This window comes from Scophthalmus maximus, chromosome 3, assembly GCF_022379125.1.
Source record: "Scophthalmus maximus strain ysfricsl-2021 chromosome 3, ASM2237912v1, whole genome shotgun sequence".
In the NCBI taxonomy this organism is placed as follows: domain Eukaryota; kingdom Metazoa; phylum Chordata; class Actinopteri; order Pleuronectiformes; family Scophthalmidae; genus Scophthalmus; species Scophthalmus maximus.
This window is the reverse complement of record NC_061517.1, coordinates 14,874,934-14,981,502: the sequence shown is the minus strand read 5'-3', so window position 1 is coordinate 14,981,502 and position 106,569 is coordinate 14,874,934. Positions and strand designations below refer to the sequence as shown.

The 106,569-nt window shown below is 41.1% G+C and overlaps 1 protein-coding gene and 1 long non-coding RNA gene across 5 annotated transcripts; one reads left to right on the top strand and one right to left on the bottom strand.

Moving 5' to 3' along the window:
• Positions 1-1,016: 1,016 nt before the first annotated feature.
• On the bottom strand, positions 1,017-69,041 carry cntn3a.1 (contactin 3a, tandem duplicate 1). 4 transcript variants are annotated; one of them, XM_035645607.2, is made up of 23 exons: positions 68,908-69,041; positions 60,276-60,419; positions 52,630-52,762; positions 49,627-49,802; positions 42,070-42,165; positions 33,524-33,727; positions 32,785-32,887; positions 32,227-32,411; positions 29,270-29,409; positions 24,104-24,236; positions 21,100-21,250; positions 15,319-15,446; positions 12,354-12,529; positions 9,736-9,853; positions 8,782-8,940; positions 8,443-8,592; positions 7,602-7,672; positions 6,794-7,028; positions 5,832-5,947; positions 5,511-5,697; positions 4,780-4,892; positions 3,261-3,429; positions 1,017-2,534 (listed from the first exon to the last, which is right to left on the bottom strand). In XM_035645607.2, exons 2-23 carry the CDS (start codon positions 60,328-60,330, stop codon positions 2,443-2,445), a joined length of 3,090 nt encoding a protein of 1,029 aa, XP_035501500.1. In that variant the 5' UTR covers positions 60,331-60,419; positions 68,908-69,041; the 3' UTR covers positions 1,017-2,442. The 4 variants fall into 4 exon arrangements, with proteins under 4 accessions (XP_035501500.1, XP_035501501.1, XP_035501502.1 ...); XM_035645608.2 differs by having other exon boundaries at positions 24,104-24,233; XM_035645609.2 differs by lacking the exons at positions 42,070-42,165; positions 49,627-49,802; positions 52,630-52,762; positions 60,276-60,419; positions 68,908-69,041 and adding an exon at positions 41,703-41,838.
• Positions 22,106-29,524, top strand: LOC118317144. The gene is made up of 2 exons (XR_004795357.1): positions 22,106-22,250; positions 29,224-29,524. It is a non-coding gene; the product is annotated as an uncharacterized LOC118317144 (long non-coding RNA).
• Positions 69,042-106,569: the final 37,528 nt, after the last annotated feature.

Genomic DNA, 106,569 nt, shown 5'->3' with positions numbered 1-106,569 from the left:
CTGTAACAAAGTGCAATATTGTTTTGTGTTTTTTGTTAAGGAAAAATGAATGATCGATAAAGATCAGATGACTGCAACAAAGAATAAATAAATGAATCACACATTTGGAAAACTGGAGCAGCAGGAAGTGTGCCGCTTCTACTTGTTCGACGTGGTTTAAGCAACAGTTAAGTTGCTACAGTTGAGTCGTAGAAGTGGGATTAATAGTAGGAATCTACATGAAAATGAATTATTTGTATTTGGACCTCGTGGAAAACAATTTATATTTCTTTTTGGTGTGGTGACATTCAGGTGTAGGTCATTGATCAAAGTGCGACTCTTCACAGCAGACACTTCAGAGGTAAGATTACGTACGGTTACAGCTCACAGCCATGCAGACACAGCAGATACTCTAGCATTGGAACAAATTGACACTGTCCTCGGCGCGAGGGGCGGTGGATGTAAAGATCACTGCAGGAGAAGCAGACAAATCTCAAGATGACACTGTTTACAGGTATAGATCTGCAGATACAGATTGCACCTTCCTGTTTAAGTATCTGTTTTCAGGATATTGATCAGGAGCATCCATGAAAGATTAACGGACTCGTGTGACTTGAAAGCGGCAGATGAACCCCGCTGTGTAACCATGACCACTAAGCACAGAGATAAATTCACAGCAGACGACTTTAGAGACATTCAAATTACCACATTGTCTTGGAAATGTACACACAGAAATTGCCATTGTCAAGACATGATCTTCAACTGATTAAAATTGTCTTTTCAGACGAACCTTTAGCCACTTTATTTTAAAGTGTGACATTCATGCGAAGGCAATGAGAATGTAAGCCATGTTAGATTACGACCCTGGATGCAGTCATTTGACAAAGACATTCTTACCTCAGGGTCCACCCACGAGCTAAGGTGTGGACCATGAGTGCTCTCCTTCAAGTTGCAAGGCCTGTTGAGGACGCAGCCCTTACCTTCCAAAATAGCACGCAGCTCTTCAGCCTCCTCTGACATACAAAGAAGGAAGTGCAGAAAATGGCATTATGTTTATTAAAAGCAGGTTGATCCATTCAGACATCCCAAGCAACGTAGGTAAGTACTGTACACTGACCAATCTCATGCCACACAGCAGCTAACAGGAAAAAGCCCCTCCCTACTTTGCAATAAGCTAGAAAAGTCATTGTGTACCGTATCACAGGGCTCATTGTGAAAGACGCAGGAGAAAGGCATGTTGTATCGGAGCCCAAAAATATGATCTACAAAGTGACAAAAGTGGAGAAACTCAACGGCATACAGCAACGTCGGCTATTAAAACTTACAGCATGAGTGAGCAAAGAAACAGGCCGAGGATAAACGGAGGGAGGAAAATAAATACGTCTCTCGAATAGTAACGGCATGGATAATAATCATAAGACTTAAGGCTCGGTTGGGACCTGAGGATTCCATACATACAGTGTACAACAGAGCGGCTCGCACCATTCGGCGTGTGCCCTGTTGCACACTTGATCACGGATGAGCGAGGAGGGTAAGACATCGATTGAGCAACACGAGTTGGATGTTCGCGATGGAAGCCGCATGGGGGCGTAACACGCGCTGCATGTTCTCACAAAGATACGACAGGTGAACCAAGTTGGCTCAGTACCTTTGGTTCCAGTCGGTGTCATGGCAGCTCTGAGGTTTCGATGTAACAACGTAAAGGTACGAATAAAATCCAGGCAAAGTTACAAAGATTCCAAATTCTAGTTTGTCATGAAGCAATGAGGCTTAGCTTGTTTTTTTCTCGTTTTTTTTTTCTCATTTTTTTTATTCTTTTCTTTCTCTTGTGCCAGGGTTTGGTTGGTTTTCCTTCGGAGGCAGTTCAGCGAGTTTCCCCCAGACAGTCCAGAGAGAGGAGGAAAATGACTTAATCTGTTTCTTTTGTCATGAGTCAAGCTTAAATACAACATCACTCATTTAAGAACGGGTTAGTGCTTTAGGTCTCCTCCGTCCCCTGTTTAAAATACAATCCCATCATCCAGGAAAAGTTCAGTGCTACATACATATCCTTTTAACACAACCTGCCAGGTCCCACAAAGAAAAACATGTACACATCCTATTGTGCATCGCACAACACCGGGGCCTCCAGGGTGAAAACCATGTGAGAATATCAATTGCTCAGAAAGCAGCGGAGAGAGAGAAAAAAAGAAAAAAAGAAACTTCAAAGAGACCGCAGTCGAGTTACGGCGTACTTTCACTTCCATAAATGCGACTTCTGAAAGGAGCAGTTCCTTTCAGCGACTCCCTCGGAAAGGTAGAGGAAAAGAACCTTCCTCACAAAGAGAGCCTTTGTGGAAAGAAGACACAGTAGGGTAGGGTGGAGAGCAGCTGGAGATACTTGCTGCCAGCCTCTTGTTGTCTTCGACCCGCTGTCCTTCCTCTTAACAAGCAGCTGTAGCGCCTGGTTCCTGCAGATTTCTGTCATAGCATGGCCGTGGCTGTGAGGATTAGGGCCGCGAGGTTCCCCAAGGGACATGCACAGGCCTGGGGGGCTGCACCCGTGGCTATGGAGCCTGAAATGCACAAACAAATCAACGTCCAAATGACTAAAACTACAATACTGGCTTAGAGTGACATTTCACATGAGCAATCACGCCTAAAACGAATGCATTCAGTACAAAGAACTCTGTGGTGCGAGTACATCGCTGCACCGGTAGATGGCACTGGTGCATTACGCTCCACTAGAGGACGACCTGACTTTCAGAGAGCTGAACTAGTGAGGCGGCGACACGGCGACAGCCAGACTCAGATTAAAAGGACAAATCCACTCTCAAACATCCTGCTACTGGCAATATCGTTTGCATGTCTGAGCCAATATTGTTGTTTTATGATAGATATTTTTGTCTTCGTTTGAGAGTCTGCATTCGACGGCAAAATATAGAAAAAGAGAAACGGCCTCGTTTGACCACTCATTGTTTTGCACCGACGTTAAATGGGAAAATACCTCATAAATATTAGAGATACCAATCTATCTACAGACAGCGGCCTCAGAAGACCATAACAGGCAGCAGCAGAACATGTTGCACATTGTTTTTCGTTGATAAAGAAAACCCAACAATGTCACAGCCTTTCTCGGAAATTGTCCACGACAGAGGAAATCTAATTAGAGAGACACAAAATAATTGCTAATATGCTCTAAAGACTATTGAAGGGGTATCTGCAGGTATAAGACCCAACATACGTCTCATAAGTGGAGATAGACATCATTTTCCATGTAACACGTGTCGGGACTGTCCCACCTGCTATCTTGGGGATGGTTATCTGGCGGCTGCTGATGCCTTCTCCCCCCTCGCTGAAGGGTTTGATCTGGATGACGTAGTCCTGGTTGACCGGCAGCGACAGCTCCAAGGAGGTGGTGTTGGTCTCCACCACACTGGGACGGCTGTGTTTGTCCTGGCTGTACATCACCTACAGGAAAGCGGAGGGGGAAAGGATGAGGACGATGCCGAGGCGCGGCACCAGGGCACTCAATAACACAATGCATCGTATGAGGTTTGTTTTGTGCAATGACAAGAAAGGCTGAATTCAAGCTCGAGTTTCTTCCATGACATGTAATGTGTTGCCTCTGAAACAAACAAGGATGATAAGTAGGCATCGTCACATGTCTGTGTTAGACCACCAGAGGAGCGGGAGCAGGACAGATGAGGTGAGAGTAGAGATGCATCAATCCTGATGTTTCAGCTGCAGCCTGGAGCACGGCACCACTTTCAGGTGACCCCCTCCAGTGTACTGAGAATAATGTGCAGCCACTGCAGGTGAGAACGGCCCAGACCCTCACAAAAATATTAAGGCCTAATTTAAGTTCCATGTATTTTAATTGCACATACAAAATGTTTATTACAGATTTAAAATGAACAAAGAAAATAAATTTAATGTGATTTAAACAAATAGACACTATTAATATTGAATACATAAACCCGGTTCTTACGAATTTGAATAAAAATTGAATATATTGCTTATCAATATATCAATCTGGTTATTATGAATTAACACATTCAGTTTATTAGAACTATTACAAAAACCTCAGTCTTACTTGTTTAATTTACGTTCGACTGACAAACATTGAATTGACTTTATTAGTTTGTTTATGTTAAATAAAGTTTGTGATCTGTATGGATTGAAATTTGATATGCAGTTAAGAAACATAAATCTTAAATATTAGCCCTAGATATTTTTGTCAGTGTTCCACATTCTATGTGGAGGAGGCTGCTAATTACAATGTTTTGCTAGATCGATAAAACAAACCTGAAATGCAATCTCTCAAGTATTAAAAACATTGCATATTATGCAAATGTAACTGCTATAGATAAATGTCAAAGGTCACAATGTGGGAAGATCAACTGTTAACAGGCACAAATACTATTTTCCTGTAATGAGTCTAATTTAAGCAACAGTTTAAACAGGTGTTGATTTTGTCAGTGCCTGAAAACAAAACTATAATATATTTATAAAGCACTTTTCTAGTCTTGTTGACCACTCAAAGCACTTAACAGGACAAGTCACATTCACCCACGCTTTTTCACATGCGGACTAGGAGGGAGCTGGGATCGAACCAATACTGTGAGAAGCTTAGATGCTTCCCTACTTATTATAAAAATCTGCGTTTGTAAACATGAGTGCAGATTCAACACAAAGTGTACTCATATGCAGCCAGTGAGCCAAGTGGCACTCTGTCAGCCTCTGTTATGTTACAGTCTATGAAACCATTCGATCGTTCGGGTCAATTACGCCCCACTGGAGACGTGTCGAACGTTTTACCTTATATCCTGTGACCTCTGACTCGTTCTCCAGAGCATGTACTTGGTCCCACTTTAGGATGACTTTGGAGTTGGAGGTGTTCCACATTATCTTGACTGGGGCTTGACTAGGCGCTGGAGAGAGACAACAGGGTGTGGTGAAGGAGAAGAAGAGGAACAGGATGGAGGAAAAACAACAAGCTGCCCCAGTTGTGTCCCTTTTTCTACAATCATGTGCATGAGCGCACTGATACAGATACAGATACAGACACACATACGAGGGAGGTAAAGTGTGAAGTGTATATACAACGAAAAACAAAAACTAGAAGACCAACAGGTGGTATGACATGCAGAGGAGAATTGGATGTTAGCCTGAAACACCTCGTCATTTGCCAACTTGGCCTTTATGTCAAATTCCCCATTGTTACCCTTTCACATTGGTGCAAGGCGAAGAGACAAAGCAATGTGCCTGCATGAAGGAAAGGAGGAAAGACAAAGACTGCTAGCCAATGTAAAGCAAACTGAATATTTTGTTTAAATTTGGCTGAATGTGAAAAAATATAGTGGATGAAAACCAATTATTTCATCGCATTCATTCGATTTCTTCAGTGAACCAATATTGGTGGAATGATACCGTATACATAACGGACCATGAACCTACAGTCAGAGGAAAAAAAGAAGGGAAACAATGCACAAAACACACACACACACACACACACACACACACACACACAATATGTTGCGAGTCCTTACGTGGTTTCTTGGTTGTGACATTGACGATGATGCTCTGCGGACCCACTCCTGCGCTGTTGTAGGCCTGGAGGGACATGTAATAGGTACTGCTGCCCTCCAGATCCCTGATGAGAACTGAAGTTTTATTCCCCACTGTCCTGATCACACTGGCTGTGTCCTGCTTCTCCCTCTCACCCCAGTACCGCAGCTAAACACATAAAAAAAAAAAAAAGGAAACGCAGGTTTGTCTTTATCAGCCAAACTCGTGCCTCCACCTGTAACTGAACGGTTGCCAGTGCTTCTCTCCTGTTTGTCCATTGTGTGGGCATGGGTTGGCCTGACCTCATAGCCCAGGATGCGTCTGCGGTTGTTACTCCAGGCCAGTGGCTTCCAGGTGACCTCTACCTCCGACGCCGATACACTCCTCGCCCTCAGCCTCCCTGGAGCTCTGCTGGGCTCTGAAAGGCACACAGATGTAGTAAGAAGACATGGATTCACTACACCCACATCCTCAATATGACTTATTGAGTGTACGGTCGGTCTGTCAAATGTAGCCATTCGAGCGTGAGAAGAGGAGTGAGAGCTCCAGCATCAAGCGTTGGAGAAAAAAAGGAGACATTTTTCCACTGCAATTTGTTTCACTCAAAAGCGTGATAAAAGTCTAACTGGTGGTTTTACATAAACCACAATCCTCAGCGATGGACTCGCTCAGATACATTGTGAGCACTGCGTGTTTATTGGTCAAGAAACTGATAAAAAAGGATGGACAGGATATCTAGGGATGCTTAGCATTTTATAGTGCACATTGATTATAGTGTAAATAACTGACAGATAACCAAACCAAGGGCAGAAAAACAAAAAGTCTTTTATATTTTGCAGTCAGAGTTTCCTGATTTTATTTTGTTGTTTGTGTTGTCGACAACCCAAGTGGATGCGCTGCATTAGTCTATCCACTGAACATCACAGCACCTGAAAACTTTTGTCTATCCAAAGTGGTGATCTGTAACATTGAACACTGTGTGATGTGCACTCACAGTTTAAATTTAGTTTCCATCTCTAGATTTTAGAGAGACACATGCAAACGTTTTGTTCATCGATGGTCACAAGGCAGAAGTTGTTTAAAATGACAATTATTAAAACTGGATATAAAATTAAAAGATAGAAATAAGACTAAGACTGATCTGATGCCGCATGTTGCAGTGTTTAATCAGTGACACCGAAGTAAGAGTCACTTCCACATTCCAACATGTGTGACATTGTGTGAAATGAAGAAACACTTTGCCTATAGTGGTAATTGCACCCACCCTCCTCCGCTGAGTGGATGGTGGTCACTGGACTAAAGGGGCCTTCTCCCTTGTTGTTGTAAACCCCGACTTTGACTTGGTAAGGGGAGAATGGAGGGATGCTCTCATTCTTGAAGACGTATCTAGAGGCGTCCGGGGACGTGACAGCCGCCTGCATCCAACCTTGTGCCCCGAGTGGGCGGAAAGCCACCACGTAGCCAAACCCCGGACCGCTCTGCAGCTCCTCGGGAACAGGCTACGGAGGAAAGAGATGACTCAGAGGGACGACTCAAGATGACTGATATTAAAGATATTCATACCGAAAAGAATTGTAGCTATGCATAGGTTAGGGCACTTAGAAGAATAGAGCTGGCAGTGGTTCTACTCTTGCAAGTCCTGCATGAATTTATAATTCAGTCTGATTAAGTCGTTTTATGCTGATGAGAAATATAATTGAACTACCCAGACAGAGTTGGAGAGCTATTCTTTATACTTTATATTCCAGTTTCACTTTAAAATACCTGAATGAACAGTTACTCACTAGACTAGAGCACTTAACTCTGCCAAGGTCAAGCAGTCCTTCATATGTCTGGCTTTTTTTTTTTACATCAAGATCCATAAAGTAAACTGAAAGAAAAGTCCTGTCGCGCAGTGTAAAGGAAAGTTATTAAGAAAAGAATAAACCCTGGATCTAGCTCTTTAACCAGATCTGCACCAAAATGTATTGTTCCATGACTCATCCTACCACAAAGTGTGGTGCAAATCTGTTCAGTACTTTTTGTACTTTACACACACACACACACAAATAATGATGTAAATGCATGTTTACCTCCCAAGTGATGACCAACTCTGAACGCCCACCACCTCCACCGTTCACTCTGGCTGGAGTCACCCTGGGAACTAACAGATGAACCACAGAGTCAAAAGTAATTTAACAGTTCGTATTCTCACGTTGTCATCTGAAATACAACAATGGATTATTCCCGTCCCTCATCACAATAGATGGGAGATTGTTTGCTGGTATCAAACATGCCCAGGATTGGCGAGAATTAAATTCGTAGTTAAATGTGCAGCTTTTTGAAAACAATGACAAAGAGAAAAGTGTGCTAATTTCTTTACATAAATACATGTCAAGTGTGCACATGTGTAATTAACAAAGCATATCTAGGTATGCTTGTGTTTATGCTTGCAAATGTAGTAAGATGTAAGCACTGAATGAATAGTCATGTATTTACACATTTAGGTTTGACTGTAAAATGTACATTCCGCCATCTCTTTTTAATCCACTTCTGTGACTATATTTGATGCATGTTGGTTTCTGACCTGAACACACTGTCTCTGTTAAGTATTTTTGTGAACAGCCCAGCAGAGGTCTTGTTTTTTCCACTCCAAACATGCACACGCATGCACGCACGCACGAACGCGCGCGCGCGCACACACATGCAGGCAAAACTGTCTGACTGAAGCTTTGTTGTTGAGTTGAGTTCGATTATCTGCCGTGCGCCTCGAGAATCCCGTGAAATAAATTCGTTCAATAAAAGTTCTCTGAGGGAAACTAGCTGCCATCCTGAATTACAATCTCTGCGCATATACAGTAATGCGCGTGATTTGCAAACAATCCGTGTCATCGGCGTTGTCAACGGAGAAAAGTTTAATGAGCTTCTACATACGCGTGTCTCTGGTGCGGGCCTTTTTCGAGGGTTTGCTGGGCTCTCCTGTTCCTATGCTGTTGCTTGCCAAGACTCTGAACTCGTACTCCACCCATGGACTCAAGTCGGTGACAGTGGCTGACAGCTGCTTCCCCCCGAGCAGCTCAGGAACTGAAAGACATCACAGGAATAACCTTTCATCAAAGCCCTGTGAGATCTGCCACTGAAAGTCAGCCAAGCTGGTGATGTGTTATTCACTGTCATTTCATATGTGGTCTTCCAGCCACACACACACCCCCCCGCCACTCTTTTTTTTTAATCTACTCAGTAAACTGTAGTAGTCAGAGGAACCCAGCCTACCAGTGGTAACCGCTTGCCACCCGAGGAAGAAGGGCGTTCTGGCCTGGATGGTGTAGCTGAGGACGGGGCTGTGGTTATCTATGCCGGGGCCCCAGGACAGCAAGGCAGAGGTCTCCGTCATCTCCGTCACCTGACAGTTCACAGGGGGGCTCGGGGGACCTGGGAGTATAATTTGTCACAGTTCACTCACTAAGGATGATATATGCTGTAGAGATTAATGAAGACAAGAGGCTGCAGAACCGAGTGGGTGGATAACAGCTGCTAACACTTGCTGAAGCCGGAGTGCAATGCTGAATTACAACCAGTCTGCGCACAATGTTTTTAACATTGATGGCGATGCAGCAAAAAGAAAATCTGCAGCTTGGTTTGTTGGAACAAATGTAGTCTCTCTTATCTCATTTTCTGTATTTCTAAAGTGCCCTATAACAGATTATAACATGCCCTGAAGCCGTGGTGCGTAACGTGGGAGCCAGAGAATCTCTGTGTTTGCAAGGTAAATCACAGAGGCCACGAGATGATTGACAGGATAAGAAGGAATAAAAACACATATTTCATTTTTATGTTACAAAAATATTATATTCATTTTTTGAGAATGACCAGATAGTTCTACCGGTTCCTAAAACAAGCTGAGGTGTTTGTGAGGACAAATTACATAGACAGAAAAAATACGTGGATACGGTGTACATTGTCCAGCCATATCATTATGACTACTCGTTTGACCTGTCCATGATAAAAAATCTGAAAAAATTAGAAAGCTAATATGATTATGAATATATAAGATTTATTTTCAAAGAGGGCGTTGTTCATATCAGAGGATTGATGAAAAAAAAAGTTCTGTCAATGAAATAAAGACATGTTACGAAGGGTATCAGTTCATGGATGAAATATTACTGTAAAAAATATGGATATCGAAGTTTGATTTATTTCTATATGTGGTGCGAGGGGCATCCTTACCTCTGACTACCACATCAGTGGCAATAGACACACTGTCCACCTTGGTCTGAACGGCACACGTATATTTCCCAGCATGCCTCAGTTGAATGTTACGAATCATGATGTCACCAGCTGAGCGCTGTCAGTGCAGAAGTTAGGAGTAAAAGAAAACACCAACAACAAAATGAGTAAAGAAATGGAAAAAAGGCTTCTTCTTATTTATTTTTAAAAATAAAGTTTAAAGGACTACAGACAAAAGTGCGACATCAGAGTGATTTCTTTTGCCATTCAGTTTATTCTATTATGGATGAAAAAAAGGTACAACACAAATCCAGGGACAAGCCAAATGACAGAGTGTAGATTTTCATGAGGATTTATGAGGACGGTCCTTTGTGACAAATTAAAAAGCTTCTTTCAGCTCTTTTTATTTTATTCACTCTGAATCCATTTATTCTGCACACATTCCATTCAATGCCAACTGTATTATTAGCTTTGAACTTTAAAGTTAATGCTAATGCTAAGATAATGTCTTATCTGTAAAAAGTAAGGGACAGGATGAGACCCAGTAATTACTTTGATGTTTAATCAGGGACATTTTACAGAGATAAAAAAAGTCAGTTGCTTCAAGTCATTGATCTCTCACTTTCCCAAATTTTATACATACAGCAGGAACAAAGTCCCGAGCAGCAGATGACCCAGCTTTCTCTATTAAATCAACTGAGACAGTAAGAAGTCCAACAAAACACATGCATCATATGTTATGTGTCTTTCACACCTAGAATAAAGGGTAAATGGGATTCACCGTCCATTGCACATCCCCTGTGTACCTACAAGGCGATGCAGTTACTCTGTGTCAAGGCCGACTTGTCGGTTGATGCGTTAGCTGAATATATATTCTGCAGTGTGATATTTTGAAAATCCTTCTGATAAACTGCGGTTTGCCAAGTTACACGGCTCATTCAGTCTTTTCATCTCCCTTCCATAATGTATGTGTACTGAATATTAGAAATATTCAGCAGAAAAGTTATTTTCGGATGAAAACTTTGATGGAGTTTGTTCTAAACTGTTGTGTTTGGCATTTGTCTATCAAGATAGACACAAAATCACAGCACTTGGGTGACTACGGCTCTGGCAGTAACAAATTGCCCTGTAAGGGACATGTGACTGTTCAGGGCTGGACAAGCGAGAGAGGAAAATGCACCGGTCTGAAACTAGCAACGACACGTTGTGTCGCGTTTGAGTGCAAGACAGGGCCCAAAATGTAAAAATAGCCAGAGCTGTCAATTTGTAATTGAACCAAAACTGCAATTTCTTCCCACATTCTAACGCAGTGCTCAACAAGCGTATTGCTTCATGTTAACTCAAGGTGCAACATTGTAATCCCTTGAGGTGTTACAACACTTGCAATATTCAAACTCACTCAGCTACTTAAACGTGATATTCTTCAGTTTACTCAGACTCTTAACTTTATCTGTAACTGCAACAGAGATCTGAACATTTAGGGGAATAAGAAGCACGGATTCACAATGGAGGAAAAGTTACACTGAGAATGCCGACACCTCGTATACACACCAATGACTCACTGCTGTTGTGTTTCACTAGCTTTAACTTCCCTGGGTTCCCAACAGACTTCATAAGCAGGGAAAAGAATTTCATATGCTCTTGTAGAATATATGGAAATGATGTTTTGCATACAAATTAGGCAAGTTTAAGTAGTGTGACTCTCCACCATTAATACTGTATGTCACTAGTTTCTCTGGTGTCATAGAGTCCGTGTCAGCAGAGACACATGCAATTATAAAGCGCTTGTTGTTAATGCTCATTTTGAATTAAAAACCCCCAAAGCAAAACAAAAACAAACAAACAACAGAGGTGATTCAGAGGCCAAAACATCATACAGTAATTGCTTTTCCTAATTAAAAGAAAATATATATTTGGTGTCAGATGATCAAATTACATGCATGGATGAGCATTGAATTATGAATTCCTTAATTGCTGCTTTTTTTTTTAACGAAGGAGGTGCTGTTAAAAAGCAGAACAGGCAAACATTGAGCTCTCTTGCTCAGTTTCCAAAAATCTCATCTGCATGATTCATCACGAGGAAGCATTCAATACTTTGCTCCTTACGAGATGATTTCAATTGAGGAGTTCAAATAGCTCTCTTCCTCATGAGTCACTTTTTAACTACTGCATGTGTGTGAAGTAGGAAAAAAATGAGGAGAAGGACGTGATGAGTATAAAGCATAAAGGGTGAAACTATTCCATTATGGCTTCTGTTGCAGACTGTCTTCAGATGCTGCAAGTCGTTTGTTTTCTTAAGTGGTAAAGTCAAACGTACAAAGTAATCATATTCAAGTGGGAGCAGATTGTCACGAGGATACAGAAGTTCCCGTTTTCATCCCAGGAAACGTTACTTGGCCAACTCAAAAATCTGGTGCTTCAAATATATTCTGTAGTCCTGCCATAATAAACAATAGTTCAAAGGTCATGTAAAGAACTCAAGTCAGAAACTTGAGTGTGTGTGTGTGCGATTTCGAAAGGATGCGGTCATTATGATGACGATCTACAGATGATGTTCATTGCCAACTCACGCCGAAGACACAGAAACATGGGGGGCTGAGGTACTCCGAGGCACTTACCCCGCCAACTTTTTCAAAATACGCCCCGTGGCTTCCGAAGTGGATGAGCTGCTCGTTGAAAAACCAGGTGAACTTGAGGTCCAGTGTGGGGTCATGAGATACCTGGCAGGGGAGCACGATGCTCTCACCCACAGTCACGTCCAGGTGACCCGCTGGACTGGTGATAACAGTCGGCTCTGGACACAGGGAGTATCAAGTTAGACAGGCGGGTTCGCACAGCGGCATTCCCCCAGTCATATTAGATGTGCCGCTTTCCAGACTGTCTGCCCTATAGATACGTTTACTCCTCATTCAAATGGCTTGTTTTATTTTGTGAGGTTCTTTATGCTGTGAGAAATAATTGCAAAAATATGCTCTGTCCCAGATGTTAACCAAACAAGATAAATCACTTTTGCGTCTGGCAGTGAACTTATATCGCATCTCTTCCTTTTACTTCCATAAATCAAAGTATTTTCTTACAAATCACAGAAACAACAATGACAGAGAGAGAGAGAGAGAGAGAGAGAGAGAGAGAGAGAGAGAGTGAAATAAGCAAACAAAAGGGAAAAGCTCGGCCATTACGGCAGGTCAGATGCGAGTCTGTAATTTGACTGAGTTTGTGCCGAGAACAAAGAGCCGTCCAATTTCATCCTCAGCGTGGTGTGCATCATCATAATCTTTGGTCCGTCTCAGCTTGGTGTCTCGTTCGACAGCGGTGCGGTGCAGAGAATATAGCGCAGAATGAGAGGGCCATACACCCGTCCACTGTAAATTATGCATGCATGTAAGCATCTAATGGACGGGCAAGCCAATGCAGTATGTCAGTGGGAGTAAAGGTCTATATTCAGCTCTGTCAAAACAAGCCAGCTTGTTTATCTCGCACTCCCCGAGGAGAATCAACTGGTCATGGCAGTGCATTCCAGGTGAGCCTTAGGAAACTTTGTCACCGGATGCGAAAATGAATGGAGCAAAACTTTCTGTTTCCGATTGCAGAGCTGTCATGCTTGATGCCGGTTTGCCATTATGGACTGGAGGGAAAATCACAAATTGGCTCCTCCACTCCCTGCAGTTTGCACTGTGCATAGCAATTCTCACTCTGTAAAACCTATGGGATGACAGTACGTTACAAACAGCCATGACAACCAAATATACCCAGATATAACCAAATAATAATCGCTGGGATGTGTCGTAATGTCTGCGTATCCATGAAAAGCCTGAGTTTTGAGTGGACAAGTTGAAGCCATATGCTTCGAATAGATGTTTGCTTACAGCGGTAACATAATTAATTAACGAGACAGAATTATGGAAAGTATTTTAGATCTGCAGTTATTAATATTCTGGCCACTATGATGCAGCAAAAACAAGTTGTGGATATTGACACATCGCCACCATTTAAGATTATAAGGAAACTAGTTCGCAAATGTTGCTCATTTACACATCCAGCAGTTATGGAGCTAATTTATCATCCATTTGGAATTGTGATTCTGGCTGTATGATGAATGCAAGTCCAATATTCACCCTCTTTTAAGCTCTGAAGCTCTATGTTCACCAGGTAGTTGCTGCTACACAAAACAGTAACAGTAATGTTGCAGGGCTGTTTAACACAGAGCTGAAACTGCTGGACAGCAGCAGATTTTAGGGGAATTCTCTTTAGGGTTCATTACTATGAGTTACCACTTTAACATTGTCTCATTTTTTTTACAATGTCCTTTTTTATTTTGTCATAAAAAATATAGTTAAATATTATTAACAAACTCTTAGCTTTTACTTTTCGTCAGGAATTTAGCAAATCTGTGTCAAGCGCATATTGTTAGAAACATAATATTTTCGGGTAATAGACAAAAAAACATTATTCACGGTTTTATGACATTTCACAGACAAAGCAAACAATTAATTAGGTGAATGATATCACAGTGACCGATGATGGAGGCAGTAATTATTTATTGAATTTACTGTATGTGTGTAAAATCTTATTCTGCAAATTTCTGTGCTCGTGCAGTTAAATTTGTGCTTGAGTGCATTCTTAAATAAATCCTTGCACCTCTGACCAACATTCTAAATATGCAAATACAATACATGTACAGTATGTACTGAATAACAGCCACATCCGTACATGTAAAGAGGCCGTGGAAAAAGAAAAAAAAAAAGGAAAGACAGCAAATTGGGCTTCTATGCAAGCTAATTTGCAATTCGAAAAAAAAATTGTGAAGAGGAATCACCAAAAGGCATTTTAACAGAGCACTGTTGTTGAGTCTGCTTTTTAGAAAGACCAAGAAAATCCATTGCTCTGCAGAAGTGTGTGATTTAAATGGATTGAAATCTTAAACAAACCGAGCATGGCCATAAAGCCACTGTGCAAAAAAAGAAGAAGGTATGAATTAAACATCGAGGCGCATGAATGCAATGAGCCTTATTTCTCTCTTCCTCCAGCCACCCAACTAATTAAACTGTATATCTGTCAGGTAAGAAGAGGCATGTTGTAATAGCAACTCCTGCCTCAGTTTGTTCATCAGGTGTGCAGTAAAGTTCAGTGTTGGTTAATTCAAATTTAACACAGGTCAGTTATGTGCCAGAGCTCTAGATCATTTTTTTATGTTCTTCTAAAATACTGGCAAACATAAATTGTGTCTTTGTTTATTACAAGAGCTGGAAGTACAAAACTTTCAGGGGGCCTGGTGTTTTAAAGGGTTTCAACAAATAACTACTGTATCTGAAATACATGACCAAAAGGAAACCGTTTTCTTTATTATATATATATATATATATATTTTATGTTTGTTGGTGATGGAATTGTACTTCTTGGTGTAATAGTGATGTAGTCTGAATACATTGAAATATTTTTTTTTTTTGTATGTTCCATACTGCATTTTATAAGACCACTTGTTGCCATGGTGAAATCAATAGACAAGCAATATCAATTTTCCATTTACAGGACATGAAAAAAAGGGCTGATGTTGGAGGCCAAGTCAGGAAATTCCGATCTTACCTTTAACCAAAAGGCTGCCAGCGCTGCTTGCTACACCAAACTGGTTCCTGGCAGCACACGTGTAAAGTCCAGCATCCATTTTGGAAACATTGGAAATCCGAAGGCTCCCACTTTCCAACACAGTGACTCTGTTTGAGATAAAAATAGTATATATGTAAACATAAAAAGCCATAATAGACAGTCGGCGCATCGGCCCTACTCGTGGGAGTCTGCGTGTTGGCCACTTTAAATACAAGTTCAAAGTGCAATCTATCTATTCTAAATGATGAGCTCAGTATGAAGAGCTACAGTTTGATTTCTCAGCACTAACTTGATAAGAACAGTGAAAGATCTCTTTGTGGGAAGGAAGTCTAATTTTCAGTCATGTAATTCATTTTATTTAATACACTTCATTCAGCACTTCTTAATATTGTGAAACACGATGGTTAAGACAACTCCTTCTAGGCACCCTGATAGCCGAATGTTTTGGGCACGTATACAGTCTAGTGGCCCACACCAGGAACGCACGGATGCCTTCAGCAGCAGCTCTTTGACTTCCAGCCGGCCAGACAATTTCCCAACATTCCCCTACTCTTACCGTGTTTCCTACACTATCTTTGTCGAATAAAGAAAAATAAATGCCAAAAGGAAGAAATCTAAATTGAAAAAATATGTCCATACATAATGACATTGACTCTAAAACTGTTTAGTTAGAACCAGGATAAGTGCAACAAGAACAGCAACAATAACTGTAACTACTGAGATCCATTCCAGTCCCTCTGGTAATCCCTCTGGTAGAATCATGTTTCACATTTAGACAAGTGCTGTTTCATTTCATTCGCAGCAACAACTAAATTCCTACATGAGCCCCCGGTTTCTCACTTACTCATGTTTAACCACAAACAATCACAGAATTATATCATTTGTGCCTTTTAACTATAAACCATAACTATAACTCATTAACTACCCTGTCTGCAACCCTGTGTCTTAAAAATATTACATTTACTGTATCTAAACTGTGAAATCAAATATGTTTTGCAGGAAAGATATTTTCTATTAACCTAATGAGGATATTTTACTAATTTATGTATCCCGCAAGAATACCCTTAAAATCAAAGTATCAGTACTCAACTTGTTGTGGTTATGCGAAGCCACTCGAAGCACAGATTTTAGTCCAGTTCAGTACAGGAAAAAAAAGTTCAGTGACTCCATACACAGCAGGTTTGCTTACATTTAACTTAAAACAGGATCTTTCTTTAATCTTGACCTTTGTTGCCTCAACTTAACCACAAATTGAATGCGAATCCTGTTCTTGGGTGTCACATTGTGCATTCCGTGCCTCACCATCCAACCCAACCACTACCTGGTGACTCTGCTGCTGGTCAGTCATGTTGCGCCTTATTCATTAAAATAAAGAAAAAAAGTTGACTCTAAATGTATTCCTTCTGGAATTAAGTTTCCTGGAAAACCTGGTTTCTGGTGCTCTGTAGTTACTGTGTAATTTCTAGGAGACAGAGTTGTTTGTGTATCAACCAGAGTGCTGGCAGAAGAAGACGAGGGCACAGATTTATAAGCTGCTAAATTAAACCTTAGAAATGTTGCGTATTGAAAGGGTGTGTGGGGGGATGAGTCCTTAAAAGAATGTCATGAGGCCTTGAATGCTGTATGAAAAACATGCACAAAAGAACTTATATGCATAATGGCATTCATTTTGCCCCGTTTTTGAGCAGAGTCACGGACAGAGAATAAAAGAAGGAAAACACTGGAATGGAATAGTTGGGTGGCAAGCTCCACACACACCTGTGACAACTAAATATTTTATGAAATTGAAATGAATGACAAGGCCACAGGTGACGGAGACATACAATAAGACAACATTAGTGCCTTGATAAATTCTTTTTATCCTGATGCCAAAGAAAACATCCCTTTGCTTTCGTGAAAAGACACATGCTGCACAGACTACTCTGATTAAAAGCCAAAAAAGATTCAAAAATGTGTTCAGCATGCAGATGCTGCAGCAGAACCATTCATTTCAAACCATTAATTTCAAACCATTCATCAGATATCACTAATACTAGAATTGTATAACGTATGACTATACAATACATTTTTAATACCTACTATTCATGTTTGATCCTTTGGTCTTTCCTGTTATCAAGGCATTCTAGATGATTCATTAAAAAAAATAATCTTTCTCTTGTTCTCTGCTTTGATCCCTGTAATTACTGGAGGTAATCCATCACATCCCTTAACAGACAGTGTGACTGAAGTTTTTGCTTACTTCCTCGATCCTCCTCCTATTTCACATTACTGAAAAAATGTATCCCAGCACTTCAACCATGCTTTTAAGGTGAATCATATTGTCTGTCCTCACCTTGTATCTCGGAGTAAATATTCTAAAAAAGTTACAATTATAAACTTGTTTGTCCTGTCAGCAGTAAGTAGTGAGGGCAGGTTAGTGGCTACAGTTCAGCCTTCAGTTGGCCACGCTGCATAAGTCAAGAATCATGCAGATTCAAGGTATGATAATCTGCCGATGCTGAAGTGTCCTTCAGCAACGCTCTGTAGTCTCTACCAGCTCTGAGGTCCCCAGAGGTGGCACACATGAAGAAAAAGATCCCTACAGGGATCAATAAAATATCACACTGTTATAAATAGATTCCCTCGGGCTAACAAAACAGACACTGCTTGTTGAACCAATATTTATTTTTGGCCCGCTGCTATCAGAGTTATTACAAACTATTAAGCCTAGTGAGCACAAAAAGAGCATATGTATGATAATTCCCACATGTTGGGAGATTTCCTTCTCGAAGAGTAATTTGTCAAAGAGAGAAACCAAAACACTTAATGTTTGTGGGAGAAATACAGTATGTTGTTGACATTTTTGATGCTACAGCAGAAAATGCTACAGTTTTACCTCTTCTGTAACGTCGAGCTACAGCAGGGGAAAAAAAAAATCAATCTACAGGTAATTTCTTCAGTCAGAAAGGTCACGGCAATTTGATGAAATTATATTCCACAAATTTTTTACACCGCCTTTCAACCGTGGTTGTAGAACAATTTCCTGACCACTTTTGAAATTAATTGGCCCATTGATAAATGCTGTGCCCCGAAAATCCTCACTAGAGGCTCCAATCTTATCTTCTAAACTGCACATGATGGTGTAATGGGGTTGAGTCGATGTTTCAACGAAGAACTTGAACACTCCTTCCTTAAGGATCCCTCGGAGGCAACCTAGACCTCCCAAAATGATCAAAAACTGCCTGTATCGCCTTAACGGCTGGAAGAATTAAAATACATTAGCCTCTTCCAACAGAGTCCATTCTCCATGGAGCCGGGGGTATATTCTCCTAACTGAACTGAGGGATTCCTTTGTAATGGACCATAACAAAGAGTTATGGATACGCGATGGCGCGGGGATAAGACTTGCCATTAAACTGTGCAATAGCCTACAGTATGTCAGGTTTTCTGCCTTACCAAAAGCTCCAAAGGAACAGTTCAGGATAAAGATGTAAGGAAATGCAGTCACTTTGTTCCCTTTCCCCTCAAATGTTGCCCTGGAGCAATTAAGGTATTGGGGAAATTTGTTGGATACATAAAATTCTTGAGCCGAGTGATATCGTAAACTGGCACTTCACCTCAGCCTTATTAAGTGAGCTACTGGCTGTAATCTAAAAGCCTGCTGTGTCTCCCTGTGGTGTGACAAAAACTAAGGGACTGTAAATGAAAAACATAATTTTTAACCACTTAAGAAGGATACTATAATTAACTCAGTATATCACTAGGAACTTCTTCTCAAGTATTGCAAAATTAGTTCACCAGCGATGCTCATTCTGTTTCGGGCCACACGTCTGGAAAAGTCTTGCCGTTGTTAGAGGCAGGATTATAAATGGATTCACATTACTTGATGATAAAGCAATATACTTTAGCATAACAATGCATAAGTGGTTAAATCTAAAGGTAATATTCCTGAGAGCTATTTCCTATATCTGTTTACAGTTGCTGGCAGTGGTCAGCAGTGAAATTAAATTAGGGTAAGCCCTTTATAGTTTGACCTCATAGCCCCTTTTTAAGTGCACTTAAACCCTGTTATAAGGCTATCTTGTTATTCATGCCAGGGATATGAGCTGATGTAGGTATCAACCACCGCGTGATTTCATTAACTAATTAGATCCTGCCTTGTTCTGCGTTGATTTGTTCTCCCCTGCTCCAGATCCTTGAAAAACATTATCCCCTGAAAGATTAGAAGGAATTATGGGCATTTTATTTGAGCCAGTGGGATGGATTAGTGTTGTGCCACCGCTGTAAAAGCATTGGTAGCCGCTCCATTTTTATGTGGAGGAAAGCAAATGCTAACGAGCCAGGACCAGGGGAATGGGTTTTGCGGGAGACGTTGCAATAACGTCAAAGCCCAACATCTTGCATGCAGCTCACCCACTTCAGGGCAGGGCTGTAAAGTTGAATCTCAAATGTGATATCTTGCCTTTATGGGCAAGACTGATATTGCACATTGCAGTATGGATGCATTTTCCTTTCAATACTTAAGAGGATGATAAATCTGCAAGCGGGGTCCAACACTTAGCAGGCCTTAGCAACACATAATCTTTGTGCTGATTCTGCTGCTCCCACTCAAATAAAACATCTCTCTCCTGTACCCAAGATGTTTGAGTCTGCTATTACGATCTGTAGATATATATATATATATATATATATATAAAAAACTTTTAGTTTCCACAGCATACTGTCTGACAGTACCGTTGTCGGAGAACGGCACATGTCAATGCATGTGCCAGCAGGTGAGCTTGTCCTCCTGCTTAGTTATGTTCCTGCAAAAAATATAGATGTTATCAAAAAAAAAAGGTGGAAATGTGTTAGTGAGTAATTTGTGGGGGTCATATATTTTATATTACAAAAGCACACCTGAAAGTTGACGATTCCCACTGCAATCTTGTTAAAATTGTTCAAGATTGTGAGACTGCAATATCACCAGATGGTGACATTTCATAAAATCTATACATTTCCTGTCATATGCCCATTTGTGCAGGTGCTTTGGAAACAAACAGAATGTGTTTCCACTTCACGTCCAAACAATCCCTTTCTGCTGCCACATGAGAAGGAGCAGTATGAATATGGATCAAACATTGATGCTTCTGCTACCTTGACCAGCAAGGTGTTTTTTTTCTTGTCTCATTACCATTTGTTTTCTTTTTTTCTCTTCCTTTCCAGCACACATAAGTATTGCATTGATCTGCACTTAACCTGATTCCTAATAAAAAACAAGGTCTCCAGCTAGTTCCCCTGGTGTCACAACCACTATCACAGAAGAATGTGTGTTGTTCAGCAGCTGGCCACTGATCAGTCCTTCTGAGGATTTCATCTGCTTCTTCCTTCTCTCTGTGGTAGTCTGGATCATCCTCCGCCTCGCGCTCTAATGACCCTCCAGGCCTTACATGCTGCTAATGAGCTGATGGATCAGTGCATCGATCCAAGTGCTGCAGTCTAGGAACAACCAATTACCTTAAGTAAACAGAGACAAGCTGTGAGCACGACCAGGAGAGGAAAGTACAATGGAGTTCAGTTAAGACTTCTAGATAGCGAGGGGGAAGTGGTGGAATGCAGAACCTTATTTTAATGCAGTTCAAATTGTGTTGTGTCACACCGCGTTTTTCACCATGGATATCAAGTAGGGAAGAATGAAATAACAAGTCGATGAAATACTACCCTGCAGGTAAAGCAGACAAACTGAAAAACTGTGATCCCAAACACAATGTACTTACTGCTCTACACAAAGAAACCTGGTACCTGTGGCTCTCTCGCAGGGCTTCCTTCCCCTTCCTCCAAGAAATCACGCCCCGGGGAGACATCCTGGGCTTGCATTCGATTAGGATGTCGCCGCCCTGTCGGGCCAGAGTTTGGGCCTTCAACAAGTTCTGGGTGAAGTCTGGAGCGATGGCTGATGGGGAGAGTGGCAAAGAGAGGAATGTAAGTACTGTGAATGAGCCGGGAGAAAATGAAAAGTGGTTTCATTTACTGTTTGAGAAAGGGAGCGAGGGAGAGCAGCGAACGGGGTGGAGCCATTGCAAAAATGACATTGGAGGAGCGTCCTAAAAACATGCAGGTCACTCCATCCATTACATGGGTCAGCTCTGACACACTACCCTTTCCTCACGCATACGCATGTTTGTACACGCAGAGACAGGCTCACATGCACATGTGGATGCAGAAAAACAGCCAAAGTACGTCCTCTTTAAGAAGACATTTTAAAGAATGGGTGTTTTCCAGTTCCATGAATTTTACTTAGAAGGACATTATGCATTAAGAATTAAGCCCTGGGGCTCTGAAGCAAAAACGAGAGAATGTAAAACGAGAGGGAGGCTTTGTTGGTGCTCCTTTAGGCCTTAATTACTAAGGCGCCGTCGTCTGGAGCTGTTTTGTATGCGCACCGACTCAGCGGAAAGCTCTTCAAAGTGAACACACAGCCTGGCGCCATTGACATGGCTGAGCACCTGCCAACGCATGCTGGTGTGCGTGCATACACACAGCAAGTCGCACCATATTGAAATGCCAGAATTTCATTAGACAACAGAGGAGATATTTGTCATAGTTGTCTTCTCATAACACATGGGTGGAATTTATATGAACTCTTATCTTAAATGTGCTATTTGTAATGAGCATGGTTCCTTGCCCGGGAGCAGGTGGTGGTGACGTCGCTTGCCAAGAGCTTCAGCCATCATTGCGCTTACAAGAAAAGGGGTTGTAATACGCCCTCTGAGCAGCGGTACTTCTTTGGGGCAGACTCCGTGCTACAGTGACTCACAATTGGAGAGTGACGAGACAAGTAGGCAGACTTGGACTAGATGGTGAGCTTGCTTACTTCAAACATAGGAGGGATAGATTTAGAAGCAGAACGAAGAGTTAACATTGGCGTTGCTTTCTACCGCTGGAGACAAAAAGTAAGTTAAAGTTTGTTACTCAACTACTCACAACATTAAACAGCAATGTGGCTATGTAGCAATAGGAAAACTTACAAGTAGCTTCTTAAAGTGGCTTCTGCAAGTAAATGTTGATTTGCATGGTTTGATGGCTAATGACCCTATCAAGACTTATGGTGGTTCCATCTGAGACTTGCTGCAATTCTTTTAGATGTGATTCTGGAAAAATGTATCGGGACCAAATCTTATATGCAAAGCAACACTAGGTGTAATCAAATAATTGATAGTTTCACTAATTCAATTAATCATTTGAATATGGCAAGTTGTGGCCAAAAGGGTTGCACATGTTCAGCATGATTGGTATTTGGGAGATTGGGCTGGGTAATGAACTTCGATTCATAATGACACAAACCAAATTGCCCAAAACCTAACCCTAGGTATAGAAAGCCTTGTCATTTTGTACCAAATGTCATCACCTAAGGAGAAAATCATAGAGGCATGGAAGCAAAAATACTACAGACACGGGTCTCAGGTGCGTATGTGTGCTGTGGTATTTTGAGAGGTACAGTGTGTGTCACATAGGTAGGTGTGAACGCGTCCAAGAAATTGAAAAGTGCGGCTCCATTGTTATCTGCATTTTTATTTTGTATAAATATGCAAAAAGGACATTGCTGACAAAACTCGCAACACAGGGACTTTGATGAAACGTGCATGAAATAAATTTAAAAGCAGAAAGTTTGTTCCTCACAACAGTACAGATGGTAGACCACCAGCAAAAGCTGTTAGTGGATCCCTATAGCTTTAAAAATCATCAGCTAGAAAACATAACCATTTCACCCTGACTTTAGGTTGCTGTCCCCAGTTCAACAATATAGGATATATACTGCTGACAAAGAACTTGTCTATCCCACTGCAATTAATAAAGTCAACAAACTACTCTTGGATATTGGGACTTCACTTTGGAAAGTACTTTTTCCCCCCACATGCACTTGTTAAGGGTGGAAAGTACATTGATTCCTACATTTTTTTTTTTTTTAATATTTGGATCCCAGGAGATCAGCAGCTTCAGAAATACTCAAACTAGTCATCTATTGCACTGCTGTCACATGATTGTCTGACTGACTTATTGTATGGATAAGCAGGTGTACATTAGTTCCTAAAAAAGTGCAGAGTGAGTGTATGTCCCCAGATGATCAAGTGTGCAAAAACTATTCTTTTTAAAATTAAAAAGACAAATTTGGATTGCACATTAATAGTGAACACAGCAGTGCTGTGGGGAAGACAATGGGGATATTATTTTATTAACTTTAATATACCATGGAATTATTAAAACCATAATGGTGTTGCTTTTATCTCCCCGTTGTTCTCTGTGCAAACAACTCATCTTCTAGGGGGAAATGGTCACTTCAATTTTACTAATTCACACTTTTGGACATGGCAAAAGAATTATGGGCCTGAATTTGTTTTTTCCTCCTCTGCTCAAAACAGAGGCAAAGACAGAAACAGAAATTATTCCTATGCGCTCAGCTATAATTTAAATGGATGGAGGAACATTTATTTAGGATTCAGAATGAGGATTAGGAGCATTAGGTCTCTTTTTTTCTTCCTAGAATTTTCTTGGTAATCTAATGGGCAAAAAATATATACTCCACATGTCTCAGAAGTGTCAAAAATGTTCTGCCAGTATGAGTGTGTAGGAGATAAAGCCTCAAAAGTACCTTTAGTGTGCTCCCACCGAGCTGGCTGCTATTGTATTTATTTTGGCAGCATTTGAACATAAACCCTCTGCCAAAATTCCTGTACACTCTAAAAATGATAAAGGAGGTTTCAGTGCATTTAGTGAAATCAACAAACTCTTGCGTGTTTGGTCTTACCTACGACTCGCAGCTCTGCGTTGGTGAAAATCCGGCCATGCTTGTTCTCCGCCACGCACTGGTACATGCCGATGTCAGCCAGATTCAAGCTATTGATTGTCAGCACTCCATTATTCGCCTGAACTCTGTCCTGCTGAAGACACGCGCGCGCACACACAAACACACACATGCATGCATTTAACAACCACATGACTGGAAATGGAAGCTGCTGCGGCTGTGCAAACCTGACAACAAACATAAAACTGGTTTAAGACGAGGTGAAGAGTCAGCAGAAGGTGATTGAGTGGTCGCCTCTGGTGGGGAAATAAGCCCCAGTATCCCCCAGGGTTTACATCCAATGACTTACTTACCTCCTCTCTGCTGGCACTGTTGTATGTTCATTCAAGAACTGCAGCACTTGCGTGATTAATATGTGCTGAAAGCACTGTTATTGAAGTCATACATTGTCTCTGCTTTGTTCCCATTGTCCGTGTTCCTGGACACCTAAATCCAATATTTACCATGTTTTTCGCTCTATTGTCTCTGTCTTAAAAAGCAAAATAAAATGAAAAAAAAACCTGGGTCTCTGGCTTGATATCAACTGTGTATGTCTTCTGCTTGGGGAGTCTTTAACATTGATGAAGGCTGACAGCATGCAAACTTCATTTCAGCAGGTAGGATCCTTAAGGTGCCCAAAAACAGAAAACCCTGTCCCTGGATTTTGATTGGACTCTTTGGAATTTGGAAAAAGCAACTTTCCTGTGACGTGGATCTGGCGGTTTGATAAACTGGTAGCATGTCACATATAAAATCTGGAGCCAGACCATTCATGGCTTTATAGACCAGGAGCAAAGCCTTTAAAGTCAATCGTGTTAACAACAGATAGCTGGGTGAGTTGTTAGAGAATTGGCTAATGGATACACTTTTTGCTCCCTTAGTCAGAATATGGGCAGCTGCATTTTGAATGAGCTGCAGCTGTTGAATGGCTTTTTCTGGAAGCCGAGTGAAAAGGGGTGTTACAATGATCTGCTCTGCTGGTGACAAAGGCAAGGACAAACCATCAAACCGTCCAATATAGTGATCAAGCCGTGAAGCATATTAGCTGATGTCAGTCGCTTTTATACTTTTAGCATGACGATAGTTAGAAGCAAATATGTAGTCAATACATTAGTGACACAAACTAACTCAGTACTCCAGCAATATAAATGCCATCACTGTTTTATTTCAAAAAAAGTGATTGATTTGGGTAATGAAAGGTCTACTCTAGCTGTACACTTTTATCCCAATGGTGCTTTGAACATCTTCTTTGGATCAGTACAGCATTTTCCTTCACTTAGACTTATCTACAATTTATGGCTAATATAACAATTCAAAGTAAACAACCACCAAACCGCAAACAGTGGTCAACACAGTGGATGATATGATTTTACATCATCTGTTTCAAGAATGATCTCTCACTTATTATAAGAAACGTGTGAGATCTTCCATCTCCATAACAGCACCCGAAATGTCAACGGCAAATGTGTTGACTCTGAAGAATGGCCTGATCTAATTGAAGCTTTAGCCACACTTTTCCTCTCCTTGGGGGTGGGGGTGGGTTGGTAATTGAAACACTGCTAATTTTCTTTGGTCCTAATAGGCCCGTGGTGGGTAGATGTAACCCCTCGCTGCTTAACATAGCACAGAGACATTATCAAACAGTGGCTGAAATCAAACCTCTGAGGAATTAATCAGGAATAAGCCGCAGAGCAACGGATTATTTTGCACTCCACCGAGTATCATAGAGCGTTGGGTGTCAGAGGGAAAAAAAAATCCTCAGCAGGTGATACTGTTTGTTAGAAAAAAATAATATATGCACATTTTAAAACTGCTTACACGGAATAACAACATCAGGTGTTGTAAAGTTCCTTTTTTTTCTCTTCCCACTGCTCCTCTTGACCTTTACAAGGTTCCCCTGCTCCCTTTTTATAGTTGTGTCAATTTAAGTGTGGCAGCTCTCATTGTTCTTGCCCTTGATCTTTCCCACTGAGTACAGCTGGACCTTTTAATGTCACTGACTAAGTAGTCCAGAGGGTCCCGCCCGCCAGTCTGTCTGTCGTCTGGAATCATTACAGCACTGCCACTTGAAAAGACAAGGACTGTCTCTTAACATTAGTCAGTGATACTGCTGGGGACCTTCAAATAGGGCTTTTTCTGAGGCCCGGTCTCATGATGGACACAAAGCTGACCTGGCGCTAAAGCCACTGCCAGAGGGGTCCTAGGTAAGGATAGATGCCGCAGGTTCCTAGTGCTACCATGGGTTTTTGGCCAGGGCTGGATGCTTATTTGTTTGTTCAAGGGAGAAAAAGGACAAGCGAGAGAGAGAGAGAGAGACAGAGAAAGAGGGAGAGGGAGCGAGAGAGAGGTTGAGCCATAGCAACTTTGAATAGATAATAGATGGTCCTTTTAGGTTACACAGTACAAGGGCCCAGGGGGATGAGAGATGAAAGAGATCTGTGTAAGTGCATGGGTTGGTGCCACACTACTCTGTACCCATTGCCCTGTTGAGAAACACCCCTCAGAGACTCAGCGGTGGCTCTATCACGATCTCTTTAGCACTGGAGACAAATGGCTGCATTCGACTGCTCCGTGGCCATCATTAATTATGCTTGACTCTCCTCTGATAGCGGCACAGTAGCGCTTTGAAAAGGGAAAATTCATGAACTCCTCAGAAGGCGGGTCCCCGGCTTTGGAGGTCGAACGTAGAAAAAACTCTCAAAAACACACTCACGTCGGTGACTAAAGGGGCGAGCTGGCGTTGGAGTGGAAAAATACAAGCGAGAGTAGGTCCTTGTTTCGCTGGGGTGACATTTTGAAGTGACAGCCCTCCTCTGCGCCATTTAATTCCCTTGGAGGTGGCCCAAAATGAGGTGGAGAGAGAGACAGGATGAAGTGGGCAGGAAACTTAAAAGGGAGAATAAGAAAGAGAAGGAGAGCGCCAGAGATGCTGAGATAAAGAGAGAGAAAGAGAGGGAAAGAGGACTGATCCATTCTAATGAGGAATAACAAATGGCCCCTTTGGTCTTTCTCTCCTTCTACCTCTCTCTCTCCCTCTCTACTTCGCTGACCTTTGGGTTTGGAAATTGATTTACTGTTGCCGCAGTTGACGGTGGCATTTTGAAAATGGTAACACCCCACCTCATTAATATAGCCACATGTACAGAGAATAACTTTTTTTTCCCAACGTTATTACCGAACCGCAGACGGTTTTGGGATCACACCAGCCACGACGCCTGTCAACGTGTCAACGTTCCAACCCACGAATATTCAGTAGTCATTACTTCATTATTTCAAGCGTACAAAGTGCTCATGGGACTGTAAAATTCTTCATCGACTATGTATAGTCTATGTCTGTATTTAGGCATGTTTAGGTTCACATACGTCACCAATGATAGGATTTTGCTTCGAGCAAGATTTAAATGTAGAGGTCAAGGTCACTGGACACAATTAGCTATGCTAGGGGAACTTAATGCCTCCTTGGTGCTGTTTGCCCTCATAAGAAACTAGTCAACTTTACATGTTACGATCTAAATTTGTGTTAGTCCGCGGTGTGGTATATAAACTTCAAAGCGTTTTGCTCTTTGCATGGTCGATTTCCTCTCAAACGACTCATCATCTCTAAAATCAACCTTCCTCATAGACAAGAACCTTCTCCATCTTGTCAAGAATAAACTCTGACCATCAGGGTCTGACCACACCCGTCTTCAAACTTTCATTTCAATCTCAACTACACACCCAAAAAGTTTTGTGATTGTATTTTTGTGACGCTATCACTGTGACCAAAACCTGTCCACAGTCAAACACTGGACAAAAATACTCAAACCCGCCTCTGCTGTAGCTCCTGCTACACTAGGTGTCTCCTGAGGATCACATTTTTCCATGATGACTCTCACACAGACTGAAAACAACACCAGCCGCGCTGTCACCGCTGCCATGGCTCAATACTGGAGACGCCACGAATGATCCACAGGCAGAATATGAATATAACTACTTATGTGTCATGAAGGTAAACGATTAGAGAGCAAAACTCCTTCATTGAGTGTGCACCAAAATTCTGCTCCTTAATTTAAGTGCCGAGCTCTCGGTCAGAGTTACAGAAAACTAAACAAAAAATAAAAGATGATTCCAACAAAACAACAACAACAACTGGGCCGATTTTGGGCTCATTCCCCGATTTACCCGACCCCAAATACTGACACTATCAGTGAATGTGGTTCACCGGAGTAAGGCAGGAAGAGCAAACACTCCAGCAGCACAATAACACAAAATAAGGCAAATTGCCTAAATGTGAAATGTATTTTGGATGATAAGGCTTTTTTTTTTTCCTCACCCTCCCCAGAGAGAAAGGACTTAATGACAAAATTGAGAGTAGCAGACAGGGGAGATTGAGTGCTAAAGTGTTGAGTCCCTGGTTGATGAAAGGCAGAAAATGGCATCACTTTGACTTCCTTGCAACACACACACACACACACACACACACACACACACACACACACACACACACACACACACACACACACACACACACACACACACACACACACACACACACACACACACACACACACACACACACACACACACTTTGGATGCCAAATTTAGTCCCAAGCAAATACAGAAATTTCAAGGCAACACGTTCTTGCCAAGCACAAGCCTATCAGTTGGATCCATTCGTATGCAGCCACAGTCTTTAACTACATGTCATCCCCTCTCTACCCCCCACCCAAAAAATTAGCCGTCCGTCTGTCTGTCTGTCTGTCTACTAATCAAGAGCCGCTGAGGAAAGTATTCAGCAGAGAGCATGTTAACACATGATCGCCTCCACTGACTGAGCTGCTTGCAATGATAAAAAATATTGACACAATACCATTTTCAATACAAGCCTGCTAAATTGAGCCATGCAGCTTTCAGCAGTCACAATATGTCTGTTATCAAAAGTGAGTGTTGCACACCTTCATTAGGAGAGCACAATTCAGCATCGATCACCAGATGTTTCCTGTTCTGAACTGATTGTGTGGCATTTAATTTTTTTAAATAAATGTTTTGTGGTAAGATACAGGGAATTGAGGAATCAATGCTATGTTCATGTTTTTATTTACCAGTAAAAGTGGAAATGAAAAAAACCTAGGATGGGGAAAAATGTCTTACCTCCATAGGATCCAGAGGCTCTCCGTTCTTCAGCCAGCGGTACGAGGGCTTGGGCTTGGCACTGGCCTTGCATTCCCACACCAGCGTGTCGTCGATGGTCTTCTGGACGTCCTGCGGCTTCTCGGTCAAATGAGGAGCAGCTGAGAGGTCACAAACCACACACTGTGAATGTAATGCTGCACAGATGCTTGTGCATCAGATGCTTGTGCATCACCTGTATGTAGCACTTTAACAATAAATCAATGAACCAACCAAGCAGCCAATTAGTTTGTTAAAAAAGCATCCAAGGGCACAAATCATAAATCCACTTCCTATTAACCCAAGCTGACCTCTACTCAAGTGTGAGCATGAGGTTGAAATGAGGAAGGATCAAAAGTGAATGTTTGACAATGTTCATGAAGGGTGAAAAACAATAAGCTATTTGATTTGCTACAGCCAGCTTGAATTAGATATATCAATGCAGATCTTTTACAGGAATCAAATCTACTGACCATAATATATCACATTATATTGTTATTCTTGAAATGAATGCGTTGTAACTCTCTTTTTTTGCAACGCAGTTAATAAAGGACATTATGGTCCCTTTTTGTCTTTTGAAGCGTCAGGAAATCCATAGAAAATGCCTCTGTATTTATGATGGTGCTCCTGCTGTCACATAAATGACTAGCACCTTATCTCTGGCGACAGTGTGAGAAGATTTATGGCCCTTGTGAAGCAGCCACATAAATACAGGACGCCATGCCAGGGTCAAGGGAGACGAGGTAGTTAAGTCAGTCTGTCTGCTTGCCAAGTTGTGTTACTTTGATAACGTAATAATTCTAATTGTAACGCAATAAATTTTTCTTGATTGAAATAGCCTTCAATCTTATTCCTCTCCAGGAACTTGAGAGTAGAGTTACAGCTGGGACAGTATGAGTGGCACAATCAGTGTCATGTACTTTTAAACATGGGGCAAATACTCATCTACACACAAGCCGAAATATATTCTCTCCTATTACCTGTTCATAACGTCATTTGTCAAACATCAAATTTCGTATGTGAATCTATTAAAATCAGTCATAACGTGAACTATGGAACCCAGAGGGGTTGTTTTGGAGGAACATTGATGATAGTCAATGTTGCTCCTTTCCACAAAAGTTGGCATTACATAACTGTGTGCCAAACAACTCAAAAAGCAAAATAATTAAACCATTGAAACGCAGAAAAATTTGGCAGGTGAAAATTTATGATTATTTTTTTCCTTTTTATATTCTATGTTCGGTAACAGTGCTGCATACATGACCTGTAATCCAGTTAACTTGGTAAAAACAAATAATATTTAAAGTAATATTTAAAAAAAAACAGAAAACATGCTCTCTCGTTCTTTTCTCAAAAATAAATGGCATAATTAAAATATTTGGAAACAAGTTCAAAATGCATCTTTCTACAGCGATGTAACAGGCATGACCCTTTTTTCACAAGTTCAGCCGCCCTGCATCATGAACGAGGATAGGGTGAGCAACTTATAAAAAAAGGATCAAAGTTGAATTTTAGAGAAATAAAGGTCAGCATGATAGCATCAGCAAACATTAATCCTACTAATTCATCCTCCCATGCAACAAGGACTGTTGCTGTACAGAAACAAATACTACACGACACCCTGTAAGCAATATTACAAACGAGAACATCGGAGATAACACAATGGAAACAAAAGCACATTGCAAAGCAGTTTCTATGCAAAGTCAATCTGATCGTGTGCGGGCCCATTCAAATGCAGCCAACTGATAAACCATGATCTGATTTTTTTTATAATCCCCTGCAACTGCAGAAGGACAATTAAGTGGGAAATCGAAAGAGAAGTCACCCCTTATTGTCCGCGTGCCTGCATCGGTTGGGTGTTGCAAACACCACATCCCAATATTGATTCTCCTATTCTTCTATATAGTTGATGGATGTCCCGCAAACGCCTGTCTATGGGAGCTTAAAATTAGATTACAGATTTTTATCACCTGGCGGCCGGCCAGTGGGTGAGCCTTTGTGATAAGACAAGACGTAAATCTTACAAGGGGAAACATGGCTTCCACACAGCTACAGTAGAGCCGATGTGTTGCCATGTGACATGGTACCGAGACACTGCTGAAAGTTGAAGTTGTTGGAACGTTGTGACCTTATTTACAAAATGACCGTGACACGATCATTTAATTTCCCCGAGTATTCAGACCTTTAACTAATCAAGACAGAGGCTCTGTGCGGCTCTATGAACAGGCATTCCTCTTTAAAGTGAAGATCGTTTAATCCCCAGTCCACCTACAGGTACTGTGAGCATTCATCTTTACCCACAGGTGCTGAAACCCCCCCCCACCCCCCCCATATTATCATATCAAAGGCATCCCCCTTCACAGGAAAGAAAAATCTGGATTTGATGATTTCAGTCAAGCACATCCCTACAGGGCCTTGTGGGCAGACATCATCAATGCATAAACTGCAAAATAATGGCGAGAGAAACCATAAAAAATCCTTCATCAAGGGCCATTAAAAGCTTTCTCAGAATATGGGCCATAAGTCCAGTGTTGGTGACGGAAAAATCACCTCTCCTTGAAAGGTGGTGTAAATCTGTGTGCACTACGGCCCCTGTTGGCCGCTGGCACAAAACCATAGCTTGTCAGAAATGAACTACTGTTAATAGCCTAATTTACAACCACATTCCACTATATGATGCAGTTATATATGAGTCCTAATAAAAGCTACAGATTGCATGACAACAAATAAAACTTTTTGTTAGTCTCACACCAAAGCTAACCTTTGATTCTGCAAGATTTTCAATCAGGCTAAGTCGAAGTGAACCTTTGAGGCTATGAATCAATGGGTAGACGATTCGGTGGAGGTCTATAAATGTACAAGTTGTTAGGAGGCTGACATGAAGTGTGAAATAAGGTAGGTTTTTAGATCAAAGTCAGCGAAACCATCCTCCTACTCACCGTAGAAAGACAGCTTTCCTTTCACCGAGTTTCTTCCTCTGCTGTTTTCAGCTACACATTCATATATCCCCGCATCCTCCTGCTGGAAGTAAGGGATCTCTAAAGCACCGCTGGCTTTATTAATGTCCACCTTCCTGCCAAAAGAGGCTCCGTCCACTCTTCTCCAGCTGATGGTTGGCACTGGGCTAAAGGTATGACAATATAAGACACACACACACACAAACACAGTAAGGCTGTGAAATGAAAAATACCCCTGAAGACTATTCATCTAGAGTTTAATCTTAATTGAAGTCAGTATACGATACTAGTGAATATTGAAAAGATTGATCAAGGATGTCAATGTTAAATTCATCTGAAACCTGTGAATGTTTCCTCTCTGTATATTCTGTGTACAAAACAAGGATCATTAAAATGTGAAATCTGCCGCTCTCTCAGAATCACTTCACAAGGGTCTCCACGCATCGCCATGCAGCTCAGATTGGCACGGTAAACAAATACTTGCATAGTTATGACTGCGGTGTTATAATAATAATAATAATAATACACAGTGGGACATACTTTCCAAGTGCAAAGCATTCCAGTTTCACAGTTGAGCTCTTAGCAACAGGGACGACTTCTGGGAACTGAACTTCGATCTTTGGCTCGTATTCACCCATCACACCTGGAGCAAAGAGAGACAGAATTGATGCTTCGTGAGTCTGAAGGGAATTCTTTCGGTTTAAGGCCTGAAAAGGTCAAAAATCAACAGTAAGTTTGGTTTGGTTTTCGAGAGGGTTCATCGTGGGAGGGTCTGCCTGTGACTTTTCTGACCACTGTTGGTCTTGTGGTTTTATATTGGTGGTCTACTTGGCGTCAAACATCTACCGAACTTAATTACAAACAAACCTCATTTCAACATGAAAAGAAAAAAAAGTCAGCCAGTAAGCCAGATAAAAAGTCAACTTCAAAGAAGAAAACTTTCATAATATGATCAGTCAGAACCAAGAGACTCACCACTCTGCTCGGCATACTGAGCAGCACAAAGCATGCAGCCAACTCATCAACACAGAGCAGCGTGAATGTTGGAGAGACGATCTTAGTGCAGACATAACTATACAGTGAACATGCTCACAGGGAGACAGTAAACAATTTCCATTTGAAAGACGGGTCACAGACATATATGAGGATGATTCAAATTCAAGGTTAGCCAGCAGGAACGTTTACCCTTTAAAACTAGTTATCATGGCAAAACAAATCACCATGCTGCTACAGTTTTGTGATCTCCGGTTAGTTCAGTAAAGGGTTATTTTTTTCATACCGTCCACCCGCAGCACTAAGGGAGTGGGTGGCCCCTGCACACTGCTTTTGGTGACTGTGTTGGTGACAACACAAGTGTAGTTGCCCACATCGGAAGGCTCCACTTTGGCGATGTAGAGGTTGCCGGTCTTCTGGGACACAAAGCGCCGCGTGTCCTGGATGATGAACGACGGGTACTCGTTGAAAATCCATGTGAAGGTAAGCTCTGTGAACAGCCAGGGAAAATGGACGTGAGACATGTGGCATGCACGTCAAAAACACAAACTGTATGTATACATCATCTGCACTCGTGTCCGGATAAAGTGGGCCTCATAGGCAGCCTCATCACTGCAGGTTGAGTGGACGCTTTCTGGGATAAAACAATTAGTCGACTGGACTGGTTGGCTTGATTAAAAACACAATTCATAATTGGAAAAACAATCACTCCGACTCCCTCTTGGATAGATGTCCTTAATAATGTAATAAAGTTTAAAACTGTGTGATCTATGAATGACAGCCCTGTGTTAAGACAGTGGAGAAGTTGCTGTTGCCTTAGATACCACTGAGACAGGAAATACAAATATAGGAAGTTTAGTTTGAGTTGAAAATCTGGGAATTTGAAAGTATATCAGACACCAAAACACTGCACAGTGGTTTATTATACCGTGTGATGTGTTTTTAAAAGAGGGAAAAGACTAATCAGCGTTCACATTAGAAAGTAATCTTCCAGGAATGTGTGCTTGCAGGTATCTCATTGGCCACCAAAGAACTTTACCGGATTAGGTTGTGCTGCCATTCTGGAAAGAAATGAGCCAAGTTCTCTTTTTGTTGTTGTTGTTGTTGTTGTTGTTGTTGTTGTTTACAAGTGTGTAATTGTATTACCACCATCAAATTATGAGTCTCCTGTCTTATTTCATCTCATATTATCCACCTTCTTCTTTCCTACCTTTTTCTTGGGATTTATGAATAAATAGGAACTTATTAAAAACAGTGACAGTGGTGGTAAATAAAAAAAAAGACAGCAACAAACATCTCCCTTTGTGACTGTCATGTAGCCACAAAGGGCCTTAAATCAACACTGACGCTGCAGCTCCTGGATAAAAAAAGTATAATGCCCAATAAAATCAATGTATTGCAGATCATATTATTCAGTAAGGTACCACCTAGTCCTAGTCTACTATTCATCATCCACGATAACAAGTTTCTGTGAAAGACTCCCTGTACTGTCAACCAACTGGAGTAAAGTCAGAGAAGCTTTGCACTTGCAATCAGCAACATTATAAAAAAAGAATGACGATGTTTTGACATGTTGACACGGGGATAGATTGCTCGGGACCATATTGCATCCCTGTCCCAAAGGCAATCTCGGTAAAAACTTGTCTAAGCGATGACTCTGCACTGCAGTACAGGGAATAATTGAGACGTGAGTTGAACATTCATCCACTGACTCAGTATTCTTCACTTCTACACTTTAGGGGACAAGGGCATGTGTGGGCTTAGACATATTACTGCAAACCTTGCAAATTATGACGTGACATAGAATCCTGAGAGTGAGTGGAAGTGGGAATGTGCATGTGAGTATGCGCCTTTTTACCAAGTAGTGCGGTGTTGTTATTTTTTAGGTGGACTGGACCTGTAGAGGACAAACTGACCTCGTGATCATCCCACGAACGCAACATGAAAGTGAAGCCTGGACCACACAGTGTTTAATCCCACCTGTCTCTTTGTTTCTTGCCAACGATGCCCATGTTTGCTGCGTTCCAATGTGTCACACTTTAAATTAGATAATACATATGTGAACCGTATTATATATGAATGTTCTCGATTGTTTCATACGTCTGCTAGCATTTTGTAATTATTGATAGATTTGCTTTGGCGTGAAAGGAATGGTGTGCCCATTTTGAAAAAGCATATTCACTTCCTTGCCAAGAATTAGATTCGAAAGTCAATGGCACTCAGGTCTCAAGAGTAAATATAGAGATGAGAGAGACACCCGAAGCGATAGACAGGTGACTGACATCTTAGCTTGGAAAAACGAGGACTTGCTCGAGTCCTTCAAAGTTAAAAAAATCTGCCTAATAACGCCTCTAAAGCTCACTAATTACAACGTCTTTGTTTAACACATAAAATACAAGTCAAATATTTTTGATACATGTTTAACACATTTAATCCAAACAAAAAAAAGGGAAAACTACAATTCCATTTAATGAGGGTTTGGCGCAGGACTATTTCACTATTTGACATCATGGGGTCTTGAAATCACCTTCTAAAAATTGGAGGTTCTGGTAGGTTTTTTTTTTACCTTTGTTCAAAACCAGTCTTGGTGTTTCCCCGTTTACAGTCTTTATGCTAAGCTAAACTGGTTGTTGCTATATATTTATATATCTTTTATATATCTGCTTGATCCATTCGACCCACACAGGGAACAGCAGTAATGTCCTCCTCTCCACTAAATAATACATTGCAGCTCTCATCCTGACAAGGTTATTTATGCTTACTGTCTGTTTTTTTCAAACAATACGAAAGCTACAGGGCACAATGGACTGGGACAGCAGCAAATAAGAGGTAACCAATTGGTTACTTAAAGATTCACAGCGAGAAACAGGAAACAGGAAATAGGAAGTGGAAAGCACCATCGGTTGCACTGGATTGTTGGACTTGAGAGCCTTCTGTAGATGGCAAGTAATGGACTAATGCAATAATGAGTGACAGTGAGTGGCAGATTTCCATTGTGGTTCCATTTAGCCCTTGTATAATGAACAGGCAGCATCAATTCCCCCATTAATGATCTGAGAGGGGGAATGAGAAATGAAACATGACAGGCCAAGGACATACTGAACCCAGAGTGGGCTTTTTGCACAAGTGCGCATTGAAAGGAAGAAAAGTATATAAACAAATTGTGTCAAAGTTTGCACTCGCAAGCCTGTTCCCTGGACAGCAACAGCCATTAACCGGCGCGACCTATCTGCATTCACAGCACACAACAACAAGTTCACTCAGTGAAATAGCTGAGGTCACGCACATGAGAAAAATCCCTGTAAGCAATGTGTGTTGTTACTAGCCCGGCGAGCAGCCTCTGTTTTGGGGTAGATGCGCTGCATAGAGAGGGAACAAGTGATTTCAGCCTTGAGTAAATCTAAAAGGCCAGTTTCCATTAGCGAAAGGAGGTCAGGATGCACGAGGCCTCGGATAAACCAGCGTCATTCAGACGCTCTCAAAGCAAAAGACGACACGTGCCGACATCTAATGCAAAATACAGGACAGCACAGTGAGAGCACACTGCTGGAACTCGCCGCGGATAATTGACAATGTTTTGGTCATTCTTTCTGTGCAAATTCAAACTGCCTTACAGTTTTAGGGCATCTCTTCTGCACCAAACTACTTCCTGCAGCTGTCTTGAGGGTTCTGAGGCATCGTTAAAATGAAATAATGGCTTCCTGAATCATGCATGGGATATTGAAATCCTTTAAAGGGGAGATGAGGCAGATCCTTGTCTGAGGCTGCATTGTGCTGAGCATGAATTGTGTCCTGTCACCCTTTATAGGAGCACGTTTCTCAATTTTCCAATGCTGTGAGAGTCTATTTAAATGCTCGTCAGGGTTTTCTTTATTTCGAATGTGCAAGAATACAGCCATAGAGCTGTAAATATAGCAGCGCAAACCATTATTTGTCTAAGCATATACATGTATTTGTCACAACCACATGACTCCCATGAATGTATCTCACTATAGCAAAGATCTTTTTTCTATATTTGTGAAAATATTCAGCAATATTTCTCGGCTTCACCGAATACAACTTAAAATCTGACTACATGATTATACATTCACAATGAGCTTTCAATATGTTTTCCTTCAAATAAAGCCTGAGCTTGGTAGAAACTCTAAAAATATCACAACCTACATGAACTTCAAGATATGACGCTCGTTCAGACATTTGTTTCTTTCTTTCTAAAGTGACCATGTAAAGCAGATCCACTCATGTCTGTTCTCACAATGAGAGCGCATTGTGAGTTCATGTATGAACTAATGTGCCTGTGTACCTTTACCACAGCAGTTAGGATCAGGCTATAGCCTTTCAGCAAAGGTGTTAGAAAAATGAATGTGATTCATCCTTAATGTACACCTCAAAAACCTCAACATCTCCGTCAATGGGCATAATGCACGATGACAGCTGACGAAAAAAAACATTGTCAGAAAATGGATCATTAAAAACTCTGTACTCAGGGAGCGGCCATGATCCATCACAACAAGAGGCGACTGAAAGGGATTGTTGGTATAAATAAAAGCAGTCTGTACATTACTGGCCGGCTGGATGAAAGCAGGCTCTGGCTGTGTGTATTTGATGTGAGGAAACAGGGAAGCAAACTGACCCAGTTTGAGTGAATTTGAACAGTATTAGCAATTACTCACCATTCACCCGTACAGCATTACTGTTCTGACAGTTAGAGAGCATTGATAATGCTCATTTGATTTTAAACATCCTTGTCTTAGACGTAGTGTCCGATTTCTTGCATTGTATGCGTTTGTGTGTGTCTGTGTGTGTGTGTGTGTTATTCATTATCATTTTGGAACACTAACAGAGCACAATGTTTCTCTGTCTCTTTAAAAATTATGTACTGTGGAGGATTAATATGAACACACTTTGATATCTACGACAAAGTGGGTGAGACTGCATGTTTATCATGTTCACACTCATGTAAATGCTGCATGCTTGTTGTATTAGCAAGAGCTTCATCTTTAATCTGTAGCATAGCAAACACTTAGTATCCCTGGTTTGTTTATGAGCAGAATTTGTATATTGTTGCAGCTACACAGACAGTTATTGTTCAAGTTCAGGTATTTATTCATTCTACACATGTAACCATACATTATGCTTTAGTGCTGTTGCTGATCAGGCCATTAATGTTCTTGGTTCCTCATATTCAAGCGAATTAGTAATCATTTGGTATTTTTCATCTGTACCTGATATAGATATAAATGACAATCACTTCCCTTTTGTGCATAAACATAAATCTGCACAAATGTTATGAAACCTAAAACAATAATACAATATTTTAATCTAATGCGCACAAGCAATTACTCTAATGACAGTGTGAGTTTATGTGGCTCGGTGGCACTACAAGTAGTGGGATTTTTTTCAAGCTCAATTTAAATAATGAAATAATGATGGGCCTCCAGATTATTATGTAAGTGTTGATGTGGCTATCATTCCTCTTTAAGCGCAGGTAGAGGCTTTGTATCCGACTGGATGAGACAGATATGGGCCAGTTGCAGTGTAAGAGTTTGGCTTGCTGACAACCACCACTCCGGGACTATAATCCCAAATGATCAGTGTCACGTCAGAGGGCAGTCCAAATTGAGTCTGGAGCCCAAATGAGAAGAAATAAGTTTTGGTAACAATTGACAAGACAAGATGAACATGTATTATGGAAATAAATCTATCAACAGTTCCCTAAAGCCCAGCAGAACATCAAGAGCAAGATATTTGCAATGATTTTTGAAACACACATTAACATTTGTGAATTTGATTTAGTCAAATATGCAAGATCATAGTCACAACAAAGCTGCTGGAATTCTCAAACAAGGTCCAACATCAGAGGCTGGGGGATGTGTTGTGAAAATTAGTTTAGAAAGAGAGAGGTTACATTTGTATCCCTAATTAAAATGAAAGTGTCCTCAAGTCCCCTTATTGCGGGAGAGTTAAGCAAGAACAGAGGACAAAGAGTGTTCAAACTCTAACCATCTGTTAGTTCAAACATATAACAACACATTTCATAATCCACACACACACACACACACACACACACACACACACACACACACACACACACACACACACACACACACACACACACACACCCTTGCTTAGCCTTGCTCAACTTTTTGTTTTTTGTTTTTTTGTTAAACAACTGCACTGAGGAAAAATGTATATTTAGCAAATATGACAATCATGACGGAAGTTGTCTGTTTGGCAACCTATCCAAAAAATACAAAGATTGTTCCCACACAAATTAAAATTAACAAATGAATTACTTCCTCTCAATTGAACGTATAACTAACTAGCCACCGACTGTATCAATAATGCTGCAACGCCAATACGCTGTATTTGATAAAATATACACCACATAGTCATAGGATAGTTTGAATGACCTACACTGACTTCAGCATTCATTAAACATCTAAAAACTACAGATTATTTCCTTGACTCAAAGGTGATTTAAAGGTAACTCATTAGACTACATCAATATATTCCCATGGGAATAAATCATGGTTGTTTACTGTGCGTCTCCTCCTCTTATCTGACAGGCTCACAAATATCTGTAGCCCATTTGTATGCCGTGTGTAAACCACCTGCAAGAATTCGGCACATATAATCTATCCAAAGAGAAGTCGGTCAATGTCAACTCATTTCTGTGCCCATCACTAAAAAGATGGCAAACCCAAAGGGCTTTCCAGGGAACCCGACGCGCCTTGTAAAGGAAGCCATCTTCCTCTTCCAAATTGTAAACATTAGCCTCTTGAATAAAGGATTGCCTATTAACAGCTAATTCATCATGCTTCTATAGGAAGAAACTAGACAGGATTGTTCCATCTGGTAGATAATCGAGACTAAACTGGTGCTGGTTTCCTGTGAATAAGGAAGAAACCATTGAATTTAGTTTTCAAAATATTTCTGGACACTCGTCGCGACACTACGGCCCAACAATCCGGACAACGCAGCTCTTTGTGGTTTGAGCTGGTTAGGGTGTGTGCTGGCATTTGGACAACTCGCACCAGTGGATGTGTCTAAAAAAATAAGAATAAATAGCCATTACACTTTGAGTCTGCCAAATGTAAGCATATGGCTCATTGTTCCAGCTTTTCCTTGTCAACACGGGGCGAGACGTCTCATTAAAATATATACAGAACAAAGCACTACAAATTTAAGCCAACTGTTTGCAACAGCAGCAGCTCATTGCAGCAGCTGAACAGCGTGGTTTCACACAGCAGTAATACATGAATTAGTTGACTAACGTTTACCCAAATTGAAAGCAATTTGTGCTCAGTGTGAACATACAGGATAACATCCAGCAGCCAAAGCGAGAACATTTTTCAGTTTGTTAGCAGAATCTCAGTGTCACACTATATACAGTAGATGTTTAACTTCTTCTGTTTTAACACAATCATATAATTATATTGTGTTCATCACAACGGCATGCTATTGTTTCAAGTTTGCCATTATTGAGACCATGGGAAAATGGCAAGAATCATTAAAACAACATTAATATGAAAATCTGTGCCATCATGACATCTTAAATGTATGCAACATTTGCATGTAAAATACTAAAATACTGTATATGTTCGGTACAACTGTCTGGGTTCAACTTATACATTACGTGATATAAAACTCATGTAAATCCAATGCATCTGTAACTAATCTAGCGATTATTTTTTATTCCATCAATCAATAATATGGGCAATGTAATTGAGTAAATTACAAAAAGATATGCTTAAAAAATCATGAAATAATTCCTCCAAAGGATGATGAACGATAATATACTCAACATTTTGCTTATTTACATTATTGATGCAGGAATGCAGCTCATATTGCCGTGAAAAGCAAACTTATGAATTGCTAAAAAAGATATATATATATATATATATATATATATATATATATATATATATATATATATATATGGTTTTGTGCTAAAATACAGTAGCAATTTTTTGACAATGTTAAGCATTTAGCCATTTGCCAGACATCAAATTTCAACTCTGTAGCCTTTACAGTTTTTGAAATAATAGTAATTTGATGCACAACATTTTTTGTTTAATTGCTTTTTGGTTGCAAATTGCATTAAACATTTAGAGAGAGTTATAACAGGTTAAATTGATTTGACAAAGTTAGCCAATCACAGATTCTAATACTTAATATTTCAAATTGAACATGCAGTGTGCCGAGTTGTCCAAACATGGTGTGTACCAAGTCTGGAGAGGCAATTTTGGCGAGTACTTACAGTAAAGATCACTATACTCTTCAAAACTGATCCCTAAAAATCGAGACAGTGTGTTTCACTGGAGAATAACATTCAGCTCTTGCTGGCTTGTAGAGCAAAAAGCCAATCTTCAGACCCCTGCGCAGAAGTTAATAGCACTGGATGCTAACTCCCATGGATAATGTCATGGAAGCAAAGGGCTGATCTGAAGCAAACAAAGCACCTTCAGAGAGAAGCTCCATTACTCAGCCTGGCAGGGACCCAGCCGCAGACAGCCTCTCCACTCTGCATGCCAAAGTTTTCCCTCGCCCCCACTGAAAATTAGGCTCACAGGCCAGAGTGTCCCGAAGTAAAAATGACTCACTCCACTGATCTCAACAACACAAACAAACAGCCAGGAGATCTGAGGGGGGAGGGCACAAACACCACTTCCACTTTATCCCGAGAAACAGACCAGATGAGGAATCAGACAAGTCAAACCACACAATGTCCACATTTTTGTGTCAAACCACTAATGACTCTTCACTGATACTGATTATGGCAGGGATTAAAATATATATACATATTCATATGAGGGGGAAAAAACTTACCTCCAGAGTATGGTGGCGGGCCACACAGTAAGACCACTCCTTGACCTTCGCGAACCCTCACTGGACTTCTTCTCTGCGTCTTGAAGTTCTCCAAGTCTGTTTTACCACAACACAAAAGCAATCAAGGAGAAATAATCAAGTCATTCTAGAGCCATAAGCACACAGGAGGTCAACAGGAAATGCCTAGCTGTTTACAGAGGGGAAAATGTGCCACAAATCAAATCTGTGGTTTCCTTAATACTTTCATATTTGGTACTGACCAGAGTTTCACAGTGATAGACGATGCAGAACTTTTTGCATATTTTCATGAAACACCATGTGTGCATAAATGCAGACACGGTGCTACAAAGTCTCCAACATTTCTGACTGGAGCAGAAAAGCAATTCCTCAAGTATAAGTCACACATGAGTGGATTTAATTGGAACTGCACATTGTTATCACTTTCTGTGTTTCATCCACTGCACACGGACCAGCAACAATTAAACGACTAAGACTGAAACATAATTTGTATGGGGACCGATTACTTGTTGACAACCTGGCGAGAGAAAGCAAATAGAGACAGCAATCCTTGAACACTTCGCCTTTCTCCTCGCCTGCTGTGGCTGTTGGAGATATCGCAGGCACGGCAGCCAGATATGCGTCTGCCATATAATGACATAATCAAGACTGAATGCAAAGTGACAGATCCTGTGTACGAGCACAGTGGGATGACCGTCTGCATAATAAATAAAGTACATGATCTGTGCAGACCTTGTCAGAAATGGAAAACTGCATCCAGCAGAGCAGTATTACATCATCACAACTGAATACAGCTTTTCTTCGTCTTTGGTTCACGTGTAGCTCCTATATGATTTCCCAAATTAATTAGTAGATCTCATATTTGGTGCAGACAGATTGAGTGGATGCTTCAGTGGCCAATACTTAATCTATGGATGATCCATGGGAAACGTAAAATAACATACAGCCTCTCTGTGCATGAACAGAATTGGCACAGTCAGGCTCCCTCTGCACCAGCAAGACGTCTATAAATCCCTCCACCCCAAAGTAAATGTGAGGAATCTATTAATTTACGATTATCTCTTTTTGTTAATTGTGTATGCCAACATAACATCACGTAACAACACATCTCATTGCTGTTAATCACAGTATAGATTAAAAAAACAACAAAAGAAATGTTGGTAATTTGTTTGAATGTGCTCGCCTTCCAAGATAAATTTCAAATCAAGGCTTTGGCACTGCCTCAATAACCAATATGTGGTAAAAGCCATAGCTCACAGTTATAAATAGACGAGCATGGGCAACCTGGAGAGGCAGGGATAGAACAATGTTTCTCCTGGCTCATCCAAAGTTTAATCTTATTCTATTTGCTTTATTTAATGATTTACCAACAGATTTTTTTTAAAAAGGACAGACAGACATTTGAGCTCCGTCACTAGGACAGCTTAAATTACAGTTTGAAAAATGTTTTCCTTGCTTCATTTTCTTTCACCATCCTCAACACGGCATATTGAGGTTGAGGCTTAGTGAGAAGGATAACCAGTTATTTGATGACATATTACACAGCTGCTCTGCCAGTCGTCAACCTGCTGAGTCAAACATTAAAATCCCTGTACCTGCAGTAGCAAGGATTTTGAACGGTTTGATCGTGTGGTTTTGTTAATATTCTACACACTGTTGTCGTCCCAATGCTCTTCAGAAATAATACACAATCTACGGTGGGCTGACCACGGTGGTTTTTAAGGCTTGCTGAGGAAAACAGTTGGCCCAATGTTTGTAGACGGAATAAACCTTATATATCGTGTTTAAAGCTACAGTGTGTAATATTTAGAAGAACTTATTCTAAGTAATTGAATATATTGTCCATAACTATGTGCTCATATAGGAAACCTGCAACAAAGAACCAATGTTTTTTCGTCAACTTTGAATGAGTTAAATATAGTTACATGAGGTGGACCCGACCTACGTGTAAGGCGCCATGTTTGCTACGTCGTGTTGAAAACGGTCCAGAATAAGCACATTCACGTTGAATTTTCAGCGCTGCCCAAAACGGATTTAGCGGTGCGCCAACATAAAGTGTCCCCTGTCGGGTTCTCAGTTGGTTGGGGTTTGCAACTTTACCACCAGATACCGCCAGAAAATGACAGGAATTACACTCTGGGGCTTTAAGAAAACGTATCTGAAATTTATATTTGACTTTAAAAGGGGAAAGCGTGACTTTGCTTTTTTACTAAAGGTTTGACCTATTTTTTTTAATCCTAACATTTAGTGATTTCATATACTTTTGATACAGTAATATTATATCAAAAAATAATAATAGATGTTTGGTTTTTTTACATTTTTTTTAAGAATCAATTGACCTGGACTGTATATGTAAATACAAGTTATGTCTTTTGTCAGCATGAACTAGAAACAACAACATTGACAAAACATTTCCATGGTTTGGATGGAAAAGGTTCCGGAATGCAAAACACTTTCCTGTTACATGTGCATTAGTGTTTCAGAATTGTTTTGAATTCATCTAAACTGAATATAACATTTCAGTCATTTAATTAACTTTTTTGAACCAGCTGAACCAGATTATCTGCTTTGAATTGCTGTGGAACAATTCTTCCCATCCACCTGTACCATTAAGATTAGCGTCTTACATCAGGCATCTGTCCCAGACAAGCATTAATGGCTGCTGTAGGGTGGTGTTGGAAAAGGGATATATCAAATCCAATATTTGATACATTTTCATATGATTCAGAAACATATGGCCAGACATTGTTTCCAAATTGGGTGATGTTGTCCCCATATAACCCGCCCTGACAGCAGGGACTATAAACTACCTGCAGAATCAGATTGAACTCTTTTCTGACAAACCAAGCTCACAGTGAAAAAAGAAAATCAGAGCAGCTCATCTCACGCTGAGAGTGAAGCTCCCCTGATTAATATTCCTTCAGAGTATGGTGGGGTGTAAATGAGCTAGACACACTAAAAGCCAACAATGCCTGACAACCCAAGCTGTTCTGCACCCTGTGGATCATCTTATCAAGCCTATCTGGAATCTGCACCTTCTCCATGGCCGGGTTCAGGCTATTTTGAGTGTTTTCAGATCCATGAAATTGGATGTGAATTTGCATCTATTTGGGCTTTGCCTCTCCAATGTGACCCATTGTGGTGAATGAGAGGCGATTGCAGAGTAGGACAAATTGAAGCCATTCTGTGAGCTCGAGGACAATTTGTGATGTGGTCACATTTGTCACCTAACCATTGCACAAAAGGAATAAAGACCTCAAACTTTCTTTATTTGAAGTTCTCTGGCTAAGTTTCATTTGACTCCATTAAGCGCCAGGTAATTCTGTATCTCTGACATAAGATGAACAGTTGCAACAGGTTTGGATATCATATTTTCTTATAAACTATGAACCTTCAGGCTTTTATCCTGAAACAAATTGTGATGAACATATGATAAATGATGTCTCCATCACTACCGTCAATCCTACATAGTCTAAACTATGGGAACTATGGAAATAAATGGGAAGAGCGGTGGAATCAATTTTAATGGGACATTTATCTTCACCCACTAATGCCATCATTCAAAAAAACCCTTTGTCACCACAGGGTTAATGTTAGTAAACTCCTTGATTGTTTTTTTTGTTTTTTTATATATATATATATATCATATATACCTTTTATCTTTTAATGCAGCTGTTTTTTTGGGGGGGGAGAATTGTGTTAATATGTTGTTCCCATGCACTAGTTAAAGTGCTACTATCATTACACACACACACACACACGCTAGAAATACACTGTATCTATGGTAAGTCACATCAAAATCTCAGAAGCTTCATGAATGTTTTTGGAAATGGTTAGTGACAGAGTAGATGTTCTGCTGAAGAATGTTGTTACAATGCTGGGAGAGTTGTGACTTACAGTCAGCAATTTTCCTATGATTTTCCACTTATGTCAACATTCTTACCATGTAATAACTGCAATGAACATTACTGATGATGATTGAAAAAAAGTTATCTCCTCTCCTCTTTGTCCTTATCGTCTTACCCTCTCCTCGGCTTTGTATTCAGAGAAGCGTGACGCAGTGAACCCCTAAGTGGGGGACACGTGACATTTGAGGTGTGATCAACATCAAAGGGGCCTAATTCTCAAAGAGCCCCAAATGGTGCTTTTTCCTGACAATTACAACACTGTTGTGAAGTGCAGCATTCAGAAATGCCCACTGCCGGAAAGATGATTTGTAACCGAGATTGAGCACTAGGCATCACGGTGCTGATGAGAAATGTTATTGTCCCTTCCTCGGATGCGTTCCAGCTGAAAACAGACTTAATTTCCACCTGAGGCAGAACAGCAATGACTAAAGAGTACAAAGCAAATGGAACTGATAGAAAAAGACGAAAAAAAGAAGAGACAGAAATCTAGCAAAGTAATTATACAGATAAGGCAGTTAGGTTAGACCGGAGCCAGTAATAAAAAAATACAAATGAGGTGCAATTACAGGACAGAATTTGATAGGAGGAATCATGAGCACCAAGATACAAGGGAGTCGCATCCTGCATTTCTTTCATAAATACAGCAATTTCACAGTTCATTAAACACGGTGTTACCCTTGTGGCTCTATAAGCAGCACGGCATCTCAGCTGTAGCATGTTTCTTCTCCAGGATCAGGCATCCAATACACTTTGCTTATATCGCCGGCCTTGCAATCTGTTTTATAATGTTGCATCTCGCAGCGGTGAAAATCCTTTCACTTACAGCGAAAAAATATCCCTGGGAGATTAGGAAACTCAATCTGGCTTGATAACCAACTAGATTATTCCTTGCAGCAGTCCCAGCGGGCGAGCAGAACCTTTTAAACACTTAAGTCTGTATTGTCAACAGGATCAAGAACCTTTATACTTTTAAGAGGTTTAATCCCCCACCAGATGGTTCAAGAAACTGTTATATCATCTGTCTTTCAGAGGATTAAAATGTAGGCTATATTAACTTTTATATATGCACTGCATCATCATTAGTCTGGTGGACATCATCAGTCGGCACAGGACTAAGACACTGATCTTCAGTCCTTCTTCAGCATGAACTTTCATGAATAAATCACCAAATATAGCCATTAAACTGTGAAAGAGGGTACTTAATAATGACATTTGTGTCATAACAGTTCTGTATTTGTTGTCAGCAGTGGTGACTAAAATCATTGGTTTTGGGCTTTAAAATCAATTCAAGTTCATTTTAAAGCACATTTAAAAACAAAAGACATTGACCAACATTGCTGTCAAGCTAAAATAGGGGGGATAAAAAACGAAAATATCGAGTTAAAGAGAGCCATTAAAGACCAAGCCCAGGTTTTTTGCTGAGGATTTACAATAAGGCAGCAAAGAGCCCCGGGTGTTACTAAAAATAACATGGGGTCGGAGGACCCAAACAACACAACTTCTGTTCTCTTTTAATTCAGATTCAGAAAGTTTAGCTCCATCCAAGTTCGTCTAGTCAGTCGGTTGGGGGTCGCAGCTTGACGCTTAAATGGCAGATATATTTGTGTATCATCTGCATAGCAATGGTACATGATACCATATATTTTTTATATGGAGCCCAAAGGGGGCATGTTTAAAGTAAATAGGACTGGGCCAAGAATGGACCCATGGCGGACCGCACATGTGAGGGGGGTTGAGGAAGATGACTCCCTCAATGTAACCCAGAAACTCCTGCCAGTTAGATATATACCATTTGAACTTTTCTTCCAGACTTCATTTGACATTATTGTAGACCCTTGTGTTCTCTTAATTAATGGCCTTTGACTTGGTTTTTGTCTCATAGAGTTATTACAAGACTGAGAGAGGTGTAAGCCCCTTGCTGTCAAATTGAGCCACTCTGAGCCTGTTACAAATTACACAATACCGACTCATAACAGGCTGCTCCTCCGAAGAATTATTCCCCTTGACCTGAGACCTGCTCAATCACACAGCACACTTAATTAAGTTAAACCAAGTGCAATAAAATAAGACGTATGAAACATCAGCACACCGATGCTTGTTTTTCATTCGTTGACAGAAGCCGGAGGTTCCAGGTCAGGCGATGGATAAAACCAATCACAGTGGCATACAGTTACGGTCAGGACTGGAAAAATAATTGGAAATGTGAATATGATCAACAGCCTGCTCGCAACCCAGGACACCAATTTGCCGAATATGCTGAAGATTTAATGGCGCTTTGTGACTTAGACGCACCAAACAGTGGCAGGATAGATACCTCTCTCCCCGGCCAAGGATCATCTCTGCGTCTGCTACGGCAGAGAAACAGACATCAGAATTCAATCTAGCTGCACCATCTGTTCAAAGATACAAGGGCTGTCATTTGATATGGGCTGCCCATCAAGAGTGGAGGCCTCAAGTTCACCTTGCCGTCAGAGATGCCTTCGACTCTGGTCTTATAAAATTTGATGAATGAAGGCTGTAAAGCATCAACTATACAGGGGTCTGTCAAGGCCCACCACACAATAACGCAGTCTTCATCACAAAGATGTGAGAAGTTTAGGAGCAGCAGGCGGGAAAAACACCGGCAGTGGAGCTTTAATCAGGTTTAAAATGAAAAAAAAACGAAGCCATAATATGACTGGATATGATAATGTGACTAACTTGTTTCCTCATTAATAACCCTAACCGCATCAGCCTACTGTAAGAGTCTCTGGTCGCTGGTAGTTTTTTTGTTGGTGAAGATCTGACAACAAACAATTTCCAGAGAATCCTACTGGGTCATTATACTTTCAGAGAACCAAAACGTTTGATGCTTAATTAAACTTTTACTTTCTGAAGCAAACAAAAACTGAGCTGAACTCAAAAGATCTGAACTTGAATTGAGGTGAACTACAGTAAACTTAACTAAGGTAAAATAATAAAAATGTTGAAACAAACAAATTGTTTAAGACACCGAAAAAAATAGAGCTATATCAAATTTAAAGGCTATATTTATATTAAAATTCTGAAATTATTCGGAAATAATATGCAGTGTACTGAAGTTTGCAGAAAAGATTTCACCTAACACACCTTCAACATGCCATACTCTCCATGAACAGATTAAAAAGCAAATCAAAATCAATGCAGCTGAACCTTTTTTTAATTGCACATTGTAATGCACACACTTCTCCTTTGTCAATTCCTGGAACTATTACCCACAATGCAACATGACTGATTCGATCAGAGGTTCTGGTGTGTTATGCATGTCACAGTCAATGTTGTCTAAAGTAGGGCTGGGCAATAAAATGATTGAACAGTAGTTATTGCAATGTACTTGTCTTGAATATCAAAAGTTCACAATATACAGGAGTATATGATTGTAATGCTCATGCATTTTGCAACTACTGTGAGAGATATAACATCATTTTTTTTGGAATATTCTACCTCAGATTAGTGAAATTTTACATTTAGCAAAAGTTTCTCCTTTTCCCCATAAAGTATTAAAAATCCCAATTATCTGTCTTTCTCCACTCAGAAGCAAATCTCAGTTGTTATATTTGAGGAATTGTTTCAATATAGACAGATATGAAGATTTCAGTGGCGCTCTACTTACATGCAACGTGCAGACTGGCCTCTCTGCTGACGATGGTTCCAAAAGAGTTTGATGCCAGGCACTGATATACGCCAACATCTTCCTCTTTATTCAGATGGCTGATGTGTAGGTTTCCTCCCATGAGAGAGTAACGTGACCCTGGTCTGGGAAGGATGAAAGTGTCATTTAGCCTCCACCTGCGAATGTAAGCACATGACACAATAATATAGTCACTTCAGATTGTGGATATTAGACAGACAGATGCTGATGCAAAAAACAGCTACATGGCACAGAGTAACATAAAATACAGACTATTCAGTCAAGTGGCCTTAAACTAGTACCAGACCTCCTTCTGACTAAAGCAGGCATGAACAGCGACGACACTCTGATGTTTCCTGCAGCGAAACAGCAAAACTGAGATGAGAGGCCATCAGCAACAGGTCATTTCAAAACACTGCTTATTTCTCGAAAGTCTTACGCACTGATCAAATTCTGAATATTCCTCTCACGTGTCCTTTTTTTCCTTTTCAGTCTGTTTGCCCATCAAAAACACAACCCTCATGAGGGCGGACCTTAAACCAGGAACCAAAATCCTTCCCTCCAATCAAATTGATTATCACGAAGGAGGACAAAGAAACAGCACTGCTCGAACACGTCGCCTACATGCAAAACACAGGATGTGTCTGCTTTCTGATTGAATCTCTTGTCTAGAGTAATACAGCAAGCCAGCGTGTGTGTGTGTGTGTGTGTGTGTGTGTGTGTAAGTGCTGGGTTTGATTTGAGAGGCTTTTCCTTCTTCACTTTGCATAATTACGGCTCATGTTCCAAGACAACTTGTTATACCGATAATATCAGTTCAACCAAAGTCCGCATGTGACCACAACCTCTGAAATACTTACAGGGTTCAGTTTCTATCAACTGTGAACGCTAAAGGGCTTACAACACATAAAGCATCAAACTCATCAGTTCTATTTAGCAGAAAACTTTCTCAGAGTAGTCTTGTCGATGCAATCAATGAAGCTGAAACCGTCTGCATTACACTCAAGGAAAGCAAACTATACTTTCAGTCTCGTACCAAATCACAGTCAAAGGGAAAGAAATGAGAGGAAAATAAGAGCATAAATATGTTTAACGAGAAAAGCGACACTTGCACATGGAGACTCACAAAGAAATAAGATACAGATAGTTTGTATGTTAGCTAATTGATTTTCACGGATCTGTAAGAAAAACCAAGCTTGAGGTTTCTAGTTCACCTGTTTTGCTCCCTCGCCCTTGTGAAAGGTTCAGACAAAGAGAGCAAGAGGCCGGGTCGAAGAAGGAAGGGGTTTGGGGCGACATATGCAGCAGAGTGGTGCTCAACAGCAGATTGGCTGATTGGATTGATTTAGTGATTTGGTGTTGCAGCTGGAACTGTTCCAAGAGCACAAGACAAATCAAGGGGCCTTGGTGACAACTTAAAGTTGGAGCTCTAGGTGGCAGCGGTCGTCAGGCAGCCTTCGTCAAATGAATTTGTCCTCGGTGCCCCCTGAAATAGACCTGCCTACATTCACAGCAGTGAAGAGCCACCAAGCATATGGTGTCCTACTGCTGAACCTTGCAAGGTTCCAAAACCTTTTCAAGACTTGAACAAACCTTTAAGATATATATGTAGTTTCCAGGAGATGACAGCACTGTGATCTGTGCCAACTAACAACTAAACTAACACGTCCATCTGAACATCAGTCCCATCATTAAAAGGGACAAAAGACTGGTGTCATAACAGCTTGTGATAAATCCGAAAATCACTTCCTAATGTGGTATATAAACTGCCACAGTCTGCGGCACTTTCTGTAATTAAAGAGCTTATTAAAGCAAAATGAATTTGATATGGACCTGGGCACACTCGTGGAACTTGAACTCAGAAGGACGAGAAAAAAAAAAAGAAAACGTTCAGATCTGAACTTGTGAGTTTCATTTAAAATATGTAGGACTATCCACACAGTGAAATAGCGACTGATTGCTAAATAAGTATTCCAGCTGATCCAAGTGATAAGATCTTGTACATTCTTTTCAATTTGTGTCCATTAAGCATAGCACCAAGGATCTTCAAGCTACATTAACGGCCGCATATGCTGATGTTATGAGGGATCGTTTCAACCTATTACACATTAAATGCTTGGCTTTGCAATTTGCATTTAATTACACTGACAGGAGTACAACATCTATGTGACCTCATTTGATTAGATTATGAATGAACAGCGTATGCACCTGATGCACTTCGTCGCAAATCGGCGTTCGCCATTTGTCTTAATTTGTCATCATTTTAGCAGCAGAGGAACTGGACATTAATTTGCTTCTAACACGATCCCCGGGGGGGACTGCCCAACCACACAGGGTCAGTGTACTGAACAAGGACAACCAACAGCTACTGTTTGTTTTTTCTCTGCACCTCTGTCTATCAAGTGATTTGTGTAATGATAACCCCAAAATCAGATGCCCTGTGGCACTGCCTGTGCAGCCTTTGGCAACGATTCTGTACATGAAACATTAACTGTAGCAGGCCTGAAGCAGGGATATGGAAAGGTATCTTGTGCCACAATATTTCTGGTAAGTGAAATATACTCCACTACTCCATTCAATCTCTGAATTCAGCATTCCATCGCTGAAATGATAGCAGCCGAGTTTTTGGTGCGGGATTCTCTTGGGTAACTCAATCTTTTCAATGGTCACTGAAGCTCTCCGATTGGATTCCACAGCAGATCAATGTCTATCCTACAATGCAAATATACGATAGAGGAGCAACTAAGGCTAATTAGTTCATCATTCTCAAATTAGCCATGACTGACAGTTAGGCTAAGCACCGCAGGCAGTGTGCAGCAATGAGCCACAAGGTCCTAAAATCCCCTTTTCCGTGGGGCAATAAACCCAGTCCCGCTTAGGCTTTAAGTACCAAACGTTGCACTTGAAAGCTGTGGGGGAATTACCTGAGGGTTCTGCAAAACAAGAAAGAAAAAGTGTGCAAAAAATTTTGCCTGCAAGTGTTACCTGTAGAAGGGCTGGGGGTGTCCCTGGGCCTCACAGCTGAACACCACCTCTCTGGGACTTGCGCCAGCTTGAAGGGGAAACACCACACTGCCAGGCTGCTTGGTGAACACGGGCCTCAGCTGGACTCCACTTCCTGTGTGGGAAACCAAAAAAACTACATCAGCTTTGATGTTCTGGAGAGCCAGAAAAACACTTTTAAAATATATATATATATATATATATATATATATATAAATCACTTTCAACATTTACCGGGAACAAGCGAGCTATTTTCTTGTACTGTTTGGCATGGATCTGTATTTTTCATAATAGTATTATTAAAAAAATTGTTGGATGTTCGAGGTACTGAATAATCAGCCGTTAACCTTCAGAAAATTTTAACGCAAACATCCGAAGGTACAGTGCGTCAGCACTATTTTACCTAATGCCTTCAAACTCCGATTCCAACTTTCCAAGGGATGTCTCACACACAGCAAAGATTAAGAGTAAAATGGTCTCACATTCAATTGTCCCCTCATTCTAATCATCGAAATGGTGCCCTTTACAAAATCCTACAAAAGAAAGTAACTTTCACAATGCTTGAGAGAAGTGTTGTTTTGTGTTTTTTTTCTCTTTTACTCATTCAAAAGTTTTGGCTTTTGTTCTAAGAGAAAAGGACACAAATTGCTTCTTCTTCAAATTCCATCCAAACTACCCATTGTTACTTATAATCCAATCTTACCACGATACAACAAATTACCAGTGCTGCTTGAAAATTGCTTTGAATTACACTTTTACCGTGCACACATGCATTATTATCATTATTATCATAATCACTCTTCATATTGTGAATACGGCGCAGCCAGTTTGTGGATAACTTTTTTTTCCTTGAGTGATTCTTTCTTTGTAAGAACAAAGACGCGGCACGTTGTGCAGGCAAAGCTCACCAGTGACCCATGGGGTAGTCAACACTTCACTGGAATAAACATTTCCCTCTGTGACGGAAGGGAAATTCACTCGGATTTGCCAGAATAAATTTGCATTTCTGAAACGGTACAGAAGTGGGAAGATTATGTAGCTAGGATAACATATATTAGGTTGAAGGAGAGGAAGGTAGCTTTCTCAAGTCCCTTACGCCCAGCCAGCACAGGTTTATCCTCAAGACCCAAAATAACTCTCGGAGAGGGTGGGAATGTTTGACAAGGGACCTTGTACAATGTCCTCTCCACAAGGATAAACTTCTCAGAACGTTACACAGAATAAAAGGCCACCTAATTATAATCTCTGTTAGATGAAGCGTGTCCTTTGAAGCAGCGTTGAGAGATGATTGATTGCCAGAAGACGCTTCCTGTATAATCAAACCCAAACCCTCGCACCTGTTGTACACAAACTTGCCGGGATGATAACGCCTGCATGTGATTAATCACGCTGCCTCAACAAATGGATAAATAATTTCAGTCGTCAAGTCACAAACGCACACATTCAGTTTTTTATTTTGAAAATGCATCAATTGGGGGGCAATTCAGACCCGAGACCTAAACCAGTCCTTTAGTTATTAACAAACATTTTGACTCTTCCAGAAGTCAGACAGAAAAGAGATAGCATCAGAATTAAAAAGAATCAAGGTGCATTAATGTGTGTAATTTGGCACACACAAAATAGTAAAAACCTTGTGCTGGGTAATGCACTGCAACACACTGCAACACAGTGCAGTGAATTTGGTTGTATTAATCTTATGTAGTAAATTAAATTATTCAATAGTATATAATTCATTTATTATAGATGCCATATTTTACCATAGAGAATAAGGTTAAGATTTAATGGATCTACTGAAACATTCCCAGTATATGTAGTTAGAGTTTTAACATTCACACACGTTTGAATGAGGTACATTGAACTGAATATAGCACAATTTCACAGAGTGAGTCACAGTGAGTGATTCACGGTGCTTATTAAATGTGTTGGACTTCTCACTTGTCTTACGCTTTGACCAAAAAACAACTGCAACAGATCAGATTTGCATCACCTGGAATGCAACCACAAGCAAAGAGCCTAAAACGCACTGTACCATGTCTGTCAGTATGTTTACATACGCAGTAAACCAAACGTGATGCTCATTATTGAATTAATGGGAAATGAATCCTCATATGTAGATATTTGGCTGCAGCTGTTACTCCCGACTATGGCAGTACTGAACTGACCCGATCTTTGGCAGCGCCATGGCAACTGTTGTAATGATGAGTGTCAGAATAATGAGAAGGGATGAGCTCGAGGGGCTGTGCCCGGGGGGCTCAGTTCAAACTGATGCAAACTCTCTGAAACTCTATCCTTACCCTAAAGGGAATGAATGTAAAATGCAATAGCAGCTTTTTATTCTTTTTTTGGGCTCGCTCTCTGGTAATCAAACATTCAGGTGCTAAACACAATTGTACTGCACAAACATTGATTTTTTTTTTTCACCAGGAAAATCTCATTTTGGTAGCGTACTTGGCTTGATCGGACTATTGATGCACACTGGTAATACATCTAGCCAAGTAATGAAGGTTAAAAAATTGAACATCAGCAATGACAAAAACAGCTTGTTTCCCCTGTAATGATCTAGAAATCATGCTGAAAACCACATGTCAAAATATGATTTGCAGGCCCAACCCTGCGTACCCCAGAGCATAGAAAGTAAAATGATGAAAAAGAGCTCTATCGAAGAAGAGCACTGATCCAGAATCCTAACAGGAAGTTGACTGTACAATGCTGCAGGACATGGATGGAGGTCATTATGAAAGGATCTCTAATAAAAAGTAGGCCGACTCTCCACTCGTATTTGTCACCTGCTGCCAGATGGTGATATGTGCAGCCATATTCCGAGGCTCCTCAGACAACACAAGACTCGGCATCGGGGCGTAAGTGGAAGGCAGAGGGAGCTGTTTTGGAGGTTGAAAATAAAAACTAATCTCAAATTCAATACTAGCTGACAGCAAATGAATTCCTCCAGCTTACCTCAGCATGAATAAACAGGCACACGGGGAGTTGGCTGTGGGGGAGGTATCAGTCATTTGTGAGGTCCCAAATCCATTCGTTTCAGCTCCGGGTTTTATGCATCAAATAAAAAAAAGCCAATCTTGCTTTTTAAAGCATCTTTCCCCTCTGTTTAGGCCGATAAGGTACACCTTTAAGGCCCCTCATTCCGGGGCAGCGAATGTTTCTGAGCAGAAGGAAGGTCTGGGCTGTTTTGAGCAACATCATTCAATCACATCTTGTCTAAGTATATGTGAATATCTGTAGGACTTGTTTCTCACAGTCCCTTGGGAAACAGAAACCTATAACTGGAAAAAGAAGCCTTTAAAGAAACATTAATAATTCAATATTTCACCAGAAAAATTGTAGAAAAAGAAAAGCAGTAAATAAAGATTCTCCTTTCACAATTTTCTCATGATTTGAATACTGTAGATTTAGCAAGAGGACCCAATAAAAAAGACAATAGTTACACTATATAAAAATTGACAAACTAAATTGAATTGCTGTGATATGGCACGCTGCACTGTGCAGCTTGTTAATGAAACTAATTTCAATGCAAGTGACACAGTTTGTAAAGAGAGAAATGTGGCGAACACATTCCCAACCAATGTTCAACGTCACACCATTCTCGAGGCTCATCAAAGCTGGTGCAGCTGAAATGAACACTTCTTGTATTGATGATATCCAATGCCATGTTCACAAGGGGAAACAGAAATTGATTAGGTCCAACTCCATATGACGTAAAGGCCAATTATAGCTATTTTGTTGTGTCTACATAAACCCGAAAACATGCTGCTGCTGAGAACGCCGTTCGTCATCTTATTGTAGTAATATCCCTACCTTTTCCTCCTCAAGATTGGTTAGAAGGTTATTTGTCATAAACCAGCTGCCTTGGTACACACTAATGGAAACATTCATCATAGTAAAAAAACTGTACCATAATGTTTCCAACCATAGCAACATACAGAATGCCTAATTTGACCATTAGCTATTTTCACTTTGTGACCAAGCAGCATATGGAATGGATTCTTGTACAAAAAATGTAACGTAAACATCCTAAAGACTGTTAATAAGACATTCTAAAAAATCCACAATTCCATGTTTATTTCATTCGCACGTGAAAGTGTTCAGATTGATGTAGAGCAATGTTGCCAAATTCATAACTTCAGCGTCAGGAGACAGTACCACTGAAATACGCCTTTAAGAGCAGCTCACACCAATGCTCCAGGCTACAACATGTATGCTGTCAAAACATATCAAAAGATATATTGCTGTTCAATTGATGTGTTGTGTTTACAATGAATAAAAACACAGCGCAAATTAATTATTATGGGTCTATAATTAACTTTAGACTGCAAACACATTTCATTTTGGATGATCTTTCATTCCCGGAGGAAGTGAAAAAAATACATCCAGCAACAGAGGAGGACTCGCTGGGGAATATTCCTCACCACCACATATACAGAACTTCAAAGATGCAGTAAAATCCTTGCTTAAGGATTCCTAAAAGCCTTTGCTGTGTTCTGATGAATCAGAGAGGTAAGTCAATATTTGAAGCTCCAGTCATCTCTGGGATGCACACACAGGGATACTGAGCAAAGTAAAAGTAGTTATAGGAGATTATAATGTTGGCCAGGAGCAGCCCTTCATTTTCACTCACTATCATCACTATGAACCGGCTTTAAATCAACAGGGGTGGGCATAAAATTGCACGTCTTGTCTTGTAAGTATCAATTTGGGCAGACTGCAGGCTTTGTCACATTAACGGATGGGTTTTTCTATTTGTATATATACATTCAAACAGTTCTTCACTGTAATAACTCCTCCTGTTCAAGCTCTTTTGCAAAGAGATTGCCTCAAAATGTGATTTCTATGATGTGGGACAAAATGACTGTTCTGTGTAAGTAGTATCTTTTTAGTACAAACTTTTTCTCTCCAAAAAACACAACAATGATTTAAACATCTCAGACTGCCGACAACCTCTCAGACAAACATCTCAGACTGCATTTTCAAAAGACAAAATGCATTGTTACACCCAGAATGAATATCTGTTTTTTATTCCCCTTTATGATTTACACTTAAATCACCTCAAGAAAAGGGTGACTTGGCAAACAGCAGGGGAAGGAGGAACGCTCATCGGTACGTGCCAGTATTTTATGACGATGAACTTAAAAAATCAGAAATTTATCATCTAATGGCTCACAAATTTCTTGTCACTGATTGTCACACAGACATTATTTGATTTGCGTCCATGATTGCACGCCTGCTGTGCCAAACCACGTCAGTGGCTAAATTACAGCTTTGTTGAATGCGTACGTCTGATTGGCCAGTCTGAGGTGAGTGATTCATGAACACCAGACATTTTAATCATATCACTTAACTCCCTGAAGTCCTGGAGATTTTGATGAACTCCAGCACCTCATGCCACAAATGCATGACTTCTCTAAAACTGTTGACACCCACTCACCTCACCGTGGAAGATTTCTCTGACGTGGATTATGAAGTATTCTTAGAGCAAAAAATATTCGATTGCTGCATGGTTAGAGCCTTAAGAGCAATCTTGCTCGATGAGTTTACATTCCTGGTTCCGGTGCTGATAAATTGTTGCCCTCCGCTGCCAACCACAGATGTTTCTATGATTGCACTGCTGCCAATAATTTTTGAAACATTTCCCCCTTGTAGTTTAATGTTTGGAAATTATTACTTTGCATCAAACAATTTACGAGGTACGGCATGTGGTTGTGCAGCATGAGGAAATATGGACCGCAAGCTTCACAGCTGGGTCTTTAATTCCCATCCTGGTGCTTATTTTTTTCTAATGACCAGACCACTGTACGTCATCTCTTTGACATATTTTGTGTGCTTTTTTTATATTATGGTGTAGAAATTCCATCTCCTCCCAGTTCCTCACAGAAAATGAGTTATTCTATGGGGGGAATAAAGAAGGAGATGTGTCTTGGTAATACAAATACAAAATCCCTTCTGTGTGATGGAGACTCCTGGCCCTGGGCTGGGCGTGGCTAACAGCGTGAAGGCCCGGTGGTATTTGTGCGGGGCAAACCACATCCAGCCCTACCTCGACACCTCTCTTCTGCTTCCTTGCTCTCTCTCTCTCACTTCTTCACACGAGCACACATACTGTATGGTACATGCCCATGCCCAAGGCTATTCAGAACCCTGGGGGGGGATGGGGGGGGGGGGGGGGGGGGGGGGGGGGGGGTTGCTGGTTAACTCCAGATGAACTCGCTATGGGAATCACTTCCCCCTGGCCTCATTGCTCTCCCACACAGCTAATACCTACTGTTTAAAGAAAAACACTCCCAGGTTTGGGTAAATAACCTACCGAGCAGCACCTATCTCACACCTTCACACTGCGCCTCGTCTTCCCGGCAGTATGCATGTCTGCATACTAAAAAGCTTTCTCAGAACACTGAGGCTTTGGAGGTCTATCGTTATATTGCGCCATGCTTGTCTTGCAAGCAGAGCAGATGTAATGTAAGCCCATACTGAATATTAATGCTCAGTTACTCTCTGTTACCGACTGTGCGTGTGAGCCTCGAGAGTGAAGCAAGGACTGTGCAACGCGATGCTTTTCAGCAACGATTTGCCTTCCTTCTCCTTTGTTAAGCACAAATTTGCTTTGAATAGATAGAATCGGAATGTATTTCCTGCACATCACGGTTGCAGGGAAAAATACATTTTTTTGCGGGGGGAGTGTAGTGTGCATCACAGGCCGCGGACATAAATGGTCTCCTTGAAGCTGTTTATCTGAGATCAGGTTTACGGCAGGATTTCCACCAACACTTATATCTGCGCTGTAGATCCTAATCCCACGGTGAGTCACAGTTCCCCGAGGAAAGCCTCATTAGACACAGCTCATGTGTATTGGATTTAGTGATAAGTGGTGCTAATTGCCATGTGGGCAAATTTAGGTGCCAGCGTGCCGTTGTGCTTTTGAAAAGAGACGCGCGTGCACACATAAACTACTACACACACACGCGCACTTATTATTTTTGGCCCCAGCTGCAAGAAGGGGCAGCCGATTTGGAGCAAGGCGACATGAAAGATTACGCATTCCACAAGACACTGTGTTCATGCAACAAAGCACTTATTCATCGTGTTCTCGGCTTCAGACTGACATTCAGTGGGGGAACGAGCGTTTGACCCTGAACATTTTATTAGCGAGGACAATTAGGTCTCTCATTAAAGGCGAGATCAATGACAAGATTTTTGTACCACTACCAGTACAATCTCAATTAGGCTAACAATTGAGGCGCTCTTTACAATGAATGACTGCGCGGCCCATTGCTGGACAGACTCTGTCTTTGAGAGAAAGGAGCCCTGGCTGGCTCTTTTTCCAACAGGATTCACTGCCTGGAAAGGAAGAGAAGGCTCCTATCCATAACTGGAAGAATGTTGATCCGCTGCCTTGAGTTGCCGATGAAAACACAACAACATGAATCTTTCCTAACGTTTATAAAATTGGTGGAGAGCTTTTGGAGCTGTTTGCCATAAAAACTTTGTTTCTATTTGACTTGTAACTCCCATCTGTTCTGATTGCCAAGGCAACATCACAAAAAAAACTAAGAAACAAATCTATAAATAACAATTCATAGCCCGTATGCCAACAAGATAAAAATGTTTCGACAGCTTACCTGTCAGACACTCCACCAATGACAGCAGCAATATAAGTTTCCATAGCAACTCCATTTTAATGGTCTCAGGTAAATATCAGCTCACATCCAATCACAAGTGTGTAGAATCCTGGCTTTGTCCTTTGCAGCACTTTCACCATTTGTCTGTCAAATGAAAGGAAAAGGAAAGGGAGATCCATTAGACATTCATATACAGTTACTGTACATGTTTGCTGGGCAGTCATTTGTTTTATTAAAAACACAAGGACATGGTGAATAATCATATCCTGAAAAGAAAAAAATATTTTAGCTAATAGCATTTCATCTCTACGAACACTTTTAAAGGTCGAGGCGACCTGCGTAGCATCAGCTCTATTTTGAATTGCAGAAACTGTGATAAGGCCATAATGCATCTGAGAGGGATAATAAGGAATCTGCTCTGTCTTGCAACCACAGAAGAGTATTTGTCCGGCCAAGGCGTTTAGAAAAACACTTTGCCTCAGTGTTCTTAACATTGCATAATATGGATCCTGTCTGCGAGGGGAACACAAAGGGATTGCTTGCTCGCACTCAAACCTGCTGAGACAAAACAAAAAGCAAGGTGGTTGTCAGACACGTCCCTAGCATGTAATAAGGCACTGTCCTGGCTCCTAGAATTCGTCTGAGCTGGGGGGGGGGATTATGTATTTCTGACATAAAGACCTGACTGTACGCGGCGCAAAACCGTTTTCGGTCCCCGGGGAGACTCACACAATTGATTTTCTCAAGGTCTAAACCGTAATTTATCCCTGCTTAGACTCCGAAAAAAAATAAAAAGAAAGTCGTGACATCATAATGAGACAAATTCCTCCTGTCACTGATGATATATTTATCTACAGCCCCCAACATGTGGATATAGATATATGCGATACTCTCTGTTTAAGTAGCAGATAAATGTTTGCGTATGATAGGCTGGATATGGTGTGAAAAAGGATGACGGGAGGAAATTAGCCATTGTCTTCGCTCAAACAGACTCTCCCTGGTACATTTAACTGACCGGTGGCACAGTTCCCTCTCACTGCACACCCACCAGCATGTTGAAATAAATGAGAGGAAAATTAATATGAACATACTGTGTAGTCGGTCAAAAGGTAGGTTGCCAAAAAAGCAGGGACAACTGAATGATTACGGTTTGTTAAATTCTCAGTTTGCTTCTTATTTTGCACCACTGAAAGGCAGGACAGAGCAAACTGATGCTTCTGCGAAAATATATCAACTGCGTCCCTGACACATTCCCCTACACTATTCTGCGTGTACTAAGCCATTAAAGGCAAGACTCCCCCCCCCCTATAAATCTCATTATGAAGATTGGGTTGAAGAGTGTCATCGTAGTTCCAACTTATCTTGCCGTTATTAGGATGCAAATGTTATGAGTAAATGTTGGCTTTTAATAATAAAACAGGAAGACTTCAAATCCCTTCTTGTGCTCCTGGATATTTTTGGAGTGCTCCTCCTTTGAGGGAATAATTGTGAGAGATACACTGAATAAAATTACTCCGCACAGTGTCAAAAAAATCAAAACACGGAGCCGAGATACAAAACTTTACTTTCCAACTTCACACCTTTGCCATGTTATTATGATGTTAGCACAGCGCAAAGCACGTATATGGAGACTGAATTAGATTCAATGATTATGTTTTGACTTTGAATACCCAAAGTAATAACACTACAGGCTGCAGAATGAAAGGCCACTGCAATTTAACACTTGTCACGAATGCTTGATGTTTTCAGAGACTCCGTTTACACCTGGCATGAGCACACACCTCCAGTGACCCGAACACAAGCGGACGGCTGAAACACAACCCTGTTCCCACCTGCGTCCATCATGCGTCTCCAAAGTGTCCAGGCTGACCACTTGTGTTCAGATTTCGTTACGTGCTTTTTAATGCCATTTTGAGGCCTCAATTTTGGCATTTTGTTCACCGCCATCTTGGTTTTTGGAAAAACCAGAAGTAGACGCAATTGAAGGGGCAGGGGGCTGGGCCTGACTGAGAGCTCGTCCACTGCACGTCCACCTACACCTGCCACCATGCACCTATTGAACAGTATTCAACGCACTGCATGCTTTATTGTCTATTCCACTCTATATGAAACCATAATTCACAAAACGAGCATCACGCTGTATTGAGGAACACCTGAAATTAGCGACTGAGACCATGTATACTGACGTTTTAAACAAAGTGAGAAGTAGAATAATTTTTATATACAGTCTATGGCCTGAACATGGTGATCATTTACACTTATATTTAGGGACGTCCTCCTTTGATCTGATTACCCAAGACATGTAAATGGCAGGTGTCAACAGAGTAAAACAAAAAAACAAAGGGTTCAAGTAAATGTTTTGTCGGACATGTAAACGTCATCTAAAATGAATTCATCCTGTCCTCACAGCACCACAAGCCACAAGCATGACGAGAAAGTGTGAACCACCGAGACACTCCATTAATAAAAGCAGGTTTCTGTTCGCCTCTATCAGCAGTCTCTTGATCTCTATTACTCACATGCCTTGAGACATGAGAAATCAGACAGCCTTTTGATTCAAAGAAGCACAGCACGAACATGATGGCCAGGGGAGTCCAGAGAGTCCACGGCAGTATTTGACTTCCTCTTCAGGATGAATTAATACCTCTTGTGACCTTAAGTGGTAGTGACAAGGCCAATGACTTACTTTCATCCCAAATTGATTCTCTCATTTGTTTGCCGTACATGATGAGAGTTAATGATGGGTAAAGGCTTTCAAACTTCGACTCTCACTCTCTTTCATGTCTCTGGAAAATGCCGATGGTTGAAAAATTGGACTATGACCAAGGCTGGAGTGACCATCCAGGCCAAAACATTTCCTGACTCAATTTGAACAAACTCCGTTGCGTTTAAGCGTAACACAACAAGTGGGGAATTCAGCCTCTCATTTCACAAATGCAAGTCACATGATGCATGCAAAGACTGAACGACACAGAGTCTGGGAAACAATGAGCTTGTGATAGTTATGCTGCATATAGCATTATCCCAGTCCAGTGCCTCATATCCCTGAACATACTGTATAAGATTCAGCACATGTACTTTCACAGACTTGTCACTATCAAGAGGAAATAAATGGTATCTGCCTAATTCAACTGCTTTGACATTATCCTACTAAGTGAGTGTACCATAAGGCTGGTGAATGATGATCTGCAAAATGTCACGTGCCGCTCAGGCTTCGTCTCTGATTTGATGATCTTTTGGAGAAATCTCCTATAAATATTTCCATTCTGACGAAATGAGGAGCAAAATGCCGAAATGTCACATTATTGTCATAATCGATCGTGAAGACGTCGAGATTACAGCACATGTTTCCTTTGAAAGTTAATCAACTGATATTTTGATGATTATTTCAATGTTTGTACGCAGCTGCAAAAATACGGTATTGAACATTTTCTTATTCAGGCATTGCCACATTCCTCTGTTTTATTTCATTATGAATTGAATACTGTAGGTTGGTCAGGTTACTTGCACTCACGGAAATTAGACGTGCATTTTTTATGATTTCATCACAACGTAGATTTCTATTAACTATTCACTTTTTTTCAATTAACCGCTAGGTCTTTAAAAACAAGAATTTAATCTACTGGGAAGAAAAAAAGAGAAACCCCTGGTTTTTGAGAAGCTAAAACCAACAAACATTTGAAATTGTTGCCTTGAAAAATCCTTCATTTTCTATCAATCAACAATCAACACTCATTTTGCTGACGCTTCTGTTCAAAGGCGGGTAGCACTAAGGGCCTCGCCTATGGACACACTCTGGGATGGAATCAACTAATGGATTAATCAACTAATCACTGCGGCTCTACTCCACAATTTCCTTGAGTAGTAGTAGTACTATAACAACAAATCGCATGGATTCAGCGCCATGGATCGCAACAGCAGACAGCTTGGATGTGAAACTGAGCACTTGCTTCTGTTTGATTTTTGAGGAAATGCAGCTGCTTTGAGGGAGGCTTCACAATCGTGGGGACAAAGCGCTCCTGCAAATTTCAGTGTTGTCAGAGTGACACCTCTGCTCCCCTTCTTCTCTGACGGCGCCAGCTGGAGTTGATAAACCACAGATTTCAGTTAAGTCGGCCTCAGAATCTGACAGTGACGGCCGCCGATTCGCCGCCCTCCGCTACAGCCGATCGCTCTGCTGCCATCAATTTTTCAGGGCTCAAACAACGTATTAATAGAAGGGTACGGCAGGTCCCTCTTGTTGAAGAGTCCAGATGAAGATAGAATTCACACTAAAATGCATGAGCAGCCCACACGTACTCACACACACCCACTTCCCTCCGAGCTCTGAATCATGAATGAGACAGGACTCCCACACTGTGCCGGGACGAGACACGACCAGGAAAAATGGCATACAATGATGCATCTTTAATCACCTGAGCCGTGACTTCACTTGATCTGCAGGCACCAGCTCGATCAGTGTTTCCCCGCATGTGAGGCTCATCTCACGGCTCTGACGGCCTCCAGTCATCTAAAATTCATTTTCTGCCGGTGCCCGGGCTGAGACCACTAGCACTTGTAGTAGGGGATGCATATTTTGATTTGCCGCACACATGCATTGGAAGAGTTACGAAGCAGCTCTGCGGAAGAGTGGCAGTGATAATGATGTCAAGTCTTTATCAGATGATACCGTTTAACGGTCAAACGTTCATTTACCATAAATAGTCAATCATTAAGACAAGTCTAGCCACAAAACACCAATTTGATTTTCTTTTCTTTTTTTTGCCACCAAGCTTATTCTGTTGTTCTTCGAAGTTATACGAGTTTTGCTAACAGTTTTCTTCTCCTTCATAGAACTGACGTGTTGAACCTACATGTTAAGTAGGTGTCACATAGGTTGGATCCATGAAACAAGATAAAAAAGATCGACTGTACTTTCAAAGGCGTTTTGAAGGTGCTTACTTTTGCTCGTACTGACGGCAAAGACTGAACTCCGGGTTACTTTTCCACAGAGATAAAAAGAGGTATTTTTCTTTAAAACCTTAAACTTCCCCCTGCCAATCTTGCTGCTCCGGAATCCGTGCAGCTATAACCAATAAGCTCAAAGATTTTGAGCTGGTGCTTTTATGTGCCAACCCAGTTTTTCCCCGCCCCTCACAAATGGCACACCACAGGAGTCGCAGACGAGCCAACATATTCCAGAGCCAAGATTCCACCTCAGATAGTGGCACAAGACAAAGAGACTAATGGTGTTTTGATCTAAGCACACAAGCCGCAGGCATGACATAACACATGCCAGCTTCTTTATTTCTCCCCGGCGCACCAGGGGCACTCCATGAAACGCTCGTCCCATTTTCCCCTGTGACAAGACCAACCGAGTGTGTTGAAAGGTTCTCCCTTCACACACACACGCTCCAAGCCCAATTTTTTTTATACAACGAGCATATATGGGAATAATTTACACAACATTCAACTTCTACGTGTCACAATTCAGCTAGAAAGTTCCTGAACATCCTTTTGATTAAATGGTCAAACATCAAGCAATGGAGTCATCGTACATACCATAAAATATCTAGAGGACTGAGATTTGAACGGATGCTTTATTTGGACGGTGACTGTAGGGGCCTGGGTTTGAATCACTCTAAGTGGGCACCTGCAGAAAACATACTGTGTACAGTATTCATCTTAGAACTGATGGTAGCTCTGACTAATTGTTTTTCAGGCACAAGCGCTCATGGTGCCAGTGCACCTGCCTTTATTTTAAGAGCCTTCCGGTTAAAATACAGAGATTTACAGCAGGTCTTTGCTGGAACGCTGCTTTTAACTCAGCAGTTATGGTGATTTTCTTAAGTCCAGGATGGAGAAAAATGCGAGAGGTTATTACTGTAAAATGGACTGTATTTATATAGCGCTTTTCTAGTCATATAGACCACTCAAAGCGCTTTACAGGAAAGTCAGCACTGTAGGAAAGACACAGGATTACAAAAGATCTGGAAGACCGCGCAGCATGGTAAACACATTAATACCGTGGCCGAGTTTAAGAAAAGAGTGTATACGGTATATGGTAAATTGGCAGTTACAACACAAGTAGTTTATATATTTTCCTTCTTCATATATAAGACAGTGCAGTGATTATCAGACAAACTACACCTACACCACTGGAATGGCAAGTAAATATGTCCTTTTCTACATTTATTACCTTGCTCGTATGTTTTCTGAGCTGTCTCCGGAGACAGTCCATCACCACCACATTCCAAAATCGTGTCTGCGTGCTTGGATTTTTTATGTTTAACATATCTCAATTTGACTCGCTTCGTTTGTTTTTGTTTTTTCGCACTTCTCCGGTACAAACTTAGAATTAGTAATGTGCAACTGAAAACAGAGCTGTAACAATTATGTGGCATTTCAGCATTTTGAATTTCAACCTCTGCCATAAAAAAGAAACAAAGGAGATAAGAGTACAAATACAAATAATTGCTACAGCAGCATTTTACACGTTGCAGACATTTTGTGAGGAGAGGGAATCATTCTGCGTTTCTCTGCCCGCAGAAAATTATTTTTATGGATGGACACGTCTCTGAGGATGCCACTGACTCAATAAGAGGAGGAGGTTGGAACATGAACTTTATAGTTCCCCACTGAGCGGTGCCTGGTGTGCATGACAAAATGCAAAAGCAACACAAAACATTGACCTATTGTGACGCAGGGGAGAGCGTATCGGCATTTTGATTAGTGCAAATCAGGGTCGTCAATGTTAAAACGCAAAATCAACAGGTACCAGGCATGTGATCCGAATGGTTTCAGTTTGTTGCATGGCCGCAAATCCGCTGTACGAGACATTGGAGAAATTATTTTCACTGCCCCGGCTACTTAATTGTGAGTCTACAATAAACATTATAGAGGTTAACTCTGCAGGGTAATATGTTGGTGCGACCCTTTGCTTTGAAGGATGAACAACAGAAACACAAGACTTCTAAAGGATCATCCTACTGCCAATGTTTACCTGTTGTGTGCAGAAACGTGACAACCCTCACTTTGTACTCTCTCTTTCTAGATGCATCGTATGTGTCTTTTTCACATAACCCCTCTGACCTAGATTGACTAACTGATGCATGATGGGTGTCTGACGAGTGAAATATGCAGACATCAGCGCCTCACTCCATGTCCAAGGACAGGGAAAGATACAATGGGCTGGAAGACGCGTCTCAAGGCGGAGGCATGTAACCTGACATTAGTTCAGCATTATGTAATATGTGACCCAACCAGCGGGTATAAAACAGTGCTATTTCTGTACGCTGTACCAATCTGCTCATTCGTGTACTTGAACGTGTTGTGAGTCCGGCTGCAGATGTCGAATCAAACTCGCAGAGAGACCAGCGTTGCCTTTTCTCCTCTCATTCAGCGAATTGCCACCACAGTGCCTGCACTGTTTTTTTTTACCACGCAGACCGGGCTCCATTCAGTGGGGCACTGTGAACTTCACGGTTCCACCCTCCTCCTCCTCCTCCTCGTCCTCCTCTCTCTCTCTCTCTGTTGCCAGTGACATCATCAGAAACGTGTCGAGCCATAAACACACTTCCCCAAGGACATGTGTAGTAGCACTACTATCCCAGCCACTCGAATACCAAAGGTAAGAGGAGTAACTGCACTCTGGAGTAGTGTTTTAGAGGAGAGGGGGGAATTAAAGCGTGGCTATGGGTAATAACACTTATGCCCAAACGACATCCAGCTGGCACACTGTCAGCATGCAACTAAAGACAGTGCTTACCACGCCGACATTCGCCTGCGAAGAAGGGAGGCAGATGAGGCCCGATGTAAACGTTTTGCCACAGGGATGCGTTAACCGTCAAAGGCACCGCATCTCATTTACTTAATAGCACAATAATAATGTGCAAAGGCAGCGCCCCAGACATATGGACACTTGATTTCACGAGGGGGTGACCGTTTCCAACGGCTCACACGGCTAAAAGCACTTTGGACAGTTTGAACGGGCAATCAAGCTCCGTGCAATCAGACACAGGGAGGGATGATGATGTGAGTGGACCGAGTCCAATCCCCCGTTGATCACTGATGACAGATAAGCCCTGCCACCAGGGTTTTTTAAATGAGCAGGGGTTTGGCTTCGGGTCCCACTTGCAGGAAGGATACATACAGACAATGAGAGGACACGGATGATGTCAATATCTCCAATGTGGGAGTTGTGCATGTCAAGTTATCTCAAGTATACCTGTGACTCTGTCTAATTGATGCATGGCCATAAAGTCATGTAGACACAGATGTTTATTTTTATATGTATTTACTTCTGTATTTGACTAGGAAGTCTCTTGAGAACAAAATATCTTAAAACACCACCCCCAGGGTTCCTTTAAACACTGGACATGTTGTAATAACTGTGAGCCGCCTGCTATCGCCTTAAAGAAGAAGAACATTTAAGCATTACCAGCCTACAGGCTGATTTTTTTTTTAAAATTCTTCCAATGACTCCCTTAAATATTTGTTTTTTAAATTTGCTGTCATCTACTGCCACGAGTGGAAGTTTGTTTTGACAGACAGCCACATGGAGACTGCACTGACCGAAATGAACAGCAACGGAAATTTCGAAAGTCATAAAGAACACGGAGGCAAAAAAATCAAATAGTTGGTGTTTATTTACCTGAGTGTTTCCCCGGCGGTGGCGGCTGGTGTTCATCCCTTCTCGGATGTCCATGACACGCCGCGCATCTCCTCGCGCCCTCAGCCCGGGAGCTCCCGGCGTTCGGTTCCCTCCCCACGGAAGTGCGGACGTCGTGTCCCCCGCCCCCCGTGGAGAGAGACCCCAACTCTCCCCTCGCCTCGTCTCCCCTCTTTTGAAAACAGCCCCGCGTTCACTCTCTCCTCCCTCGGTCCCGTCGCTGTCTTCAGACTCTGCGCATCGCTGCTCCTCCTGGTCCTGGTCCTGGTCCTCCTCCTGTCTCTCCTCCTGGTCCTCCTCCTGGTCCTGGTCCTCCTCCTGGTCCTGGTCCTCCTCCTGTCTCTCCTCCTGGTCCTGGTCCTCCTCCTGTCTCTCCTCCTGGTCCTGGTCCTCCTCCTGTCTCTCCTCCTGGTCCTGCTCCAGTCTCTCCCGACCCAGGCTGCTGCTGTCCCCGCTGCCGGGCGGACGCGAACGGAGCCTGGGTAGCCTCGAACAACGGGAGTTGTGCGATGCGCAGGTTGTCGCTGTGTCTTCTTTCTTAAATTTGGGAGCGAAAAAAGAAGAAGAGAAGAGAAGTGGCCTCTGCCTCTCTGACTTCGCCGTTCGGTCTGTGCGTCCGGCTCGTCCGCGGGATGAGGACTGAAGCTGCCTGCGCGCGGCGGCAGTGGCACATGGGACATTAGTGGTGGATGTACAGTAGTTCTCCTTCTTTAGTTATTCATTCATTCATTCATTCGGAGGGATTATATGTAGCCAATTTGGATATATATATACGTATATATATATATATATACGTATATATACGTATATATATATACACACACACACACACACACACATATATATATATGTATACATATATATATATGTGTGTGTGTGTGTGTGTGTGTGTGTGTGTATATATATATACGTATATATACGTATATATATATATATACGTATATATACGTATATATATATATACGTATATATACGTATATATATATACACACACACACACACACACACACACACATATATATATATGTATACATATATATATACATACACACACATATATATATACATACAGATATACATACACATATATATATATACATACATACATATATATATATATATATATATTTTTATTTATTGTATTTATTTATTTTTAATTTGGAGCTAGTGAAAAACTATTCATACCAGGGTTCATCATAAGCAGGGGCGTTGCAACAGGGAGGGTTAAGCAGGCAATTGGCTGGAGGACCAGAGACAACAGGGGGGCCTCCCAGGAACAGCTCATTATTCGTCCACAGCAATGACAATTTGGTGAGAACCCCCCTGAATTCTATGATTGTTACGTACATGAAACTGCACATGGTTGGAATCACTCTAATGAAGGCCCCCAGGACGATGTCAGGCTCCCCCCGGGTTCCTTTTGCCCAGGGCCCTGAAAGTTCTTAAAAAGCCCCTGAATGCGAGTAAGTAATCAGTGATGATAAGTAAGAAATCTCGCCCCATCCCTCTGTTGATTTTGTTGTTTCGTTGTGCCTGCCAGGAACATCTTACCTCACCGTCAGTTATTAGTTATTTATTAGTCATTAGTTTTGGTGGCATCACATAATTACCAGCACAGCGCCACCAAAGAGTGCCTGCAAACGTAAACAAAGTTTAAAGGAACTGCAGTATGTCTGTCAGATAAATATAATGGAGTAAAAAAGTATTGCCTGTGAAGTATTATTACATGGAATACTTCAAAACGTGCAAGTACAGGTACCTCAAAACTAAAGGAGCCTATAACACAACGTTCATTTGAGAAAACATGAATAAGAGGGCAAAACGAGTGACAAAACAGAGTGACTTGTGAGCCCAAAGTTCAAATGAAAAATGTTGCGGATTGAATACCTAAATACCTAAAGGTATCAAAATCATTGTTGAAGAGGTTGTTTTGTTTATAAAATACATTCATGACAACCCTTTATACTGTGTACGCTACTGTATGGAATTGAAGTTGTAAAGTTGAAAATGTATATTTCCTCAGGTTTATGTACTAGTGTAATTTGAGTACATTACTTGTACTTTATGAATAATTGCAGCATTTTAATTTCATCCTATTATTATTAAGAATACAACATATAAACATCAGACCTGAAAAGGAACATCCCTTATAATGTCTTCATGACAAATAAGTATATTTTTTCCTGCTTAAACTTCTGTATTTTTACAAAAACAACTTAAACACAGGACTTTTACTTGTGCTCATGTATAAATATTGTATTGTTATATCCCCATATATAATCTGTGGTCATGTTACAGCCGGGCTGTACAACTTTGGCATTTGCTGCCTCTTTGCTCTTGTAGTCTCTTAAGTCGTACAAAACACTGATGATTAAAGTTGTCCACACTCAATAACCTTCCACTGTAGCAAGGGTGGAAATTGTGATGAAATTATTCTTATTTTCAGCAATTTCTCCTGTGGTGTTAACATTATTTGCTCACCCTCTGGTGTTGCAAATTAAACACAAAATTTTAAACAATACATAAAAAAACAGACCTCTGTCCGGAGTAACCAATCTTTGTATGACCAAGCACTTGCTTCTCATAATTTCTTCTTCATAAAGCCGGAGAAATTGGCCAGCTCATAAAGTTTAAACAGTCAGAACTTTTTTATGTGCACTATGCCTTTGGCTCATAATCCACTCATAATGTTGAGTGGGATTTAAGAGAATCTACTCCTTCGTTTGAGCAAATGGGAGAGTGATAATTACAGAAGAAATTAATGAATGCCCCGCTGAGCCTTGGAAAGGGGGAAAGGGAAAAGAATATTTGGATTAACCTTCTGAAAGAACATTTAGTATTCCATAACCACCCTTACACACAGCTAATAATGGCACATAGGAGCTCCAAGGAACACTTAATAGTATAGCCACCTTAAACACAATCATAAGGATTTAATATTTCATGATTATTATTTTTAATTCTCAAACCCAGAGGGAGATTTTCCAATCATTTTACTGTGATACCTTTCTCCAAAGAATAACTAGCTGAATTTTACAAGTGCACTTTTATTCCCCGCTCTACAAGGGCTGCGCGTGACGAGGCGTGTGTGACAATGAGCTTGTCATTGTTTTATGGAAGATGTCATTTAAATACACGAATTACATTTGTCCCGAGGCAGTAAATGAGATGCCGAAATGAGCAACTTGGAGCTGCCAGGAGTCAGAAAGACAAGCACTTTCAAGGCCGTCTCCGAGAGAGCAAGAAACAAAGGCAGATTATTCTCCGCAGGTGCCACGTGCTCTTCTGGACACGTGTGGAACAGAGTTCTTGATTAAAGTATCATCTGAAATTACAATTTTTTCTTTCACTGCTTGTATTTGTGGATACCCGCACCACCTGCCAAACATTTTTCTATTTTTAAATATCAACTATACTACTTCAAAAAATATTCATACTTCTAATTGCAGCTTCCTATTATCAGATTGAAGCTTCATACAGACCTGCTCTTTCAAACTCTCCCCGGAACCCATTTGTGAACTTCACTTGCGCTTTCAACACTGTTGTCCCGAACCTGCTATAGCTGCACACTGCAGCTGTACATTGCTCCCTCAGTGACTCAGATACCTGATTTCCTGACAAATCAAAGGCAGCTACCTGTCAAACCCCAGGCTGCAAGCCCAGGTGTATCACAGGATGGGTGTTTTGTTCCCCTCCTATAGGAGTACATGTACTCTCATTGTACATCTGTGAAATTATATGTTTATATATGTATATATGAGTATAACTTTATAAGTTAATGAGCTCATTGTTTGAGAGATTCACTGACTGATTAGCAACAGAGCAGCAGACGACGTATGTTAATTTTGCTTGCATCGTGCGACTTGTCAGGTTTTCTCATAGTGATAATTAGCGCCCAACTGAGTTTCATGACTTTCAGCTATTTGCATCAGCGAGTAGGCAAATGTATTTTCCGATCCGATACCGTGTCTTTGAAGTAGTTTCACCCAGGTAAAACTGCACTTTCCAGTGTGAAATATTGTTAAATTACTGACCATTACACTAGTTCTGGCTAACGCTACACTATTTGATATCAGTTCTTCTTTACTGCTCTAAGAACAGCAGTTGCACTGGTTTATTATATCCCCGTCACAGGCAAGTTCTGTTTACAAAAGCGTTGAAGAAGTAGTCATTTCCAGTAGTGTAGCAATAGCGAAAGCTACCAAAAAAATGTCATCAAATTGGCAATATTTCACGCTGGAAAGTCCCACAAGTAAAACAGCGAAGGGTGCTGTATTGTTGTTTTACTTTTACTGTGAAATATACAAACTAAACTAAACTGTGGCTGCACAGTTTTCTTTTTTAAAGGAATTGTTCTTTATTCATAGATTGATTTATATTTGAAGTTGGTTTGGAATTTTTTCTGTTGCAGTTCTATTTTAAGCTTTGAAGCTTTTATTTTTATAAGCTGTGGCTGCACTTTAACAGCTATTTAAAGGACAAGTGGTGGGCTGGAGCCCAACAAGAGGCAGGGTCCACCCTGGACCGAGGTGTGCTCTCAAAGTGCTGACTTACGGGGACAAACAAGCATTCACACGCACTCACACCTTTGGGCAATTTACAATCTCTTTGCTCCAGTACGACACTGTCGCCAGCCAATTGCTTGTCAGGTTCTTTGGTTCAGTTGACATCAGCAGCATTAAATTGGACAGAAGTCCACTCAAAGGAACCATAAAAAGATCAAGTATAGTGGATGTTCATCCCAATTCAGCTGAAGGAAAATGTAATATCGCGGCATCTTCCCTTGTCCAGTTCTGCAGGTCAGTATCAGAGATTATTTTTCACATCAGGGATCAGTCTTGCGTTTAGCTCCTCATCCTTGAGAAGGTGCTAAGGATAAACTCCAGTGTGTTATCTGCAATACTGAGCAGGTGACTGAGCTGCTGACTGTGCCTGATTTAATTAAAACTGAATGACATCATGCAGAGACAAGGGCAGTGAGGATTGTCCAAACTCAGTCAGTGCACATCTAGTCTACCAGAAACTCACCGCCACAGAATACAGAGCTTCAGGATGGAATGTATCTTCCATTTAGCTTCTTTACCCACTCCCAAGCACCAATCGAACCAGTTTCATCTAAAATTCATGTCGAGAAAAAAAAAGGAAAAACAAGGTTGCAATAAACTGTGTGCAGAGAACATGGAGCGTAACCTTACAAGAAATACGCTGTTGATTTATCTCCAACCAAACCGTGGGTCATGAAGTTGGCATTTACAATCTACCGATACTGTGGCTGTAGCTTGGTTTTTTGGCTTTTTGGCTGAAAAGCTTTCTATTGATGGCAACACGACTATAGGTAATTCATCCTTTTCAAAATGTGGGAACACAACAAATTATTATTTTGAGCCACTCTGTTGTTTGAGTTTTCTTTACCTCACTTTATGCAGCAAGACCGCTAGTAAACCGGGTCAGTTTGTTCATTTCATATAAGTTGAACATTGGGAGAGAGGGTTAGTAAATTAGAGATATAATTGTCAAGAAATGTCTGGACTCTAATTGCAGACAGAGACAGATAAACGGAGGTTTAAGTGTTTGGAACTTTCTAAAAGGCTTCAAGCTGAGCCATCAGGCAGACTGAAGTCTGTGGTAACTGAGCGGGACAGGCAGAGGTTCCAGGTACGACTGCTCACCAGTTCGGTTCAGGATTTAGATCCTCGAGCCCTCAATGTGTACCAGGCGAAAGCAAATGGCATCCCATGGCTCCGAGTCGGCCGGGAAAAGACAGGGCACTTCTCCGCCCTAATGAAGCTCACACCCGTATTCCTGTGCAGTGCAAAACTTATCGGGATGATGCTCTTTAGGAGAGATGTAAGGTCAGCAATGACCCTCAATGAGGGGGCGGGAACACAGAAGTAGTGAATTTATTTTAGACCTGAGATACACCAGATCTTCCCTGTCAACCCTTCATTTTTTATAGTCCTTATGTCTATGCTATGTCCTCTGCCAAGGTTATGTTTTATGCTTTTGTACCGTTTCCATTTTTGAATTTTTTAAGATCTACCTCACTTGTTATTCTTGAACTTTTTGTAGCTGTAGCAGCTTGTACATCTCTTGCTGACCATGTGATGAACAAAACTTCCAGACACTATTCTTTTTCTTTTACAACTGAATTAATGTGTTCATTGGATCTGTATATTGCAGGTGTGTGCTATCATTACTGTATACACATGCTTTAAGATCAGAAACTCTGTCAGTGGCAGTCTGCATGAATGCAGCTCAACCTACATGTTTTGACAGAGAAAACCATTATCTAATTATACGTGTCTAATAGCAAGCAGGTACTCTGAAATACTTACTTTTTGCTAATTATTCATGTTAAAATAGTGAACCACGAGCACTTTGATGTTGATTTGTGACTCCTGGCTCTGTGGGCCAAATTGTCTGGGTGAGAGATATCTGAGGGAAAATCAAGAGGCTGAGGTTTTTCTCTCTGACCACCAGCTTGCCGTCACTTGCTGCACAATAATGACCAAAGCATTTAACCTTGAGCCAATCTGTCTTCGCACTTAGGAAAGCCGAGTTCTTGAACCATGAAATAGAGGGAGTTGTCCCTCTGAAAGGAGGTTACAGCCCACACTACCTCAAGATTAATCAATTATGTTGGCTTTTTTTTTTTTTTGAATGTCATGAAGTTGCTGATTGGAATCGTCATCAGAGCCTTATTATTTCAGGTCTGATTTTTTTGTTATGTTTATATTGACAGATGAGAATGTGACAAACTGATAATGTCAAACTTGGTGGGAGCAATGAAAGTGAAGAGTAGTAAATGAATGTGTCCTAGAGGTGATTTCAGGAGATTGGGAGATTATGTGTTTGCTATTCTATTTTTTTCTTTCATGCATGCCAATCAGCGTACCCCACACTTTTGGGTTAAAATGAATACGTATAGGTCTTCTTACTGTTGTGATGAATTCTACTAAGTGAAGATATCTCCTGTTTCAGATTAGCTTCCTCCCTCCGCATCCCTGAGCTGTAAAAGTGATTCTCTGAGTGAGATGACATGCAATGCAAGTTAATGATTAATGTGATGACACTTACATTCAATAAGAAATAACTTGTGAACTAACACTTACATACAGTGTTGAACATAAATAATTACTTCCACTGGAAATCATTTATGCTGCCACGCGTTCATGGAATCCATCAGGAAACCTGTCAGTTCAGATCTGAAAAGAAAAAAAATGTCAGCTCAAGGTTTTTCTTCCCGTGAGAAACTATTGTCTTTGTTTGCTTTTTTTTAAACTAAAATTATGTTTACAGTAATTGTAATTACACAATACACAGTAGTTTTATTTTAAGCATTTTAAGCCCAAAAAGAAACAATGTGCAGGCCCACAGTAAAGGCCTAGCCCTTGTTTCCTTTTTAAAAACGAAACTTTGTCAGAAGGTTTGTTGTACCTGCCCCGACACGGTGGGAGTGAGGAAAAAACAAAGCACCAGGACTTGCAGTAATTCTGCTCTTAGATTTAGGGAGTGATATGGTCTAGCTTTCATATTCTTTGTCTCACAGTACACTTCTGCAGTGGCAGCAATTGTGAGTGTGAGTGTGAGTGTGTGAGTGTGTGTGTGTGTGTGTGTGTGTGTGTGTGTCTCTCCCATCTAATGAATAATGCACACTAAGAAACCCTGAGTTATCCAAAACCAAGTCTTATCCCTGTTTGAGTGCATTGATTTCCTAGCTCTCACCCGCATCTGCAGCGGCTCAGGGGCTGCTCCTGTGTGTGGGCTGGAGGGATGAAAGAACAACAACAAGGCAAGCGTCAAGCTTGTAGTGCACTTGTGGATGCTCTGGAGTTCACTACCTGGCGCTCGGATGAAAGCTGTGGCTACATTATCACAGCCCTTATGATATCTGCAATTAGAGAACCAGTTGAACCGATCCGCGGTGTGTCGACCCCGCTGTGCTTGTCCTCAAACACAGACGTTTAGCTCCGATGAGGCCCACTGTATTTTAAGGCGAGTGTCTGTGTTGATTCCTCTGTAATTATCGTCTGGCAACAGGAGAGAGCTCTTCGTGACAAGGAGGCTGCAACAGCCTCTGTTGTGCAGTTTCACAATTAGTAACAGGTAACCCAATATGCAACATCTATTGTAATCATGGCCGCATATACTGAGGTTGAGTGCCAAAAAACGGTTGATTCATTCGTAAAATATTTGAGCTCGGAAAACAATGTGTATTTACTCAGACTCTCATTTAAGATAATTCTGTCATACTCCTTTTATTGTCTGATCGCAGCATTTTTTTCAAGTTTCAATGTTGCATAAGAAGTTATTGGTCTTACAAATGTGAAGAGGCCTCAAAAGGACACAGCTATGGCTATTTCTGACCAAAGTGTTTCCACAGTTCCACAGAAGAACGCTACTGATGCCTCGTCGCCATGCAGAAAAGAGGGGACACCGAGTGAACACAGTGTATTACAGACAATAGTTTCAGGATTCAAGGTCTTTCTACTGTCACCAGCTGTCCCATATTTAACAATTTCAGATTAGATCATCATTAATCTCCTGCTGACCAAAAGGGACTTCACTCCCATTCAAATAAACCAATCCAATTTGATAAGGAGCCCGACTATTTGGATAAGCGTGGCGAGCAAATCAGCGTGAGATACTCTCTTGGAGATTGTCTATTTTCTCCTCATCCTTGATCGCTTTAAGGACTTAGCGCACTGGAAAGTAAGTTTAGTGGAGTCTCTTGCTAGGGACGAGTCGTTTGAATACTCAAATAACTCAAATATCAAAAGGCCACAAGAGCAGCGGAGTGTATGGTAGAATGTCCCCTCTTGAGTCAAATTGTAGGAATCAGAAAAAATGATGAGTGGCCTCCAGTAACGCCTCATATAAAACTAACTCAAGGGAACATTTTTCACTGTGTTGCAAAATGCATAGAAATCAATATTTAATCTGCACCAAATATTGGACAATGCACAAAAGAGCCCCAGATACTGAATGCTGGGCAGATACAGTAGTTTGCTGTCACTGGAATGACTAAGCTTTAAGAAAGGATTAGAAATGAACTTTGTGTCATCATCGGCGCATTAAGAGGATTTCAGAACACCACACCTTGTGTGCATGTGGCTAAGATGCCAACAACCTCCGCAGGAGTCGGAGCAACAAGTTTACCCTTGACAGTCATTTGATTCTTTGCAGTCAATTGATTGGATCAGAATTTCCAAGGGGATGAGAAGTGCATTTTGTGGCTAAAACAAAAGCATCACAGCTGCAGAAAGCACAAAGCCACACGAAGATTTGCTGCCTTGTTGAAGGTGACCTCGGCATTAGACAGAACAAAGCGCTTGCGTGACATCGGGGGCACTGTGTTTATGATCACAATGCTAATTCCCGTCTGCACCGTACTGTGTGTGTGTGTGTGTGTGTGTGTGTGTGTGTGTGTGTGTGTGTTAAAGAGTCACATTACGGGGACTTATCTGCCTTATGGGGACAAGCAAGTCCCTATAACATGGATCATTAAATTTTAAGATGACAACATTAAGTGTTCAGATTAGGGACAAGGTTAAGTTTGGGCTAAGGTTAAAGTGAGGGTTGTGATAAGGATAGTAGAGTTAGTCAGTTCCTCAGGAAATGAATGTAAGCATGTCCTCTGAAGTAATGATGACAGAGAGAGAGAAAGAGAGAGAGAACGAGAAAAAGAAGGAGAGAGATTGGTTGTGTTCACAGTTCACAGTCTGAGAGACATGTCTTGTGCTTGTTCTAATAGGCTTTGCTCCAGTGAGTGCAGGGCTTACAGGTGTGTGTACACACACACACACACACACACACACACACACACACACACACACACACACACACACACACACACACACACACACACACACACACACACACACACACACACACACACACACACACACACACACACACACACACACACACACACACACACACACACAACAAACACACACACACACACACACACACACACACACACACACACACACACTTCAGGAGTCATCTCACCTTCCACCTGCTTTGCATCCCACTTAGTTTGTCCCTGCCTCTCAAGAGAAGCTGTTTATCATTACATTATTAATGGTTATCATTATTACAATATTAATGAGGATACACTGTACATTAAATGCAGATGCCTTTCAGAAACTACAAAAAAAGTATGCCATATTGTTTGCAATTGCATTAAGGTGAAATTATTGATCACATTTCACATGTAATTTAGAGCAATAACGATTTTGGAGGAATATCAGCAAGCTAAATTTAATAACAGCAAAAATGAACACACACATTGTGCTGAGGGGGCGGAAACTCTATCTAAAAACAGACAAGTAAAACTGCATAGCTCGAGCATTTCTCACAAATGGAGTTGCATTGGTTACCTCTTGCCCAGTTGGCACACTCAGATCTCAAGTGACAGTATTTCGGGAGCACACTTCTTGAAAATTCTGTACGTGACATCTAAGCCTGAGCACATGAAAGCCTGGGCTCCAAGTGGGACACCTGGCAATCCACCTGCCACAAATGTGTCACACACCTCTTGGACTCAGTAACAGGGTGGACACATGATCCCAGAGCAGAGACGCAGTGGAACCCCACAGGGGCCGAAAATCTCTGACAACAGGTACATCTGTTCCATAAAGAACGAGCAGAAGCACAGTCAGTCTCACAAAGAAGGTGTAACGTCAGCACAAACGACAGTGTGCTTCCCTCCCAAATCCATCACTTTCTTGTGATTTTCTAACAATTTGACAGCATATATGTCGCATGTACATAATTCTTGACTTAAAGGCTGCATTTTAAATTACTTTTAGATATACATTAATGGAAAAAAAAAGTTCATGTGTTGGCAACATTTCCGGGCATTTCACTTAAAGAAAAGGGCCAAGTGAGAGACGGACAGCAGGCCGCACAGCCGGTCACCGCATCATCTTGCCAAGGTAAGGAAAGGTCAAAGCCACCGCATGCTTCCTAACCAGAGTCATATTACTGATGTACAGCCAAAACCCCACGTTATGGATGCCCAGAAAGAAGCCGGATCACTTTTGACATCCAGGATTCTGGCAACATTATTGTCACCATCAAAATGGTCACGAAAAGAATTCACATGTGAAGGTAATATGTTTTAAATCATCATTGAAATAACAGCTTTAAGAATATGAAAAATCCTGCACAGGGACATGGCTGAGTATTATGACAAACTCACAAAGAACCCAAAGCGTTAATACTCGAAACAGTCTGCAGCGGGCTGCCGCCACGCGCAGCTCTGTCATAATGAACACTTAAGCCCCCAACAGCTTCGGCGAGAGTGCGTCCTGGTAGTCCTCAGATTAATATTTCATGCATATTAGGGTCAGAATTTTTATGTGATTGGGTCACAATAGTCCCAATAACACACTCTAGATCAAAGTCAGTGTATAGTTCTTGCCACTGCATAGCAACAAAAAAAATATCAGAACATTTTTATTTTTTTTATTTTGCAGTTGTTTATCCTCTAGTTAATCATATTTCAAAATGCTGAGACCAGAAGAACATTTTGCGGAAACTCCACTGTTGTAAATTATTAACCCTGAAAGCCTTGAATGCACATACTCAATCATGTTCTCACCAAATCCAGTATTCTGCCAGGATTAACTCGCTCTTATTATCTCATTTGTATAACAGCAATTATTTATCTCTCTTTTTCTTCATTTTCTTTTCCTCTTACAAATGTTTATCGAGTCAGTCATGTAGACAGAGTCACATCTCCACTATCTTCTAATGAAAAGGGTGCATGACGTCTGTCTTCCCCTCCCAAAGTCTCCCAGCTAATGCATGATATCCTGGGAGCAAAGAGGACGGGGACGTGACTCGGGTGTGTGATTCACTGGAGTGGACAGTCAAACTGCGAGCATGCAAACACGGGTCAGCACAAAGGTCCCGCTCAAGAGAAGAGCCCCCCCGCAGGCTACAACATGCAGCCAAAGGTGGAGCGCTCGCTGAGGAACATTATAATGATGTTTGTCACTGCAGATGATTCCGCTCGAGTAGAGAACAAGAGGGGCGCGAGTGGCTCTGTACCCAATGGAGCAGAAGAATGGAGCTAAGAGAGATGATGGTGCGGGGGGGGGGGGGGGGGGGGGGGTACATAGGGTGGTGTGCTGAGGAGTGAGTGTGTATATTGGGCAGCAACATCCCTGCTGATGCCCTCATTAGATGAGCATCAGCTAATGATTTGATGGTATATAATTAAACGGTGACCTCGTTCATGCGTTTGCTCGCCCATAGAGGAAGCTGTGGTGATGTCATGGCAGGCTGGTGGTTACTGTCACGGATGTGTGTTGTCCCCGTCTAGCAATGGGTATATGTCAAGTGCAGATATTTTCTGTTCCCCGTCCAGTGGCAGCACAAAGTAGCCCCAACGGCCGCGCCGCAGCTACGGACGATAGTCCGTCGCCTGGACCCGATTGTGCGTTTATTCCAGTAACATCACTATTTGACACCATTGCGTCTTATCAACTGGGAGCCGATCCAAACTTGCGGGACGGATAGCTCCAAGGCACTGTTGTGGAGACAGTGGCTTGACCCCACAACATCGTAATGAACGGCACTTTTTCCCAATCCACTATACGTAAATCCTTCGACCTTGTTGTCGAACACAATGCTGACTTATAATCCCTTTTGAAGTTTATATGAACACATTGTTGCTGACACATCATCAGTTAACAGATGGATGTAAGTCCAATATTCACTATTTGAGGTCTGTTTTTGCTTCAGCGCTATCCAATTCCTTGTTTAAATATCTGGCTCCTTAGTTGCTAAGCGCTCTGCTACTACATTTGATGCTGAGGAAAGAAATGAGCAGGGGCTGAGCACGTAATGTACATAAAGTCTATGGTGGTAATGTACAAACAATAAGCTGACGCTCTCTATGAAGCTGTGTAAATCCAAGGGGAGCTGAAGATTCAGGTGATAATTATCCATAGCTGCATCGCCGTGAGCAACCCCATTTCACAATGTCAGTGTGAATACTGTATATATAAATGTCTTTTTTTGACCGTATCAAATTAACAACAAGAAAAAAAATATAAGTTTACCAACTGTGTAAACAGTGTTTTTGTGCAGGATTTATTGACATATTTCCTCATCTGTTATATTGGGCATTGTACAAAAAAGAAAAGAAAAGATGAATTCAAAAATAAATTCAAAAAAAGTAAATGCAAAGGGAACAGGTGTCTTACATGGTCGCCGAATTTCAAAGAAGAAAAATTGGATAGCAGAATAATTTGTCGCATATGATTTTGTTGTGTTGTCAGGGACGCGGTGACTGGGTGAGGGCTGTTGTGTTAGATACTCTGAAGAAGGCTGCACCTGGCCATTTGGAAATTGCTGTAGGCTCGAGGGTAGAAACACAGAGAGGGAACGTAGTGGAGTCAAACACTGAAAGAAAAAAAACAAAAACATCAGACAAGGTTGCTCCCTTGGGGGGAGAGAGGAGTGCAAATACGTGCGTAAGCATCTGTGAAAGTGTCTATTAGCCTGTTCACACTTGTATGTATGTCGTGTGATTCCTGTTCTATATGTAACCGGCGGTGCAGAAGTTAATCATCGCCACACCTCGCCAGCTGTCTTGCTGTCGTTTAAGCCTACTCGTTCCAATCATCTCGGGCAGCAGCTCCGTTAGTTTCCAAAGAGAAAAGCCATTGGACACATGTTGTTTTTGCTGTTCAGCAGAGATTGACCGGCATTTCTCTGGGAGGAAAAAACTCCTTTAGAGCGGTTGCGGCAGTGCGGGATTCAACGTGGCCGCCATTTTCCGTCTGTTCCTCTGAGCAGTTAAAGTCGGTGAAGCGCGGCTAATACAGAATTTGATGGTGATTTACATTGGTTCGCCTCCCAGCAATGACTGTGGGTGTTGACACGGACCGAAGGAGGCGAGGCTCACTTGTTGAGGTGAAATGGGTGATTTCAGGGCGTTTCCTCGCTCCGTCTCCACCATCATGTTACACAACAGTGATTCAGCGGAGCAATCCTTCCTGGCAAAGCTGATGGATACAGTGAATACAGTGAATACAGTTGACCCAGTTCAATCGTAGATAACGGAAATTGCGTCTTTTCAACAACAGAATGGGATCAAGTGGTTGCAACGTATTAGACATTTACGTTGTGTTTTCCCTGTGATATTTTCAGATCACTTTGATTTGTCAAATAATCAAACATAATCAAAGCTAAATCGACTACAGTATGTATTATTGTGGGCCCAGGTAAATCAGACTCTACACATGAGAAACATCACAGAAGGCTCTTAGGACTCGTATGAATATGGAATCCCAGTAAGTAACGATTTGAATAGCCTGTCTCAGTAAATGAGACACATATTTGGACAAATAATTATTTATCTACATTCTTCTACAAATGCTAAAATCGCCATGGAAAAAAATATATAAATTCTCAATAAAGTGTGACAGTTTTGTGACATCCTGGTCATAACCTTGCAGCTCTGTAGCCAATCACAGGAATAAATGGTTCCTGGTCAATCTGAAGTACCATTTTCTTGCCGTGAGGGAATAATAAGCCTTAACCATCATGTTCTTACCCTAACCCTTGTCCTGATCAGCATTCATGAAAGTAGCGAGAGAGGCATAAGTTTCTGAAAGCGGTCGCAGACAGGTTCATTCAGAGCAGCTTCGTGTCCCGAAAAGAATGTTCACATTAAACTATGATTCACTTGCCGAGTAAAGTTTAGGGGAAACAATATCAAAAAGATGAGACATTTCAACTCAAACATTCAGATTCGTATGAGGCACGGATAATGTTCGGCAATTAAAACCAATTCATTAGGTTTAGGGAGAGCGAGTGGATTAAGAAATAAAAATATCATCTCGGACTGCTTTTATGATATTAGACACAAACGTGCGCTGCCAGTGTTGAAGGCAAATGCTTGTAGGCCATTCCACCACCATGACCTTCACACCCTACCTTTTATTGCACTATAAACACCAAACCACTCCCTGCTTCGGCTGTCACAGTTGCCACAGAACATAAATGACTGATGCAGAACGGCTGCATATTTGAAGCATAGTGGTGCATTCACATAGTACATGTTTCTTGCTTCATTACTATTATTATTATTTATTTTTAAATGACTTTGAGTACTTTTTGGGGGAAGGACCCTTATAAGCCACAAATAAATGGAGATAAATAAATAGAAGATCCATTCTTGGAATCAAGTTATTGTCTGAAATCCATTCACTTTAGGTTTGTGCTATTTTTGTGAGGGAATTAATGTCAATTTAAAATCTATTGACAGGAGGATATGAAAAGAACTCCCCACGTCCCTTCGAACAAAGCTGCAAAGTTTATTTTGTCCAGCTAAATGATACATTTTTTTAGTTTTTACCTTTTTCATCCATCTGACAATTTTCTGTTCCAATGCATAATAAAGCTATTGGTTCATAAAGCTGACAGACTTTACTGTAGAACCATAAAACATGAAGTAATCTGGAAAGAACAACGATCCAATCCTGCTTGTGAGAAATACACTCCAATAGCTTATATTAAGAGGATAGTAGCAGTCGATCAATAACGGTTTAAATGTTGCGCTGTCTTTGTTCAAAATAGAAGTTCTGGCCACAATGAGACTATTGGTTTTTTCATAAAACGCCATGAAGCGGTTTGGATCCTCACATGCTCACATGTACTGTAAAAATCCAAATGTCACAAAGGCTCTTACGCCTCTGATGATTCACCAGAGCCTGCGCCACGTGGACTTCAGTGCACTCCCAGCGCAGCCTTTCCAGTGTTGCACAAAGGCTCTTGACGTGTGTCAGGTTCCTGACATGTTACTTTAAAGCTCATCGACGCTCATGGGTGTCACCGAAAGGAGTGCTCTACAAACCAGAACAAACAAACTGGCAAAAGTATCGCAAATGTCAGAAGTGACATAATGAGAGCAATGAGAGCACTTTTCTTGCAGCTGAACAACTGAATGCTAACCGCGGCCATGAGACGTGGTTGGTCAAATCAAATTGTGCCTGATTTTTCTGTCATGTTGGAATTTCATTCCCTGACCTTTGCCACTTTGTGGGAAATGGAAATAAAACAAAATGTCTGTATTGGTACGAACCTGCCTCGACTCCATATCAAATGAATTCAAGTACCTTGACAAATGAGCAATATGGGGGGTTTGGTCCTTTGAGTTACAGCCTGGACCTGCAGTGTCAACTGAATGACAAACTGTGTAGCTGATTTGTTTGTCCTTTTATATTCCACATATTTGTTCATAATATTCCGCAAGTCTTCAAAGTCAGTTATTAATTGTTTGGGGAGCAGCTCCATTTTGTGTCACCCAACATCTGCCCTATTTGATTTGAGCATTTCTGTTCTCAAGGTTAAAATGTAATTGTCCATGATAATTGGAAAATTATTATGTAGATTCTTGTTCCCCATCGTCACCTGTTAAAGATACAAGAACTACAATTGACTGAACCTGGCAGGAGCACTTATTTAAGTATAGTGTTTTCTGACATGCTTCCTCCAAAGATTTACAAATGAATCCAACAAATAAGCCTTTGTCAAGAGTTATAGATAATTGCAATAAAATAATAAGTTGAACTAGTCACCAACGTATCAAATCATGAAGGCAATATTGGGAAATTGAGTCTGATGAGGGCTGAATACTAATCATTAGTGTTCTCATATTATTTTCAACCACAATATTTGGAGGTAAATTGAAGGGGAACGCAACCAAAAATGTTGGTAATAATAAATGTTGGCCCAGGATAGCTATATATATGTGCACAACTACGGCAAGTACCATCAACGCTGTACTTCAAAGTTGATCTGTAAACTGTGATGGATGTGTGCAACCGAAAGTATGAGTAATAAGTCTTCTGTTTGCTTTCATCATTTTTGTTTTTTTGTCCCCACATTCAAATTCTAAAATCCTTCGAATCATACTTTGGCCAGTACAAGTGTATCATTACTGTCAGGAACAATGTGCGAATTTATGAAATCAACAGAAATTCTCATTTAACAAGTAACTTCACACAAATCGTCTTATTTCTTCCTCCGGAGGTTTAACTGCTCACCTTGATGTTATGATGCACAAGTGCACTCCAGTGTGTGCCTGTACACCGTGGCATCATTGTTGGTTGCTGAGTGAAAAAAGCAAATGAACTTGAAACAGACATACTTATTTTAATTAACTTATTTTTAACAGAAAAGCTAACTGGAAAAATCTTCTTCAGATTCCACACTCTAATAAAAAAAAAAAGTATGATGATGGGAACATTTTTCCTCTTTGATGATGAATAGAATATTAAAAATCTAATTTATTTGTGCTTCCTTACATGAAGGAGCATTGACAAAACTTCTTTTCATAGCCCTGCTGTGCTAAGGCACGCCAGTAATGTCCTGGAATAAAATAAAAAAATAAAAGGGGGGGGGGGTAGATGGATCTGTCAGTGGTATGAATGAAAATCGAAAAATAAAACACTCATCCAACCATAACTAGTTCACTCAAAACTTACAGCCTTGAATCGAGTGGATTTTACAAGGCAGAGTGGCAGATGAAAATGCGCCGCGCTTTGGTGTTTTCGAGCTCGATAAGGCGGCATTTAATGTGGGCTTACAGGAGGGGGAGTATGAAAGTTATGTTGTCAGGGAGGAGAACAATTGGAAAGGACAAGGGAGGCGCAGGAGATAAGGAGCACAACAAAAAGCATCGTCTGGTCGGGATGCTTCGCTGAAACGCTCTGCTAAAACATATTGTTTTTTCTCATGTTTCATTCCTGCGAGCAGAAGCAAGGCAGGAGAGAGTAAGGGGGGGGGGGGGGGGGGGCTACAGGGAACTTTTCCGGTCTGACTTGACACCTGTGTCATTTTATCATCAAACACACCAGGAGTGCACACAAAATGTGATAAACAATATAGAAAACAATAACTAATAAACATTCAAATTTTTGCTGCTAATTTTTATTTTTTTTTTACATCCTCACTGTGATTAAAATGTGTCCACGCATGTGCATACATCCGATTTTGTACCCAGCTCCTTCTGCTCGTCCGCAACCACCGTCATTAAAGCCTCCATCCGAGGCCACACGAGACCACTTGATTGGACCGAAGTGGTGATGTCAGTTTTGGTTTCCAGGGAGGATGTCTTGACTTTGCGCTGGGCAAATTGATGTCAGGAATGGTGGAGGGGGCGGAGGTGGTGGTGGAGGGGGTGTGCGCAGCGGCGGTGGTGGGGTCTCCTGGTGCATGCTAAAGTGCCAGTGAGTGGACTGGCATCTATTATTTATCTCCCCTACCCACCATTAAGCCTGTAATGAGCTGGTTTAATTCACTGGGCAAACAGGCTTACAGCAGTCGTGTCTCAATAAATGTTAATTATCCTGGCTCCTGGTCGTGTCTCAGAGTGGCCCCTGTGCTGCAGTCCGGGGCCCGTTTGCTCCGGCGTGGACTTTCAATATGTTTGATGTCAATGCGGCATCAAATGAGGAATGTGTTTGAATGTTGTTTGGGCTATTAGGGCTTCCCTCTCTAGTCTTGGGTTAGGCATAACGGAGTAATGCCTTGGCTGGCTCACCTGGATCCTCTGTCAACATTTTTGTCATAGTGTTAATCCTGACACAACGTCCGTGAGTAGATGTAAGTGGAATTTGACTTTCTAAAATCAGAAAAATGATGTATTGGCATTGATACTTAATCTGCTTTACAAGATGCCAAGATTTCCTTTTTTTCCCCCCACAGTCAACAGATTTGTTGTATCGCACACAGTGGTTTAAAATAAACCACTGCAATTTGACAGATACTCTCATAAGCGGGTTTCAGTACACTTTTAAATTAATCTTAACACTGAACTAAACCTTTCAGAGTCTGAGACCACCTGTCATTCCACTGGCCTGCATTAGCTCCTCTTAAAAGCTTTTTACTGCAACATCCAGCCGAGCAACTGTCACAAACTGGAGATATCTGAGATGTTTGACTTCTGTCCAGCGCTGACATGGGGCCTCGTTTTGTGCTGAACTGAACATTACAGCTTGAACAATCGACATGCTGAACTTAAAAAACAGACAGACGGCAGCAAACATCACAGCATTACAAACAGTGTTGCGTTTTAGTTAAGTGCGAATCTTTCAGATGAAGAGTGATCCACTCCTCTAATTCTCAAATCCTTACTTAAAGGAATGGTTCGACTGAGTCACTCTCTTGGTAAAACCTGGGTGAGAAGACTAACCCCTTCCATGGCTGTCCTGCAAAATAATAGCTATAGAGGGGGAACAGCTAGCCTGGTTCTGATCTGTGAAGCCACAAATCCATATTGTTACTTTTTTTTTTTACAGATGAAATAAATAAGATTTGACATATTTATCAGTGCGATTTTAAGATAAACCTCTCATTGGCAACGAGATCAAATGCTTTCGTATTTGCCTCCGTCCACAAAACAACAGTCCAGCGCAACAAAACATGAAACCTGATGTGTGGAATCTAATAAACTCCACTCAGCAGCCCGGCAGAGAGGACTCGGCTCTAGGGTCATTTAGGATTCACCGCTTAGACAGCCACAGATCACATGACTCCAGTTCATCCCCGTGTAATTCGGTTTCAAAAGAACAATGTCTTCTGCAATTTCTCTCACTTTTTGGGAGACTCGCAAACCGTCACTGAAAGAGGACGTGATATATCTGCGCCCACCTTGCCTCTGTCAAGTTGAATCAGTGAGGGCGGCTGTGAAGGAAAAGAAGAAAGAAGAAAAAAAAACAATGTTTGGGATTAGGAATACAGTTGAGAAGGAATGACATTACTCAAAGACAAGCGTCCTTTCGGACAGTGTTGCCGGTGAGCCAGCAGAACAGCACAGAGCAGCACTTTGCTCTAATCTCTCCCGCTCTCTTTTTCCTTCACACACACACACACACGCACGCACGCACGCACGCACGCACGCACGCACGCACGCACGCACGCACTCACGCGCACGCACGCACAGATGGTTTTCTTAAGACATGATTTGGTTCAGCTTCTGTTGCTGCTGTGGTACAATTTTTCCAGTTCAAGTGCAGTTCAGTTCAGTTCCTCTCATCCCCTCAGCACTCCCCGGGGTTCATCCCGTGAAAGACAGATGATTAATGGGCATGGGAGGTGGCTGATGGGAGAAGGGGTGGGGGCAGGGGCGAGCCACAAATACTACATGAGGAGAAATTTGGAATAAGGGTATAAGTGATGGTGTGCAGTAAATGAAGGGGGGGGGGTTCAGGAAAAGCATCCCTCAGTATAATCGCCTCGATGAACCATTTAATTACCGCTTCGTATAAAGTTTATTCATTTGCCTTTTTTAAATAAATGCATTTATTATTTATCCCAAAGACATATCTTACCTTTTCTGACATTCACTGCCTTTGGAGCAACAATATTATACCACGGGAGAAGAACGTCAACAATGGACAACTCTCAGAAACACGATGCACGCAGTCATGCAGTGTTAAACATTTCTTACATTAAATGCCTTTTTTTTCTTCTTCTTCTTCACTTCCTTTCGAATCTGTGCAAGGCAACTGTGGTGTGGTGAAGGGACAGTATGTGAAATGTTATGGTTACAGCAACTTGAATATGGTTAAACGTTATTTTACACATCACAGTGAGGTCTTAGGGAGTGCTGTTACGTATGTGAAATGAGTTGTTCCACAGGGTGTCACACACAATTAGCTGTGGACTAATGAGAAGTCAGCGGTGCCCAACCACCATCCCGACCTACGCACCTTTACATTCCTCTTGTCTAGATATGGGGCAGACTTGTTCTTACATTGGCATTGAACGTTGGTAAATCTCCAGAGACGTTGAGAGAAAAGTTCGAGATTTTTCCGACTGGCACGTTTGCCAATGCCCCCGCCGTCTAACAACACGTATAACTTTGCGTTACCCGACAAGCAAATTACATTTTCAAAGCGGAAACGAGGTGATAAAAGTTCATTTAAATGGTCGTGAATGTTCCATTATCCTTGATGTACTTTCAACTAGCAGAGTCGCCGTGTTGAGAGGGACAATTTGTCATCTTCTCCTGCACAGATATACTTGCTATTAATTTGCCCTGAAAGATGAATGGTGAAATCAAATATAAATGAACGTAGATAAAAAAAAATATTTAACCAGCCAAAGAGCACAACAACAAGAAGCAGGTGTAATTGTGGAACAGGAGTTACGGGTAATTCCGGTGCCGATGTGCGTTGGCCGCACACTTTTCTCACTGATTTCTCGCCGGGGTATATGTGCGTGTTATACAATGGAGAGAAAGAGACAGCGGGAGACAAAATGTGGCCCTCTGGCCTTTGTAATTATCTGCCAATTTTCTCTCCGTCAGTTGCCTTTATCATCCCTTTTCGATCTCACCTAGAGGTCGGAGACTGTCACTCGGTGGCACCACCATCTCTCAGTGTGCGCCGCATGAAATGTAGAAGTCCTCGCACTGACCTCTGCCTGCCAGCTCCTGCTTCCCCTGCCCCTTATTTGTTTCCTCGTAACGGGAGACATTCGGAGATAAGGATAATTATCAATCAGCGATCTCAGCAGCTATTTATGCGGCAACTGAAGAGGAGCCAGTGGAGGGTGTTACTTTCTGACACCGACTCAAGGTGGCATGATAAATAGCCTTTTTTTTTTTTTTCTTCCCTACCGGTCTCCTCCACTTAGGAAATGTTCTTGTCCGAGGCTTTGGTATAAGGAATAGTAAAGTTCTATTCTTTTTCATAGGTCATGTATTCATTTATTTCCACTGTCACTAACTGTTCGTATCGTTTCAGATCAGACTTGCTGCCCGTGTGTGTTTCTCGCTGCTGTGATTGTCTACCTCCGGCTCATTTGCTCCCTTCTCATAGTGCATCTAGTCTCTGGGCTCCCTTCCCCCTGTGCCACTTCGTCTCTGGGACAAGCAAACCAACCACTGCTCCTATTTACTAACTAGTTTCATGACGCCAACTTTCCCTCATCCCTCCGGATCCTGTCACTCAACTCATTACAAACTAAAATTTTGGGCACGCTGTTTTTGAATGCCGAGTCATTCTTCCGAAGTCCACTGCGTCATGGTTCACTAGTTGTTACAGGACTCCCTGACATAAAAATAATCCCCCATCTGACGTGACATTTGGATGAGCCAAAAATAAATAAATAAATAGATAAAGCACACGAGGCAAGAATTAAGAGCATTATCATTGTGTTGAACGCAGCCCTCCATCCCAACATGCACATCAGTGTCACACACGAGGAGGTAATCCTACTGTAAGCCTTAATTGTCTGGCATTCCTCCTTTAAAGATGTCGCAACTTGGTGTCTCACAGAGCAGTTCTGTCAGCCACCGGGGACAGGGCGTAATTGGAAAATATGTTCCAGCTCAGCAAAACATGATTAAGCTCAGATGCCGCTCGAGTTTTTCCCGCAGCCTTTGTTTTCCAAGACACATCCGAGGAACTCAGAGTTTCACACACCAGTTAACTTTTTTCCGAGGTCATCTGGTTTACTTAAACATGCAAAGAGTCCAGAGGATTTGTTCGAACCAAAAGCGAGATAGGTAGTTGTTTCATTGACATTTCAATTAGGACGGCATCAACCGAAAGGACCCCAACACCTCCAGTTAATACAGACATCATTTCTTAGTATTAAGTTGTATTTAACCAGCTTAATGCAGATGTCAAGTGTTGCTAATATATTTGAAGGGAGGTTCCCTTTTTTCCTCCCGTGACTATGAAAGTAATGTTAAAAGTAGTTTGTAGACGTACATCATGTTTAAAAAATGGAGCAAAATGTCTACTGATGTCTTCAATGGCTTATTATTGATGCAGTGCCAAACATAGAAATATTCAAATGAAGTTTAGAAGTGTTGGCAATTTTTTTTGTGTCATCTTTGCACCTGGTGAATCTCTTGAGTCTTGACACGTCTGCCTCCACACAGACGAACCAGCGGAGGTTCGGATAGTTTGGATTGCACCGGGCAGGCGTGGTCCATGCAGAGGGGTTTCATGACAACCAACTTTAGATCCACCCACTGTTAATTTAAGCAATGTCATGTCGATAAAGGTGCATTACACAACTTTCAGCATTGGCTTGACATTAGTTTTTACAGTTCGTAAACAAGGCCTCTGCAATGTGCTGTACTGATGAAGGCTTGTTATAATTTTTTTTTTTTAACAGGCTAAACTAACTGAATTTCACATTTACATTTGCACCCGGAAGTGCACACGCGTGCTGGCTACACTGTAAAATACAGTGACAGGAGCCGTTTTGAATCTTTCTGGCGTGACACTGTAACCTGTTGTACAGCTACAGCGTTGAAGATCTCTGTTGTCTCTACGGCGTGTCATCGCCATCTGTTCTTACATCTGGAACCCGAGCTCCCTGAAGAAAAGCTCTCAAACATTTATCTCATCTATATTGAGCGGCTCTAATATCAACTGGTGTTGCCGGTCCCTTCTCTCATTACACTGCTATCGCAACCTTGCAACCTTTGAATTAATTAGCTGCAGCGAGTCAATTAGCATCCTCAACAAACACATCCCGTCTGTCAAAACACTCTGCAATCCTTGAAACTCCAAAGATGCGAGAAATGATTACTTGGGTGTTGATCTTGAAAACTTAGATCTGCTCTGAACTATTAGTTTTGCTCACAATCAATCGGGAGTGAAGGCTTAAGCCTTTAAACACATTGACACTCAGTCAAATGCTGTTTAATGACTGACCGAATGAATAGAATTAAAACATCTAAAAAAAAGTTTGTAAATCATCGTGGAATTTGCAGGCATAAAACCCCTGAAATCGGAATGCCTCACTCTCTGCAGTATGACAAGCGGAGCATGAGAACAAATGTTTTCTCACTCACAGCTGCGGTGGTGGTCTGCATGCTGATGCATATTACATATAGCCTGCCTCCTGTTTTGATATGCGTTTGAAGGCAGCGCCTGCTGTGAACTGCATCTCATTGTGGAGCTTCTCCTGCAGTGAACTTTCAGGCATGGGACTCCATCTCAGGTGTCCAGCTGTGTCCTCAGGTACTCACATTAAAGAAGGTGCACGGCAATTGCCCAATTTCTCTGCTGCTAATAAAATATTTAAGCGAGCGTCTTCCTTTAAGGATGTTTTCTTTCTTTCTTTTCCGGCCGAACATCTTTTATACGTATACAGTTATTTCAAAAACTGTCTTTGCCAAGGCTTCCACGGAGAGATGGCATCATTTACAAATATAACTATGCCAAGGACAGGTTTCCTTTGTGGTTCACTCTTGTTTTCGCACAGTCTCTCACTCCATATGTGGCCGTAATAACAAGCTCTATCTAGGTCATTTGTGAATGTCAGAGTCATGGGTGCAGTTCACTTGGACCCATGGGACTGGGAGCACTGGTATGTAATAAGTGATCAGTTGAGAGCCATGAGCCTTTGGAAAAAAAATACAGCGGGAAAGAATGTGAGAAATAACCCCACATAGAGGGATGAAAGTCCAAAAGCGAGGTAAGTTCCTCCCAGATCTTTTAGGGGGCACCGAATGGCTGCTTTGGGTTTCAGGTCATGCTTGCAATGGATTTTTTTGGGCTGTTATAGTCACTGAGAACATGCTTCAGCTGCCAAGGGGTGGATGAGAAATGGAGCCGTTAGACCCACAGCAGCATAAAACAACTATTTATATCAACACTGGTTTTCACGACCGGATTTATGATTCTTTTAACCCATCTCTCCCACAGCCAGTGCTGTCTGAAGCCCAGGCATTGTAAAAGCACACTGCGCTCTGTCGGATTCTCAGGGATGGACACAGATAAAAAGTATACATGCCGAAACTATTTTTTGGTTTTATCAGTCTGTTGTTGTTCTGTGTACCGCTGAATAATGTGTTGATATAGTGCAACTTGAATGTGTTTATTATCAGATTTATATTCATCAAAAAATATGCTCACCCATATATCTTAATGTCAGTAATAATTCCTCATCTATATGGCTACATCATGACTCTCTCATAACCTCTAATGATGTGTATCTTTCAGCGGTGGCATGTAACCAAGTAAAAACCTGGGGTACTTGTACTTTACTTGAGTAGTTTGTTTTTATGCCGCTTTATACTTTGTCATTTTATTCCACTACAATCATTTGAAGCTCCTCAATTTGCACCACATAAAATACAACAGTAAAATGTTATTTTAAGCTTAATGCATAAGCAATAATAGTCAAGTTTATTTGTAAGGCACATTTAAAATGATTAGACTTCAGGATAATAATATAATGTATTAAAACATACAGTCCAATGCGTAATGTAGGCTACAAAGATGACGTATTTCTGCATTTTGCTTTTGATACAAACATTTATATTATACTAATTAAGTAACATTTTCATTAATGTTATAAGATTTATATATTTAAATTATTGTGCCTTACTATTATTATAAACCGGATTTTACTCTGTACGAATACAAGACAACATTATATATATATATTTATAGTTTGTTTCCATTACTGAGTTCAGGGCAACTATATTTACTGCACTCTATTTGTTCCATCACTGCAGGTCTCATTTGTTATGTTTATGTCTGACTGAATCTTGCATTATTTTTTGGTTAGCATTGTTATTTCCATTTTTAATTATATTTGTTTAAAAAAATAGTCGAATGCTTGTGACACTTTGAATTGATTGCGTTTGAAAGATGCTCTAGAAATAAACTTGCCGTACAGATCGTTCATCGCACAGAGGCAGGAGATGTATAACAGTGGTGGGAGTGAAGTGAAAAACGACACTAATACCGATTGAAACAGGCTCTGAAAGTACTAGATAAAAAACCAAAAGCGTACCGTCACTGTCAGATATTAAAAAAACATGAGCGCTTATGCTGGGACAACACTGTTAAACACACCGACGCTATCTTGATTTACAAAATCTTCCATGGCAAAGCACCTCCTCCATTAGAAGAATTTGTGGAAGCAAGGGCAGTTCAATGTACTGACACTCCTTCCAGGGAAAGCTACAATAAATCTTGACCCTGGCACTACCTATCAAAACTGCACTGCTTTTCTTTCCCCTGACGTGCTTTTGTTGAGATTCAGAGTTTTAAAGACACCGAATTCGGTTTATGGCAAACTGTGTCAGCCAGCAGTCGGCTACCCGGCCAGGCTGGCCTGTGCGCGTAGGTGCTGTTTTGTGCACAGCCCTTTTTCTCGAGCTCACACCTCATGCTGCTTTTAATCGAATATAATGTCATCTGAGATTCATATCCATTTTCTTCCCACTACCAGGTGGCATCTAAATGGCTCCGTTGTATAAACAGCTAATCTTTTTTCTGGAATATAGATCAAAACAGGGAGGATGCAAAAGCACACTGATGAAAAAATGGCAAGGGAGAACAAGAGATGGATTTAGTCGTGAATTTGAATAAGTGCGGAGGGAAATGGCACAGGTTAATAACAAGGATAAATCATATTTTTCTCACAGCTTGAGGCTGAGGCTTGTCGATCCTTCTGTGTCGTTAGTCATCCACTCTCAAAGACCTGACAAAAATACAAACGCATAAATAGAGGAAACAGAAATCTCTGTGGCAGCAATTCTGACCTTGCTTCTCAGAAAATCACAAAAAATGAAATGACTTGGATTCAAAAGCAGACGGAGCTAAGGCATTTTTTTTCTTCTCATATCTCCATACCAGTTTTGTCTCTTTGCTGAACTTACGAATGTTTTATTTTTGTTAGTCATTTGAAAACTGCAGAGCAAAAAGGGGGTACTCCTAATGAAAACATTGCTTTGTGTATTCAGGAAAAAAAAATGCACTTTCATATTCATGAGAGAATGCTATTTTTGTGCGAGGAAGAACAACAAAAGAGCTCCTTTTTCAACTACAAATTCTGAACAAATTTTTAAAACGAGACAGTCGTAAATAAAGTCTACATAAAACACTGCATTAATTAAACTAAATACAGTATATCTTTCAATACTGTATGATTTCTCCATGTCCCGAAGTCAGATGCTGCCCAGGTCAATACTTGACTCCCCTATTAATTTTTCATGGCCAAGGATTCACAGGTAGCAGATTTCACAGCTCATCGTTGCAAATATTGTGTTTCAGGCATGGGGTTAGCTGGAAACACAATAGCTCTGCGGAGATGCGATCTCCTCTGGGGTAAACCGAGGTTAATAACGATACATTCAGTGGCTTTCTTGGGTCTTAGGGTCAGACTTTGTGTTCTCACATTGGTCTCGAATCCGCTAAACAGATTCATGCGGCAAATGAAAATTGAATGATTCATGCGGGCAGTTAGCCAATGATCCTCTCGTGACCAGGGGATTGTATGCTGATTGAGGAAATGCTCCATGTGCCGACACATTATAACATCCTGGCAGCACATGGGCAATATGTAAGACCGCTGTGCAAATTATTTTTTCCCCCCCTAATCGGAACCCCATGGTGCGGCTTGTTTCACACGCTGACAAATCTCAGAGCTCAGATAGTCGAGCTCTCCTTGGTAAGCTTTTTGCTGTGAAGAAAAAAAAACCCACCCAGCACCGTATACATGTCACTGAGATGACACAAAGCGCAGAGAACAAGCCAGTAACACCGGAGCTAATTAACTCCAGGTCATTGTACACCGCATCACGACAAGATGCCGCTTTCTGTGAAATATCAACATTACAAGAGTGTTTGAAAACATCAATTGTAACTACTTAATGAAAGCATGCGCATCAACTCTAAGATGGCAAGAGACAACCTTTCTGCCCCCTAGTGGTTTCGGGTGGTATTATTGTTTGGTCACTGTCGTAAAGACGCCGTCGGCAAGGACGCAGGTGCCTTTTCTCGGAGCCCCCGAGGAAGTCGTCAACGCCACTTTGGAGATAACAGAGGAGAAGAAAAATGTACGCTGAAGCTCCTACTTCATTGTCTGGCTCCCATATTAACTAGCGGCAGAGCATCATGGCTGACTCAATGCCAGCCGCCTGGCTACTGTCCAAAGCAGAAAACGACCGTATCAATCCCAATTTGAACAAATAACCTGAAGTTAAACATCTGGTAGTATTAATAATTAGGCTAGTAGAAAGAAAACAAACTGCGCGTCTCTTTTGAAGCTGCTCAAGTCCCGGACCTCTCCCCACGGACTAATCTCTTCTTCTATCAGCTCTCCTTCTTCACCTACTTTCTCTGTCAACATGATTATTTTTTGTGGGGTTTTTTTTTTGTCAATTTTGCTGTTCCACCGTCTGACATTTCCATCCTGGATAACACTATTCTCTTCCCTGTTTTGGTTACGCAATGGGTGACACAGTTCCTTTGTGCCGTGAGTAAAACATTTTCCGTGAAAACCGTATCCAGGTGGCCGAGAGCATAACATGTTGGAAGCAAGGCTGAGAGGGGAGCAATATGGTGGGTGGTGTTGTTTTTCTATGGCCATTACACTCCGCAATCGGTTCTAACATCGTAATGAAAAGTTTAAGCCAAAAAGTTGTCTATTTTCCATATCTGATTTGTAGCTTGAAGATAAAGTCTTCCGCATACAGTAAATCGATTTTAACATCTCGCTTTTAGCGGAGACTCATATCAAAATATCAGCAGTAAACTATAAGAGTTTACTCTGTGTCAAAGGGCTAAACAGGTAGAAAACAACAGTACGTTTTAATAATAGTCGTTGGGGTCATGAAGATCCAAAAGCAGCAATGCCACACACGATAACAATGATACAAGTTACAACATGAGTTGTATATATAATTTGTGAACATGACCTGGCAAACGATGCTAATCAACACACCTTTTCTAGTATTATAAATAAAGGGTATGAATCTATGGCAACTCCACCCGAGCCCCCCCCCCCAAAAAAATTGTCACGCACATTGTCTGAATGTGAGAAGAAGAATGAAGCCAAGGCACAAAAAAAAGTATCACAAACTTTTAACAAGCGAGGAGTGTGATAAGATGTGGCTCCAGAATGATGTTGGAGCCATCATGCCTGCAAGACAGATTTTCAGTTACACACTGATATTCACAGTTTCCATAGCAACACATCCTTGATCTTTTTTTGGGGGGGGGGGAAATATAGCTTTTTTTGTCAGATGAGACGAAACGTCATTACTACTCCAGTCAATAGGAAGGAATAGGTGATTTTGAAGTGTTGAATGTGTCAAAGTTTAAAACAAATTGTGAAAAGGGGAATAACTTCAAATGGCTCTCCCAGATGTCTTACTTGGTGGTTGTGTGCGGGTTGGTTCTTTCCATTAGTTTGTTTCGAGTACATGCTGGGCTCAACTTGCATCACATCAAACCGTACGCTGTATATGAAAGAAATACAATCATGAAGGTCTCCAAAAGTCTTGAGAAGTAGTGCGTGCATGACTGGAGCCCATGAATCCATTGCATCTGTAACTTCAGAGCTGAAACACCAACTGTAACACACCGTCACACACCTACAGCTTGCTTTCTTTGGTTTTCGCCTAAAGCTGTGCCCTCTAAGACATGTGGATTGCGTGTGGAGCACATCTCACAGATGTTCATCATGTGTAGCTACTATTTGCACGACAGTGTGAAGATTGGGAAGAAACTTCTACTTTTTAACAGTTTAAAAATAACACATAGAACCTATAGAACAGCCTCCTGAAACCACACACATACAAATATTTATGTTCCTTTTGGAATGTATTTTTACGTTAATATAGAGGTGGCGATTTTGCAGTCATTCCCAGGATATTCCCGATATGCCCAACTCAGAATTAAAAGTTGGAGGCTGATGGTCAACTCGATTAGAGTAAATATGTCATGATGTACATATGGCAAATCGCTCAATGCGTCATTCCCCGTTTAACCACAGCGTGTTGTTTTCACACTTTGCCACAGTTTTTGTACAGATTGATCAAACGGGATTTGGAGGTGAAGTTAGGCGATTATGTTATCATTAGATTGAGCCAGGCCTGTTGTTTCATCCTGGATTCGGTCTCTACACTAAACTAAGCTAACACGCTGACGGTGGTGCCTTCAAATATATGGTGCAAACATGAGAACTGTATCAATCTTCTCCTCTAACGCTTGGCAGGAAAGCACATAATTCTAAACACACTATTTGTCATTATTTGTCCAAATTCTTTGTCTTGGTCTCCATGTGGTCATATTTGAAAATAGCATGCGGAGAAAGTCAACAGTTGCTGCTTGAACAGTCCAGTGTGAATAAGCTGCTGTGAATCAGGAACAAGGAGAGTGACAAAGTGTGATGAATTCTCTGCAGTGATGTTTGATTAAACAAATGAGACGAATACGACTGCAAACAGAGCGCCTGCTCTCTTCCAAGCTGCAATTTCACCTTATGAATGTCAATGAGGAGGTGGCAGGGCTTTATTTATAATCAAAGATTGAAGGCAGGGTCTATCCCTCTGCTGGATAATGCCCCCTGTTTGTCTCCATGTGGCGATGGAGAGATGTTTACACTTACAGCTACAGAGCTCCAGCATCACGACACAGACGGAGGCAGAGATGAAGAGAAGAAGAGGAAGAAATAGAAAAATAGAAGGACATAGGGCTCGAGTTATATTTGTAGGGAGTGCCTGTAGCAGGGGCACATAATCACAAATAAACACGGGAGCAGACACTCGCAGACAACACAGTGCACGCTAATGCAGGTCACAGCGCGTGGGTGATTGCCTTTGTGTTACGCCAGCTCAGTGGACACACAGAATGCACGAGTCATCACTGGCTGACATGGATAATTACCATAATGAATGTAAAGGCCCAGACACACACAGCAAAATAAATAAAATAAATAAATAAAGCCAACAAGGATTTACAGAATACTGGCTGCTGCTGCCACCTTCTTGAAATAAAGACTGTCTTCTTATAAACATTTTCTTTGTTATTTATGGTCATCGGTTAAATGATGACAGAAAAGCTCTAGGGCTATAATATATTTGTGTTTACTGAAATCTACAAAATTTGTATCTCCTCTCAATTGCTGAAATATTGCCTCTGGTTTCTACAGGACATGCCTGCAATTGCCCTGCCAATGCTTTTCAAAGTGTAAATAATCTTGAAGCTTCACAGATCTTACAGCGCTGTTGAATAATGCATGCTTGAAATTACAGTTGCTGTGATCGTCGCCCCTGTTGTATCCGAGCATCCTCTCTCTCTCTCTCTCTCTCTCTCTCTCTCTCTCTCTCTCTCCGATTGATCACAGCCCATAATTCCCTATGTCTAAAACGTGGGATGTCACAGTGAAGAGTCCGATAAGAGATCCTGCTTTGTCACCCTTTGAAAAAGGTCCCGCTGTCTGAAGTTGTAATACTGCAAGCAGAAATTGCATACTCCGCCAATCCAAGACCCTGAGAAAAATGAAAAAATGCCACTGGAAATGACCACGCATGAAAATATGCATGCTGTTTCTACAGGTTATTTTCCTCTTTACCAGCCTGTTTGCCTTGTTTACTATACCTATATCAACCGGCGACTGTATTCCCGATAATTCCATATCATCCTGCAGCATATACTCCACACACAAACCTTTAAGTTAAACTGGGGCGGATAGTGGGCAGTTTATTTAAGTGAGGTTGGCATCCAACTGTATTTGTACTCCTTGATTTATTGTAAACACAATATTTAAAATAAGCAACTTATAAGAAATGTTCTTCTGACATAACTATCAAATGTATAAAGTGACCCTCATTTCATTTTCACTTTTTTTTCATCCAAAATGAAATAAAGTATGATTAGTTTGGCTGTATAACAATATTTACTTTATTATGCGATTAAAAAAATACATTCTGATATTTGCAGCACTGTCTGGCACTTAAAATTTATAAAGCAGGTTAATGTTTAACCCTTGGAAAGGACATAACATAAAACTGTAAGTCTACTTCCTAATCCTTAGAACATTCATGAAATTGATAAACATTTTGATGCCATTTGTGGTCAGCATCTTTTTTTGGTTTGTTTCTGGGTATTTTTTTGTTGTTGTTTGTTTTTCATTAATAGCCATTCAATGCATTTACATTCAAATTAGCGTTCTGCATAATTTATCAATCAGTGACGGGGTCTGCCATTCCCATCCGAAATCTACACACAAGGCATTTTTAGAGACATTGTATGCATGCGACTCTGTGGTTATTGTTACTAGACATCATTCATTTTAAAAAGATGCAACTAGAAAAAACGAAGACCACTGTTATATTCAGGAACAGGATCGGTTTTAAACATTTCAGGCAGTAATTGAGGAAGAAGGAGCCGGCGCATGGAGTTGTTAGATGAGGAGCAGCAGGTGACCGGCTGCACATCTCCAATTCCTCAGAAAGGTAACCGACTCCACCGTGCCCTGCTGTTGTGCAGCAAACAACTCGCACCGTGTGCTAGTTAATGACTGACTCCTTGACTAATGCAACCAAGTTTATTTGACTCTGCTGTAAATAGATGCACCGGTTGCTCTTCTGTTGCGTTTCTGACAAAGTAGCTGCTCAAGGAGTGTTTGCCGTTGTTTTAAACACCTGTAAACAGTCAGAGGCGACAGACAACTTTGGCGCCACCTAGTGGTTTCAGGTCGTATTATTCTTTGTTCAATGTCTTAAAGGCGCTGCAGTAGCAAGACACGGGTAAGGACGCGGGTAAGGATTTCAGTTAACAAAGAAGTTTGTTAACTGAAGCTCCAACATTTCGTTTTCTGGCTCCTGACGTCAACTAGCAGGAGTGTTAGCATCATGGACAATAAAGCATGGTAATTAGCAGTAGTCATTTTCTGCGAAAACCAGTCGCAAGAGAATGACATGTGCCAGCAAGGCCTATAGGGGACCGATATTAGCGCGGGTGGTGTGGTTTTTCTCTTGCTATTACACAATGACACGTTAAAGCCAGTGAGTTGTCTATGTCTGCTTTAAGGATTATGACTAACAATGAAAAAAAACAAAAACTATTAAACACCATGGTCGTCCTTCTTTACGGATGTTTTTCATTCCTATCTGCTGCTGTAAAAACCCTTCTTGTGTATCCATTTAACCATTTCCTTCTGATATTATTTTAGATATAACAATAAAATGCAACCGGGAAAGCCTTTGGTTTCAGTCTACCACCTATTAAATTGAATTCTTAAATTCCTTCCAAAATAATTCATTCATTCGCTAACCCTGTGCAGTGCTTTACGACTCTCATGACCAAAATAGCGATAAGGATTTGTAATTGTGTAGAAGGCTCTGGAAGGTTTTCCCTCTATACTCTGCAGAACAGATGTGAGCATCATCACAGCACAGACAAGCAAATCTCTCTGTGATAGCTCTGTGGGTTTATGACCTACTGCCACCATGTTGTTTCCTGATTATACTCCACTCAGTGGCATGGGCACTTTCCAAACACAGTATATTACTACTGTCAAGGATGGAAGGAATAAAATAACAAAGAACATATAAAATCACAGTAAGATTTACCTCCATTTACCTTGTTCAACTTCTCCATTACAACCGTCAATATACTGGGAATGAGCACACCCATATGACTCGCCAGCTTTGCTGGAGTACTGGTTACGTAAGGCAGCTGGTAATTCATTATATTTAATAAGATGCTATGCTTCCGTTGTGCTTCAGGGCTACTACTTATTTAGTCTTTGATGAGAGTTATAAAATCTACTCCTGTGCAAAAATTGTACAAAGCTAAATCTCTGAAGAACACCACTGAAAAGAGGTTTTTCTATAACAAATATACCTGATGGAAGATAAATCAAATATACTGCATGCATAGACAATAAAACAAAAATAGGTACTTCAATATATTTTGCAAACTGAGTTTATTCCATCTCTGTGTGTGGTGCCAGAGAGCAATGGCAGCACAGTAGTCCTTATTTTTTTCCTAAAGCACACCGCAGCAGACAGGAGAAAATTGGTCTCCGAGGACAAAAGCAGCATTAATGTACCGTATCTTAAAAATAAAAAAAATGAAAAACAAAAGTATTTTACAGTAGGTTATTTCCAAAGACATGACCACATTGAGGTGCTGGTAGAAACTGCAACATAAATGCCAAGTGAGCGCCTTCTCCTGGAGCTTTTGAATGATGTCTGAACATGCTCGCTCCATCCAGGTATCATCACAAATTAATTACACCAGTGAGGTGTGAGAGTAGAGCGCTTTACTGCAGCAAAAAGAGCTCAGGGGGCAAGAGGTAACCGATACTGAACATGGTCCCCATAACCTTTCCTTCATTTTGATGCTACGGTGTCTTAGCAAGGTCTGTTGGCTCAGTATGGGTCTGGGTTTAAGTATTATGTGTAATGCAGAGCCACCAAAAAATCATATTCATTAAATGTTTATGCACATCCTACTCCAGGATCCTTATTTCTATGCGTTAATGAACAAAAGAGAGGATAGAAAAAAAATTACTGAATGACTGACAATTGCCATCTTGGGCGTACAAGTGTATCCTTTCACATCCGGTAAATGACATATGGAAAAGACTGAATTTCACAGTCTGCCTTCTATAGAGCGGAATTAGGCTCCATCACAGCTGAATAAGTATGATGGGTAAAGACAGTGAGAGGCTTTCTAGTAATCGTGCATGTCAGAGCAGATTTCTCTCAGGCAGAAATTGCAGAGTTAAGAAGAAGGGTGAAGTGCAAATAAATGAGGTAGGCAGGACGTGATGGATTCCAGGGGAGGATGACTGACCACTAATTGAGGAAGAGGCCTCCCTGTTGTGTCTCTCCGCATGTCGCCGGGTCTCTTGAAGTCATACGGGGGGAGATGCAGTGTAAGGTGTGAGGGAGTATAATAGGCTAATGTAATGAGGTGATTTGGAATGAAAGATGCAGAGGACACAGCTCCTTAGGGGACCTCACAACTACTGGAGTGTGAAAAGTGGGTATTATGAGCCCGGACGAGTCAAACTTTGTGTCCCTAACTTGCCATGGTGGACAGCAAGTGATGTCAAATCCTATATTACAGGTAAAGCTTGACATGGTGGCCAGTTCACGCACTGTCAACAATGGAGGGGGAGCCAGGCACACGTCAGTGAATGTGCGTTTGCGTTTGCATGAGTATGCAGTGCTCGTTAAAGTCAAGTTCTTTTCTAGTGTCACAGTGGACGTAACAGGTTAAAAAAGGAATAGACCCTGACCCACTCATGAAGAATGCACGAGGTACATAAAGGGAAAAAAAGAAGATATACTCTGAGAAAAGAAATTCAAAGTCCTAGACCCTCTTTTGCCCTATGGGTTAGCAATAGGTAGGGAAATGACAATTAGTTTTAATTTATATAATTTCGTACAGCTATTGTAGCCGGAACAAAAGGACAATCTTATAATAATCCAATTCTATTATAGTTCTAGTAAAGGTTGCAATTGCAATTGCTCATTCCTTTTCCATCTTATGAGTTTGTGAAGCACTTTCTAACTTAAATACACTGCCGTTATGTGAATATTAGGAGTTGGGCTCATTAAGATAAACACTTGGTCGCAATAATTCTCCAGTTGGTAAGAGGGTGCCACAGTGGGATATGATTAAAAAAGCAGCAGTCAAACATCTAAGCAACTTGAATTATGTGGGAAATGTGGCTTTAATGTTGCACTGACATTAATTTAAGTAATCAGTCACCACAGATCTAATGGTTTTGTCTGCCACAATTTTTCTGTCGCTCCAGTTGAGCCAGACAGCAACTCACCTGCTTCATGTGCGTCATGACTGATTTATCTTTTTTTCATCAAATCACAATGGATGATCACCATGTTCTCACATTTTGCAATGTTTTACTTATTTAAAATGCATGAATGGAAAATACAGATGAAGGTGATTAATGAAAACACAATCCATTTTTACCTTATATTCTCAATATAATATGTAGCACTTATTGAGAGGGATTTTTTTAAATCTACACTGTAATGAGAGAAATATATGACAACTACTTTTTGCAAAATACAGGCAGTTACAAATTCAACTTTTCTGATTTGATGATCTATAATTGGAGCAAAACATTTTGTCGCCGGGCTTATATCCCCATATCCCAAAGTACTAAGCAGAACAATAAATCCTCTGAATCATTGGAGACATCAGATGGTGTCTGTGTTCCGACACCCAGTCAACTGTTGCCAGTAGCTGCCAATTGGTTTGAGAGTTAAGTTAATCGCCCTGACAACAAAACGAAACTATGTTTGCTGCTGCCACTGTCAGCCTGCGCTTTCACCAGATTTAAGTATTTGAACTGGGCCATCATGGGGCAAAAACAACTCTAATAAAGATTCTAATTAAGGAAGACAGTGAGAGATAGAATACGCCACTAAACACATAATACCCATCTGTGCTCATTGTTCCAGTCTGTCGGTGTGTGTGTGTGTGTGTGCTCAGCAGTAATGGCACACAGCATGCAAAAGGATCAAGCATGTTCCTTGTGTATCACAGGACAAATCCATTACAGTAATGTCAGTCTGTGTGATTGAAAGAACTAAATATGCAGGCTTTCAACATTAGTGCTCCTGCTGGATTTAAGTGTATTGTGCGATTATCTTATCCAATTCATGCCTGTTGCACCAGTTTTACTTGCAATCGTCATCGGCCCTCAACTTTTTGCAAAACAAAACTGAGGAATGAAAGGGAAACGAAATTGAAGGGGGGGGAATCAAAACCTCACAGAGGCACATTGGGCGTTATCCATATCTGTTAACATTTCACCATTGCAAAAAGTCAAAGGTGGAGAGGAATCACAAGTTGACAAGTCCACCGACAGGTGTGAGAACAAAGTCACAGTGCAGGTGAATTTATAAATGTTCTACTGTTTACTGTTACCAGTTCATCACTCAGAGTTTCAAGAACTTCTTTGAAGTGATGAAATAGATTCAGAATGAAATAATCAGATGAGGCTGTTTAAAAAGCGCAATTTTACACTTTTCTTTGGTTATCATTTGACATTTTGATTGGCTGCGAATCCTCAAGAGGGTAACTCCCAGTGAAATGTGAGCTGGCTTGAGGACGGACAGCAGAAGAGAGAGAGAGAGAGACAGAGTTGGGGAAGCAGACAGGAGAGTGGTGTACTGCTGTATTGTTGAGATCATTATTGCTGTAAAAGTAATTCAGTTAGTCAGTCGTTTTTGTCTATGTCTGTTTGTTAACCGAGATATTCACAACAGCAAGAGGTCTAAACGATGCTGGCCTGGCTACGTGATCAAGTAAGCAACAGGGGGAAGAAAACTCATCAGGGATTTTCCCGGTAACCCCTTCATCTTCTGCTTCTTTTGACCTGAAAGCATTAAGTGTATACTGTATGACCTGTTTGTCAAAGATGGAATCAAACTTAATATACTCATGTACAATTTCGAGGTGCTTGTACTTTACTTGCTATGTTATGCTTCCTCTACACTATACATTTCAGAGGGAAATACTGTATTGAATTGTATTTAAATATTACTCCAAATAGTTAGTTAGCTTTAGTTACTAGTTACTTAAGATTTTACACAGTGGATAATATAACAAGCTTTAGAGTGGGTACAATACGAACCACAGACCAGATGGACGAAATCATTACTCTTACTTTAATACTTATAATACTACATTTTGCTGCTAATACTTCTACTTTTACTTAAGTAGTATTTTTCATGCATGCCCTTTATTTGTATTAAAGCCAAATTTTACATTGCGGTATTAGCACTTATACATAAGCAAAGGATGAGAATACAGAAACGACAGGAAGAGGACACAAACAGAGGATGGATGCATGTTG

Excerpts from the sequence above, each read along its gene's own strand:
- cntn3a.1 (XM_035645607.2), bottom strand. The coding sequence starts at position 60,330 with ATGGAGTTGCTATGGAAACTTATATTGCTGCTGTCATTGGTGGAGTGT. Across the intron at positions 15,447-21,099 it reads GCCCTGCGAGAGAGCCACAG|AGTCACTGTGTTGGAAAGTG; the intron begins GTACCAGGTTTC and ends TATCTCAAACAG. Across the intron at positions 12,530-15,318 it reads TGGCAGCCTTTTGGTTAAAG|AGCCGACTGTTATCACCAGT; the intron begins GTAAGATCGGAA and ends CCCTGTGTCCAG.